At 42.1% G+C, this 125,576-nt stretch overlaps 3 protein-coding genes and 1 long non-coding RNA gene across 10 annotated transcripts in view; 2 read left to right on the top strand and 2 right to left on the bottom strand.

Moving 5' to 3' along the window:
- The first annotated feature begins 5,088 nt into the window (after positions 1-5,088).
- SLC11A2 (solute carrier family 11 member 2) lies at positions 5,089-34,809 on the top strand. 4 transcript variants are annotated; one of them, XR_005030740.2, is made up of 19 exons: positions 5,089-5,168; positions 15,280-15,351; positions 16,853-16,998; positions 17,529-17,654; positions 18,055-18,174; positions 19,636-19,742; positions 20,272-20,342; positions 20,447-20,514; positions 21,593-21,748; positions 22,409-22,567; positions 23,377-23,463; positions 24,169-24,288; positions 24,442-24,591; positions 25,118-25,191; positions 25,829-25,982; positions 27,523-27,576; positions 30,471-30,503; positions 32,655-32,820; positions 33,415-34,809. XR_005030740.2 is itself a non-coding variant. In XM_036915073.2 (18 exons), exons 1-18 carry the CDS (start codon positions 5,123-5,125, stop codon positions 32,730-32,732), a joined length of 1,821 nt encoding a protein of 606 aa, XP_036770968.2. In that variant the 5' UTR covers positions 5,089-5,122; the 3' UTR covers positions 32,733-34,809. The 4 variants fall into 4 exon arrangements, 3 of the variants coding, with proteins under 3 accessions (XP_036770968.2, XP_036770969.2, XP_036770970.1); XM_036915073.2 differs by having other exon boundaries at positions 32,655-34,809; XM_036915075.2 differs by lacking the exon at positions 5,089-5,168 and adding an exon at positions 6,330-6,479 and having other exon boundaries at positions 32,655-34,809.
- Positions 34,810-36,997: 2,188 nt separating this feature from the next.
- On the bottom strand, positions 36,998-63,472 carry TMT1A (thiol methyltransferase 1A). Of its 2 annotated transcripts, XM_057486607.1 has the most exons (4): positions 61,972-63,472; positions 48,608-48,707; positions 44,646-44,780; positions 36,998-37,157 (listed from the first exon to the last, which is right to left on the bottom strand). In XM_057486607.1, exons 1-4 carry the CDS (start codon positions 62,467-62,469, stop codon positions 37,093-37,095), a joined length of 798 nt encoding a protein of 265 aa, XP_057342590.1. In that variant the 5' UTR covers positions 62,470-63,472; the 3' UTR covers positions 36,998-37,092. The 2 variants fall into 2 exon arrangements, with proteins under 2 accessions (XP_057342590.1, XP_036732861.2); XM_036876966.2 differs by lacking the exons at positions 36,998-37,157; positions 44,646-44,780; positions 48,608-48,707 and adding an exon at positions 57,996-59,344 and having other exon boundaries at positions 61,972-62,834.
- A 12,282-nt stretch (positions 63,473-75,754) lies between these two features.
- On the bottom strand, positions 75,755-85,044 carry LOC130685078 (uncharacterized). Of its 3 annotated transcripts, none has more exons than XR_008999515.1 (4): positions 84,662-85,044; positions 79,373-79,556; positions 76,818-76,975; positions 75,755-76,700 (listed from the first exon to the last, which is right to left on the bottom strand). It is a non-coding gene; the product is annotated as an uncharacterized LOC130685078 (long non-coding RNA). The 3 variants fall into 3 exon arrangements; XR_008999514.1 differs by having other exon boundaries at positions 75,755-76,975; positions 84,662-84,707; positions 84,835-85,044; XR_008999513.1 differs by having other exon boundaries at positions 75,755-76,975.
- Positions 85,045-87,609: 2,565 nt separating this feature from the next.
- The window catches only part of LOC130679260 (nuclear envelope pore membrane protein POM 121C-like), a 135,733-nt gene continuing 97,766 nt past the window's right edge, over positions 87,610-125,576 (top strand). Inside the window, 12 exon segments of the mRNA XM_057487883.1 lie at positions 87,610-88,048; positions 89,447-89,656; positions 89,976-90,116; positions 91,756-91,836; positions 93,379-93,550; positions 96,960-97,051; positions 97,670-97,740; positions 98,992-99,753; positions 99,756-99,794; positions 99,797-100,084; positions 100,087-100,155; positions 101,598-101,906. Coding sequence (XP_057343866.1) covers positions 87,840-88,048; positions 89,447-89,656; positions 89,976-90,116; positions 91,756-91,836; positions 93,379-93,550; positions 96,960-97,051; positions 97,670-97,740; positions 98,992-99,753; positions 99,756-99,794; positions 99,797-100,084; positions 100,087-100,155; positions 101,598-101,906 — 2,443 coding nt within the window. The 5' untranslated portion in view covers positions 87,610-87,839.

The raw sequence follows: 125,576 nt of genomic DNA, 5'->3' as shown, positions 1-125,576 counted from the left end.
TAGTTCCTTGAGCAGCTTCCTGGAATGAGTAGGACTCAAGAGTAGGAGGTTGGCTCTCATTGATTAGAAGGTTCAAATTTGCCAGATCTTTGCTTTCTCTCATCAAGGAACCTGTAATCAACTGACTGAAATATGAATTACAGTGGTGTTTTTCAGCTTTTTTGACTGCTACAGTAGGAAACTTGGTTTACATGAATGCAGTATTCAACACATGCTCACACACATTAAAGTTTCACAAAACAGTCCCTACCTTAGTACTTGTGACACTCTGTGATATTTCCTATTTCATTCCTTAAAAATTCTGGTTGTAACCCACTAAACTGATTTCACAATCTAATAATGGGTTGAAACCCAGTTTGAAAAGTACTGTTACAGGTCACATATATGTAAGGTCAAATCCAAGCTAAAGTTCCATATCACAAATGCTTATTGGGTGTTGAAGATGTGCCAAATATATTGCTAGGTACAGTGAATGATAAAAAAATAATACACATCCACCTTTATGAAGCTCACATTCTAATGGCAAATTAGAGAATAAACTCAAATAATAAATATGAGCCTAAAACACACAAGATTCAGGAGCAGAAGAGGTTACATTCTGCGAAAATCAGGAAAGGCTTTAAGGAACAGGTGGCATTTGAGTCAGATGTTGAAAAATGGACAGGATTTCAATACTAGGAGAGGATGAGGTAAGAACAGGAACCAAGGCATAGGGTCAGGCAAGCCCAGGGTATGTTCAGGAAAAACAATGTGAAATTCAACGGGAATAAAGGTTTACATGGTGGAGAGATGAGAGATGAGGTGGAAAGATGGCTGGGACCATGGCATGGGGAAACTTGAATGTCAGGTGAAAAGTCTATTCTGTATTGAAATGTGATAATGTGTGCAGAACATCCTCCACATGGCATGAAGTAGCACTCAACTTACATAAGCTCCGTTCCCCTTCCTTCTTTACTCTGTAGGTAATAGGGAGCCACTGGAAGTTTCTAAGTGGGGAAGAGAAATGATCAGATAGACTAGGAGAATCCTGAGGTGGTTGAGGTTGGAGCAGTAGAAGCCTAAGCAGGAAGGTGGTGGTTGAGATAAAAAGGGGACAACTGACCTTGTATAAGTAGGCTATAGTAACTGACATTATTTGATTGGTGTGGGATGCAGAATCCATAATGACTTTCAGTTTATAAATCCTAGAAAGTGGGAATGTAGGGAATGTGTAAGAACAAGCTGGTCTGAGCAGAGAGGATGGTTTGGGATACAGTAATGTTCACTTTCTAGCTGGGTATCCAGGGAGAAAGTCCAAGTGGTGGCTGTAGCTCAGGTAAAGAGGCTACAGAGAGTGGCCTTCAGGAATCATCATCAAGAAAGTGAAATGATGCCACAGCTGTGAAGGGATGCTGCCAGCCTTAGAATCCTCCCTGAGGGAGGATTGTATCAACAGTGAAAAGGACAAAGTCCTGACCTTCAAAGGATAGATACAAACACATAAACAGCAAAAGCAGTTCAATGGGATAGTGCTACAGGAAGGGTAACAACATGGTATAGTGTGCCATACGACTACACAGAAGACATACCTCACTCAGACAGACGCTGGGATCATGGAAGGCTTTTTGGAGAAATTGAAACCTCAGTGGTGTGAGTAGGAGTTAGTCCAGTGAAGGGCGGGTAGAGCAAGAATGTTCCACTTATGCACAACATGTGAAAAGACAGGCAAGAAGAAGATTGGTGCATTTGTGAAACAATAGGGAGCATCCTTCTGAGGATAGTATCATACCCACTTCAGATAAAGTACAGGCTATGCCTGGTACATAGTAGGTTAGAAGTGCTTGGGTGACAGACTGTAGGGCTAATGCTGCCTGGAGGAGTCAGTGAAAGATTTACTAACATATTCACAGTTTCCCAACTGGCTAGACCTGGAATCCAGGTTTACTCTTCGTTCTTTCTGTTACTTCAAACTGTCCCATGAATGTCTGTAATGCTGGGTGGGTCCCAACAGTATTACACTGAAATTGCAGAGAGATCGTGTGGCATTAGAAGAGGACTAAGGATTGAATCTAAAGAATGCCTTCATTTAAGGAGTAGGAGGAAGAGGAAGAAAAGTGGTAACTGAAGAAGTACAGAAAGAGTAATTCAAGTGGGAAACTACTCAGAGAGCACATTAGGATGGAAGCCAAAGAAAGAATTGGAAGAAGAATGGTATAGTATTCCAAATACGGAGAAAGTTGAAGAGTTTGTGACCCAGGGTACTGGGTTGGCTAATGATCATCTCATTTAGTTAATGAGAAAGTGATTTCCAGGGAGGATCACAACATGTGGGAAAATAAGTGAGTAAGGAAGTAGAGTGCAGATCCCTTTTTCAGAAATACTAATTAGAATTAAGGAAAGCCAACTCTGAGATGGAGGCAGTAGGTTTATTAGGAAGTGATCTTGGGATCAACATTCAGGGGAAGGACCGAAGCAAGTCTGCACAGAAGTTGGGATATGAGGCAGGACAAAGTCTCAGCCAACCTTCAGAGCTGTCCCTGGTTCGGGTGAGACGGATGACTTTATACTCCCACACAGCTCAGTCATTTGATGTGGGGTGCCTGAGAAAGAGGTGTGATGTGACAGCTGAGGGCCATCTGCCAGCAGCATTCCCACTCCAAATAGCTGGGGTATTAATTCCTTCATTCTCAAAGAGGGTCCTGTCTGTGCACTTAAGTGTCTGTCACAGGAATAGTTTGCAAGGCTATTACAAGCACAGTCAAGGGAGGAGGATTTTTAGGATAGATTAAGACTCAACTTTGGAAATAGATACAGAAATATAAACAGACATATCTTAATTATTATTCTTTATTGCCTGAGAGCTATAACATATTTAAAAATGGGATAATCCATTTATGGAACATCTATGTATCTGGGCTTTGTTAGCACCAGGTGTACAGAAATAAGATGATTTCCTATGGGGAAGCTCACAACTTGGAAGAAAGCATAAAAAACACTAACCCTGGAAGGTGCTGTGCTAATCTTATTTGTGGGTTTATCTCTACCACCCAGGCTATGCCTGGTACATAGTAGGTTCTCAATAAATATATACAGCATGACTTAGCACCTGAGCAGGTAAGAAGTGCTTGGGTGACAGACTGTAGGGCTAACGCTGCCTGGAGGAGTCAGTGAATGCATCACAAGGGGATACTTCAAGGGAAACTGAAATAATATTAATAATAACAATGAGGAATTTTCCAGGTAGGGAATGGGAGAGGTGGGAGGAGTTAATTCTAGGCAGATTGTTTCAGGGAAAACAAAACCATGAAAAAAAAGACTTGGAGAGGGTGGAAAGTAAGCACCAAAGAAAAGTCTCCTATTTAAAGGCATATACGATGCAGACACATAGTAACAAATGATATGGCATTGTGGTAATGTAGAATGTTCAGTGAATTTACATTAATAGGATTTTATGAAAGAGATTAATTTTGAACTAGATTTGAGTGGAAGGGAATTGCTTTAGGTGTACAAGATGGAGGTGGTATGGTATGGTAGCTGAGTGCTAGTTCTCGGTTCTAACAGATTTTTGTTCAAAGCCTGGCTCCACCACTAACTAGCTATGTGACCTTAGGCAGATTACTTAGGTTGTTAATTTGCAAAATGAAGATTAAAGTTCCTGTTTCACAAATTTGTTCTGAGGATTAATTCATGTTTGTGACATGTTGAATATGGTGTTTGATACATAATAAGAATTCAATTAGCGTGTCAGTTACTATAAGTGAAAATATGGAACCTAGAAGGCTGTTGGGGGTATATGTTGGGAGAAACTGAGTAAAGGAAACAATGGAGCTATGGTAGAGTCCCATTGTAAAATCCATTCTTATTTTTGAATTCCTAAACTAAAATAGGGCTTTGTCCTCCAATACTTTGCTGATTATTTCATATGTACTTCTATTTTCCCATGAAGGAGGATGAACTGGCACCCAACCCAATTTAAGGCAGCTTTGCCTTAGGAAACTTGTCTGATATAGAAGAGAGACAAGGAGACATATCAGTGTGTAATGATATGACTTCAGGGCTTGATGGCCCCTGGAGTAAAGAGATCTGCATCTGGGGTCCAGGGCAGAAGGATGGTTCTGTGTAGGGACCAGAGCCATTTGCTGGAAGCCTACCTTGCCTAATACGAACTGACTGTGCTTTACATTCGTTCTTTTCCATTCTAAGGTATTTATTTCTATCACACTTAGTTGCAGGTTTTATGGTACTAAGCAGATTTTCTTTAAGACTACCAGAAAACTTCCTGAAGGCATCAACTTCCTTTCAGTATATTACCCACTTCTCACCCTGCCCCCTAAGCTCTCCTTTCCAGTTCGTCCTATTAAACTACTATTTGCCTGAGGCAAAATTTCCCCATTCTTTTAATTCTCCTCCTCTCAGGAAGTTCTGGGCTTGTTCTGGATTTATTTTTTGCAGTCTCAGGATAGTTTCTCTTGTTTTTTAAAAATCTTTTTCACAAGGCAGAGTACTGGGTTTGCGTGGCTTTGTTGTCTGCCTGTGAATCACTGATTGACCCGGTGGACGCCCGCGGTCCTTCAGATCCCAAGGCACAGACCTGGCGGCATATTCATCCACTCTGGGACTCCTCGTAATTGCGTCGGTGCTGCACGTACCTATGGAGAAAATATGTTTGGACTGTCAGGCTTGGGGTTAATTGGTTTCAGCTCACGTCTCGGGGAGCAGAGTCCTAGCACACCTGCAGCTAGTACAAGTGCCCACACAGCTTCCCTCTAAGGGGAGTGGCATCCTTAAGAAAAGCAATTCCTTTTACTCCACCCCTTCCATGCACTGGCACTCACAGGCTCGCTTCCAGCTTCTGCCGAAAGGCACAAAGACAAAATCTTTAAAGTTTTCAAGCTCAATTAATTGTTTATTAATATCCAGTATGGGCACATATATGATGCTTTCCTTTTCATGGCAGGTCAAAGATGAAATTTGATTGAGCTCTGAAGGGTGTGGTTTGCCTTTTGAAATTGCCTGCTACGTCTCTTACGTTGAGCCGCTTTGGAGCAGCCTAAAGTGCCCTTATCTAACCAAGGGAGGCGCACTTGTCCTCATATATAGAGGCAGGAGCCCGCTCTAGGAAAAGTCAAACCCAGTCTGCACGATGAAGAAGGAGCGGCAGACGGAGGCAGCCCCACACTGTGAACTAAGTGAGTAGCCAGCAAATACACAACAGCCCAGAAGTTGCCCAGATGAGCAGACCTGCAAGGGCGGTCGATAAGAATGCCTCCAGCCATTTTATTTTCTAGTTGCAGCCGAGGTTCTCAAAGGAAATTTTTTGATTTAGAGAGACTCCATCAAGCCTTTCTGAAACTCCCCAGATGTGTAGAGAGATTCACAGAACTAATTTGTGCATTTTCTTTTCTCTCCAGGAGAAATTCTGTATGGAAACCAGCCTGTACCAGATAACTGATGATGTTCAGTCCAGTTTTTTTGGATCTCTGATTACTTTGTGCTTTCTTTTTGGACCTTTCTTTTTGCAGTTCACTCTCCTTTCCTCCTGTTTTGGACTCTTACCAACTAATAGTTTTCTCCGAGCAAGTTTTTATATGAAGAAGGAACTTGGAGGGGTTTATGCTTTTCCTCTCTAGACCTACGACTTGGCTAGATAAGTGGTTATCTTTAAGCGGTAGGGGGAGTCTAAGAATGTTTCTGGTAGTTCTAAATGACACTGTAGAACATTAGGATGGTTTGTTAGAATATTTATTTTCTTCCTTCTAAAGCACCACTAGTTTGGCCGTTATCTGAGAAAGACTCTGGGGTGTTAGGTTGAGGCTGGGGATGGCGTGGGATTGCCTTTGGGTAGGTGGAGATACAGCTTGGGGAAAGGAGGCTCCAGCTGGGTGTGATAGAGGGAAACAATTCTTTACCGAGGCTTGAGAACAGGGCATCTGATGTGGTAAAACTGGCTGCACTAGATGAGGTTTTGCGGTTCCTCCTAGGTGTGGGGTGCTCTTGGTGGGGCAGCAGATACTATGATCTGGCTCTGTGGGCGAGAGGAAATGGTCCTGCCGGGAGGCTATACTTTATAAGGTGGAGCTGTACCTGACAAAGCCACGTCTCCAGAAGAAAGGGGCTAGACTGCCAGTACCTAACTTGAGGCCGCGGAGAACTATGATAGGAAACTTACCTATCTCCCAGCTCCCCGCGGGATGGGAGCCTCCAAACCCACTGTTTGTGGGTTGAACCAGCATCAGCACCAGCTCTGCAGGATGCAACTCCCGCGTAGACCGCCGTGGCCCCGCCTCCAGCCTGACGTTATGGTGGGCGGAGCTTCGTGACTGTCCGCTGGCCATGCGCGCCGGCCGCCGTGGAGTACGGGCAGGCCAGCCAATAGGAGTGCGCGGTTGCCGACCTGTCGGCCAATTGCAGAGGGTGTAGGGGGTTGGCCGGCTTAGCGCTGGCCCCAGGGATATGGAGCCCCCCGCGCGGGTACACCCTGGCAAGTGGTGGCAGAACGGGTAAGGCGACGGGCAAGCAAGGTCAGGGGTCACGCGGGCGCGCCACTTACTCCAGGCCGGCGGGGAGGGCGCTGGGCGGCTCGGGGCAGTTTGGGGCACGCGGGGCGCCTTGTGGCACTGTGAGGGACGGTGAGGCTTGGAGGGCCTGAGGCGCGGGGTCCAGATGGGGCCGCATTATTTGAAGGAAGACCGAGAGGAGGGCTCCGGGAACGGGTGCCGGGGAGGGAGCGCTAGAGGTCGTGGGGGTCTCGCTCCTTCTCCGCCGCGGCCTAGGAAAAAAAGGCCGGACCCGGCTGGACCTGCTGTCGCACCGGGACCGGTTGTCGAGGGTGCGCTGACCCACCTCACGCCGCGGGAGAGGCCGCCGGGCCTAGGTCAAGGTCCCCGCTGCCGCCTTCTAGTCTAAGGAGCCTTGGGGCCCCGTTTGACCCCGGGCCTCCCGCTGCCCTGCTTAAACAATAAAATTCACTTGAGTACAGCCGACATTCCTGGGGCACCTTCGGGTGAAGGGCCTGGGCGAGCCGCTCAGTGCATACTTGTGTGTAGATTGGATTTAGGGCTGTTTGTGCAGCTCCCAGGCTCCAGGTGGTTTTGCAGGTGACATTTTATTACACACCGTATGTAAGTGGGGTGGATGCTGTCCACCTGTACCGTTTCATGTGCCCCTACTTTTAAAGCTGTGCCTTTGGATTCCTTTTCACTTTGGGTTTCCCCAAATTACCTACCACATGTCTCAGACTATTCCAAGGAGCATTATTGGAGAAGTTCAGTAACCTGGGCTTGAGTTTTCCTGTGTAAAATGTACATACTCTCATATTGTCCACTGCTTTCAAAGGAGTTTTAGGAAGTTAGAGGAATGTGACATCTCTTTTAAAGTGGAAAGCAAAAGCAAAAATTATATGAAAGGAGAGACAAGGGGAGATAGACCTCCAGGAACTTTTGCTGAGATATTGGTGAAACCAGGGGACACTATCTTGACTCCAATGGAATCTGAAACCCTATGAGTTTGCACTACTTCTTGGCTGTGTGAACCTTTGAGCGAGTGGCTTAGCGTCTTTGTTCATTTGTTTCCACATGCTTAAAATGGCCATTGATGATTATGTTCATCTTACAGGGTTGTTGGTGAATAGTAAATGAGTTAATTCACGAAGTGCTTACAAGAGTTCTGGCATATAGGAGTTTTTGTAATGATTTCCTACATGTGCCTTCTTTCCCCTCAAAGATTCCAAACTAAAGAGTTCTGACCTTATTACCCTCTTTGCTCAGAATCCTGTGAGCCTACTGCCAGTGAACCCGTAGGTCCATGTTTTGCATCCACATCATTGATCTGAGGGCATTGTATCATTAATTACCTGTGATGAGAGGCTTTCTGCTGGGTGTTTATTTTTATCATTAAATAAGGTTTAATACTAGGCGTGTCTGTGAAATGAAATCTGAGAACTTCTTTGGCTGTTTGGTTTTTCATCGATGACACTTCATTTACAGTGTTGGCCTATGCGCAGTTTATTTTGGACCCAGTACCAAAAAGGCCATGATTGCAACATACCTGGTTTCTCATGTTTCTGGAATGGCTGTGGGACTTGGGAGGGGAATTTCTAGGCAGTCTGGCAAGTACTTCCTGTTAATGAATAGGGAAGCTTGGTATGAGTCTCATCTTACTCTAACTGTTAGGAAATCAGCAGTGGTCCCTTGGATTATTCTGTAGAGGTATTGAGCAGCTTTGGCTCAGTTTGACCCAGCAAAATAAAGGAAGTCAAAGACATCTGTGGAGTCAAAGACATCTTTATTCCCTGCCTCTGTGCACATAAATACAAATTGCTGACAGATTTAAGCCCTTTCTGTGAGCTTAAAAGCCTTTCTCACAGTCTCTTGGTGCTATCCAGAAGGCTCTAATGGAAGACATGTCTTCCAATTCTCCCCTTTCAAGGAAGCTGCTATTCATACACATAGCATTATTGGGGACAAGTCACAAAGTGAGAAACTTTGAATTTATGAAAAAGAATATTGTGTACTGCAGTAGTGTGCTGTCCCCATTTGGTTGAAGTACAGATGGTATAAATTTAGTTAGCTTAGGAATAAGACAATTTAGGGTTGAAAGTTGGGTGTTGCCTTGATGAGCATGGAGGACTGTGTCTTTGCAAAACGTGACTATCTGTGCTTGAATAAGGGAGAAAGGAGGTGACATCTTTTAAAGAGTTGAGTATTTGAGGCTGAAAGGGAAGCCTTTTGCCCTAATATTGTTGTCATCTTTATTATCTGAGTCTCTGTGGTTTGAACCAAGTATCTTGGAAAAGAAGGCAAGGAGCATTTGAATGTGCAGAATACAAAGAGTTAGAAGACTTAGACCCTTGTTGTCCTACTCATTGTTGAGACATCTATTCTTTTGAAAATTTAACATATATTGAACAATTAACCTTTATTGGCCCCTGGAGACACAAAGAACAACCTTCCAGATATCATCAGGCTTACCATGGATAAAATAAAACAACATGTTTGTATTATAAACTGTATTTTAACAAAACAGAATGGAATATGAAACAGTTGGCTAGCTTCAAAGAAAAATATAAACAAATAAAAATATATTTGTCTTAATTCCTCTTCTACTTTTAGTTTAAGCTGAGAGTAACTTTGATTTTTTAGTGTAAGGACCAGTTTCCAGTAGACTTAAACTGGGAAATTAGGATTCTCAGTTCTTGTCTTTGTGCATATTGCTAGTAGGTCCTCTTGTATAGTTTCTTTTCGGTTTGTTTTGTTCCCATTTATTGCTAATAATCAACTGTCTGTTAAAACTCCTAGGTAGTGAAAGGAGACAGCTACCAGTTAATTGTTAAAGAATTAACAGGTTCCAAAGAGCAGAAGGAGGCATGTATGAGGCTGGAGAATCTTGTAGTATGCATTGTTTGTCTTTACATACAATTTTTCTTTGCTTTAAGAATGTTTAAAATATGTGCTTAAAATTGTTAAGGCCAGGCTCCACCTGGGAGGCCAATGGCTGTCACTGGAATCAATGGGTTGAATGTAATCTAATGATAATCATTCTTCACATTTGCCAGAGAAAAGCTACTTAAGCAAGTATGAGGGGAAAACTTTTTTCGGAGGAACAAAGTGGGGATAATAGGCTGATTTAATAGACTTTCTTATTTCAGTATTAAGAGGTCTTTGAAATTGTTCACAGAGCTTGAAATTGTATTCCAGGATAGATGTGTCAGGCCAGGGGAACCAGGTTGGTCCCCCAAAAGGAAATGCACTGCTATAAACTTCTGATTCGATGTGGAAATCAGAGGAAGCTTACACTGTGAGAGTTGGGAGGAACAAAGACCAGGCTATAGCTAGAGTTTGTAAGTTAAGACTTTTAATAATCAGAAGTTCTATGAGCAGTCAAGGAAGTTTGGAAGTTGGTTAAGCCTCAGAGGACCGAGCAGAGAAAATGAAGAGCTCTGTTTAGTGGGTATCAGGCCCTTGTGAGTCTGAAGTGTCTGGTTGATTAGTGATAATTTTTGTCTTAAAGATAAGTACTTCTTGACAGCCTGGCAACTGTAATCGGCTCTGACACCCAGGCAGCCAGTTTCATTATCAACTTACTCTTTCTCCCCCTATCTTACTCCCTCTCTCCTTTTCTTGCTGCATAATATTTTCTCTTTTTCTTCTTTCTTTATCATCATGTTCTCAATGTCAGGTTTTTCTTTGAGCTATAAAACAGATTCTCAAACATCCAGCTCAGATGAGAAACAGCAAACTTGATGTTGAGTTGAAACTGTGTTTTTCTGGTACACTAAACAAGACGTCTCTGATTTGGGGAGTATTACTGTGGCATGCAAAGTAAGTAAAACGAAGAACAGTCCTAGGCTGATACCTCAACGGCCCTTGCGCCAGAGGGGGAGAGTGAGAGGTGGGTGGGGGACACACACACATGCAGAGGCCCTGATGCATACTGAGCAATATACAACAGCAGCATTGTTTGTACGTTGTGAACTGGGCGTGTTGTGTAGCTTTCAGTTGAAAACATTCTATTATTACCCACTTAGGTAGAGAGGATTAGAGTTTCGAGGCCTTTTTCTTAAACTTAACACCAGAGGGATTTTTCACTTTTTTCTTTCTGTCAGGAAATAGATATAGTCAGTCTACAACCTCTTTTTCATTTTATCACTTTATATCAAATTCATTTTCGTAAGTGAAAAATAGGATACACTTAAATTGAAAAAATAATTCCAGACTTCACCTCCTCAAGAATAATTTAGAAATTCATACAGCTTGTCTAAACTGGTTAACTTCCCTCACCCCCAGTGGGGGCAAATTGAATTTTGGAACTAATTAAATTAGATGGATATTCTGAATGGAAAGACTCAGAAAATGGTGCTGCTTCATTGACCTGGAATGGAAAAACAGAGGAAGTAATAAACCCTCATTTAAAAAAAAAGTGACTAGTAATCTTCCTTATTAAAATATATGGAATTCAGAAAATGATTAGCTCTTTGAACCACTCGAGAATTTTAGAGTTTTGTTGACTCCCAGACATTTAGGAACAGGAGTTTACCTTCATGAAGAATGTCTTGTACAACATAGGTGTTAGATTAATAGTAATGGTTTAGTAGGAATATCAAGGAAATTAGCCTTAAAGTGGACATTTAGGGAGAAGGGAATTTTAGAAGGAACTGAAATCTTTACATTGTCTTCAGGGCAAGTGGAATTTTTAAAATCACAACTCCTTGTTATTTCCTAATACACGACTCAGTTACCACTTTTTAAAGCCTTGATCTGTACATCTGGCAGTTTCCACTTGGTCACCAGCATGTGGCTGGCATTGAATGAGGGAAGCGTCAAGAAGGAGAAGAGGTGGCTTGGCCCATCAACTTGAAACATTCCTATTGACATGAATCAACTGCTTTTCTGCAAACATGCCAACACTTTTCTGGGTGCCTCTGTGAAAATTCTTTTCCTCCTTAATGCCGTCTTTGATTTTATTTATATAGAGGAGGGGACAGGAAAAGAGAAGAATTAGAGGACTGTTCAAAAACATTCCTCTCTAACCTTTATTAGGGAGACCTTTGCGACAGAGTATAGCTCTAAGTGAAGTGGTTTTGAGTTCCTTTGCTCTCTGCAGGGGAATTTTATAAGAAAAAATTCTTTCAAATTCAAACTTTTTTAAAACCATAGATGGAAAAAGTTTAAGTTAAATTAATATCTATTTTAATAGTGAATATTTCAAACTTTCTTCGGGGCAATTGTTAAAACAGGTTTGGGCTATCAGATTGTTTTTCCAGAGTTCTTGTAAATGCTAAGAGAACACACAGAATTGCTGTCAATTAGATATTCAGTATTTATTATAGCTACTTTGTGTTTGGGGGAATAACTTTATTTTGACATAATTTAAACTTAATGAAATGTTGCAACAGTAGCCCCAGAGAATGCATGATTTCAAGGTAAGATAAGGCTAATGGTAGTGGTAAGCCGTAGTGTCTGGGGGAACCTGGAGGAGGGCCATTTACTTAAATTAGAGTCAGGAATACTTTCCTGAGGAGGTGGCTTCTAATTTCTGCATTCAGGTGAAACTCCTTTGAAATTTTGGTAGAAGTAATAAGTTAAGTTTAAGACAATATATGCCTATCAACTGGACAGTTGGAAATCTCTGATTATTCATTAGAGAAGCTTTATCAGAGAGAGTTCAACTGAACATCCCTAAAGTGTTTGTTGATAGGCTGAGTGACTCCATGTGACATTTACATTAAAAAAAACACATGTACATGGTAAAATTATTTTTTAAGTGCAAAACAGTATGCACTGTATATTCAGTGAGAGGTCTTCTTTCATCTGATCTCGTTTGCGCTCCCTCACTCCTCCCTCTTAAGGACAGCATTACCAGTTTTTGGTGTGTCCTTTGAAAATAGTCTGTACATGTACAGGTACGTATTCTCTCTCTTTTTTTTTTCCTTTTTGCTACATAGATGATACTCCTCTGTACACTGGGTTTTAATTTGACAACGTATCTAGGAAATTGTTTCCTATAAATACATATAGACCTGCTTTATTTATAATAGCTATATGGTATTCCAGCCTATGAATGTAGCTAGTTTATTTTACCAGTGTACTACTAATTAGACATTCGTAGTTGTTTTCAGTCTTTTGATACTACAAACAATGCTATGGGAAATATTGTGTGAGAATTTCTTTAGGATGTATTCTTAGAAGTGGAATTGCTGGATCAAAGGATATGTAGGCTTTGACATTTTAGACATAAAATGTAATTTTATTAGCATTTTTATCTTGTAAAACTGTCTTACAACTTTTGATAAAAGAATGGGGTGAGATAGATATGTTAAATTTAACCAGGAGTGCCATTTTTTCTGTTGTTGATTGCTATTTGATAGGAAATTTACTGGCTCTAAGAGAAGGTGATGCTTTATGGTTGGGGGTGAGCTAGAATTTTAAAGCAGTATTACTCATACTTATCAAAGTATTGCTGGGTTGGTTTTGGCTGCTTGTAACTCAACTTGACCTTTTTGTTAATATAATTAAATGATGGAACAACCTGGTGGTAGAGTGAGTCCTAGAGTGCAAAACTGTCTCACTGTAACTTACTGCTTCCTTCCATATTGGTCTTCAGTTTTCATGGCGGTTTAAATTCTGTGCTCTCACACCAGGCGTAACTGATCCTTTCTATTCCCTGCCCTGGTTATGTTCTGTGGACGCTGCAAACAATGAAGCTTACAATTTGTTGAGTAAAAGTTTTGATGAGAAAGTTGGAGTCTGGAATCCACTTTCTCTCTTGGAATAATACATTCCTGAGTTTTCAGAGAGAAGAGCAGAATTTTATTGGCTCTCTATGTAGTTAGGATAGAAATGATCACTTAGAATACTAATGACAATTACTAAAAATTTACTGTGAAATATTTCTGTATAAAATTATTTAACTGCCACCTTTGGAGACTATAGCTTGGGGAGAAACACACTACTACCACATTGTTTGCTTTTTAAATATAACTTTTAAAAGCTTGTTTTGGATAGGAATCTTCCTCAAATGTATTAAACACTTCTGTGCCTTAAATAGGATATCCATCATCACTACAAAAGTCATCTGATTTGATCAGTTCTTGATGAGCAGCGCCACAATCAGAAACTTGAGTTATTTTTTATAATAATAATTTAATAATAATATTTTTCTTAATAATAGTGTTCTCAGAACTGATCAAAGCATAAGGAATGGCTCTTTGCCTCATACCAAGTGGCCCAAGACCTTTACCTGTAAGAGCCATAAAGCCAGATAGGATTTGTGGATTCTAATTTGTGGGATAGCATAAACTGATAACCTGGCTTCTCAGAATTATATGTGAAATAAAAGTAAAAAGACTCTGAGTGGGGCCAAGGGGGCTGTGCATGGTTGGAATCTGAGTGATGAGGTATGTAAATAACACCTCCCACTCAGGTGAGAAGCTGTTGTAACTGCTTGAAGAAGAGGTTGAATTTAGTCAATGTTATTGGGTCTGTTGTTGCGTGTTTAGTGTTTAGTCATCTGATGGGAAGGACATGTCTAGTTGTCATTATAACAAAATACTTGATATTGGTTGACTATAGAGGTGAAGGATTATGTTTTCTATATTAGCAAAGATGGTATATTTTACACTCTAGAGTTTGAAACCTAAAACCCTCTTTAGGTCTGAATTCTACAATCCTGTAAAAATAAGTATAGAATATGTTGGTTCTGGAATCTGGAAAGGGGAGGATTATCTTAAAAAAGAAAGTAGAGGGCTGTTCTGATAGGACCAAAAAAAGGACCAGTGGAAGAAGACTGAGCAGTGAAAGTAGCTAAGGGGAGGCCTTATACCTTTTCAGTAGGATAGTTATTATTTGGATTTAAGTGAGGGGAGTGCTAACAATAAATATCACCGTGTCTTTTTACATTTGGAATCAGCGAAGAGGTAGATTCTTTAATCAGTAGATCAAAATTTTTAAAAGTCAACCTTATTGGTGGTATCGACTGGAGAATATGCCATAGATCTGTGGCCAAATGAGCTTACTAATTAATACCTGCCTCCTCCCAATTAAACTTAACTCGACAGGATGCTGGCCCCTGGGATGTCCCCTCACCCCCATACCTCAATATTTGCTTATTGCTGGTTGGAGAGAAATGGCCATATCCTGTTGGCCATGCCTAAGACACCTGCTGGCCTAGTGTCTTAGCACTCCGTGAGAGCCCAGGAAGGGAGGGCCATGCTTATTAGTTTTTCCTCCCAGTTGTTGAAGGGTTGGGGAAACATAACATTACAGGTGAAGTCTGTCCTCAGGGAACTATTAGGCTGGGAAATAGTGGCCCTCCACTACTGGTATGCTGGTGAGGTGCTTTCTCCCCACTTTCCAGAAAACTGAAGTATGAACTTAAGTTGTTAGAACAAAGAGAGTTATGGATCTCTGTCCTTAAAAACTCATCAAAGTTGGGGGGGAAATCAGTCTGGTTTTAAATATTTGGGTTAATTTGTAAACAAAGGCAGAAACTGGGTGATAGTCTAGTAGCCTCTCTGTGGATGCTTATTAAAAAGTATTTGCTTACTTCCCTGAAATACCTTTTGCTTCAATTTGGTTTTGAAGTCTTGCCAGCAAAAATAGGATTAAGACTTTTATATTTATTAAATATCTCTTAATCATATTCTGAAAACTAATTATTTTCAAGATTATCCAATTCAGTAGAAGAATTATTTGTTTCATATGGTAAGGGATCAGTCATACTCATACTGAGTAACGAAATGCTGGTTCTGAATTTGTTAGTTTGTTCTTGCTAATTTCTCTCCCTCCCTTCTCTCCTTTCTAGAATCCTATTCTAAGAACTCAGGCACTCAGGTATCCACCATGGTGCTGGGTCCTGAACAGAAGCTTCCGGATGGTAACTTACAGCTTTTTGTCAATTTCTAACTTTCATTTGGTATTAGACTTAAGTCAGTAAGAGAAATTTACCATGTTTTCCTTTTTGTCATCTATTCCAACAAAAATTGTCCCCATCTCCCCTCCCTAGCCAACAGTATCATCATTGAGTCCTGCATTCAGAAGTCACCATCTGGTGACTTAGGCTGTAAATGAAAATGTGTTTATAACCACAGAGACTGGCCTCATATCTTCTTTCCACTTCGGAGATGAGCCATGATTACCTACAAGTTTGGTTTCTATAGCAGTGATGCTCTCAGGGGCGGTATAAGTCACAGACCAGCTTAAAAATCTCTCCTGCTTTGGCCGCATGTGGCACTTCAGAAACGTATGGAGCAGTAAAGTACTGAGTGAGCACTTTATACTGTGTATTTGATTAGAACTTTTTCAGTGCTTTGTCAAGTCCCTCCTAGTTCTAAATTTCTCCTTTAGAATTACCATCCCTTAGAATTTCCATTCTTTTTCTATTTCCTCATCAGTTCAGGGCCACTTAAGGTGAAATGGGTCAACTCCCTATAGAAAGAAAGCTTATGTTTTTCTAGTTAGAAGTTGCAAGGATTTCTTGGGAACACTGGAATTTTGTTGTTCAAAATAGCATTTGATGGCTACAGCAAACTGGGCTTTGTATCTTTCTGAAAGATTAGCCTTTTTTTCCCTCCTTGCGTTTAAGATTAACTGCAAAATGCAGGACTCGGGGAAACCCTGATAATCAGTCTGCAATGAGCTCTCCTGTCACAAGGGTAAGGGTGCCGACACCCTGTGACCTGGAGTTCTTCACTGTAGGCCTTAGTCAGAAGGCAAAGGGTTCCTGTTTGGTGGTTCCCTGTGGTTTCAGATATTAGCCTGAACTGCAGCAGGATTTTGCAACTACCACATTTTTTGAGACGCCTGACAGAGATAAAATGTCCAAGGATGATTCTTTGAGTAAGTCCTACCAAATGGTGGGGGTCGGGGTGTCCTGTTAGACTGAACAGTTTCCTTTCTTCTGAAAGTTAGATTTTTAGGTTCCCAGTGGAGCTAGTCAGGGAATGTTATATTTTGAGCCCTAGACATCAGTGTTTTTAGAAGAAAATGAAATGGTCCTAAAAATTACCAAGAGGGAATAAAAGTGTGAAATTAGGAAAACTGTTGTGAGATTAATGTTAGAATTGATCTAGTGCTGAGTGACCAGGGAAAAGGGATAAGAGGGAACTCTTTTGTACTTAATTGGATTTTCCATTGCGAGAATGTATTGCCTATTCAAAAACTGATCTATTAAAAATATAAGTAAAAGTATTATAAATAAATTGAGATAGGGTCAGGTTGGTCTTGTGCATTCAGATATAAAAAGAATTATTAATAACAATTCAATATTATTAATCAATGTTAATTAATAATCACTAATAATTTCAGTATCATTAAGGGTGAGCTGTTACTGTATTTTGTTCTTTTTTGTTAATTTCTTCTCAAATCTGTTAATTGAGATGACACTTCCGGAGATGGTGGGGACTCTGCCAGTCTCGGTGCTGTCAACCCTGCCTACAGCGACTCCTCCCTCCCACAGTCCTCTGGGCGCGCGGAGGAGCCCTTCACCACCTACTTTGATGAGAAGATCACCATTCCTGAGGAGGTTAGTGACAGGTTCTTGGAGGAAAACATTATTACCCAGGGGAAACCTGAGTGAAAAGTCCACTGGACAACTCTTGATCAACAGCCTCAGATCTACTTTTGGCAAGCAGTCTCTAAAGACTGAATTTTTGTTATCAGAATAAGTAGAAACTGTTAAGGAAAATGAGGGCCTTGAACAGTTGCCAAGTTGTACTAGTGTTTTCTTTGGTTAAGGAAATATGAATTCCATGTTCCTTTTTCTACAGGAGCTTTTGCCCATGTAACCACGTTTAGGTAGTGGTTGGACACAGAGGAGTACTTACTAATGTTACTCAGGCTCTCGAATGAGAGGCTAGTAGAGCAGGGATGGGAAGGGCTCTTATTCAGACAGAGAAGCAGCCAGCATATTGATAAGTGGGTATGGTGGAAGGGGCACATCCAGTAACCAACATCCTAAATCCTTTGTTGCTTTATATGTGATAAAATAACAGTTAATTAGATCAGTAGTTTGGAGGTGATAATCAGTTTGATGTCTGTTCCTTTCTTGTATAGCACTCTTGTTTCAGCTTCCGTAAACTCTGGGCTTTCACGGGACCGGGCTTCCTTATGAGCATTGCCTACCTGGATCCAGGAAACATCGAATCTGATTTGCAGTCTGGAGCCGTGGCTGGATTTAAGGTGAACTTCTTGGTTTTGCCCCTGTTCCTTTTAAACACACGTACCACACCCTCACATCCTTTTTGTCTATTCTGCCTGTTGGATATCAGCCTCAGGGGCTACATGCACATACTTTACTGGTGGCGACACTTAGATGAAAAGTACTTTCCCATCTGGTTTTTTATTTTATTTTAGTCACATAGTTTTCTTGAACAAAGGAGAAACTGCAGCTGAGAGAAACTAAGTCTCAGAAAGTACACAGTGACCTAGCAGGGTATATGAAGAACCCAATTCAGACCGTAGGTCATTTGATTCCTGACCTGGGCTCTTGCCTGAATGTAGTGTTTCTTATTCACATTTCTAAACAAACCAAAGTCCCCAGTTGTCTAATGAGTGTTACATGGGTTGTGTGTTTTTGTAGCTGCTCTGGGTTCTTCTGTTGGCCACCATTGTGGGGCTCCTACTCCAGCGCCTTGCAGCTAGACTGGGAGTGGTCACGGGGCTGCATCTTGCTGAAGTGTGTCATCGTCAGTATCCCAAGGTGAGCAATGTAGTGTCCTTCCTGTCACTCATATATATCTTAGGAATCTGTATGTCTGGCAGCATGTGCTGGCTCCAGTGTATACAGAGCCAGTGGAGGACTTGGTGGTCAGTGGCCCTGAGGACCAGGAGTTTCAAAGGAAATTCTACAGCCCTTTTTGCTGCCAAGTCATGTTACAGAGTTCCTTCAAAATCTAACTTGAGATTCATTTTTTCCCAGAAAGTTTCTTTAGGAAAATTACATTTGAGTAAGCATTTACCATTCACTGTGCCTTCTGGAATCCAGCAGTACCTAGACCATGGAAGGGCTGGGGGTGTGCTCTTCAAGCACTTTCATTCATATATCCATATTACTCCATTACTTTGCATTATACATATTTTTGCTTGACTTGGCCATCAATTTGAAAAAAGTAAGTTTTTTCCTTTTACTATAAACAACATGACAATGTCTTTGGATTTGCTAATAATCACTTTTCAATTTACCCTCACCTTAGAGGTTACACTGTCTTCTACAGCTTCCTTTTGGACATTCTGGGACTTTCTTCCTGCAACCTAAGGCAGGAATGGACCCTGTGTCTGGAAGACAGCTTTAACCTAGAGTCATCTTTAGATAAGACACTGATCTACCTCTGGTTTGTCCTAAATATGTAATCTCCTATTCTACTGTGAGTAGGTATCCTTACCTATTTGGTTTTTTTCCTTATTTGTTTCTCAAAAAGACCTTGGTAATTTATCATTTCTTTTAGCCTCTCTTTCTTTATGTATTTTAAAAGTTGTCTTTTGTGGCAAATTTTTTGGGTAGCAGGTACCTGGAGATGTTTTGTTTCTGGCCTCAGTGAACTAGCATTAATTTAACTAAATTTGTCTTTCAGCTGGATTGTTAGACCAAATCAATTTCCCGCCTTGTTGTATACCACCCATTTCCAGTCACTTTACCCTGGGCCCATTTGCATATCTATCCTTTTTCATTTGCTTGTGTATTATCGTTATGTTAAGGATGACTCCAGCCTTTTCATGTTTATTTTGTCTCTTCAGTTTTCTTGAAGAGTATTTTCTTCTGCAGTCATTTTCTATTCTTTCCTGAACAATGTTGACCATATTTGCATCCTCATTTTTACCTAAAACTTTTAGGCTTGTTTTTAGGCAGGAAATTAAATGGAAATTAATGAATGAAAATTCCATTCCTCTCTTAATGGAAGGGAAAGAGACAAAATTAGGATCAGCTCTTGCCCTGACCTTGGTGCATAGGGCCTGCCACATAGAAGCCCCCCTACCTTCTCTAACTAGGGGCCAAAGTGCAATGATGGGCCAAGTGGTGCCAGGTTCTGGTACTTCCATCTCTAGAGTGAAGGCTTGTAAAGGATTATGTATGGGTCAGTACTAAAATGTAAATTCCAAACTATGGAGGAAGTTCTTAGAAATGACTAATTAGAACCATGTCTTTCTGCTGTTTTGTGTTTAGGTCCCACGAATTATTCTGTGGCTGATGGTGGAGTTGGCTATCATTGGCTCAGATATGCAAGAAGTTATTGGCTCAGCTATTGCCATCAATCTCCTGTCTGTAGGAAGGTGAGGGGGTTTTCCTCTAGAAAGCAGTCAATGTTTTGGCTAGATTTAAAAGCGATTGTAAAAACAAAAAAACCCACCTCATTTTCAACTTTAAAAGATTCAACTCAAGTATTATTTTCTCTGTGAAGTCTTTCTGGAACCACCCTCTTTCCTCCTGGCAGATATAGGGTCTGTATCTTCCATGTTCTCATGTCAGGTTATACATATCTACTATACAGTGTGTGGCATTGTGTATAACATTTATTTGTATGCCCGTTTACCCCACTTGACAGTGAGCTCCTTGAAGGGTGAGACCCATACTTTTCAGCTTCATATCCTAAGTGTGTGACATAGTAGACAGTCATGGTTTGAATGAATGTAATTCAGTTAGTGCTGTGATCCTAAACTACCCAAAACCTGTCCTCCTGCCATTGTCCCCTCCCCCCAAGGCCTTACTTCTCCGCATATTATGTATGTGGAAAGCTGTTCGGAAGAACGGGTTTCTCATGTTTCATTTATTTCCTTTAATCTCTATTTATCTCTGACCTAGGGTTCCTCTGTGGGGTGGAGTTCTCATCACCATTGCAGATACCTTTGTATTTCTCTTTTTGGACAAATATGGTAAGGAGAGTGGGAATGGAGGCATCAAAGGAGCTGCTTTCGGTGCTGTGGCTGATGGGGAGGTCTGCCTCCTGTCATCTCACGGCTGCATTTTTCCCCTTCAGGCTTACGGAAGCTAGAAGCATTTTTTGGCTTTCTCATCACCGTTATGGCCCTCACATTTGGATATGAGGCAAGTGTTACAGGCTATTCATTAGCTTTATGACAAAAATTTTTTTTGCCTTTTATTATAAAAGATGCTAGGATAGTTTAATTGTATTGCATGTGTTAACAAAGAGTCAAGTTAGCCCCGGGCCAATTCTGAAAGCAAGGAGTTGTGTCCATGAAGGCTTTCAGGGACTCTTAGGTCAAAAAAGACTAGACTTCCTAGGACTCTCCGGACTAGACTCCCTGGTTCCAAGTTGGCCATCCTGACAGCTGAACACTCTTGGAGAAGGTTAGGAAGGAGGTGGCAAGGTCATTCTTGGCTGTTAATTTAGAGAGGTTCTCTTTTTGCTTATCCTGGTTTTACTAACTGCACCTTGAACTTTCTCTATATTGTAATATTTAGTGAACTATTGGGGATATAGTGGGTGTTTCCTGGTTTGTGCTCCAATCCAGACTCTCCTAGGAATCAGTATCTCTATATGCAGTAATAGTACCTTTCTTTGTCTACCTGTTATAAAGTGATTTCTGTTTATTGACCTGGCTAAATTTTAAAATATATATCTAATCTATGAGTTGATTATGTAGCTTAGTCTAAGGCTTCTAAAAGAAATGCTGAACCAGGAAAAAATATGTATGAGAAGTGGTTATGAATGAATCTTAGCATACACTAGTGACAAACATGTGATTTTCAGGTAAATGTAGGTGAACAGAAGCCTGATAAGTCTGAGTAATCAAGAATTGACTCTGTGACTCTGTATTCTTAGATCTGTCTCACAGGAGCTACTGTGAAGCTAATATCAATAAGGGCCTTAGCAGCCATTTTATTTCTTTAGAATATTAATTACGTTCTGTTCACATCTATTTTGTGTATCTAAACTATGATGTGAAATATCTGGATCCCCCAGTCCTGAATTCTCTGACCTCTGGTAGCAAGCCCCTTACGCTGCTTGGTTTTTTGATGGTTCTGTGTCCCTTGTTATACTAGTAGGTGTTGAAGAAGAAAGGATTGTAAGAGTAAAGGATGTTGAATGCTTCTTAGTACCATGTTACTCCTGTGACCTCATATTCCAGTAAAAGCTAATAGCTGTTACGTTTGTATGTAGTATGTTACAGTGAAACCCAGCCAGAGCCAGGTGCTCAAAGGCATGTTCGTGCCATCCTGCTCAGGCTGCCGCACCCCACAGATTGAGCAAGCCGTGGGCATCGTGGGAGCTGTCATCATGCCACACAACATGTACCTACATTCTGCTTTAGTCAAGGTGAGCAAGGCCCTTACCTCTGGGTAGTTCACGGCATCTTTTCCTTTCGTTGCAAGAGACACACATTTAGTTTTACAGCTGTTAGACCCTAAAGGAACAAGGTATTTTTCCATTGTCGAATATGTATAAGCTCGACATACTTGGGCTCTGTTTTTATCACCAAGGTGACCAGTGATAACTAACACCACAGAGAAACCAGGACTAAAGGTCTTCATTGAAGGTGTGAAAGTGTACCTTGTGTTTAAACCTCCAAAGCCTTAGGGGCCTTGAGGAAGTCAGGAGTAAAGAACCCAGCTAGACTTTACCAGTTGGGCTTAAAACAATAGTCTGTTGGGAGGTATCAGAGAACTTTATAAATTAAGGTTATACTCCTCTTAGGACTGAAATTGGGTTGTTTTTGCAGGTTATTAGATCTAGCCACAATTACTGACAGCTCAGTGGTCACTTAGTCACTCTTTTCTATTTGGGGAATGTGCAGTGTCGTCAAAGGGTCATGCAGTTCTTACTCACTTAATGAACTTGGATGTAAGCAAGTTATCTCATATTTCATTTGGTCAATCATTTGCCCTCTAAATCTTTCAGCTGACTCCAAACTCATGAAATATTACAAGGAAACTTGTCCAACTAGTTAAAAAATGACTGCTGCTGTTATGTTTTTAGTCCAGACAGGTAAACCGAGCCAGTAAGCAGGAAGTTCAAGAAGCTAATAAGTACTTTTTCATCGAATCCTGCATTGCTCTCTTTGTCTCCTTCATCATCAATGTCTTTGTTGTCTCAGTCTTTGGCGAAGCATTTTTTGAGAAAACCAACAACCAGGTGGTGAGTAGCCAGGGTCATGGGTGGTCATGAATGGCAGGGTGAAGTGAAGGCTGGAACGGGTAGGAAAACGGGACAGTGACTTGGAGCTCAGGGGCAGTGTGGAGCTTTAGCCTCAGTTCTGCCCCCTAAGCCAGTGCACGTGTCAGGGCCTAGCGCCCGGGGGCTGACCAAGCCTAGCCCCACCCTTCCCAGCTGTGGGCTGAGAAGGGGACTTGCCTCAGACTAAATATTGCCTGTGTTGTTGTGTTAATGGCTTCACATCTCTTTGGCTCTTTGGCATCCCCTTTTGTTTCCTTTATCAGCTGCCAGCCTAGTTTCCTGGCATTTGTGATGAGGACAGGTTGGAAGTCAACAGGCAAATCAGAAACTGAGGCTGGGGCAACTCCTTTGCATTTTGAATTCTCTGTAATCTCAATTACTGATTGCCTGTCTAGTTTTGATCACTTTGTTTCCCATCTCTAGGACCTATGACTTCTGCTTTGACTAAAGACTCCCTATTCTGGGTGTCCTCTCATATTTGAAGCCTTCCTAAGCAGGGTCAACTCCTCCTGTCATCATTTAAAATGACCCCACATTCATGTATTACCATGCACCCTCTAACTCCGTAAATAGTTTTGATGACATGGGGGTGTGGAAAGATTATGGTGACATTACTACCAGTCTCTGCTCCTATCACTACCTGTATGTATCCAGTGTCTTACTCCAGCCAGTGTCTTACAGATGACTTGTTTGTGATCTATAGGAGAACTCTTCTTATATAGTCCTCGCCTCAAAAATAACATTTGCTCTTCAACTGCTCTGTGTTCCAGGTTGAAGTCTGTAGAAATAGCAGCAGTTCTCATACTAGTCTTTTCCCTGATGATAATTCAACACTGGCTGTGGATATCTACAAAGGGGTAATGCTATTCAGATTTGTGATCTTTTCTCCTGAATCAATGTTCTTGGCATAGTATCTGGTCTCTTCAGAGCTGAGCATATCTTCTTTGGAGTGTCATTTATTTCAGAGGTCCAGATGTCAGACAAGCAGTTTAGATTCCATGGGAGGGAATAGACACTCAGCTGAAAGATGAGGTGTTCCAGCAGTCTCCAGCTTTGTGCTGATCTTATATTGTTCTACAGATGTTAGTTGGGATGACTGAAGAAGCATTCCTAGTTAAGTGTTCTTTGTTGAGCCTCGGTCCTTTTGTGCTGGGTACATTGTGAACCTCCAAGAGTAGGATATATAGTATGTAGCATTTCCCAAATACATTTGACCTTTCTCTTCACTTCTCTTACCATCTTCCAGAATAATGGGTTAAGGAATATAATTTGGGAGATGTGGTATGACCCTTGTTTTTTTTAAATACTTTGAATACTTAAAGGTTGAAGATGAAGGCTTTAGGAGCTTGGAGAAGAGAAAAGACTAGGCTGAGGAATGAAAGAACACCCAGCAAAATTTAAGTGGAAAGTATCTGAATGAGGTCAGGTCCTGAGTCTTACTTCTAGGACAGTGCCCAGCACAGCACTTGGTATAGGTGGGTGCATAGCAAAGAGGGAGAAACGTTGTTTTAGGTGCCATCTAAGCAGATCGTGGATACAGACCTCTCCCTTGCCTCTCCCAGGGTGTTGTGCTGGGATGTTACTTCGGGCCTGCAGCACTCTACATCTGGGCAGTGGGGATTCTGGCTGCAGGACAGAGCTCCACCATGACAGGAACCTATTCTGGCCAGTTTGTCATGGAGGTATGTGCTGCGGTGACTGGTGTAGACTAGAAGAAGAGGAAATTGCCCTTTTGTGACTTCTGATTAACCCCATATTTCTAAGGTCTTTCTGAACCTCCTGACCTTTTCCTGTCTCGCGTTCCCGACATTCATCCTGCTTCTGTGTGTTCTCAGGGATTCCTGAACCTAAAATGGTCACGCTTTGCCCGAGTGATTCTAACCCGCTCTATTGCCATTATCCCCACTCTGTGTGTTGCCGTCTTCCAAGATGTAGAGCATCTAACAGGGATGAATGACTTCCTGAATGTGCTGCAGAGCTTACAGGTGAGGAGGGAGCTGGGGACACTCACATCGCATGTAGTCAGGCAGCTCTATGTATTGCCCAGAGGTATCAAACCTGGTGCTGGGAAAAATTCAGAAGAAAGAGGCACAATCTTGGTCTGCAGTAAATGTGTATGAAATCTCTGGTATCTAAAAGGCTTTTACAAATAGCTTGGTTTTTTTAAGCCTGTTGAATGGGAATTAAAAGCTGTCATTACATATAGAACACAAAATTATAGTTCATTAATCCAAGCAAACATTAAATAACAAAAGATACTGCTAAGTCTTAATGGAGGTTGAGAAGACAAGGCAGATACAAATATTTGTAGAGACACTTATGATCATAATTGATGACTGACTAATGACAGGTCTACAGATTTCAGCATACAATGCTTGAGCGTGTTAGGATGATGGAGTAATTTCTCCTGGAGTAGACAAGGAGTGTTTCCCTTTTGCTAAGAGTGCTGCTCTCTGGGGTGATGCAGGGGCCCCCAGTCGTCCCACCTGATCTTAGTTCTTTCTTTTCCAGCTTCCCTTTGCTCTCATACCGATCCTTACGTTCACGAGCTTGCGGCCGGTAATGAGTGACTTTGCCAATGGAATGTGAGTGTCCTCCTCTGAGTTCCCCAAAGATGTGGGGGGAAGGGTATCTTCACCAAACTGGCTGGTCAGAAAGTGAGTCATTCGGGGAACTATGTATTTTGACAGGTGACTACTAGGGCTTCCCCCTCAGTCTTTGGCTTAGAAAATGGACACTGTGAATGTAATAAAGGAGGGCAAGCACGTTTTTTACTTCTTTCTGCAGGGGAAAGTGCAATTTATAGGGCTTTAACACTTCAACTTCAGCCATTAAAGTTTAAATCATGTTAATTCCATGTTAAGTGATCTTAATGAGAAGGGCATAAGCTAAACCTCTTAAATGTGTCTTTAAAGGCTATAGGTATTTGAAATAATTTGTTGCATCTCTAGTAACTCTCAAGACTTGTTGGATTTTTAGGACTTGTTGCATTTCTAGGGACTTAAATAGTAGGGATTATTTGATAGTATTTTTTTTCCCTCTTTCTCCCTGTCAGTGTGTGACTTGGCTCATTTACCCTAATCTGGGACATACTAAGAACCACTTTCATTTCATTTTGAAATACCTCTTAACTCCTGTCTACCCAAGAAGACACAGTGTCCTTTTCTGTCTGTGGATAGGTTGGAATATTCCACCAGTGACTTTGGATGATTCTTTTTACAGAGGCTGGAGGATTGCAGGCGGGATTTTGGTCCTCATTGTCTGTTCCATCAACATGTACTTTGTCGTGGTTTATGTCCGGGAACTAGGGCATGTGACATTGTATGTGGTGGCTGCTGTGGTCAGCGTGGCTTACCTGGGCTTTGTGTTTTACTTGGTAAGTGCACTTGGGAGGGGCAAAGGCATAGGTGTCAGGGATGGTAGAGGTTGGGGGGAGCTGGCTAACACTCAGAAATGAAAGGATTTTCAAAAAGCAAAAAGCAGTCTGTCTCCAGGTTATTGAGACAATTTACATGAAACTGTTAAATCAGCTATAGTTTAACAATATTTTTAACCATAAAATTTATTTTGCTTCCTAAGAGCTATCACTTTTCAGTTTCTGTCACTTCTCTCTGGTTTCCATTCTTAATTCCTAATGAAAGTGTAGCATGTTTGAGGAACTAAAAGAAGAGCAGCAGTAAAGGAAGTAGAGGGTGGTAGAAGATGGGGCTAGAGCAGGGGGCCGTGCACTGTGATTTTCTCAGTGATATTCTTGCAGTGAATTATTCTAGAGTTATTTTTAAATGATGGTTATAAAAACAAAGCTACATAGAAAAGCAATGCAGAATTATGTATACCCAGATAGTAAAAAATGTTTTCAGAAGTCTAGAGTAGATTACATTAAAATGCTAGTAGCAGTGTCTTAGGATGTTGGGATTATGGATATAGTCTTTCTCAATTTTCCACGTCTTTTCTTACATTATTTTTATTTTTGTTAATACATTTGTAATACATTTGTAAATACATTATTTTTATTAATGTAAACAGCTGTAGTAACATCAGCAAATCCACCTCCCTATTCTATACAGGTTTCTGTGAAAAATGCAAGGGTTGAGCTTTAGGGACAGCAGTATTTATACTGTATCTGCTGCAGAGAATGATTAAGATGGAGGTGGAAACCTGACACTGATCTTAACGTTTACCTAGTCCCCACTCCAGTGTCTGCCACAGGTTAGGTATTTGATGGAGAAAATCACTTTTGTGAATTTTGAAAAATTATGTCCTTGTTGTTGTATCTTTTTTTTTTGCTGCTCCCTAAACTTTGGACATGCTAGGATTATGCTAAGGACTTACTCCAAGGAAACCAAAGTGACTGAATATGCCCTTGACAAGGAATCGTTATAAAAATTCGCTGTAAAGTTAAGGGAATTCTTCCTTCATGCAAATTGGTTTTGAAGGTGCCAGATTGTCCCCAGTCAGCCTGAGACTGTTGAGTTGTTGAAGACACATTTTAAGGCTGAAGGCAGATTCCAGAGCAGGTTGCGGGTTAGCTCTAAAATGCATACTACATAGAGCATCTCAGGAAACTATTCCAGCTCTATTAGTCTGTCACTCCCCCAACAGGAGGAATGGGGTAGGACTGAAGAAAAGTGATCTTCAGGGAACTCCCAGTTGGATAAAAGAAACAAACCACAAAGACAAAGTGGTAGGAACAGAGGGAACTCAGTACTGAAAATAGTATTTAAAAACTTTGTTGAGGAAAGCAGAGTCCAGATGTCTTGAAGGGGATATAAAATTTAAAGATTGACTTGTACAACCTTGGTGGTAGAAGATAGGCAAAGCTTGGTGTTCCGGAAAGAGAGCAGGTTCTCTGAGCAGTGCAGTGTGAGCAGTCACGGCGGGAGGATGGTGAATGATGACCATATTTTATCTTTCAGAGTTGGCAATGTTTGATTGCACTGGGCATGTCCTTCCTGGACTGTGGGCACACGGTAAGCATCTCTAAAGTCCTGCTGGCGGAAGAAGCCACCGGTGGCTCTTCTAAGTAAACACTGGGTCAGTCTGTCTGTTTTCCGCAGGTAGCCATCAGAGCCAGTGTGTTTCTATGGTTTACTGTGTGAACAAAGCCAAAAGTATGTGCTGTTGCACAGACTGCATTTAGGACTCAACTGTTTGTTGGGAAAAACTTTGTTTCAGTGTGTGTTTGAAAGATAGAATTTTTTTCTTCCTGACTTCCTGGGAACTGAATTAGATAGGATCTTTTAAAAGCTGACACTTGCTGCTATCATTCTAACACTAAACTCTTAGGTAAGCTGCCCAAGGGCCAGTTTGTCTTATCCTTTTGAGAGATAATCCTTTATGCATGATTCTTAACCAGGTTAAATAATGAAAAACACTTGGAAATGCAATAAATATTTCATAATACAAATTACCGAATGAGTACACAAGTTTCATTTATCAAAAGATAATGGATGTTAAAAGGCTGACAAATGCTTTTTTTATGCATATCCTTTCACTTGTTTTAATTATAAAAAGTAAAATCTCAACTAGAGTGGTTTCATCCATATTAAATATAAAATGATGAGACATCTGCCTCTGTCAGGTTCAGGATTCTCTTAACTTACTTCCACCTCAAATTTCTCAGTGGAAGTTAAGAGGGGTGAGAAAGCATAAAGAGGATAATAAATGGACAAATAGAAAAACTTACTGTTGATGGTTATTAATCACCTTGAAAATCACTTAGATTGTCCTCAGAGATTGAAAGTTTATCAGGAATTTCTTGGGAGTCCTGATTTTAGTAACTTTCACATTAGTACAGAGCTTTCCTAATGATGTTTATTCTTGAGCACATGTAGTTGTAAAATCTTCACCTTCCTCCTCCAGGAGGGTAGTGATAGAAAAGATGGTAGCATTTATGAACAGACATTCTCAAAAAGACTAAAAAGGGGAAGAGACATTGTTTTATTCCTAAAAGCCACCTCCTACCAGAATCATCATGTTTTTCTGAAGCATGCTCAAGACGACTTGCCAGGCAATCTCAGGAGCTGTGGACCTAACAGTTGCAAAGCTAACAGTTGCAAAGCTCTCTTTCTCTCACCGAGTTCAGCATGCTTGCCAAGTTCTCTCTCAGCAAGGTTGCCCTGGGTTACCTCTCTTCAGCCATTCCCTCAGAGGGAAAAACTCTCTGAGACCAGATGGTGGAGCTCTGGAGTCAGAGGAAACGGGTCCCTTCCGCTTGAAGCTGCTGCTCTTCAGCTACTTCTGACATTTTTACATTTGGAGTCTGAGAGTATGTGAACATCTCAGATCAAATCACATTTGTCTGGTGGAGGTAAATAAGTCTTTTATAGCCGTTGACTTGGTGAGAACAGTAACGGGAGTGGCATTGAAAGACTTGTTTTTGGATCTTTCCTTCTGGAGTCCTGGCTGATTGACACTGTTCATCTGAGCCACTGAGCATTTTTGCTGATATTTGCACATAATCAAAAGCACAGACTGTGTGGATTGTCTTTTATAAGGCATTATGGGGAACTACTGTGTGTCACTGACCATACTTTTATCTTACCTCTCAAGGAGTATATTGTGGGATCATGAAAGACTTATTTCCCTAACCATCCTCCTCATAGCTGCCCCTGTCCCCTACCGTCCTTCCCCAAAGTAATCATAAGGGCAATCTGAAGATACTGGGGACTGACATCCTAAGCACTTGTCTGGTTCCAGTAGGTGAAAGCCAACTTGACAAAAACATTCTTTGTAAAGATGGTACAGTAACGTTTACCCTTGTCCTGAGTCTGGACAGATTCCCAAGTACTGAGAAGCCCAGGTAAAAGCTGCTAGTTTTTTTTTTTTTTAAGGTTGTATTATGACTTGTAATGATGGAAAATTTCTTCCCAGTTAAATGGTGTTTTATAATGCTATGTGAGCAGTATGTTCAAAACACTACTATACTGTAATCCATTTGATCCTCTTGGAAGCTAAGTGTACTTCAACCCATATTTTGGGTGCAATAAACAATGCTTAGAACTTAAGTCTTCCAGTGCCAGCATTTGTGGTGTGTTTTGACAGCGAGTTTCTGTGGAATGTTAAGGATATTCGATTGTATGTTATATAAGCTGGTCCTTGTTCTCCATAAATGTGACATGAAATAATTGTGCTGCTACGGCATACCGGGACTTAATGGGGATGGGGAAGAGCTGCAGATTGGCTCCTGTGAGGTCCTCCTAGTAGCATTAGGAGTGGTGACAACTGAGCTTTAGTGACCATTTAACAATATGTAAACCTGGTTTGTAATTAAAAATTTTTTTCTTTTTCCAATTTGGTTTCTTGGGTATTTTTTTTAACCTTGGAATACTTTATTAATGGGGTTGCAACAGCTTTGAAATACTGAAACACCAACTACCACCTGGAATGACATAGGAAGCCCGCACTGTTAGTGCTTTTCTCTTTAGAAGGGATAGATACAGTTTTAGTCCCCAGAAGACTTGATGAATTTTAGACACCAAACACTTAACTTCTGTTAATCCACTTAGTCATGTAGTTTTGCTATTGCTAAAGGTCACATCATTATCATATTTAAACTTGAAAAAAAATTGTTATTCTGCTTTTCTCTATTTTAAACTATTTTACTATCTGTAGTCTTGTTTCACCATTGAAATAGGCTTTTATATTCTATACATGATGCCAATAAAAAGTTGGAGTATTTGAAACTAAAATTGTGTAGCTTAAAAGTGAGTGAACCTTTGGTAGGTCTAATATAAATGGAAATATTGGCACCATTTAATGAAACCAAAGACAAAGTTCAGGCATTGTGAACTACTAGCCCTTCACCAAATGCATAGCAAGAAAATCTGAGTCAGCACTTCATTTTCCCTTTCTCTGTTGCAAGCTTTCCCTGTCTGTCTTACAGGAGCTGAATACTGTAAGTAACACCATAGAAGTAATCTGGGAATTCTTCTCCATGCTGTCCTCCCTCATTTAGCTCTCCCTTCTTAATTTGGTTTTAATCAGAACTAAAGTAGGATGCATAACAATTTGGAGATCCTAATTTGAGACATTTCCTTTAGCTCTGCCTTCTTGAATGCTTTCTGCTCCTTCATTGGATAGGACTAGTGAATTTAAATGTATCAGCTTTTCTTGGCACCTATTAGTTTAGGAATGTTAAAAATGACCAACACTTATTACCATGTGCTACTCCTGGTCTGAGCACTCATATGATCTCATTTCATTCTTATAACAAGAGGGTAAGTCTTTAAGTAGATGAGGCAGCTGAAAGGCCGAGAAGTGAAATCACATCACTTAATAAATGGGCAATTGGCATTTGAATATGAATAGCTTAACTCCAGAGCCCACGTTACCATTAGCAAACCATCTTATGTAACGTACAGTACACCCTTCATGCAAAGTTAAGAAACCAAGCTTTGGTGTTTAGGAGCACCAGGAACATCAACACATTGAAGTATTCGCTTGATACTCTGATTATCACTAGAAGAGTTGTAACTCAGAAATTGACAGCTGGTAGGCTCATATTTTAAAAACTGACTTTGATGTTTTATGGCAGGCATAGAAAATGGAATAGGTCCCCTGCGATCCTTCCCCAGCGGTAGCTAAGAACTAATAGTAATATTCATTTGCGGCACCTCTCTGCCACTGAGTGTTTTAGCCCATTCCTGTGCAATCTAGCCCCATCTCTCTGTCTCAGAGCAATATGACCAACCAGTGATGGAGTTCTGTCTACTAACTCATCTAAGTGATACACTCTAAGGATCATGGGACTAATAATGCAATCTTTGCTTACTACATAATGAGGAAGCCTATCCACCTTTGCTCGCTTGAGAAAAGGCTACAATTAATTTACATTGTATCTGACAATTGCTCTTGCTTACTAAAACTAGGTACATAAGGACCTAAAGTGAGTAAGCAATCTGAAGTCTGAAGAGCTGTTTCTCTGCCCTCAGGCCAGTGTGACGCTGATTTCCTAGCCCACTGGTTGAGAATAATTTTATCTTGGGCTCCAGCTGGTTTCATCTTCACACAGTCATCAGAAGCTTGTGAGGTGTACAATTGCAGTGACTTTTCCACTACAGCTGACCCCTGAACAGCAGGAGTTTGAACTGCAGGGGTCCTTAATATAGTATGTAATACATATAACATACAAAAGATATGTGTTAATCAACTGTTTACATTATCAGTAAAGCTTCCATTCAACAGGAGCTATTAGTAAGCTTTTGGGGGAGTCAAAGTTACTTGTAGACTTTTGGCTGCGGGGGTCAGTGCCCCTAACCCTGACACTGTTCAAGGATTAGCTTTATACTATAATAGGATATTTTCCTCTGATAGATTTATAGCCTGCATTCTGTGTTAACTCACAGGCTGTTGGTGCCAAGGGGCAATAACATTGCTAAAATCCTAAGTAATAATCATAGGGCTAAAATGAGACTCAGTGGTTGTCCCACAGCATATGCAGAGGAGAGAAAAAGAGTGAAATACAACTCCACAGATCCCAACATAAACCATTTGGTTTCAGGTCTCCAGGATTGGGGTCTGGCAATGTGTTAAAAGTAACTGAAATCATTTTGACTCAGCCTGACAAACATTTGGAACCGAGAGATCATCTCCCTCTCTCTTAACACATGCCATTTTATTTTATTTTTTAATGAAAGGCTTTTCTCTGCTTAGGTGCCAAAAGATAACGGGGCCCAGAGCATAGGACTTAGGATTTAGACCATTTGAAATTTTATTTCTAACACACACAGTACTAAAGTAAAACACTCAATGCCCTTGCCCATAGAGTCCTGATCAGGAGACTCATCCTGAGGCAGTGTCAACAAGAATAGCCAAAGTGCAAATTTTGCTGAGGGCATTTGGTACTCCTCAGTCTTTAACTATTTCAGCTCTTAGCTATTAATATCATAAACCATTCATGTGTCTAAGCCATGTCTTTTCTGAAATAAAAATCATGTAGCAGTGCGAAAAGTCTACATTGATATGCTGATTATAGGTACTTAAGCGCCAGTTTCGATATTTAAATAGTTGCAAATCAGCCTAATGCTTTCCCATCTTTTGTCCTTAGTACCATCTTGGATTGACAGCTCAGCCTGAACTCTACCTTCTGAACACCGTGGATGCTGACTCACTTGTGTCTAGATGACTGACAGCCTGAGAGACTGTATAAGAACCATTTATTCTTAGTCCTTTTGTGCCAAGTATCCTGTTAACATATCTCTGTTAGTTCAGAGGTGAGTTTTGTTCAAATGTTTTGAACAAAAATCAAAGATTTCCTCATGGGAAGGGTGTTAAAAGCTGACAGCTATAACTGTAGGTCAGAGACCCCCCCATCAACCAAAGACCTTCAACAGGCAGAGTCAAATGACAGGCCTGTGATGGCCACACACCCCTATGGGTTTGTGTTTTCTGGAATTTAAAAAATATTTATGTGTATATATTTATGTAAACCTGAACAGACCAGTTTGGGTAGAGTTTTAAGGTTATATAAAACTGATAGATCTTTTTTGTATTTTTTTTAAAAAGTATCATTCAAATAAATTAGATATTCAGGTAGATTTGTCTGGATCACAATTAAGAAAGGGAGTAATGCTCTTTTTCTGAATGAACTGAGGAAAATTGACTTACTTTTTAAAGTGATGCTTGACTACGGCCAGTTAAATTTCCCTTTGATTTTAACTGACGAGATCCTTAGTAACACTGATACTAGCACATCACTTCTAAAGATAACATTTATTTTATTTGGTAATCATAGTTAATCCAGGTTATCGGCATGCTTTGTAATTACTGATTCTCTTTGTTAACACTCTTCTTGAATTTTTTTTCAGAGATATGATGGTGTTTTCCAAAGAGCTTAACGCCTAGTAGCAAGATCCACAAACCGTACTTTAACCAATAATCGGTTTTCCATGCTGCATTGTCATTGAGCCCATTCTAGCATTCAGGTTTTAGGTAGGAAAGATGAAACTTGTAACACTTAATTTTTAAGTCCCGACAGACGATAAGAGAGATATTTTTTTTCTTTATAATATTGGTATAGTCCCACCATGTCTTTTCTTCCCACTTTTCCCATTAATACTCCAAACACCATTTCTAGGTCCAAAGTCTATTTCCAGGAGTGGCTAATAGTCCTAATGTTGAATCACCCAAGGAACGCTAAGTCTTTTATTTTATTTATACCAAGCAGTATGAGATTAGCACTTAATTAGTAATATACAGATTAGTCTACATCACAGACTGCCTACCTACATGTGGGTTAAAGATTTTTTTTTACCCCTTTTCCTAAACAGGACTTTTTTCTTACTTTTTTTATAATAAAAAGTTAATATTTAATAATTGAAAGTTTTTGCAGAATTATCTAATTGAAAAGTCAGAAAATTTTCAACACTGGGCTCACATTCCTGCATGGAAATACAGCTGGCTGGAACTGAATGGCAGCTACCATTTTTTATTGAATGTACTCCAGGTGGCATACACCCCTTCATTCATTTCCTTCCAGCCTCCAAGGCATTGAGTTTCCAAACAGTGTAGCCTTTACAGGACTTCAAGCATCATTTTCCTCTTTCAGTATAAAAGTTAAATATCTGACTTATTTTATCTGCCTTATTTTAAAACTTGGTACCTTTCAGTAAGATTTTTAAAAAAATCCAGACATTGCCTATCTTCATTTATAGTGACATGGCCCTCTTAAGTGGCAGGGATTTTTCTATGATACTTTCAGATTCCCTCATTTCTACGTAAGGGGCCCTTGAAACTCCTATATGAACAGCAGTCTTGCAATTCAGGTTAGAGTCCTTCTGATCTTAAAAATGAAACTGAATTAACATCACTTACCAGTTTTCTCTTGAAAAAGAGATTTTAAAAAATGAGTTTTAAAGTGTTTTGGTTTCTTTATACACAGAGAGCAACTTTAGATGAACCAATTTGTTGGATTTTTCTTTGCCCCTGGGTAATTTCATCTGTCAGCAGTTTTATTACCAGAAAAGGTTTGCGGAAAGAAAAGGAAAGAAATCATGTTTTGCGACTCTCATAAAAAGATGAGGTGGTTGGTCAAATTGGTCAAACAGATTAAGTACTTGGGGAATTTCTATAGCTTGTCTCCATTCTTTATATGTTACTAGCCACAGACTAGAGTTTACAAAAGTTTATAAGTATACCTATCAAGTCATACAGCTCCTATAATCAGAAAATTTTATAATAAAGCAAACTGAATCATGCTGAAACTAGTAGAAGAGATTGATGTCTAAAGAGTGAGTCTTGGGTACACATTTTTGCTAAATTAAGGACATTTAATCATTTTCTAATTAGTCATTTACAGATCTGGATTCCTATATTATACCCTTATATAGATGTTAATATATACAGTGTTAAGATTAACCTAAATGCTAACACTCACTCAATTCCTGGATTTAACACTATGGAGTCAATTTGTAGAAGGATGCTCTGACAATAGATACCCAGAATGTCAGAAAAACAGAAATAATTGTTACCAAGCAGTTACTGCTATATAACTGTGTGTCTGCCTAATAAAAAAGGCAGGCAGAGCATATCCAGGCACATGACATATTTATTTATTTATTTATTATTTTGGTATCATTAATATACAGTTACATGAGCAACACTGTGGTTACTAGATTCCCCCCATTATCAAGTCTCCACCACATACCCAATTACGGTCGCTGTCCATCAGCATAGTAAGATGCTATAGAGTCACTACTCGTCTTCTCTGTGCCCCCATGACATAGTTTAATTAGCAAGCAAGGCATCAGGGGTTACAGGAGCCAATGAAAACAGCCTTCTCAATTTTAAACATGATATTAAGCCACCAAAGCTTTGCCCTCTAGAAGTATTGTGCAAATTCAGGTACTGTATATTGTCTATAGGTCCTTCTGCAGTGACCCTTCTGCTTTACCCAAGCTGGTGTGGGTGAATGAATGTCCTGCTTACCTAACTTTTCTCTATATATGATTTTACATTTTAATTTAAACACAATTTGTGAGTTCTCATGTATAGCTACCCTTAGTAAATAAAACTTTGTGGGGTTTTTTCAAACAATAAATATATTACTTCAGTTCTCTCAGAGTAAGATTAGAAAAACCTGGAACCTATTGGGTTTGTGAGAACAGCCCATTTCTAATTAAACACTTGAGTTAATTTACTTCTACTGATGAGCATATATTGAGAGACTGGAATCTCCCCAGTGGCCTTATTAGAAGTATCTTTTCATTGTGTACTCATCATGAAGGATGCCATTCCTAGGCCAGCTGTTCTCAGTTTTCCTGACCTATATGGAACATGTTAGATCTGGCTGCTGGAATATTTAGGGGAATAAAGTAGTTGTATTCTCTTCTTGCCCATTTTCCAAAAATGACAGTGTTCATCAAAATATGTGTACTTGTTGGTGGCATTGGAAGAGCCTCATAATAGGTACAAATGATAACTTTCAAATTAATTACATGGGCCAATGGAGAAAAGTGTATACAATACACAGAACAGTGGGTTAATATCTAGAATGCAGACATATTTTCAGATATTTCTACATCTTTCCTTCCCTAAGTATTAGACCTCACCTTCTTGTCAGAGTAACCCTTCATTACGGAAAACATCAAGGGAAAAACCATCACAAATCATCTTGCAGTGTATTCTTCATTTTATCTTAGTGAATACTTTGTTTTTGTTTTCTTTCCCAGGCTTAGAGTTTTAGGCGGTAAATCTGAGTCGCAACAGTTAGGACTACAACAAAACTAATTTTTGAGAACCTTGGGCAGTTACAGAGGAGTTGGAGGCCACAGGCATACTTAACATTTAATGTTATTTTGGTTTCTTTTGTTTTCTACAGTGTCATGCCAGATTAGCAGTAGCATGTCTGGACCAAATCCTTCCACCCAAACAGTGTCAAAGGGATTGATTTTTTTTTTTAGCAATTTACCTTGTACTTCTAGAAATGGTTTCAAGAAGTATAAAAATAAATACAAAGATATTCAAATGTTTAGACATTTATGTTTGTGGTAAAATAGTCAAATTTCTATGTAAGAGTGAGGTACACAATGGTGAACCAAACTTAAGTAGTATGATCATTCTCTGATGTAATTGTTGCCCCTTCTAAAAAGAAGTTTATGAAGGTCTTATTTGGGCAGAATTAGGCAATGACTTAGAATATCATATTTAATATGGATATAGAAAAATTTTCTGTAGCCACTATATAACTCCTAATTTTCATAGTGGCTTGGCATAATATGGATTATTTTCTGCCACTAACTAGAAAATAAACATTTAAAAAGTCAAACAGTCATGTCCTAGGTTATGAAAGATATTGACAAGGATATTTTTTGATTTGACTATTTATGATTGTTGATTTAGAAATCAACTTCTTAAACAACAGACTATACTATACAAGGCTATGAGAATTCTGTCTGATACTTCTGCAGTATAATTTGCTACATATTGAAAATTCATTCTTTATATAAATGTTTTCAGAAGCCTTCTTTTTTTTCTTGTATGCAGCTTCATTTTTTGAACACATTGAAGAATCGAGGCCTAACGTAATCCTTATACATAGAACAGAGAACACCTAGGAATAAAGAGATGTATATCAATAGAGTATCCATAGGAAACAAACACTGAATTTCTTCCACTTATATTTTCCAAAACTACAGCCCACAATGTAAAAACAAGCAAACAAACTCCTTTCATCTTACCAATTTTTGGCTTGGATCATACAAATGGCTCCAGAAAAAAAACAGTGAGAGCCATTTAAGATCAGTCTAAATCTGAATTTATATTACCATGACACCCTAAAGTTTGGATTTTTAAAAAAATTGGTGAAAAAGGTAAGTGGGAAGATTTGGCTAATATTAAGATAAAAATAACAGGCACCTCAATTTAGCAAATATCTATTCAGTGCTTACTTGTGCTCAGTATCCAAGGAAAAGGTGAATGGATTCAATCCCTGCTTTTTGGGATTTACAGTCTAGTGGATGACTTAGCTATGAGTTTAGGCAGCTGAGATGGACGTATATCTCCCTCCAGGGATGAGGTCCTAGGGCTATGCAGAAAGGAGGAAGTAGCCTGGGGAATAGAGGAGCTCTTTCAGTGAATTCCAGGGATGTCAGTAAATGTTCATACCCAAAGCTGTTCAAACCCAAAGTGTTCATACCTGTTCATATTAATTATCAAGGTGTCAACTATCTAGTAGATCATTTAAACTAAATCCTTTACTTCATCTGCTTTCTGACTTTCTGCTTCTGCTTTTCTTAATGTCAGAGTGCACAGAGGATAAAGGATCAGCAAGTTATCTCAGCTAATGACAGCAAAGTTAGATGTCTGCATGATTTTCCAGTTAAATAGTACTAAACTAATAGATGCATTCAAGGCAGAAAATTTTAAATTTGAATCGTGGTATCTATGGAAAAAAATTCTCAGATTTAGAATCATAGGACTCACCTCTTGTGCTTAATTGACACACAAAAAATTCTCACCTCTTGCCTACCTCTTAAATGTTGGTGTTTCCTGGAGTTCTGATCTCAACTGTTTCTCACCTAATTCACACCTGTTGCTTCACTCATAAGCAAGTTAGATCTCTCTTCTGAGTATGAGACCCATATATTCATTATACTATGAATTGTAATGTGACATGTCCATAGCCTATAGGTAGGTCCTATAGGTAGGTGGTCTCCAAACTTTTAAATTGTGCATAAGTAAATATGTTGACTGTGCCCCTCAAAATGTACATTTATTTATAAACAAGGTAAATGTATGATGGTCAGTCTATGTACATATTAGAAATCGTTTTTTGTTTTTAAGATAAAAATATTTTCTTTCCCCATAGATCTCCTTATATATCTCCTAGGGTATGAGTACTTTAATTTAGAGATGACTGCTATAGGCATCTTAGTATAATTTAAAATTAAGAGTTCAGGCTCTGGAGTAGATTGCCCATGTGACTGTGAACAAGTAACTTCTCTATGCCTCCTTTTCCTTATTTGTAAAATGAGATAATAACAGTACCTATCCTCATAGGGTATTGTTGTTTAATAAAGACTGGTTTTTATCTGGAGTTCCTGGCTAAGAGCTTCTAAAATGCTTGAAATTTCCCAACTAAGAGGAGTGTCTTTGTTTCTCATGAGCCCTTTGGCTCATACCTGAATTTAAGCTTAAGAGGTGGACCTTGGTGGGCTCCTATCTAGTTTCAGAATGTGGTTAGTCATGTCAGAAAGACCAGCCATGTGATTAGAGGCTTCCTAGACCTTTAGTGAGGAGAGTAGTACTAGAGATTCAGTTTAGTCACATGGCCAATGATCCAATTCATTCATCATACCTACCTATGAAGCCCCAGTAAAAACTCGGGACACTGAAGCTCAGTGAAGTTTCTTGGTAAACACACTGATGTGCTGGGAGGGTGACATGCCCTGATTCCTGTGAGAGGGCATAGAAGCTTTGAGTTGGGGACCCTCCCAGGCCTACCCTATGTGTCTACTTGGCTGATCCTGATTTGTATACTTTATAACAAAACTTGTAAGTATAGCACTTTCCTGAGTTCTGTTAGTAGTTCTAGTGAAATATCAAATGGGAACCCCTGAATTTGTAGCCAGTTGGTTAGAAGTGGGTGACCTGGGAACCCCAAATAGCTAGTGAATGAAGTAAGGGCAGTCTGTTCAGGAACCATGTCCTTAAAACTTGTGACATCTGGTGTGAGCTCCAGGTGGTCAGCAGCAGTGTTGAATTGTATTGCAGTATACCAGGTGGTGTCAAAACAGGTATTTATTTAAAGAAACAATATATAAAGCAGAGCCCGTTGCACATCATAAGCGCTCATTAAATTGTCAGCTATTGTTCTGTCCTTTGCACTCATTGTTCCACCATACCTGTTCTTTTTTCTTTGTTCTTTATGTTAGTGAAAGGCACACCTCTCACCTGTTTGCCCAAGCCAACCTAGGAATCATCCTTGATTCCTCCTTCTTTACTTTTCCCAATCATAGTTGCTGAGTTTTCAGTATTTCTAGAATATATCTCCTATTTCCACCGTTCCTGCCTTTAGATCCAATTCCTCATCTAATTGGCTTCTCGGTCTTTATTTTCTCCCCTCCTTTGCAAATCATCTCTAATCATTTTCTTTTTCCTCTCAACATTTTTTTTCATGGGGAATATGATATACATGGAAAATAGTACATAAAATGTAAATGACCAGATTAATAAAGAGCAGTAAAGCAAACACATGTAATTATGGGTCAAGAAATAGAATACTGCAGGCATCCTAGAAGGTTCCCAGGTTTCCCTTTCTGGCACTGAGTTTTATGACATTAGTTTTCTTCCTTGTCTTTATAGTGTGACCATCTGTATCCCTAAGCAAACAGTTTCATATTGCCTGTTTTTGATCCTTTTATAAAGCAGGCATAATTCTAAACTGCAATTCTATGTTACTTCCCTGTTTAAAACCCTCACTGGCTCAGTTAATCTAGTTACTCCTCAGTTTACAGCCATATATATCTATTGTGGATTTGTTTATATCATTTTAGCTAAATTGTAACTATGTTTTCCAGAATTCCGTTCTCTGCATTGTTCTTGGCTCCTAAGAGACATTTTGCTTGAGATTTGAAGGTCCAAGTTGAAGCAGCAGCTGCCAGATTCTCCGTGCATGTGGAAGGCTTGGGGCGGGGCAGCAGGTGCTGTTACAGCTTGCGTATGGTGGTGTTCATCTGCTCCCACCTCACTGTTCTTGGGGCAGTAGCCCAGCCCGTAAACCCGTAAATCCTTCAGCTCTTTCTGAATCGTCTCCTTTAGCTCCTGTGGCTCCTGATAAAGGGTGCCAGCTTCTCCTGTAGGTCACGCTGTGATCTAAGCTGGAATCAGTAAGAGACTGACTCAAGCTTCCACCTACTTGTCTTTGTGATTTCCTGCCCATCCTTGCAGGTTCCAGGTTATTTTTCCTCAGCTGCTGCCTTGCAGCATGTTTGAACAATGAGTGCAAAGGACAGAACAATAGCTGACAATTTAATGAGCGCTTATGATGTGCAACGGGCTCTGCTTTATATATTGTTTCTTTAAATAAATACCTGTTTTGACACCACCTGGTATACTGCAATACAATTCAACACTGCTGCTGACCACCTGGAGCTCACACCAGATGTCACAAGTTTTAAGGACATGGTTCCTGAACAGACTGCCCTTACTTCATTCACTAGCTATTTGGGGTTCCCAGGTCACCCACTTCTAACCAACTGGCTACAAATTCAGGGGTTCCCATTTGATATTTCACTAGAACTACTAACAGAACTCAGGAAAGTGCTATACTTACAAGTTTTGTTATAAAGTATACAAATCAGGATCAGCCAAGTAGACACATAGGCCTCAGCATTGGAAACATAAGCAAAAGCCCAACGTGGACTGTTTAAACAGCTCCCCAAATTGCTTACAGTCATATCTCTGTAATCCCTTTTTACGTATCACTACTAGTAGTTTTGCTTCTCTGGTTAAACCCTGATAGAGAATTTGGTATTGGAAGCTTCTGGAGGAACATAACCATGTGGTTCTCTGCATTGGTTCTGGGTTATCTGGAATTGATTCCCTGGTCTGATTAAAGATATTAATGGCCACTTTTTTCAGAAGCAAAGATGATGCTTGCAGTCTATGGCTTAAAACTATCGCCTGTAGATTATTCTTAGGTCAGATGCCTATACTAAAAAGCAAGGCTTTTGGTGATCAGGTGTTTACTGCCATAGAACATTTACTGGAGATAAGGGGTGTAGTAAGGTTGGTTACTTCTAAGTGTGCTGGAGAACTTGGGCGAACAAAATGATGGGCTCAGGGCTTTTAATTCCTAGTTCAAGGTCCTGTGAGGGAACTGAAAGCTTTATGATTTTCTAAAAGACACTCTTAACTCCTTAGCCATGAGGCTGATATTTTTTAAAAACATATATGGGAACTAATCCTGTGAGTAGCTGATCACAACCCAAAATTCCCAACCTCACAAAGTTCCTTATCTTAAAGTTAGGGCATTGCTTTGGAAGTAGTGGATCCTGAAAACTGGGATGGGAACATATGGGCAGATTTCAGTGAAACTGGCTCCTTGGCCCTCAATATTTTACTGAGACTCCTTTGCCAGTAGAAACAGTCCTTCCATCACTGTCTGAGAATGACTAAAACTTGGACCAAAGGTAATCTCCACTAAATGAAGTTGAATTTGCAGAACCTCCTCAGTGTATTCTGTGACAGAGCAGTGATTCTTCTTTACTGGGGCAGTTTTGTTTCCGAGGGAAATCTGACAGTATCTGGAGACGTTTTTGGTTACCGTGGGAGTGGGTGAGTTCTATTGGCATCTCACGGGTAGACGCCAGGGATGCTGTTGAACATCCTCTAATACACAGAACAGCCCACAACAAATAATGCCTTTTGGGGGATTCTTTAGTACACCCATGTCTTGTGATTAAAAACAGTGGAAAACTACACTTAGTACAGGCAGGCTGACTAATGACCCAGACCATCTCGGATTGAAGGTTTGGGTTACCTCACCAGGCAAATAACCAAGGTGCTTGCTAAAGGCAACTGGAATAGGAAATGGCTGATAGAAGAGCATAGTTATAATACCAGTCATGACCATTTGACCAGTTGCAGAAAGACAGACTGATAGTTCTGAGTATTTCTTCCTTATTTTGATATGAATATACTTGTGTAGACATTAACCAATTTCTTTTATATTTGCCACTTTCATTTACCTATGATCTAAAATAAGAAGTGTTAATAGTAGTTAACTGTATTCCTCCAACTTTAAGTCACAGGATGTCAAAGGAGAAAGTGACTCAGCTCAAAGATAAATCAACATCACCCAAAGATGGATAAAGGGGTTTTGTATCCTCTTTTAGGAGAGAATTAACATGTTTCTGGTTATGCAAGGGGTGGTTGATTTTTGCCAATGTCTCTACTTTAAAGTTATTAAAAGAGGTGTATATGGATGCCAAGTTGACAAGGGGTGGACAGTGATGGATTGTGTCAACTTAGCTAAAGTGTAATTACATTTTCCATAATACTTTTCCTTCTATTCCAAATTATTGTACTAGAGACATTTTCCAAATTATTGTACTAGAGACTAGAAGGCAGAAGTGAAGCAGCGGCCAAATTCTCTTTATGCCTGGAGCATTTTTGTACTCATCTGCTGACCCACCTTGTCAGCATGGGGAAGCAGTCAGGAGTACAATTACTGTGGGTCCTGCTGAATTTCCTCCTTCCCCTTCGCTGACTTCTTGGCCAGGTCCATGTTTAGCTCCAGGATGAAGGATATCTGCTTTTTCTATGTCACTGCCATCATTGAATTTGGAGTCTTAGAGACGGTAAGAAATCCACAAGGGTTCCAGCCCATCCTGTGTTCTAGTTCATCCTTGCAGGTTCTAGGTTTTTCTTGCTTCTACCACTTTACATCTGTTTTCTTTCTAATTTCATGCCCTGCCTTCTTTGGGCCCCATCATCTCCTGATATATAAACAAAAGCCTCACAAGTACATAAGCCCAAAAGCCTATAGTAAACCTTTTATTTTCTGTTAGTACTAGTAGTTCTGCTTCTTTCATCAAACACTGATTGATGCACTTCCCATACCAAGCTATGTAGAGTTCCACTAACACTCCATTTATTTCTGCCTGTTTTTTCCTATGTCTAGAGTCCCACTTCTCTGCCTAGTGAAATCCTCTACATTCTTGGCTCACCACATGGTTTCATCCCTAGAGAAGCCTCATCTGGACCCTCAGCCCTGTTGTTCACAGCCTCTATTTGGGCCTGTGCTTCCATACCAACCTGGGCTACCTCTATCATAGTACCTGAGGTTTTATATTGTCTTCTGTTCTTGGTCTCTCTCCCTAAGAACACTAAAGTATTTGAGGGCAGGGGCTGAGTCTTATCTCTGTATCTCTAGATCAGCACAGTGCCTTGCACATAGCAAGTGCTCAATAAATGTTTGCTGAATGATTTAAAAATGAGCACAGTAACTTTGTAGTAAAGTTTCGTGTTGTATTTTGTTCAAGACTCATGTACCACAACCCATAGTAATGTTATAATTACCACATAACTTCCTGTATGCCAGCCCCTCACCCATCATTCCATAATCATAGACCTATTCTTAGGCTAATTCTATTCTACACACCAGGAAGCGGGCTAAGAACATTGTGACTTGTTCTTATTGATATAGGCCCCACAAAAACTGGATGGTTTAGGTCCCAAAGTCAACTTGTGAGAACTATCTGATTAAGCTGTTGATATAACCTGATTTAACTGATAATTTGACACCTCTTCTTTGGATTTGATTATGTAAGTATTGCCTAATTTATAGACTTAAAAAAAGTTTTGCCTATTACTTGAACTTGGAATAAAAGGAAAATAAGGATATTGAGACTTGTGAGCTCTAAAAATGTTTTCTTCCCAGTTAAATTACTTTAATAATTATATCTACTGTTCAAATAGCCTAGGAACTATGACTTGTGCTCCTAGCTGATAAAGGCTGGGATCTATAACCACTGCTTTTAGCTGAGTTATATAGGGTATGAACTATTCCCTACTCCTTTCACTATAGAGGATAACAGAACCTGTAACCTAGTTTGTTCTTTTTTTTTTAATGAGGTATAATTGAGATACAACATTATATTCATTTCAGGTATACAACATAATGATTTAGTATTTGTACATATTGTGGGATAACCACAATAAGTCTCGTTTACATCCACCATCATACATAATTACAGAATTTTTTTTTCTTGTGATGAGAACTTTTAAAATCTACTTTCTTAGCAACTTTAAAATATGCAGTACTATATACTGTATTATTAACTAGTCACCATGCTGTTATTATATCCTCAGACTTATTTATTTTTTAACTGGAAGTTTGTACCTTTTGTTTACTGTTTAAAATACTAAGAAATTAAGCCTATATAGCAGCAGACTCAACCAAGTGAAGATCAGTGTCTTAGCATTCCTCCTCCATTATATCATCTTGATACAATATTCATCTTCTAATATGAATGAATAAAATAAATAAAAGTACTCTCAAAGCTGAACACAAGATACAAATCAAGCAGGTTACCTAGAGTCACAGCTCCTACAACAAATCCTTGGGCAGCAACTCTCATGTGGATAAGATGAATTGACATTTTCTTATCTTTTTTGTACTTTAACTTGTAAAGCCCATAGGACACCACAGTCATAAAGCCTGCTATCCCTGTGAATTAAAAGAGCAGGGGTTATACAAGTAATAGGCGAGAATTCCAAGAGCTGAGAGAACTGAATAAAAGACTGTTCAAAGGATCAGTACTTGGAAGATAAGTAGGAAAGATACTGAAGAATACTTTAAAGAGAACCGTGCTGGCTTTGATCCACCAAATTTAAAAATGGACCCTTCACATTCATGGATTCAATATTTTCAGTTTTGGCTCTTCCCAGGAAAACCTGAACCCTATAGTGTAGTAACTTGTCTAGCAAATGCTAATTTATTTGAGGTGTGATTTCGAATTGGGCATGCTGCCAGGCTTTTATCTAGAGTAAGTCATTAACCAGTGAGCAAACCAACCAAACAACCCAGTAGCCATAGCTTTTGAGTGTTTGTTTGGCTTTACTCCTCTCTACTTGTTGTGAAATAAGGAACAAATCTGGTAAAGTGATAAAACTCCAATCATCTTTAAAAATGAGACATTAAACTTTAATGAGAGGTGAAAAGGTATGAATGAATATTTTGCACAAGAAGTATGTGACTCTGGGGAGAACTGTGATTCTAGAAAACTCCAGAAGGCCACATACATATTTCTGTTTTCCCTGCAAATGTCAAGGGGTGAATGTACTGCTGTGATGATCAAGATCCTATGTAATTGTCTCTAAAACGAAACTGATCAAATTTAATAGGAAGGATTCTGGGAAGAGATTTAAAACACAGAGAACTTAATCCATTATAAATCAAAATAACCAAAATAACAGATAAAGGGGTAATTATTTAATAAATACTATTAGTATAATTTACTGGTATAGAGAACTAACTTGGATTTGTATCTCACACCAGACCCGATAAAAAAAAATTATAGACAAGTGAAAATAAATGTAAAACAGAGCAAAAATAACAAAAATGAGAATATAGAATAGCATATTTGTAACATCTAACAGAGGGTAAGGTAGTCTTTAAGAGAACATGACAAGGACAGAATGCTATGTTTGACATAAGAATATAGAAAACTTTTGCATAATAAAAGTGTGGGTCTGTTTTTGGGTTCTCTCTTCTAGCCTATTGATCTGTGCTTCTAACCCTCCATCAATACTGCAGTGTCTTGATTACTGTAGCTATGTATACATAATAAGATTTACTATCAGGTGGGTGATTCTTCCCACTTTATCCTTTAAAAAAAAAGATTGTTTAGTCATGCTAAGACTTGTGTTTTCCATATGCATTTTAGAATAAGCTTGTCTATGTCTACAAAACACCTTGCTGGGATTTTGGGAGGAATTACACTAAACCTATAGACCAATTTGGGGAGAACTGACATCTTTACTATATATTGAGTCTTGTAATCCATTAACACAATAGTGTCTACATTTATTTAGGTCTTTGAGTTCTTCAATTAGCACTTTGTAATTTTTGGCATACAGATTCTGTACACGTTAAGCATATACCTAAGCATTTCATTTTCTTTGGAGTGATTGTAAATGGTGCCATGTTTTTAATTTCAGTGTCTATATGTTTGTTAGCATATAGAAGTGCAATTGATATTTATATAGGATAGTAAGTTTTGATTAACTGTTGGCACATGTGTGTCTCTGGGTGGGTGATAATATATTCTCACAGGATCCATTTAATAAATGGAAATAAGAATCAGTAAATAATCACATTTATATGTATGTCTTATGGGCTGATTAGCAATAAATGAAATTGAAATAAAAACAACAAACATAAAAACAGCAAAAAACAAGTAACAATAAAGTGATGATAGGCACATTGAGAACTAGGTATAACGCTGAAAGCTCTTAAAGTTTAGCCAAATCGTTCTGGAAAGAGCTCCAGTCATATATTAGTGGTATAAAACTGAACATGCTTCCTGCCCTGGAAATTTATACTCTAGAAACGAGCAAAACAAAAGTCGAGTTCACACAAAAGTGTTTATGGCTACACTATGTATGTGGAAAAACTAAACAATCTAAATAGTCCAAACAGAGGAAAAATTGCCATAATTACTTAAAAACAAAATTTGGGGATCAAAAGTTATATGTGGATTTTCAACTGCATGGGGGATTGACTCCCTAGATCCTGTGTAGTTCAGGGATCATCTGTATGTATAAAATACAGCACAGACCTTAACAGTGATCATAAGGTAATTTTAAACAAGATAAATAGGTTATAATGATGTAAGTCATTTAAAATGACAAAAATATTTTGTAATTTATCTGCATAGGATACTGCATCCTGCAGCAGGAAATATAGTATTGTTAAAATAACAATAGCTACACAAAGTATTCAATAACATATATACAAATTTTATCGTTTATTTTTCTAACAGAAACTTGGCTCTCTTCCCTTATCAAATCAAGGCTCTGTTATGACTTAAATTGGTTTTGTTTCTTTTTGAGATTAAAGTCTGAACCTTTCTGTTTTCCATATAGTGTCTTTGTAGTTTGTATATAATTGAATTTATTCAGTTAGCTGGAAACACTTTTATCTTTCTCCTTTAATCAATCTAAATGTCTCTGGCAAAATAATTTAACTTACAACAGGCACAGGATTAATCTCTGAGAGTGATCTGTTCAGGGGGCATTGAGTTCTTGAATTGTTTTTCTAGTTAAAATATTAAGATGAATAAATCACTATAAAATTCTTTGCTTTCATTTTCTGTGGGTGCCTTTATAAGTTTTAATCACATTAGGTAAAACTTCAACCATAGGAGTAACTAGTTAGTAACTATTAAGTTAAATTTTGATTCTTTTTGATATATCGATAATGATGCTTACGAAGTTGCAGTGACACTTAATGGAAACATATGACTTATACCTGTTTAGAAGGTTTTATGGAATTAATCACAAACATATGTAAGTCTCATTTAAATAAGTTATTTTAATAGTTTCCAGACAAAATAAACACAAGAAAGAGACCTGGCTGCAGTACACAGTAATAATGATTAATAATGATTAGGGCAGCTTGACCACCCAAAAGAGAACAAGAAAGCTTAGATCTTGAAATATAATATTGGATTTTGTTGTTTTTTTCTTTCCTTTTTGGATTTTGTGGGTTTTTTAAAATCCACATACATATGGTATTTATTTGAATGTAAACTTAGTAAATACATGTTAGGTAAGAATAATGAGGCTAAGACTCTAAGTCTAATTATAATACCACTTTCTTAGTTTACTTAACCATCAACCTTAACATCTGGAACACATGAGGAAGCCTGCAAGCAGGGCCACTGGGTATGAGCACCACAAAGCTCATGCTCTCAATGGCAGGTAGGTAGGCCTAGGCCTTCACTCAGAGCTTCTTTACCCTGAGTTGATTCACAGTGCTTTTAAGCTTGTGTGTCTAGCTTTTGTTACCACAGAACTCTAGAAGCAGAAGTTTTTGATGGTACCCAACAGTAATGGAAGAAACAGAAAAATCTAACATCAGACACAAGAAGTTAAAGGTTGGAGTTGCTTAAAGGACAAAGAGACATACACATCTCAATAGTCCCTAACAGACTTTCAGTATAATAAACTGACGGTGCTGAGTCGTCACAGGGAAGTTGAAGTCCAGACAACTGCATTTAGATTGGCTGGGAACTAATAATTTTTGATAGGCCTTTAATGAAAATGGATTAAGTAGAATAAAATTTGATGCTTCATAATAATAATAGCTACCATTTATTGGCAATTTACCATATACTAGAAACTATTCTGAAAGTTTAACTCATGCTTAGAGGGGGTTAACTTTAATTATCTGAAAACATGCAGTTATATAAAACATTTCAGTGCATTCACACTGGATATGGGCATTGTGTTACTACAGTTTTCCAGTATCCAGTCAAGGCTTGTACTTACCTACAGGGACAAAGGGGGAGTCCCTAGATTTCCTGATGAGTCGGGATAATTGGCCTTCATCCTCATTTGCTGACCACTGGTTATCTGAAGACATTTTTCTCTCTACTCTGAGTAGGAGATAAATGTGGTTGCTGTAAATCATTAAAAATAATCTGTTTACCGTCTCCCAGTATACTCCTGATTATGTCTTCTGTCTGCATTTGCTTGACATGCCTGTCTGCTCAGCTGAAATTAACAGTCATCTTTCCTTCACCCTTTTCATTATGGAATCCTTTCATTTTGTTTGGAGGGATGTAAAAGAAAAATATATAAAGAGAGGTAATGATATCCATGAATACAGAGTAAAAACACAGATCATAATTATATTATTCAGTTTCCTTTCACTGCTCAGCATTTGAGATCTTTGTGAACCTCAGAACTCCATCCATAAGCAGTTAAGAACACATTTTCTTCTACACAATTTAATTTTAAAGAATGATGGAAGTGCCAACACAGACAAAAATACTTTCAGATTTACAGGTGATGGGAGAACAATCACTTCAATTCTGCAGAATGTGCAGGGCATTATAAAGGCATTGAGATTTACCAAGCACCTGCCATGGACCAGGTGCTGTATTAGACAATGGGAATAATACTCCTTGTTTACACAGGATGAATGAAGAAACTTGCAAGAGCAACTGTAATCACAATCAATGCATTTTAGCAGCACCTCAGTCTGTTATCTGTGCAACCCACTATTTGCACCCCAAAATTCAAATATGATGGTTTCATCCTATGAATCAACTTTGGTCAGAAAACGTAACCCCGTTAAGTGGCAGAAGCACAGTACCTTTGGTGTATCCCATTAGCTGTTAGTCTGTCTCCTGGTGTCCCTTGAGCCGGAAGCTGAAGATCAGAAACAGGCTCTGTAAGGTCAGGACACATCTACGTGCAATTTCCAACTAATTGATAATGGGAAAGCCCAGAAACACACACCCTAGGGGGAGTGGCCAGCTCGTATTGGCCAAGGTTTCCACAGCCTTGTTGGAAACTCACTGGCAGCGCCTGGACCACATACATTTTGCCTTCAGAGACAACATTAAGGCAACATTAAAGCAGTTGAAGAAGCCTTAACTTAATTCTGCCTTCACAGGGGAGCTCCCAACTCCCCTCTGTGGCTGGGAATCCTGCTATCCGACTCCAGGGCCCCAGATTGAGAGGGAAGTGGGCTCAGAGTTACACACTGGATTTGTGAGTGATGGTTGGCCATCTGAGGCCAAGATTCTTGTCTTGTAGGAATATGTGCTTGCCAAGGGGCACCAACTGCAGTGGGGATCTGGGGCTGAGCTACTGCGAGCCTGGTCAAGTGAGGAGCCTGCCGGGGGTCACGGGGCCATGAGGCCTCGGCACCTGCAGCTCATACAGATCCTTGAACTGCACGTGCGCCCTGCAAGGAAGTCGTGAAGTAACTGCGCCCTGGGCCGATCTGAGGACAGGAAGGGTCGTGCTGAGCGAGCCGCTGCCAGACACCTGTGTGCACCTTGACGCTACTGTGGGTCCTGGGGCGGGTGGGAAGCGGACGCAGCTTTAGCTTCTGTTGTACGAAGCAGCCTTGGGCCCCTTAAGAAGTCCCGGCTCACTGCCTCCTTCCACCTGCAGCCACAAAGGCCGGAGCATGAGGGCAGAGGACCAGGTAGCATTTGCGTTTTTTTCTTAATAGCTTTTAATTTTTAAATAATTTAGGATTTACAGAAAAGTTCCCAAAATAACACAAAGAACTATATGTCTGACACCTGGATTCCCCTTTGTTAACGTTTAGCCTCATTTGTTTTACTGTTTCTCTCTAGATATGATTCTTTTCCTCCATGTGAACCATCTGAGAGAAAGTTACGTACTAATGTGACTTTACTCCTGTATATTTTTGTATGCATTTGGGGCACTCTCTTACATAGCCACAGTACAGTGATTAAAATCAGGAAATTAACATGCCTATATTACCATAATCTAAATATTTTATTCATCTTTCACCAGTCTTCCCTATAATGTCCTTAATAGCAAAGAAAATAACACCTTTTTTTCTGGTCTAGGATCCAATCAGGGTTACATATTACATTTGGTTCACAAATCTCTTTAATTGTCTTTAATTTGGAACATTTCCTTAGGGGTTGCATTAGTTAAGGTTATCAAGAGAAACTGAGCCTAAAGATATATGTACATATAAGCATATCTAATCAGACATATGCATACCCCCATGACATATGTATAAGATTTATTATAGGAATTGGCTCACACTATTATGGGGGCCAAGAAGTCCTGTGATCTGCAAGCTGGCAATGGTGTAAATTTCTGTCCCAAAGTCCTGACAATCAGGGTAGTTGAAGTCTGTGGGCAGGAGAAAATGAATATTCCAGCTCAGGCAGAGAGCAAATTTACCTTTCTTCTACATTTTTGTTCTGTTTAGGCCCTTAATAGATTGTATGATGCTCACCTGTATTGGTGAGGGCGCTCTTTATTTAGTCTGCCAATTCAAATGCTAATCTCTTTCAGAAACACCTGTACAGACACACCCAGAAATAATGTTTCACCAGCTATCTGGGCATCCGTTAGCCCAGCTGACATGTAAAATAAACTATCACAATCATCTTCTGTCTTTCATGACTCTGATGTTTGCTAATGCAAGGCCAGTTACTTGTAGGATGTCTCTCAATTTAGTGTTTTTCTGATGCATTCTCAACATTAGATTGAGGTTATGCATTTTGGGCAGGATACCATAAAAGTGATGTTGTGTTCTTCTTGGTGTGTAATATCAGTAGGCATGTTAAGTTAGCTGGTTTGGTGGTAGTAACTTTGATCCAATATTATGCTGATAAATGTCTAACAATTAGTCCTCCTGGGGCAAAAAAAGTCCTGATTTATAAAATTTGCTGATTTCCATGGTGTGAGTACTTCCACCCTGGTAGGTTTCAAGCTGAACATAAAACTGGGAAGAGATGTGCCTTGTCTGAGTTGGTGTGAGTCGGCTTTTGCACCCTGCTGCTGCTTTGATCACTTGGATTAGGTGGTGTCTGCTAATTTCTCCACTGTAAAGTTACTGTTTTTTCCTTTTATAATTAATAAGCATTTTATGAGGAGATACTGTAATATTATACAAATAAGCTGTTATTTATCAGACTTTAATCCATCCATTGATGATCCTTGCCTGAATCAATATTATGTTTGCCAGATGGTAGTTTTCTAAATCCACCATTCCTTTTATATTTTTCAGTTGGCACTGTAGTAGAAGGAGTTGTTTGCCCTTCTTCCCTATTTAATTATTCACTTATTTATTTATATTATTTTGCACTCATGCATTTCTATTCAGTGGCTTATAATCCATTACTATAATTATTTATTTTGATGGTCAGATAGTCCCAGATTGAGTTGGTGGGAGCCCCCTTCAAGCTGGTCCTCTTGACCCCATCATGCTTCAAACACTCCTTTATGTCCTGGCATAACAAGTTGTTCAGGTTGAACTTGTACTTTTTCTCCTCCAGCCGTGAAATCAGCCATTTCTCCAAGGAGTTCTGATTCATTTCGGTGGAGAGCAGTTTTTAGTAACCAAGTTCTGGGCACTAGAGATGCTCATTGTTACTGGAGTGTTTTTTACTTCTAGGCCCTCTGGGCAGACAGGATTTATATTCTAAGTCTATATCTATTTATATTCTAAGTCTATATCTATTTATATTCTAAGTCTATATCTATTTCTACTAAGACTGTGAGTTCACAGTAGTACCTCCAATTTGAACTCAGTTCTACTCTTACCCTTTTCATAGTTGTGATTCCTTTCTCTGTGAGAGACCTAGCTCCCATTGTCCTCAGGATATTTATTTATTTACTTAATTCTAGAGTACACAAAAGTAGTTTCAGAATTTCTAACCATACCTCTGTGAAAAATAAGCCTATTAAATATTTTTTAATAATTTTTTTTGTCAGAAAGAATACAGACAAAATATTGTCTTCAAAAATAGGAAAAGGAGGCACAGATAGGGGAGTGATGGTGGGTTGATTTGCTCCATCGCGGAGCCTGGTTGGAGAAGGGAGTCAGAGTCTTTGGTAACCAGAGACAGACCAAGGTGGGGTGGAGGCCGTGGAGGTGGAAGAACCAGTTTTGTGGAAGAGGAAAAGGCTAGGAGGCTGTGTTTCAAGAATGAGGCTTAATAGTTTAAATTTCATGTGTGGTGCTTTGGAGGTATGACAGTATGCTTGGACAGGTGTGTGGCATATCTGCTTTCCTCCAGAAATGGTGTTTATATGTAGGAGCATTTTTTCTAGGGAGAAGATCTATTCCTTTCATCAGATTCTGGAGTCACTTAGGACCCCCATAAAACTTAAGTAGGAACGGATTGGGTGGTAGCATTTTCATCTAATTCTCACATTTTCATAAATACCTGTCGTCCAAATGCTGTGTAAGCAGAAGGCAAATGTTCCTTATAAAAACTTTTACTCAGGATGCCAGAAGCGCTCCTACCCAAAGTATGCAAGGAAGAAAATAAAAGCACAATAGTAAAGCTTTGGGCTGGCAGGTTAACTATTGATTAATAGTGTTCACTTTCTCCTTTGTTTCCTTCCACTAAGTTTGGACAGATGGGCAAGGCATTTGGAAAATAATTTGGTATATGGCATCATTTATACTTATAAATAAATATAGATTTATTTTAATGTTGCAGCTTTTGGTTTTTTAAAGAGAATTTTATAATTTACAGAGTGCCCTTTGCATTGATCTCATTTCATCCTCACAAGATTCCTGGGAGATAAGGTGGTACTATCCTTTATATGAAGTGGATAAAATATTATTAAGATGCAATGATGAGATCTGGATTCAAACATTCTGACTCCAAACTTCTTAATTTTTCTACTGGACCACAAAGCTGGGAAAAGTGTTGAGGTGTCAGCTGACAGATGGCCCTAAATGCAGAGCTGAGGATAAATTCAGCCTTATGCTGAGTTGGTTCCTTCATAAGGTCGAGTTGTGGGAATAGCCAGATTAGACTGTTCTGAAAATTATGAGCATGAAAACAGGGGTGGTAAAACATGGAAACCAGTTTGAAGCATTTTCTCCTATGATTGGATCTGTTACTGGTGCTGCCTAGGAAGCCACTTCTTTGTACCAATATCAAAAGTTGATATTGTTGTACCAAAAGTTGAGCTTTTATTTTTCCATGCTTTGTGAGTGGGGTGAATTGGATGAAGGAGGGCAAAGAAGGTTAAATCAGTTGCAAAAAGGGTGTTGACTATATCCAGATGTAATATCCATACCCACCTTAGAGCTACTTTTCTTTCATACCCTTGAATTGTGCAGTAATGCAAGTTCCTACATAAATGGTGTGTCATTCCAGCCATCCTAACTCCATCTATATATGTCATCCAGGCATTCGTTTTCAGACTAAGATGTTGGCCATGGAAGTGCAGTAGAAGGCACAGTTGAAAGGTAGGTAGAAGAGTCAGGACTTGATGAATTAATCAGTAAATACTTTTTGTGCACCTGCTATGCAGTAAGCACTGTGTTTGCCATGTCGAAGAAAGGAAGAAGAGACTGGTGATGTAAAATTACACCAGTGGCTATTAGTGCTACGAGATTTCTCAGAGATGAAGCTTCTTGAGACAGCCAGTGAATACTTTCTAGAAGGGCATCACTTTGGTCCTTGGGAAGTACTCATAGGTATTGAGGAAGTTGGAAAGTATTGTTTATTTAGGGAAGGACACCGTGAATTCTGGTTTTGATATGCTAAATTCTAAATATCAAAGAGATGGCAAAAGTGTGAGTTTTAGGAATCTTTTGCACACAGGCAATGGTTCATGACCTTAGAAAGGACCTCTAAGAAAGGCTCAAGGGATTGAACATGGGCCAAATGAGTCTTAGGGGACCATTCACAGTGAAGTGGTCGAGGAAGGAGGAGAAAAAATTACAGGGACTTGGATCCAGAAGACCTTGAGAAGTGTAACAGTGTTGTGGGGATGCGTGGGCTTCAGAGTCAGATCAACACTGGGAACACTAGTGTGGCCACTCACTGTGTGGCTTTTGGCACGTGACTGAATATCCATTGGTCTGCTTTCTCATTGTCATTTGCAGACACTTCTACCTGCCTTCTAGAGATTTGTATACTATATGAACTGTGTAAAGTAGTGCCTGGTGTAAGGAAGGCATGTAATAAACAAATCTTTATTATTAACTACCGAGTTGATGCCGGGGTTCTTGTTCGTGGAGTCGAAGAATGAACTTTGGAAACACTCAAGTTGGAAAGCAAGGGAGAGGCTTTTATTTAAAGATAAGGTGAGAGGACAGAGCTCCTGGTGCACACCAGGAGGGGACAAGAGAGTCCGTGATTGGGTGTTGTCTAGGGGTTCGTATCTTTAGGTTTAACTGGGTGTTTAGTTATTATTGGTCCCAGCCTGAATGCTGCCTTTTTTGTTTTAACCAATCCCACTGAAAATTGCCTGTACTCCTAATTTGGTATTTCTCTCCTAAATAATTTGTGGGATTCTGACTTTGCTTAATGTTTAACATGGAGAGTTTCGGTAGGAGCTTCTCTGCACATTGTTTCATTGACCATAATTATTCTGTTTTGCTTCTCCCGGAGGCCCTCACCCTACTCTGTCTAAACTGGCAGTCGCTGGCTCAGAGTGATGGAGTATAAGGATCTCTGCAGAAGGGTGTCATCAGTGCCAGACACGTTTTAAAGACTGAGAAGGCTGAACCTTAGTGCATGTGACAGATGTTTACTTTTGGAATGGTAAGTTTTGAAGGGTAATTTTCCCTGTTCCCATGTAGTTCTCTACAGGTTCCAAATAGTCTCTTAAAAACAAAATAATACCTTGCTTGATCAGTATATTACCTTTTTTTTTAAACTAAGGTAGAAAATGGGAACATTGGCTATTCTGTGTTCATTTCATGTGCCTTTAGTATAACATGACCTCTGCCTCAATTCTCTGGCCATTCCCTGGTTTAGAGAATTCTAATTATTCTTAATGTAGCCTGAAGGCTCTTAGTTTTAAATATTGAGATAAGTAAAGTGACATTTACTGAGCAGTTATATTTTTTGCTTTTGTTGACATTAGTCTGCTTGATTCATTATACTCTCAGTTGCCTTAGATTAACAGGAATTGGATTTTTAGTTATGTTGATTCTGTTTCATAAAGCAATACCAAAGGAAAAGACTTATGCGAGGGTCAAGAGTACAAAAGGTACTATTATGCAATGTTTGCTTCACTTTCTATTCAAGTATGAAATATGTAGGCATTCAGGAAAAACAATTCGAATATTAGAATTTAGAAACAGAATCTTTTAAAACATAGATATAAGAAAGTGTTGGGCTCATGGGCTCAGGGTCTTAATAAAATTAGGATAAAGTTGATGGTAATAGCCATCGCCAGATCGGCCCCTCAGGCTCTTGGCCAGCGCTCTGCTTCCTTGCTTGCAGTTACGTTCACATACTGTATTTCTTGCTTTTACTTGTCTGTGGCACAAGCTGTTCCATTAGGCTGAAATAATACATTCATTCTCTGGAATTCAGCTCAGATGTCACTTCCTCAAGGAAGCCTCTGGTCCTCCCCCTAGGTGAGACTCCGTTCTCCTGGCGCCCTGCCCCTCCCCCTCACAGGTAGCATTTTTCACGTGAGAGCAGGGACCAAGGCTGGCTTATTCAGGGCTCTCAGCCAAGCACCAAGAGGAGAGTATGCAGGAGGCACTCAACACATATTTGCTGAATGAAGTCCCACATTTATTAAGTTACCAAGTTCTTCATTTATTGACTCCTCACAGTAACCCTTTAGATAGATATTATCCCCCTTAACAGCTGAGGAAAGTGATTCATTCAGAAGTAACTTGCCCAAGGTCACACGGTGGGTGAATGACACAGCCAGGACTTGACCTAGGTCACGTTGACACCCAAGCCACCGTGGTTCTGCCTCTGCATTTCCCCACTGTGTGCAGCTATCCCCTGGGAAGCCAGTGTTCAAAGCCCGGTGCTGTGTGATCTACGAAAGGCAGGCAGAAAGGGTGTGATCACAGTGCGGCGGTGTACTTATAATTGTCATTTGTTGTGTGCCTTCCCAGCGTCCACCCCAGTCACAGGCCGTTTTTGTTTGGAGGTCATGCAGCTCTCCTTGTCACAGTACATGTGGTCAGGGTGTGCTTGGCCCCAGGGATGAAGCACCGTGACCTGTACTTGAGCCAAGCAGCATAATCGGTTTCATCGGAACATTGTAATTGGTTCAGGGATTGGCCTGTGACCCAGTATTGCCAATAAGAGCCAACTGAGATTCAATCCAGAACTTTAGTTGGAGTTTTTGCAAGAGAAGATTTGATCTTTCCAGCAGGCTTTAGGCCCTGGAAGCATGAAGATGGGCACAATTACCGCAGACTCACCACTGGATGCTGAGAACAGAGAGAAAGGCAGATGTGTCCCTAGACACTGTCTGGCTCCTGATAACATTATCCGAGTCCTGCCCAAGCTGTGTGCCCAAGGATTTCTGCCCCTATGCTTCTCACTAATTTGAGTCAGTAAAGTCCTTTTCCTACTTTAGCCTTTTTGGGTTCGGAGTTCTGTCATTTGCAATCGAAGGATGCTAACCAACACAGGACCTTAAACGCATTGGATGTATTTCGCCCTTTTTCAGTTTCCATTTTGCATAGGCTTAGGTCACTTTCACAGGCTCTTGGAATGAGCATAAACCTGTATTTTCTGGGTGTGGGGGAGAAAGCAGTGAGAAGGTGATGCGGCAGTGATGATTGTCGAGCCAGGTTTGTGGTTTGGGGAATTAGGGCTCCTAAGACTTGCTCAGTAACTTATGCAACGTTAAGAAAGTTCATTTATTTACTTCTCTGAACCTCAGTTTTGTCTATAGGAAGTGAGGATGACATTTCCCACACCACTTAGATGAGACGAATTGATAGGAATGTGCTTTGTGCTTTGGTATTTATTTCCAACATGCCCAGACATTTCACCATGTTAAGGCTTTTCATATTTCTCCCTCACTAGACTGACCTACCCAGTAGCAAGGTGGATAGATGGAGGAGGTTCCTACTTTGGGGAGGCTGTAGAGGGAGGGGATTCATGTTCTATAGCTCAGAAGGCCTTAGATAAAGATCCTAACTCACCATAACAGTTACTATTTTCATGTTCAAGAGAGAATAGTAAGTTTCCTTTTTGCTCTATGGATTTCACAAAAGGGGTCTTTGAACTTGAACTTTCCAAAACCCTTTCTGATCCTTCCAAAATTGTGTTTTCCAAAATCTACTAGCTGTGTTTAGTTACCTGACTGTAGAAAGAAAAATCTTTGTGTTCAAAAAGCTTAATTTTCCACAATGAAGGAAAGCCCTCCCAGGGACAATAAGAAAAATGAAACCAAGAAAGCAAAGATATAAAAACCATTTTTTTTCATTCCTAAAATGCATATGACTTTATTGATTTGATGTTTAAAATAGTATCTTTGCAAATTCATCTTAGAAAATATACTAAACTTATTAAAATACTACAAACTGCTGCTGAAAATATTCTGGAACCCTCTGACTGACCAACCTAAACCTCATTCTCAAAGTACTTGTGGTGATTTTCAGAGTTTCCCATGATTGCAAGGAACAAAGAAATCATCTTGGAACAGGAATGGAAATTTGATCAGAATAAACCAAAAAATACTTGTCTACTTCTTTACAGACTCACAGTCTGCCTGGTGTTTAGGGGCTCTTACCTAGCATACCTAATATGCAAGGCTTTCTTAATTACAGTGAAACCTTTCTTTTCCTGCAATTTACTACAGTCAGCAAAGTATATGCTAGATAATGAGGGGAATGAACCCAAGAACCTTAACTGCCTCAGATATGTTAGGATATGCTAAAGTGCCAAGTACAATCTTCATCTTAAAAACTGAAGACCAGAATGCAGGAAAACAAACTTTGGTGGAATATGTAATGAAAGACACAACAAAGCTGGGCAGGCCGGGGTGTGGCATTCTCCTATGTTATTTTGAAAGCCAGCCCAGTGATACTAAGACAGCAGATAGATTCAGATTTCTTTTTCGGAAAATCTGTGCTATTTAGATTTGGATTTTCAACTAGTTAGTATTCCCTTACTCAGTTCTGAAGTATTAAGGTCTTTTTACGTCTCCATTTTCAAAGTTTTCTTTCAAGTGATTTAACTGCTTGTTAATGCCAAGCTCTCAAAGAGGGGGTGAGATTAAAATCTGTGAATAACAATTTAGATAAGATAGTTGGAAAAATTTTGAAGTCACTGAATAAACTAAGGTTTGGGGATAATGGTAGACTTCAATTATGAAAGCCCACTGTTTCCTTTCAAGGGGGAGTTCAAAGCTGTTTTTTTCATTTTGTTTGAGATTCTTTGGGAGACAATAAAAAAGGCTAAATAGAACAACATAAACTTTTAGGGATGAACTAAGAAAAGTCTCCCTTCTCCCAGCTATTATTTTAAGTGTAAAACTGAAACCTTAAAATATTCAACTCATTCAGCTCTCTGCTCCCCACTCACACTATCTCACAGCATATCCGCAGATGTGAGGGCGTATCAGCTGCCAGGACAGAGGGGCCTGTAGGTGCTGCAGCTGCAGCTTGGAGAAGCCCGCCCGCTCCAGGGCCTTCTGGCTCTCTCTGGTCAGGCTGCACCCATCAAACAGAAGGTTCCAGGCAGGATCCAGGACCTGCTGCCAGAAGTAATTCCAGGTTGAACACTTGGCTGCTACATGCTCCATGAAATAAAAAGCCCCTCCCTGAGAAAGAAAAAAAAAAAACATTTCAAGGATTTTAGCTTTGGAAAAACAAATTTATAAGATGATTAGTGTCAGATATCATTGGCCCCAGAGGCTAACTTTATGAGAAGACATAGATAAACTAAAACTTTACTGAGACACCATTTTAATCCATAGTTTCATCTTCTGTCAAATGTTATACAAAGCTGACATTCTAAAGCAAGTAAACGTATTATCTGATGGTAGAAGTAATACATAGGAATAGCGAATACTTAAAGTAGTTACTGCATGCAAGCTGCTATCCACTAATTCACTGAATACTCACACTAAATTTATTTGGTAAGTATTATTATCATTCCTGTTTTTACAGATGAGGAAACTAAACCACATAGAAAATAAACAACTTGTCCAAGGTCACACAGCCTGAAAAATGTCAGAATCAGGTTTTGAACCTGGGTGGTCTGGCTCCAGAGGCTGGTAGCACTGCCCCACCAATATGTTTACTTTAGAAAATTTAGAAAATACAGAAAATTGTAAAAAGAAAAACAATCCTCAAGACAAATGCTGGGCATAGAAGCCACAGGGCATTAATATGCAAAGAAGTAAAAAGCTAACCTTTTCAAACAATAAGGCTTCTCTCTCACTTACCAACTTTACATTTCCCTGTATGGCCCCGGAAGATGACTGGTTAGCCAGAGACAGGTAAGATTCCTCAAGGGAGGAACAACCTAAGACAGGCACAGTCGCAGGGGGGCCATCAGGTGAGAAATTGGGGATCAACAGAGGTGAGGCTTAGAACCTCACCCCCCCTGTTCCGAGAGAAATCTTCTGCATACGTGGATGTTTTATTGCCCTGGTCTAGCTTGGATTAACACATAGTCTACAGGCACACACCTGATCATCTACATTTGCTCTCTTACAACACTAAACTATGTTTTCTACCTTTATCTTGTATCTACCTACCACTTCAGCATTTTATTAAAAATAATAATAATAAAGAGAGAAATGTGGTATCCACATATAAATCAAGTATAAAAACCAAATGAGTATTCATATTTGAACTGACTGTTTATAGTTCATAATGCATCAGCAAAACTGAAAGTTTCTGTGATGACGGCCCTTGTACTGTTCACTATGTAACTTATTCATTATGTAAGAATTTGTTCTCCATGTAAGAACTTGTTTGTTATGCCTCAGAAGATTGGAGACTGATGAAAATTAGGCTTGGGGTGGATTAATGATTGTGCATTGAGCATTGACTCCCCTATACAGAATTTTATTGTCGTTAACAACCATCTGATCAATAAATATGAGAGATGCCCTCACAAAAAAAAAAAAAAAAAAAAAAAAAGGACAGACTTCCAATGGTAAAATAAATAAGTAACCGGGATGTAATGTATAGCATAAGGAATATAGTCAAGATATTGTAACAGCTTGGTAGGGTGATAGCTGGAACCTAGAATTATGTATATAAATGTTCTACCACTGTGTTGTACACTTGAAACTAATGTAATGTAATACTGTGCGTCAACTACCCTTCAAAAAATAAAAAAAATAAAAAAATAAAAAAAAAAAGAAAGAAAAACAATCACAGAACTATACAAGGTATAAAATGAAAAGTAATTCTTGCCTCACATTCAATCCCATTCCCAGGAGGTAACCACTGTTAATAGTTTCTTGTCTGCCATTTCCATTAACATATATACATACATAGGTATCCTCTTAAGCCCCCCTCATACAAATGGGCTGTTACTCTATGTAATATTCTATTCTTCAATTGCTTTTTTAAATTTAACATTATCTCTTGGAGATATTTTCATATCAAGGTATATAACTTCCTTATTCTTATTAACAGAATTCCTTTATGTAATGTGACAATTTACTTGAACAGCCTCCTTTTGATGGATGTTTACTTATTTCCAATTTGTGCTCTTATAAATATTGTAATGAATATCTTTGTATATGGATGAATTTGTGCACACTTGTTATAGGATATATTCCTAACCTCGATAAGAGAGTATATGCACTCACAATTTTGATATTATCAAATTGCCCTCCCAAGAGGGCACTTCCTCCAGTGGATGTGGAGGTTTTCATTCTCCCAGGCCCACCTAATACCATATTTTCCTTAAAAGTCTCTAATAATGTAATAAGTAAAAATGTTATATTGCTTTACTAGGTTCTTTAATTGCAAGTAAGGTTGAGCATTTTTATAATAGGCTATTTATTTATATTTCTGTTGCGGCTCTGCCCATTTTTCTCATTGATTCAAATAATCCTACTGACTTAAACAATCCTTATTTCTTATTGATTTAAAAACCTTATCGATCTATAATGTCTTTTAATATGAAGGAAGCTAACCCTTTGTCTATCATCCCTGACAAATACTTTTTCCAAGTTTGTTTTGTATTTTAACTTTCTTATAGCACCTCTTTTTTCTGCATAAGTTTTACAGTTTTATGTATTCAGATTTATCGATCTTTCCCTTTATAGCTTCTTTCCCACTCTAAGATTTTTAAAAATTCAGCAGTGTCTTCTCTAGTAGTTTCACTTTTATATTAAAGTGTTTGATCCACCTGAAATTGACAGGACTGCCCTTGGGGATTGTGGTTGGTCCTAAACAGTCCTCCTGACACCCCCTCACTCACCGGCCTCAGCACTCTGCGCACCTCCTGGAGGATCTGCTCCTGGTTCTTCACGGAGCACAGGACCAGGGTGCACACCACCACATCCATGGAGCCGTCAGCCACTTGGTGCATGTTCTCCCCGGCAGCCACCACGAAGCGCTCAAACTGCAGGTGTCGGTTCTCAGCAACGCTCTTGATCAAGAACTTCTCAAAGTTGGGATTCGGGTCAATACAGGTCACCCTGCTTCCAGGCGGATAGAACTTGAAGTTGGTCCCGGTGCCACAGCCTACCTCCAGCAGGGAGAGCTCCCCAGAGGGGCCCACAAAGTCCTTCACGTTACTGAAGAGCTCCCGCTTCTTGCTCGCCATCTGTTCATTGTATATCACAGAGAACTTCATCAAGAAGTAGGGGAACCATTGTTGGCATATCCAGCTCCACAAACCCAGAAGATTCAGCAGGTACATGGGAGATGCCAGGATGCAGACAGCCAGCCGGAGGATAAAGATGGTAAGCGCCATCACTCAGAAGAGAAAAAAAAACAGTGGTTAGAGATCTGACTCTAATTGCAGGCGGTAGGTTTCTGGCCACACTCCAAGGTCAGTCAGCCTCAGGGGAAGAACTGGCTGTACAGGAAAGATGCAGCTGAAGTCAAATCGTGGGTGAAGAGGCTCATTTCACCCATTTAATAGACATTTGGCAAAAGCTAACTCATAGCATAATTTTCATGAAGCAAAATGAGAAGGTCCCAAGCTTTTCCTTAGAAGGAAATTTAATTGCAATCCCTTATTCCAAGGCGATTCCTGCTTTCCCTTCTGTAGGCTCAGAGACCAGTTGCCAGTTGGCTGCTGGAGTTTTATACACAAGGTGCACTCACACCCTGTTGGGATGCTCCAATGACCTTTGAAAGGAAAATCGAATCTATGGGTGGAGCCTGGTTAAGCCATCCCAGGAGACTGCTGCCGCCAAGTTCCTTTTATTGCAAGGTGCTCTCCTCCCACTCTCCCTCCTCTCGCCCCATTTTTTTAAAAAAGGAGGTGAAAGGGCATGCCTGTTTGGCCACAGTTAACAAGAATTCCCGCTTTTGCATTCTGGGCTGAGGCTCTCAGATTTTCCTAACTCAACAATAGGTTATTTTTCAGTCACTCTTTTGGGCTGTCCATCTATTAAAGGACAAGTTTCAACTTCAAATTGTTCCAATTACTACATTACTCAGGTGATTTAGATAAAAATAATCCCTAGAATATTGTTTGGGAACCTAAAATATTCAGGAAATCATTTCAAACATTCACCTGCTTTTAGCAAGAAAGCCTGGACTTTAGGGTGGTCGGGAAACACAGAAATTATTTTAAAAAATATTTTATTAAAAAAAAATGGTAACATTTTTTCAAACTGGGTGGTGGATACAGGGAGTGTTCTCTTCTGTTATTGTTTATAATCTACACATATTTTATAAATACTATATTCCATTTTTAACAGCTTTTTGAAGTGGAATTGACATCAATAAACTACACATTTAAAGTGTACAGTGTAAGTTTTGACATATGTACATACCTGTGAAGCCATCACTTTAATCAAGATAATGAACATATTCATCACCCACAAGTTTCCTCATGCCCCCCTGTGATCCCTCCCTCCTGCCTTCTGCATTCCAAGGCAGCCACTGATCTGTTTTCTGTCGCTGGAGATTAGTTTGCTTTTACTAGAATTCTATATAAATGATGCATTATATACTTTGTCTAGCTTCTTTCACTTTAACATAATTGAGAGTCATCCATATTGTTGCATGTATCTATTGATTTTATTTCTGAGTAGTATTCTATTTTATTGTTAACAAGTCTGTGTAAAACAGGACATTTAATCAAGGAGAACCTTTTTTTCTTTTTTTCTTTTTTGTTATCATTAATGTACAATTACATGAAGAACATTATGTTTACTGGGGTCCCCCCTTCACCAAGCCCCCCCCCACAAACCCCATTAGTCACTGTCCATCAGCGTAGTAAGATGTAGAATCACTATGTGTCTTCTCTGTGTTGTACAGCCCTCCCCATGCACCCCCACATTATACATGCTAATTGTAATGCCCCCTTTCTTTTTCCCCGCCCTTCCCACCCATCCTCCCTAGTCCCTTTCCCTTTGGTAACTGTTAGTCCATTCTTGGGTTCTGTCAGTCTGCTGCTGTTTTGTTCCTTCAGTTTTTCTTTGTTCTTATACTCCACATATGAGTGAAATCATTTGGTACTTGTCTTTCTCCGCCTGGCTTATTTCACTGAGCATAATACCCTCTAGCTCCATCTATGTTGTTGCAAATGGTAGGATTTGTTTTCTTCTTATGGCTGAATAATATTCCATTGTGTATATGTACCACATCTTCTTTATCCATTCATGTACTGATGGACACTTAGGCTGCTTCCATTTCTTGGCTATTGTAAATAGTGCTGCAATAAACATAGGGGTGCATCTGTCTTTTTCAAACTGGGCTACTGCATTTTTAGGGTAAATTCCTAAAAGTGGAATTCCTGGGTCAAATGGTATTTCTATTTTGAGCTTTTTGAGGAACCTCCATACTGTTTTCCATAGTGGTTGAACTAATTTACATTCCCACCAGCAGTGTAGAAGGGTTCTCCTTTCTCCACAACCTCGACAACATTTGTTTTTGTTTGTCTTTTGGATGATAGCCATCCTAACTGGTGTGAGGTGATATCTCATTGTGGTTTTAATTTGTGTTTCTTTGATGACAAGTGATGTGGAGCATCTTTTCATGTGTCTGTTGGCCATCTGAATTTCTTCTTTGGAGAAGTGTCTGTTCAGCTTCTCTGCCCATTTTTTAATTGGATTATTTGCTTTTTGTTTGTTGAGGTGCCTTAGCTCTTTATATATTTTGGATGTCAAGCCCTTATCGGAACTGTCATTTATGAATGTATTTTCCCCATACTGTAGGGTACCTTTTTGTTCTATTGATGGTGTCCTTTGCTGTACAGAAGCTTTTCAGCTTGATGTAGTCCCACTTGTTCATTTTTGCTTTTGTTTCCCTTGCCCGGGGAGATATGTTCATGAAGAAGTTGCTCATGTTTATGTCCAAGAGATTTTTTGCCTATGTTTTTTTCTAAGAGTTTTATGGTTTCATGACTTACATTCAGGTCTTTGATCCATTTTGAATTTACTTTTGTGTATGGGGTTAGACAGTGATCCAGTTTCATTCTCTTACATGTAGCTGTCCAGTTTTGCCAGCACCATCTGTTGAAGAGACTGTCATGTCCCCATTGTATGTCCATGGCTCCTTTATCGTATACTAATTGACCATATATGTTTTGGTTAATGTTTGAAGTCTCTATTCTGTTCCACTGGTCTGTGACTCTGTTCTTGTGCCAGTACCAAATTGTCTTGATTACTGTGGCTTTGTAGTAGAGCTTGAAGTTGGGGAGTGAGATCCCCCCCACTTTATTCTTCTTTCTCAGGATTGCTTTGGCTATTCAGGGTCTTTGGTGTTTCCATATGAATTTTAAAACTATTTGTTCCAGTTCGTTGAAGAATGCTGTTGGTAGTTGGTAGGGATTGCATCAAATCTGTATATTGCTTTGGGCAGGATGGCCATTTTGACAATATTAATTCTTCCTAGCCAGGAGCATGGGATGAGTTTCCATTTGTTAGTGTCCTCTTTAATTTCTCTTAAGAGTGTCTTGTAGTTTTCAGGGCATAGGTCTTTCACTTCTTTGGTTAGGTTTATTCCTAGGCATTTTATTCTTTTTGATGCAATTCTGAATGGGATTGTTTTCCTGATTTCTCTTTCTATTGGTTCATTGTTAGTGTATAGGAAAGCCACAGATTTCTGTGTGTTAATTTTGTATCCTGCAACTTTGCTGTATTCCGATATCAGTTCTAGTAGTTTTGGAGTGGAGTCTTTAGGGTTTTTTATGTACAATATCATGTCATCTGCAAATAGTGACAGTTTAACTTCTTTTTTTTACCAATCTGGATTCCTTATATTTCTTTGTTTTGTCTAATTGCCGTGGCTAGGACCTCCAGTACTATGTTAAATAACAGTGGGGAGAGTGGGCATCCCTGTCTTGTTCCCGATCTCAGAGGAAAGGCTTTCAGCTTCTCGCTGTTAAGTGTGATGTTAGCTGTGGGTTTATCATATATGGCCTTTATTATGTTGAGGTACTTGCCCTCGATACCCATTTTGTTGAGAGTTTTTATCATGAATGGATGTTGAATTTTGTCAAATGCTTTTTCAGCATCTATGGAGATGATCATGTGGTTTTTGTCCTTCTTTTTGTTTATGTGGTGGATGATGTTGATGGATTTTCAAATGTTATACCATCTTTGCATCCCTGGGATGAATTCCACTTGGTCATGGTGTATGATCCTTTTGATATATTTTTGAATTCGGTTTGCTAATATTTTGTTGAGTATTTTTGCATCTATGAAGGAGAACCTTTTTATTGCTAAAAAACAGTTTGCCCAAGCAGGGAGGCATAGCCCTGGGCTATGAACCAGAAGCGCACTCTGAGGAAACGAAGAGAGAGGGTTATTTTTATAGCAAAAAATTTGGCCCATGTTCTCATATGTGTGCACTTATGCAAGCGAGGGATGTAAGCCTGCTTAGTTCTGATTGGCTGATGTAAGTCACACCCGACTGGTTGACTTCCCAGCCATTGCCTGTTTTGGGGTTGCTTCTGCTTCTGGGAGCAAATGTCAGATTGTCGTTCTTCTGAGGACAGAGTATGTGTGTGGCCTCCTGTCAATACGTGGTCTTCTGACCATGTTTAGTTCTGGGCTTCAGTTAGCCTGATGGAATCCATCTGATTTTCTCGCATAGCTGGATTTTGGGGGAGGTAGAATTCATTTGGTTTTGACTTATTTTCACAGTGTGGATATATAACTGTTTATCCATTCACCTGTTGATGGACCTTAGGTTGTTTCCAGTTTGGGGCTATTACAAATTAAGCTACTGGGAACATTAATGTACAAGTCTTTGTATGGACACAGACTTTCCATTTCTTCTGGATAAATTCTAGTAGAATACATAAATCACATAGTAGGTAAATGTTTAACCTTTTGAGAAACTGCCAAACTGTTTTCCAATTTTATATTCCCACCAGAAGTGTATGAGAGATTTAGTTGCTCCACATCTTTACCAGCACTTGGTATGGTTATCTTCTTAATTTTAGCCATTCTAAAAAGTGTGTAGTGGTCTCTCATTGTGGTTTTAATTTGCATTTCCATGATTATTAATGATGCTGAACATCTTTTAATGGGCTTATTTGCTGTCTGTGTATCTTATTTGGTAAAGTGTCTGTTTAAATCTTTTGCATATTTTTAAATTGGATTTTTTTGGTTTCTTAGTATTGAGAATTCTTTGTACATTCTGAATATAGGCCATTTATCAAATATGTGATTTGCAAATATTTTTTCCTAGTTTATGGCTTATCTTTTCATTCTCTTAACAGCCATTTTGCCCACCCTCCACCCCTGCCTCTGGTCACCACCAGTCTTTTCTGTATCTACTTTTTTCCCCCTCTGGTTCCATATTTAAGTCAGATCATTTGTCTTTCTCTGACTTATTTCATGTAGAATAATGCCCTCAAGATCGATCTGTGTTGCTGTAAAATGACAAGATTTCCGTTTTTATGACTGAATCATATTTGTGTGTGTGTGTGTGTATATGAGTGTGTATTTTCTTTACCCATTCATCCACTGATGGACACATAGTTTGCTTCCATATCTTGGCTATTGTACATAATGCAATGAACATGAGAGTGCATATATTTTTTCAAGTTAGTGTTTTTGTTTCCTTTGAATAAATACCTAGAAGTGGGACTGCTACATCATATGATAGTTTTATTTTTAATTTTTTGAGGAAGCTCCATGCTGTTTTCCATAGTAGCTACACCAATTTACTTCCCACCAACAGTGAACAATGCTCCCCTTTTCTCTACACACTTGTTATTGTCTTTTTGATAATAGTTATTCTAACAGGTATGAGGTTATATCTCATTGTGGTTTTGTTTTGTATTTCTCTGATGATTAATGATATTGAGCACCTTTTCATAGACCTTTTGGCCATCTTTATGTCTTATTTGGAGAAATGCCTATTCAGATCCTCTGCCCATTTTTAAATTATATATTTTTTTCACTATTGAGTTTTCAGAGCTCTTTATATAATTTGGATAATAACCCCTTATCAGATATATGATTTGCAAATATTTTCTTCAATGTGGTAGGTTGCCTTTTCATTTTGCCAATTTTCTTTGTTGTGCAGAAGGTTTTTAGTTTGGTGTAGTCCTACTTACTTAATTTTGCTTTTGTTGCTTTTGCTATTGATGTTGAATCCAAAAAATCATCGCTAAGACCATTGTCAAGGAGCTTACCTTTATGTTTTCTTCTAGGCGTCCTATGTTTTCAGGTCTTACTTTCAAGTCTTTAATCCATTTTGAGTCAATTTTTTTGTATGGTATAAGATAGTAGTCCAGTTTCATTCTTTTGCAAGTGGCTGTCCAGTTTCGCCCTCACCAGTTACTAAAGAGACTGTCCTTTCCCCATTGTCTTGCCTCCTTTGTCAGAATTTAATTCACCATATATGTGCAGTTTATTTCTGGGCCCTCTGTTGTGTTCCATTGAGCTACTGTGTCTGTTTTTATGCCAATACAATGCTGTTTTGATTACTGTAGCTTGGTAATATAATTTGAAATTAGGAAGTGTGATGCTTCCAGCTTTGTTCTTTCTCAAAATTGTCTTGGCTATTTGGGTTTTTTTTTTTGTGGTTCCATACAAATTGTAGGGTTGTTTGTTCTATTTCTGTGAAGAACGCCATTGGATAGGGATTGCATGTAGATTCCTTTGGATAGTATGGACATTTAGTTCTTCTAATCCATGAGCATGGAATATCTTTTTATTTATTTGTGCCTTCTTTAATGTCTTCTTTCAATGTTTTACAGTTTTCAGAGTACAGGTCTTTCACATCCTTGGTTAAGTTTATTCCCAGGTGTTTTAATTTTATTTTTTGATGTAATTATAAATGAGATTGCTTTCTTAATTTCTTTTTCTGATACTTCATTATTAGTATACAGAAGTTCAGCAAGTTTGGATATTCATTTTATATTCTTCAACTTTATGGCTTCCTTTATTCTAATCAGTGGAGTTAGGATAATATATAATGTCTTCATCCTTTGCAGCTGTCTGAGCTCTGCTCTTCTGTGAGTCACCTCATCCTAGGATGGTGGAAGGGTCCTGGACCTCACATCTGTATACAAAAAGCAAAACTGCTGTTGCTTCATGCTTTGCTCTTAAGAGTGAGGCAATGTTTCATGAAGAGATGCTAAACAACAGTCATCATTACAGAAATGCAAATAAAACCACAATGAGATACCACTTCATATCCATCAGGATGGCTCTAATCAAAAAGACAGAATAACAAATGGTAAGGATGTAGAGAAATAAGAAACCCTCATAGACTTCTGATAGGAATGTGAAATGGCGCAGCTGCTTTATAAAGCAGATGGGTAGTTTGTTAAAAACGATAACAGAAAAATACCGTATGATGCATCAATTTCCTAGGTGTTTATAACTGAAAGAGATGAAAACATATGTCCACACGAAGATTGTATAGGAATGTTCACAGCAGCATTATTTATAATAGCCAAGAAAGTAGAAACAACACAAGTGTCCACCAACCAAGGAATGAACAAAATGTAATCTATCCATGCAAAGGAATACTAATGAGCCATAAAAAAGACATGAAGTACAGACACATGAACAAGGATGAGCCTTGAAAACCTGCTAAGTAAAAGGAAGCCAGTCACCAACAATCATGCATTTTATGATTCCATCTATATGAAATATTCAGAAAAGGCAACTCCATAGACACAGAAAGTAGGTGAGCAGTTCCTTGGGGGTTTGGGGTGGGAATGGACGGGACTATAAATGGACATGAGTGATCGATCTTATCTGGGTGACAGAAATGTTCTAAACTGTATTATGGGAATGGTAGCACAACTAAGTACATTTACTAAAAACCCTTGAAGTGTATGCTTTAAATGGTTCACAGTATGTTAAAGAAAAAATAAAAGAATGTGAAAATGTTTTCCCAATGCCACTGGCAAACTACCCTTTGTGATTTCATTGACCCAAGCTGTATACTGACTGCTTGGGACCTCAGTTCTGGGAATGGAAAGCTCATCCTTAGAGGTGGGCTGTGGTCAGCTCCCATGTAGCACATGGGCTGTGAATAGGGATTACCACCTAATCAAAAATCAGGGTATGCAAAGGTGGAAATGGAAGCTGAGCAGACCACTAAGGTGTCAGCTGCACCCAAGACTGGCTGCTTGACACTGCAGCTCTTGCGCCCCTGCATTCTCTGATCTTGTCTCTGAGTTTTCTGCCCAGGGAAGGAGAAGTTATGGGAAGAATCACTTCTTGAAAATATGGAACCTCAACTAGGGCTACCAATCATCCTGATTTGCCTGGGTTGGAGTGGTTTCTTGGGACACAGGACTTAATGTGCTAACAGTGGGCAAGTCCCAGGAAAACTGGGAGGAGCTGGTCACCCAATGACCTCACCAAACAGAAATATAGAAGCACTCCTAATGAACTGGTCAATCTTGGCATCAACTGCTGCTGACACCACAGAAAGACAGTTGGTCATTGTGTGCCTCTGATGAAAGTACACTCAGCACCACTTTTGAAATATTTTTGGCTGAAAAATTGGACCTAATGTAAAGAAGCCTGGAGACCTAAGTACAAATGAATATGGAATATGGAGGACCGTGGTGTATGTAAAATGACTTTACACAGGATGCTGTCTAGGTCAAATGACAAATGACCTAGTTCTTGAACAGATAAGCTGGGAAAGAAAAAAAAAACACACCAGGGATGGAGGGAGAATCTGTAGATTAAAAGACACTTAAAAAACATATCAACCAGTTACAGTGTACTGATCTCATTTGGATCCTGATGTGAACAAACCAAGAGAGAGGTGGGGAAATTTGAACCCTAACAGGTATTTGATGATATTAAGAAATTATTGGTATAATATATGACAATTATGTTTTTTCAGTAAGAGTCCAGATTAAAAGACACTTAAAAAACATATCAACCAGTTACAGTATACTGATCTCATTTGGATCCTGATGTGAACAAACCAAGAGAGAGGTGGGGAAATTTGAACCCTAACAGGTATTTGATGATATTAAGAAATTATTGGTATAATATATGACAATTATGTTTTTTCAGTAAGAGTCCTTACCTTCTAGAGATGCATACTGAAGTATTTACAGTTGGAATGACATGATGTCTAGGTTTTGTTTCGGGGGAGGAAGGTAGGGGTAAAGAGGAAGCAAACTTGGCCTTGGTAATGTTTTAACCCAGGTGCTGGTGAGGTGTATGAGGGCTTGTCATACTATCCTCTTTACTTTCTGAAATGCTGACGTGATCCCTAATGAGAACAATTAAACACAGCAGCAGGGGCTTCTCATCCTTCCTATGGAACATCCCTGCCTGCCCAGGGCGCTGGCTCTTCATCACAAGCAAGCCAGTGTCTCAGCAGAATTTAGAATTTCACAGATCTGTGAATTTTCCAAACCTTTGAGTGAAGGACAAAGTCAACTTTTTATTTTGCCAAATTACAATGAAACCAAATGCCTTGCCAATGGGTTTCAGCCCCCAGCAAGTTCACTATGGATTCCGTGTGACCAAAGAAATGATGGGAGAACGTTTCTTTGGGATGAAAGGGTTTATTACCTGGCTTGTTCTCCCGGCAGTAGGTCGGGCACTAGCGTCTCTGCCTCCGCCCAGAGCATGGGGCCGAGCTCTCTATATAGCGCAGTAATAGATCACTGCTTAAAGCTGTGGAAGCAGCAGCCCAGCAACAGGCCAGTGACACCATCCGGTGGTGTAAGTTCAGTGAGCATCCTGGCCATAGGAGGCCCAACGTCCCCACACCAAACAAAAAACTCCGGCTTCCTCTCAGCATCATGTCACAAAAGGAAGAGCATACAGACACCAATAACATCATCTCAGACAAGAGCCGGCCTTTCTTCTGGGCACAGTTTACCTTGTGGACAGACTTGTTCGGGTGTCTGTATTTTCTCAGTTCAGCCTGGAACTGGTGACCCAAAAGCCCTGGGAAGAGGAAGAAAGGTTGACGGCTGGCCGCTCTCACTTTCCTTCCTGATAAGGAGAGAAGGACTCAGATGCCACTGTTGTTCCACCATCCAGGGCCTTCAAACCGTAGCTGCTCAGGGGTGCAGGCGACAGGTCTCCAAACTGGGTCCCCTGGCACTCATGGATGTACCTTCCTCTGATCCTAGCTTCTTGTATGCAAGGGAAGGAGTTGCAAATTCTGGGAGGGCTTTCCTGCTGGAAGCTCTGCAGGTGGGATATTAGAATGAAATACTTTCACCTTGAGGGGAAAATAACAGCTGGGCCCAAGGCCACAGGAGCATTCTGTGTGTCCTCTGCTAATACTGGGGCCCCTCAGAGACCACCAGAGGGCTGAGCCAGTTTTGCTTTGGCATCCACCGGCCGTGTGCCTTGGAGACCTGAAGCTAACATCTCATACAGCATGAATTGTCCCTCTGTCCCTCCCTTCATCCTGCAACCCACCTCCCAAGCGGTTTTTTTTTCCTCAGGGCCACATACTCCAGGATCAGATCTGAACCCCCTTTCCCTTGAAACTCAGGGATATGAAAGACAGATCGCTTGGGGTGACAAAGATGTGTGGGAACTAGGTAGTGGTGATGGTTGCACAATGTTATGAATGTTCCAAATGCCACTAATGGTGAATTAGATACTGTGTTATTTTGCCACAGTTAAACAAAATACACTGTCCCCTGGGTTCTCTGGGGGTGGGGAGGAGTCTTCAAGGAGGTCAAATATTAGCATATCAGGCATGAAAGAGATCTTAGATTATATCTGGTCCACCCATTGTTTCACAGATGAGGGTCCTGAGGTCCATCCTGGGGAACTGATGTGCTCAAGGTCACACAGCAAATTATGCAGAGGTGGGGCTGGATTCCACCTGTCCAATTTCACCCTCTCCCATGAGCTTTTAGACTTAAGGAGAAAGAGGTGTTGGTCTTGTCTCTTTTCACAGAATGGGCTCTTGGGTCTGGCTATCCTCAGATCACATGCAGCCACCAGACATGGCATGTAATGTTAGGTTGCACTGTGGTTATTCTAAAATTAATTGTCAGCATTTATAATTGGGCAACTTCACATAAAAATCCAGATTTCCAACATTGTTTAACAAACAGAGAGCTGCGGCAGCATGAGGGCCACATTCCCATATGGTGGAGATGGGAACTGAGGGGGTGTGTTCTCTCTGTTCTCCACAGTCCCCACCACTCCCCACTACCTCCCATTTATCCTCAGACCTATGTTGTTTTTCTAATGTTCAGGTTGCTTTAGTCTTTTCTATGGCCTCCTTCCCTGAGGAAGCATGAGGAGTAGCACCCCTGCTTTAGCCCTAAGCTGGAGAACTGTGCATCTCTGAATGTCTTTCCTAAGTGGCATTTCAGCTGCTGGGTGAAGGACACATGGTGCATTACACACACCTGGATCTCTGGGTATCTCTGCTTTTTCTGCTGCACCTATGCTATGGCCCCAAGATTCCACAGGCTGGCTTTGGCTGCAGAACTTGCTTCTCTGGGGTGTCTTGCCTTTAAGAAATGTTCCTGTTTTATAGGTATGGAAACCACAGGAGAAACAAGCATAGGGGTATGTCCAAAAAAGAGACTCATCTGAAGGCCAAGCATTGTGTGTCTGAGTAGATGTGGGCTTAGGGCAGCATCTCTATACAATGGAATATTATTCGACCATAAAAAGGAATAAAGTTGTGATACCTGCCACCATGTGAATGAACCTTGAAAGCATTATGCTGAGTTTTTTTTTTTTTTTTAGATAATTATTTTTTATTGAAGGGTAGTTGACACACAGTATTACATTACATTAGTTTCAGGTGTACAACACAGTGATTCAACATTTATATACATGATAATTCTAAGTACCAGCTATCACCATACCAAGTTGTTACAATATTTTGACTATATTCCTTATGCTATACATTACATCCCGGTTGCTTATTTATTTTACAATTGGAAGTGTGTACTTTTTCTTGGTTGTTGTTGTTAGGGCATCTCTCATATTTATTGATCAAATGGTTGTTAACAACAATAAAATTCTGTATAGGGGAGTCAATGCTCAATGCACAATCATTAATCCACCCCAAGCCTAATTTTCGTCAGTCTCCAATCTTCTGAAGCATAACGAACAAGTTCTTACATGGAGAACAAATTCTTACATAGTGAATAAGTTACATGGTGAACAGTACAAGGGCAGTCATCACAGAAACTTTTGGTTTTGCTCATGCATTATGAACTATAAACAGTCAGTTCAAATATGAATACACATTTGATTTTTATACTTGATTTATATGTGGATACCACATTTCTCTCTTTATTATTTTTAATAAGATGCTGAAGTGGTAGGTAGATACAACATAAAGGTAGAAAACATAGTTTAGTGTTGTAAGAGAGCAAATGTAGATGATCAGGTGTGTGCCTGTAGACTATGTGTTAATCCATATGCTGAGTTAAAGAAACCAGTCACAAAAGGACACATTTTGTATGGACTGACTTATGTGAGGCACCTAGAGGAGGCGAGTTCATGGAGACAGAAAGCAGAATAGAGGTAAACCAGGGGCTGGGAGGAGGGGATGGAGAGTTATTATTTAATGAGCATATGGTTTCTGTTGGGGGTGATAAAAACTTTTGGAAATAGTGATGAGGGCTGCACAACATTGTGAATGTAATTTAAGTTGTTGATCTGTACACTTAAAAATGGCTAAAACGGCACATTTTATTTTACACATTTAACCACGATAAAAGAAATAATTGAAAAAAATGTTTCAGCAGCAGGAAGTTCTGGGTGGTATGGCTGCACCTCTGTCCTCTAGTAGGGGTACTAAATACGGAAAAAAGGACCCCAAATTTAAAAAGAAAATTCTGTTGTCATCTAAGACACCACCAGTAGGGGGAGGCAGGCCCTGCCCTTCCAATTCTCAATACTTAGTAACTCTATGTGGATCTCACGTCAGCTCCCTTGCCCCTCCCCTGTCCTTCTCACTGCCTGCATTTTGCATCCAGAGGGTTCAGCAAAATTGCACCGTATCAGCTTTCAGGGTGATGGTATCATTAATGTGCTTCCTCTCTTGGCTGTGAGCATCACACGAGCAGGAATTGTGCCTGGTTTTTGGTTCAACTTTCTATACCCAGCACTTAATCCAGGGCCTGGCACATAGTAGGCTCTCAACAAATATTTCATGAATGAAAGACTGGAAGTTCATAAGACAAGTGTATTGGGAGATCAAAATGTCACAGGAGGAAAATTCTCATGTTGCCTGGATGGTAGTTGTCAATGATTCATTATCTCCCTTACTTGCTTGCCTTAGCCAGAGTCAGTTTCTGCTGTTTACAACCAGAAAAACCCCTTCCATTCTGTCACCTCTCTGAACCTGTTTCTTTGTCTATAAAATGGGGGCAATAACAGTACCTTCCATTGTTTTATGACTTACATCAGTAAACTCAATCACCCCTCACCATGAGGAGGAGGAGGAGGAAGAGGACAGTGGTACCATGTACACTTCCCAATGTAGCTGTGAGGAATTACCACAAAGTGGTTTAAAACAATCACCTTTATTCTCTTACAGCTCTGGGGGTCAGAAGCCCAATCAATATGAGTCAGCAGGGATGCATTCCTTCTGGAGGCTTTAAATGAGAATCTGTTTATTTGCCTTTTCTAGCTTCTAAAGGCTGCCCACATTTCTTGGCTTACGGCCCCACAGCACTCCAACCTCTGCTCAGGTTGTCACCTCTCCTCTTGCCTCCCACTTATACATACCCTTGTGATTGCATCGGACCCATCTGGATAGCCCGTGATAATCTCTTCATCTCCAGATCTTTAATTCAATGCGCAAACTCACTGGCCAAGTCCTATTTGCCATGTAAAGTGATATTCACAGATTTCCAGGGATTAAAATGTGGACATCTTTGGAGGGCCATCATTCAGCCTACCATTCCATGTGCCCAAAATTTTGGTTTGTAACATTGATGCAGAAGAGTCCAAGAAAAATAAACAGTCTCTTCTGCCTTAAGATTGCTCATCATTTTGGTGGGGAGACAATAATATTTACATAGTACACAAGGACCCAGGCAGTGAGGTCAATGCTGCTGTGGGAGGTAGAGAGGATGTACTGAGAAAATGAAGATAAAAGAGGCTCCACAGGGATCCCTTCTTTTTCTGCTATGTGAGGACACAGCAAAGTTTGCAACCCCGAAGAGGGCCTTCACTTGAACATGCTGGCACCCTGATCTTGGACTCTCAGCTTCCAGAATGGTGAGCAATAAATTTCTGTTGTTTATAAGACACACAGTCTGTGGTATTTTCTTACAGCAACCTGAGCAGACAAAGATACTGATGCGTTGGTAAGTTTCATTTGGACTTTGGAGAAGGTACAGAATGTTTAGCTTAGGTTAGGGTCTGGAAGGCAAATGGATGGTTTAGAGGAATGGAGGTGGGGGTGAAGGCAGGTCCCCCTCCTCCAATTTCCCAGAGCCCTGGAGAAACTGTATCTGTTAGAAACACAGCTGGATGGTCCAAAGAACAAGAAATCAGCTACTACATCACACACCGTGTCAGCTCTTCCTTGAAAGCAGGAACCGTGCAGATCATTCATCATGACAGGAAAACACCACTGCCGACAGCAATAAAGTTAGGCTGTGAGCAATTTAACTGAAGTATCTAGAAGGAGACCTACCACTACATGTCCAGATAGGCTCTGCCCATGCCCCCCAGCTCTCAAGTAACTCACTGTGGGGTGGCATGAAGCTGGAATGAGCTGGGTCATTCATTGGTGGGGCCTTAGTGTTTCCACTGGTGTCTGCCCTGGAACCTGGTCCGCGCCATTCTGCTTTCCCAGACTGAAAACTGTGATGTGTGTCTTCATAAGAATTACTTGATGTGTGTAAGCTATGTGACAAATACAAGATAAAAAGATCATAAGATTTATTTGTACACTGTTTAAAAGCAGCTCTTTTGAGATATAAATCACATTCCATACAGTTCACCCATTTAAAGTAAACCATTTTTTAGAGTTGGGTAACCATCACTGCAATCAATTTTAGAACATTTTCTTCATCTCCAAAAGACCTCTTACTCATGAGCAGTCACTCCCCATTTCCTCCCAATGCCTATTCTCTAGCCTTGGCCATGTTGCTTACTGTTTTATTTTATTGTTGTTTGTTTCTTTATTTTTTATGGCCATCCTAATAGATCTGAAGTGGTATCTCTTTGTGGTTTTGATTTGCAGTTCTCTGATGGCAAATGATGTGGGACATCTTTTCACGTGCTCATTGACCATTTACACATCTTCCTTTGAGAGATGTCTATTCAGATCCATTGCCCATTTTGTAATTGGTACATTTAATCTCAAAAGGTGAACTCGTTTAATCTACACGGTAACATCGCAAAATAGGTAATCATCATCTCCACATAAGTGAGCAAACTGAAGCTCAGGGACATGAAGGCACGTGTCTGGGGCCCCCACAACTGTTGGTCTCAGGAAAGTTTTTAATCTGAATCGGCATCCGCTCTTGTGGTTTCTGCTGTTTAAATGCAACGGAAATTAAGCAAATGCTATTGGAAAGGAATCGAGAAGAACCCAGTAATGAAATTGCCAACAGCTTATTCGAGGAAAGATATAGTCACCTCAAGAATGTGCTCAAATCTCTCCTGACTGAGCCAGAGGATCTTCTCATGAAGTCCTGGCAGGCTCTCCCTGTTTAGCACAGCCTTTCTGAGAACATAGCAGAGGAAATGGAAGACAGTGAAAGGCAAGAGTCCTCATTGCTCCCTCTTAAAGAACCACTATTTAGGATTTCTGTGTAGTTCCCCATAGTGACATTGGGTGTCACCTTTGAGTTGTTTGAAGCCAAGCTCTCCTGGAAATTGACAAAGTGCGTTGTTTTGTAAGAGTTGCTGGGCTCTCTAAGATCCAGTTTGGAAGTATTCATTACCAGCACTCCTGTCCCCTGACTCGGCCTGGGTCATCTGGTTCTCATTAACCGGGCCAAGCAGCATCCTGAAAGGAGAGAGCTCCCTAGAGCTCGGTACACCTGAGTTTGAAAATGGGCTGCACAGCTATGGCTTTGTAACTGATTTCTCTTCTCTTCTAAGTGGGCTGGTGACCTAAGGAGGAGAGATGGTTTATGCAAAACCCCTCCAGCTCTGCGGTCTTTTCTCCCAGAGTTCTCTGCACTCTCCCTTCTCAGAAGTCATTTGCTCGCACATCTGTATCCAGGCTAGGCTGAGCATCCCTCCCTCCCTCTTTCCCTTCCTTTCCATACATATTTACTGAGTATGTATTATGTGCCAGACACTTGGCAAAACAGCAAAGTTGTCTTTCTCCATGGAACTGACATTCAAATTTCTTATTTATCTGAAAGTTCTCAGCACCAAGCAAGTGGTAGGCACGACAAACTGCTTTAATGGCTTGGTGTGTATTCTTCTCTTCCAGTTTTTTTTCTATACATGTACTAACACATATACAGGGTATTTAAATTTTAGTTGGAAATGAGATCATGCCTATCCGGGGACTTTTTTTCCCCACTTAATAGTATGTTATGGCCATCTTTCCATGTTAGAACATAAAAATTGACTTCAGGGTTCACATGTTCCAGAATACTACTTGGGGTCTCTCTCTGCCCATTAGAATGTAGAAAAGACTGACTTGAGCCCCAGGTCCATTCCCTGTAGGTTCTCAGGGTCAGGTTAGGGTTGGGAATGAGCTAAGGTGCTCATGTTCTTCTGGTTACCTCTGGTCCTGTTCATATTTCTGCTGAATTTATCTCATCCCTGTTTATTTAACCAGTCCCCTACTGAGGGACATTTAGGTTGTTTCCAGTCTTTTGCTCACACAGACAGTGCTGTGGTGAAAAAGCTAAGTTCACCTTTTGTTTTACGTGTATTGAATAAATTGCTAGGTGGTTGTGGTGTGTCAATTCAGCAATAGATATTGCTATAGGTAAAGATACCTATCTCTATTGCTAGATTCTCCCCATGGAGGTTGCACATCTTTCATTCCCCATAGGATGTGTTGTCAAACTGTGATCTTTGCTTCTCTGTGCAAAAATACACACACATCTCAAACACACAACACGTTTCACATATAGTTGCCAAAGTGGCAACAGGAGGCAAACGGATTCAGGGCAGCGATCCCCTAGGGGAAAACAGGACATAGGAGGAAGATGGGCAAAGTCCCTATCTTTCCTCCTTCATGGTCCTATGGGCTGTTCAGAGGCATTAGTTTCCTTTGGCTGCTGTAACAAATTAGCACAGATGGAGTTGCTTAAAACAACAGGAACTTACCCTCTCATTTTTCTGGAGGTCTTCAGTCTTAAATCAAGGTGCTGCTAGGGCTGTACTCCCTCTGAAGGCTCTAGGGGAGAAATCTTCCTTGCCTCTTCCAGCTTCTGGTGGTCCCAGACATTCTTCAGCTTGTGGCTGCATCCCTCCAATCTCTGCCTCTATCTTGACGTGGCCTCTTCTTTCTCTTAGAAAGACACCAGTCATTAAATTTATGGCCTGCTCTAAATACAGGATGATTTTTAGCTTGAGATCATCCACTAATACATCAGCAAGGGCCCTACTTCCAGGTGGACAAGAATTCTGGGGGACACTGTTCAGTCAGTTATACAACCCACCTGGACAAGTGCTGCATGCATGGGGAACAGGCAGCACCTGCTTTGTCCCTTCCCAGCTCATCCTGCGTCAGTAGCTGTTGAGGTAACTCACTGCATTAGTGTTCTAGGGCTGCCGTAATCAAAGACCATAGACCGGGGTACCTAGACAACAGACATTTGTTTCTCACAGTTCTGTAGGCTGCAAGCCCAAGCCTAAGGGGTCCCAGGTTTGGGTCTCCTGAGGCCTCTCTCCTTGGCTTGCAGATGGCTGCCTTCTCACTGCCTCCTCATAGGGCCTTTCCTCTGGGCATGCCCATCCCTTACATGGCATCTCTTCTTATATGGACACCATTCAGGTTGGATTAGGCTCACCCTAATGCCCTCATTTTAACTGAACCACCTTTTTAATGACCCCACCTCCAAATACCGTCACAATCTGACGTATGGGGTCTGGGGTTAGGACTTGAATATATGAATTTTGGGTGGGATGGTGAACAACTCAGCCCACAATACTAATTATTTGCATTACCTCACATCTTCCTTGGTGACTGCTTCTTGGAAGACCCCAAACTAGCATCAGACTCTCTTCCCCCAAACCCACATTTGTATGTACTTAATTTATTACATTTTTTGTTCTGTTTCCCCTACCTGATGGAAAACTGCATTAGGGTAAGAACCACATATAAAATGAATTCAGTTATGCCTTGATGCCTGGCATAGTGCCTAGTATGGAGTGGGCATGTGACCAATATTTATTGAATGGGAGGATATTTTTCTGTCTCTCAAATCATCTAATGATGCAGATAACCACTGTCAGCATGCTTTGTGTCTTGTTATTGTTGGTGGAAGCCAATGATTTGAAAGCAAGAAATCAAACTTCCCTGAAAAGACATGGTGAGCCTTAAAATCGTAAACAATCAGGACACCCTGGAAATCAGAGTGAAGCTACTTTGAAAAATTCTTAAGACCTGACAGAATGTGACACTTCGGACAGTGCTGATGACACAGAGGCCTTGGGTGTAGTCAGAGTAGGGTGAGAGCCTCTGGAAAAAGTAAGGCAGGATATTTACAGTCAAAGCAGTGTAACAATATAAAGGATAGCAGACTAGGAGTACAGACATCTTCAGTGAGATCAGTTAAAGGTCAAAAGGCCAGGAGCAACTTGGCCTGGAATGTCTGAGTGTTCCGCAAGGGTACCTCAGCATAACCCGTGACTTCACTGTATCTCAACTGTAAACAGCCCTAGCAAACAGACAATAATCCAGCCCACCTTGGGGGCAGGGCACGTGGTACAAGTCTGCACCCCTAGCCCTTTACCCACATTCCTGAAAATCCTCAATGAACTATAAATCCCCTAGACAATGCATCACCCTGGGTTCTCTTGTCCCCTCCTGGTGTGATGCAGGAGCTCTTTCCTCTCACTTTATTTCTCAATAAAACCTCTCCCTGGCTCGCCTACCTTGGGTGTTTGCTAAGTTCATTCTTTGACTTTGCAAACAACAACCCCGGCTTCACTGAGAGAAAGCAGGAGTTCAGAGGAGCTGATCTTCATAGGGAATCTTCATGGGAAACTAGCAGAGGACCCTGAGACCTGGCCCCAATCAAATTAGCCTTTTCATGCCTACAAGCAAACAAGGCTTCTGAGGGACATTCAGAAATTTAAGTTAGAGGGAGAGAAGAGAGGAAGAACATCTTTGCCTTGGAATCTACCAATGCAGGACTCACTCAGCAGGGTTTCCTAGCTCTGTAGCTCTGTACTTCTTTAGATCCTGGCTCTGAGCTGTTTTACCTCCTTCAACACCTTTAGCACAAGGCCAACTTCCCACTCTCTGGTTTAAGTGAAAGAAAAAAATGAAACTTTCTGCAGCTTATGGGTGAGCTAAAGGGCCAATGTACCTGGCTTGGTGTTTGCTCTTCCTTTGTGTTGTTAATTTTGTGTTCTTTTAGGTTTCTTTCATTTTGGACTGAAAAACACTATAAAGGGCTTGTTCAGTAATATTAAGTCTCATAAAGAAGTTTCTGGTGGCAGTGAAGAGGCAGTTTGCACAGTGATTAATCCATGGTTTTGGACGCTATATTGGTCAAGATAGATGAGGTCATGGTGCAGTAACAAACACCACCCAAATTCCATTCATGCAATTTGGTGGTCGTAGGCTGCTCAGGCTGCTAGAACAAAGTATCAGAGGCTGAGTGGTTTAAACAACAGAAACTTATTTCTGACAGTTTTGGAGGCTAGGAAGTCCAAGGTCAAGGGACCAGCAGATTTGGTGGCTGCTGAGAACACTCTTCCTAGCTTTCAGTGGCCAACTTTTTAATGCGTCCTTCCCATGGCATGATAGCATTCAAGAGAAGAAGTTCTTGGGTGTCTTTTCTTATAAGCACATGAATTCTTCATGAACCAGCATAAACTTAATCACATCCCAAAGGCCTCACCTCCAAATATCATCACAATGCATTTTGAGGGGACACAGACATTCAACCTGTAACAGTGCCCCTCCTTGGTCACCTGGGGCTATGCTCCGATCATTCTCCCATTGCAACCCAGGCCCATAGAGCCATAACCATCTGGGACATTGCCATTCAGCAGAGCAGAGGGAAAGAGAATGTTTTAAGCTAATCACTGGCCTCTGCCTTCAAGAGGCACATGTCCCTTCTGTAAACAAACATTTCCTTGATCAAAAGCAAGTCACAACAGTGGAATTCAGTCAGAGCAGAAGAATGAAAAAAGGGGAAGATAGCTTCAGGGACATATAGAATAACATCGAACAGACCAATATTTGCATTATAGGGCTCCTAGAAGGAGAAAGAGGGAGAAAGGGGCAGAAATCTTATTTGATGAAATAATGGTTGAAAGCTTCCCTAACATGGTGAAGGAAATGGACATCAAGATCTAGGAATCCCAAAGAGTTCCAGAAAAGGTGAACCTACAGAGATCCACACTAGGACAGATGAATTAAAATGTCAAAATTTAAAGACAAGAAGAGAATATTAAAAGCATCAGGAGAAGAGCAACTGGTTATATACAAGGGAACCCTCAAAAGACTATCAAGATTTTTCAGTGCAATTTTGTTGGCCAGATGGAAGTGACATGATATATTCAAAGTGCTGAAAGAAAAAAAAATTTGAAGCAAGGATATTCTACTCAAAGTTATCATTCAGAATTGAAGGAGAGAGAAAGATTTTTTCCAGACAAGCAAAAACTAATGGAGTTTATCATGCTAAACTGCCTTACAAGAAATACTAAAGGATTCTCTTTAACTGAAAAGGATGGGCAATAATTACTAACAAAGATGCATATGAAAAATACATTTCACTGTAAAAGCAAATATATAGTAGAGGTAGTGAATTAATTACTTATAAAGCTACTATGAAGGTTAAAAGACAAAAGTAGTAAAAATAATTATCACAATAATTAGTTAAAGGATACACAAGATACAAAGACAGAAACTGTGACATGAAAAATATAAAATGTTGGAGGAAGGAGAGTAAAAATATTTTAGAATGGGACCAAACTCGAGTTGTTATCAACTTAAGATAGGTAGTTATAGAGGTAAGTTGTTACATGTAAGCCTCATGGTAACCACGAAGCAAAAAACTATAGTAAAGACATAAAAGATAAAGATAAAGGAATATAAGCGTACAACTAAAGAAACTCATCAAACCACAAAAGAAGAGAGCAAGATGGTGTTGGCAAAACTGGAGAGCTACACGTAAGGGAATGAAACTGGATCATTGTCTAACCCCACGCACAAAAGTAAACTCGAAATGGATCAAAGACCTGAATGTAAGTCATGAAACCATAAACTCTTAGAAAAAAACACAGGCAAAACCTCTTGGACATGAACATGAGCAACTTCTTCATGAACATATCTCTCCGGGCAGGGGAAAGAAAAGCAAAAATGAACAAATGGAACTGTATCAAGCTGAAAAGACTCTGTACAGCAAAGGACACCATCAATAGAACAAAAAGGCATCCTACAATATGGGAGGACATATTCATAAATGACATATCCAACAAGGGGTTGACATCCAAAATACATAAAGAGCTCATGCACCTCAATAAACAAAAAGCAAATAATCCAATTAAAAAATGGGCAGAGGGTCTGAACAGACACTTCTCCAAAGAAGAAACTCAGATGGCCAACAGGCCCATGAAAAGATGCTCCACATTGCTAGCCATCAGAGAAATGCAAATTAAAACCACAATGAGATATCACTTCACACCAGTAAGGATTGCCACCATCCAAAAGACAAACAACAACACATGCTGGCAAGGATGTGGAGAAAGGGGAACCCTCCTACACTGCTGGTGGGAATGTAAACTAGTTCAACCATTGTGGAAAGCAGTATGGAGGTTCCTCAAAAAACTTACAATAGAACTACCATTTGACCCTGGAATTCATCTCCTAGGAACTTACCGAAAGAAAACAAGATCCCAGGTTCAAAAAGACATACGCACACCTATGTTTACTGCCGCACTATTTACAACAGCCAAGATACGGAAGCAACCTAAGTGTCCATCAGTAGATGAATGGATAAAGAAGAGGTGGCACATATACAAAATGGAACACTATTCAGCCATAAGAAGAAAACAAATCCTACCATTTGCAACAACATGGATGGAGCTAGAGGGTATTATGCTCAGTGAAATAAGCCAGGCGGAGAAAGACAAGTACCAAATGATTTCCCTCATTTGTGGAGTATGAATACAAAGCAAATCTGAAGGAACAAAACAGCAGCAGACTCACAGACTCCAAGAAGCGACTAGCGGTTACCAAAGGGAAGGGGTATGGCAGGGAGAAGAGGATTCAGGGGAATTCTGATTGGTGCACATGGTGTGTGTGCGGTCACGGGGAAAACAGTGTAGCTCAGAGAAGGCAAGTAAGGACTCCGTGGCATCCTGCTGCGCTGATGGACAGCGGCGGGCAATGCGGTATGGGGGGGACTCGATATTATGGGTGAATATAGTACTCACATTGTTTCTCTTGTGAAACCTTCAGAGCAGTGTATATCAATGATATCTTAATAAAAAAAAAAAGAATAAAAAAAAAGTTCACATTATACCAAATGACATTTATGAAAGACTTCAATTATTTTCTTTTCCTTTTCCTTTTTCGCTGTCTCACCAACGAGTCTCGTGCTGAGTACCTGGTGCCCGCGGCGGCCACGCTGGCCGAGCTGGCTGGGAGGGGCCACCGCGGCCAGGGAGGGGCCTGAGCCGCAAGCCCCGAGCTGCCATTCGCTCGCTGTCTCCCAGCAACTTGGAAGCGCGCGCCGCCAGCGCACAATGCTCCCCCGCCTCTAGCCCAGGCGCGCTGGCGAAGAGAGTCAGTCTGGCGGAGAGAGCCGCGGAAGTCGCTCGCCAGCCGGACAGAGCTCGCTGATCTTTCCAAATGGGAGGAGTTTTGAGCAAGCTCCGCCCTCTGCAGCCCGTCCCCGTTCGGGAGGCCAGGAGTCTGTGCCAGGCCTTCCTCGGAAGCCCCGCCCGCCCCGCAAGCCCCGCCCCGCCGGCTCCCTCGGCCCGCCTCGATCGCATTCCCCCTTCAGTCCCCACTCGTTTCCTCGGGTCCCCTCGGAGGCCTCATCGCCGGTAAGACACGCTGACCCTCCCCAGACTGAGGAGGACTTGATTTTGAAAGTTTTTTTTAAGTCCTAAGTGGATTCTGTGCTCTTTTCACCTCTTCAAACACTTTGGTGCGCGTCCACCTGCCTCCCTTTAGCCTTTGCTATGAGATGTGCTACCAGAACTGTTCCCTTCTTTCAGTTCTTTTTTTTTTGGGGTCATTTTTCTATTCCTTTTATTTTTAATTTTTAACTTTTTTGGTATCATTAGTTTACAGTTACATGAGCAACACTGTGGTTACTAGACTCCCCCCCATTATCAAGTCCCCCCCTCATACCCCATTACAGTCACTGTCCATCAGTGTAGTGAGATGCTATAGAGTCACTACTTGTCTTCTCTGTGTACTATAGTGCCCTCCCCATGCCCACCCCCCTACATCATGATGTGTGATGATCCTAATGCCCCTTATTCCCCTTCTCCCTCCCTTCCCACCCACCATCCCCAGTCCCTTTCCCTTTGGTATCTGTTAGTCCACTCTCGGGTTCTGTGAGTCTGCTGCTGCTTTGTGCCTTCAGTTTTTTCTCTGTTCTTATGCTCCACAAATGAATGAAATCATTTGATACTTGTCTTTCTCTGCCTGGCATATTTCACTGAGCATAATACCCTCTAGCCCCAGCCACGTTGTTGCGAATCCTTCTTTCAGTTCTTGAAGCTCTGAACTTTAATACAGAATGGGTTTAGCAGAATACTTGGTAAATCACTTAAAATATCCCTGCTTCAGGTGAGAATACCATCTGTCTGTTTATTGCAGCACTATTTACAACAGCCAAGATATGGAAGCAACCTAAGTGTCCATCAGTAGATGAATGGATAGAGAAGAGGTGGCACATATACAAAATGTTACATTATTCAGCCATAAGAAGAAAACAAATCCTACCATTTGCAACAATATGGATGGAGCTAGAGGGTATTATGCTCAGTGAAATAAGCCAGGCAGAGAAAGACAAGTACCAAATGATTTCCCTCATTTGTGGAGTATTAAATCAAAGCAAATCTGAAGGAACAAAACAGCAGCAGACTCACAGACTCCAAGAAGCGACTAGCGGTTACCAAAGGGGAGGGGTATGGCAGGGAGAAGAGGATTCAGGGGAATTCTGATTGGTGCACATGGTGTGTGTGGGGTCACGGGGAAACAATGTAGGTCAGGGAAGACAAGTAAGGACTCCGTGGCATCATGCTACGCTGATGGACAGCGGCGGCAATGGGGTAGGGGGAACTCAATAATACGGGTGAATGTAGTATCTACATTGCTTCTCTTGTGAAACCTTCAGAGTAGTGTATATCAACGATACCTTAATAAAAAAGAAAAAAAAAAGTTCACGTTTGGTCTCTTGGGGTCGGTGTCGGTTCGGGGCCGGTGTCTGGTGGCTCCTGAAGGACCTGATTGTTTCCTTTTCCCTGATGAACGGTCTTCCTGGTGGGGGGCTCTGGGTCTCTTTCTGGGGAGTGGGATGGAGGTTGGTGGGATGAATTTTCAGCAGCATTACTTTGCAAGTAAAAGCAGTCTTTTCCATCTCAGTCTGAAGAGATTAACCTGCATTGTCTAAGGAAACTGTAAAGACTTCCCTTGAGGCAAATTTCCATAGCATTCACCCAACTACATCTCTTTGCTTCTAGACCTTTAACTAGACTCAAGACCTAGCACGCCCCTGAAGATGAGCGCAGGCTTATTCCCCTTGAGGAAGAAGCCCAAAACACTAGTGGGGGTTCATCCTATTGACCTTTGTCCTGCTCTTCGGGGGGGGGAGGCCTGGAGCCTTTCGCCGGGCGGACTGTTCATTGGGGAAGGGGAGGTGGTCGGGTCTTTCGGGAGCTGCTGGACACTGGCTCTGGGCTGGCACTCGTTTCGGGAGGCCGGACGTGTTGCTGTGGTCCGCTGGGGTAGACTTGGGGAGGGCGGGATGATCATACCTTTCTTTTGAAAACAATAACTCCCTAGGTCTGATTTTTACCTCTTCTCCAAAGGAACAGTTTAGTTTAATCTGAAATTATACAGTCATGGAAAGAATAACCAGATGATTGTGGTTGATAATTCTTGTGTTTCACTGTTTTGCTTCTTAAGTTGTATGGCTTTTTTTGTTGTTGTTTCCTATTTTTCCTATACAGTCTTTTGAGAAATATGTTCAATATCCACATTAAATGAAAAGACGTTACTTAAAAAAAAAAAAAGAAAAAGAAAAAAAAAGTTCACATTATACCAATTGACTTTTATGAAAGACTTAAATGCTTTTCTTTTCCTTTTCCTGTTTCTTTTTCGCCGTCTTGCCAACGGGTCTCGTGCTACCTGGTGCCCGCGGCGGCCGCGCTGGTCGAGCTGGCTGGGGGGCCTCGCAGCCTGAGGGGGGGGCCTGAGCCGCGAGCCCCGAGCTGCCTGCCATTCGCGCGCCGTCTCCCGGCAACGGGAGCGCGCGCCGCCAGCGCACAATGCACGCCCGCCTCTAGCCTCCGCGCGCTAGCGCAGGCAGGCAGTCTGGAGGAGAGAGCCGCGGAAGCCTCTCGCCCGCCGGACAGAGCTCGCTAGTCGCTTCAAATGGGAGGAGTTTTGAGCAAGCTCCGCCCCCCGCAGCCGGCCCCCGATCCGGAAGCCAGGAGCCGGCTCCCACCCGCCCGCCCGGCCTTCCTCGCAAGCCGCGCCCGCCCCACAAGCCCCGCCCCGCCTTCCCCCTGGGCCCGCCGAGATCCCATTCAGCCCTCAGTCCCCACTCGTTTCCTCGGGTCCCCTCGGAGGCCTTCCCGCCGGTAAGACACGCTGACCCTCCCCAGACGAAGGACTTGACTTTAAAAGTTTTTTTTTCTTAAGTCCTCAGTGGGCTCTGTGCCGTTTTCACCTCTTCAAACACCTTGGTGCGCGTCCACCGTGTCCTGTCTCCCTTTAGCCTCTGCTATGGGATGTGCTGCCAGAACTGTTCCCTTCTTTCAGTTCTTTTTTTTTTGGGTCATTTTTCTATTCCTTTTATTTTTACTGTTTAATTTTTGGGGGGATCATTAGTGTACACTTACATGAGCAACATTGTGGTTACTAGACTCCCCCCATTATCAAGTCCCCCCCTCATACCCTATTACAGTCACTGTCCATCAGCGTAGTGAGATGCTAAGAGTCACTACTTGTCTTCTCTGTGTGCTATACAGCCCTCCCCGTGCCCACCCCCCTACATCATGTATGCTGATCCTAATGCCCCTTATTCCCCTTCTCCCTCCCTTCCCACCCATCCTTCCCAGTCCCTTTCCCTTTGGTATCTGTTAGTCCACTCTCGGGTTCTGTGAGTCTGCTGCTGCTTTGTGCCTTCAGTTTTTTTTTTGTTCTTATGCTCTACAGATGAGTGAAATCATTTGATACTTGTCTTTCTCTGCCTGGCTTATTTCACTGAGCATAATACCCTCCTACCCCATCCACGTTGTTGCAAATCCTTCTTTCAGTTCTTAAAGCTCTGAACTTTAATACAGAATGGGTTTAGCAGAATACTTGGTAAATCACTTAAAATATCCCTGCCGCAGGTGAGTCTACCTTCTGTCTGTAAAGTATAGTACTCTAAAAGGTTTTGTTACTTTTTTATCTTTGGACCAATAAATTGTATCAGCCGAACTCAAAGAGGTGTACCCAGGAAACGTCCTGGATGGATATAACTTGGCTGATAAAGATGATTAGATTAAAAAGACTTGTGTTTTTGTTTAATCCCAGTTGAGTGATAACAATAAAATTCAAAACTTCAGTGACAACACTAGATCCTTGATAAGTACATTTATTTGAAAAGGTGAACATTCAGGTTTTCAAAATGTTTGACTTTGGGTGTATATTTCTGATGACTTAGCATAACAGATTGAAGGATTCTTGTAAAATTTGTCCCTGCACGTCCTTACACACACTTTTCTTCCACTGTAGTTTTACTTGTGTGGGCAGTTTTTCAATTTCCCCCTCAAAGTTGTTGAATCCATTGCAGAGACAGCTGTCAAGTACCTGCCACTTTCTGCCCTTAGGTGGAATGGGGAAAGTTGCCATAAAAATGCTGTGTTTTGTGTTGCTTAGAGGCTTAAGCTCTCTGGAAAATAACTGAACCCACATGGTTCTTAAGGAATTTAAACTTTCTGTCATTCTTCTAAGCTGCTTTGATTCCATAATGTGTCTCCCATTCTCCACAGGATCTGTAGGACTTCACCACACCACTTTGGCATAACACGTCCAAGACGATACCCAATTCAGCAGGGCCGGTATTCCTGTGTGCTTCCCACGCTGTGCCGGAATGGCGGTCACAGGAAGCGTGTGCTGTCTCGCGGTCATTCCAGAGTGGTGTGCAGGCCTTCGACAGTGAGGATCGCTCCTCCTGGGAGCAACCTGGCTCGTTTTCCAATGTAAGCATTGCTGGAGGAAAAGACTCCCAGTGTGCCCACTTTATTCTCCTGCAGTTGTTCATCTGAGAGAATAACTAACTCAAAGGAAAGGAAGAAGCTCCTTATGTGCGGGAGAAATCTCAAGTTCCAGTTATTGAGCAGTTTTTTATTTTCTGGGTTTTTCCCAAGACTGTAGCTTAACAGCTAAGGGCCATTTGTATGAGTGTATAAATTACCCTTTTGCTTGTTGGATAGCTTCTGATTTCCAGTGCCTGAAGTTCATGCTATGTAGCATCATGGTCAGAATATCTTAATGCTAGAATCCTGTTTTCTGTTACAGAGCAGTGCAGATCCCTAAGGCCCCAGACCCGTGGTCAAAGGAGGCTGTTCTGCTTGCCCTCGAATGTTGGAAGAGGAAGAAAAGGACAGTGGAGGAGGAGGAAGACCAAACATCTGCTGCTGGTCAGGAGGAGAAAAGAAGGTAGCATGTCCTGCAGAGTACTCAACGTGCCTCCCACACGGGCTCCTGGGATTTGTTGAGAGAGAGATCACTCCCCAAAAGAATCAGAGGTCACCTCCTGTGTGTGAATGGCAGGTCCCCTTCTTTGGCTTTCATGGAAGAGCTTGGCAACAGGAGCTTTAATGCTATGCCTTTCATTAGGCACAGGTTATATACATTTTGTAATATACCTTTTCCATAAGTACTAGAGAAAAACCAACAGTTACTGGCCACATCAGCTTCATACTTTTGATATAAATGTGTTAAATTTTATTTTGAGAGAATGCTGAAAGTCTTCCCCTTGTGGTGGTCAGTTATTTGGGTGACCATCAGCTTAGGCATCATGTTTGTGCTGAAGGAAATACTTAGCAAAGAATGGTGAAGACTGGAGTATGGTAGTTTTATGAGAAATGAGAGTAAAACCAGTTTCATTATTTGGTTTTTGAAAATGTAATGAAAATAGAGGAAGCAGTCTGTTTCCTCGATGGAAAGAGAGGAAGTTGAAGGTGCTGAGTAAGCTGCAGAACTGCTTGTGGCTTTCCAAGGAGTCAGTTAAGGATTTTCTTGTAATTCAACCAATTCCAAGACCCACCATGTGCCAGAGCCTACTCCAGGTACTGTGGATAGAGCAGTGAGCTAGACAAAGGTCTCCTGGGACTTGGGTAATCAATGAAACAGGGTAATTATAGATTGTAAGTATATAAAGATTTTTAAGAAGCAGTGCTATAAAAGGGCCATGAGAAAGGGGGAGCTCTGTATATAAGGTGGTCAAGGAAACATGCTCTGAGGAGACAGTGGGCCCTACATTTGAGAAATAGAACCATTGTCCTCATCAGTTACACCAGGTTAGCCATAACCTGCAGGTTCACAGCTGGCTATCTTTGATACTGTAGATGGCAACATTAGGTAAGGAAATACTAAGAAATGCAAGTGTGTTCATTGGAAGATTGATTGGAAGTAACGTTGGAAGATCAGGTAATGAATACTAGGGATATGCTTTACAAGGGAGCAGTCTGAGCTCATGGCAGCCAACTAAGCAGGAGTGGCAGAGGGAGATGGTGTGTTGGAGGTCAGAGAGAAAATAACTATTCTTATGGTCAAAACAGGTTTCTCATGTTCTCCAGGTTGGTAATTTGTCTAGACCCCAGTGAGCCTATAACTGAGGGCTCTGTGTTGTCTTTCCCATAATTGGAATAAGCAGTGATTATGTGCACCATGCGCAGGCCCTTATCTGTGACCTGTGAAGTTCTTCTCTTCCAGACTGAACTAAGTGAGAACACTGGGGGATGTGTGTAGGTGGGTGGCTAAAGTGTTTTTTTTGTCTTTAGTTTACAGATGGTAGGATATTAAATTTGTGATTGCAGTGCTTTGGTGAGAAGTTAGCAAATAATCAGTACACCTGAATAGTTCAAAAGGTCTTGATGCATTTTTATACTTTTCTTATTAGATTAGGACAGTCCTAGAATAAATTGACCTTCCTGAATCTTTGAGATCTGAGGCAACCTTTTCTTGTCTAGCATGAACCTATGTTCTGTAGAAAGAGTTACGATCCCAGGAATATGAGAGTATGCTTTAAAGGAGAGGTCGTATCATCTAACTGAGGGTTTGTGATTTGTCACAGGTGCCATGACAGCAGTGGGAGTGGCCATTCAGCTTTGAAGCCCGAGGTGGCCAACGGAGTCCCTGCTGCTTTTGTGCCTGAGTAAGTGAGAATCCATCTGGGTGAGGTTTCCTGTTTGGGAAAGGGTCATTATCAGACTTATTGACCTGTAAGTTTTCCTCTTTGAAGTCAGAGAGGAACATTTTGAGTAACTTGCCACAATAACTATTTTGTCTAATTCCTTTTACTATTTTTCTTTAATATGCATTAAATATGCTAAGGCTAAGAGGGTTTGTAGATACACTGAATAACCAAGTATGTAACAAAAAGATCACAAGGTTTGTGCAATGGATAGAATGCAGCAGTACGAAATTTAAGAAAAATGTGAGATTTCTGCCTTTTAGCTTAATTATATTTGAGGAAGAATTGGCTGGGAGGGAAAAAGGCTGGAAATGTGTGTGAAAAAGCTTGGGGTAAGTTACATTTTTAAATTGAGTCAGCACTATGATATGGCTGCCAAAAAAGCTTAACATGCTCCTCCTCTGGGCTGATAGCAGAACAAAGACCAGGAGGAGGCAGGTCAGTGGTGGTCCTGAATGCCTTAGTCCTGCTGTCCGCGGAGTGCTGCTGGTTGGCTGTGCTGCCCTGCAAGAGGAGGCAGACACAAACCGAAATTCACTGCGAGAGAGTGAAGCAACTCAAGATGTCAAGGGGGGGTGGTGGGTGAGGGGGTTCTAAAGGTACACAAGCACTAGCCCAGAGGAGAAAAACCTCAGGGGTGTAAAGAAATGAGGGAGGGAAGGATAATGGCCTGCAAAAATCTGAAGGACTATCACATGAAAGGAGGACAATTGGCTTGACTTGGCTCCAGATGGGATCCATAGGTGAAGTAAGTGAAAGAGAAAGTATGTTTGCATCTAGTGCAGGGATAAACTGCTCTGTGGTTGACATTCATCAGCCAGGAGACAGTGAGCTGTCTGTGCTGTCACAAAGGTTGGATGACTATTTCACAGGAAAGATGTTTAGGGAATTTCTGTTTCAGTTTGAATCTTAGAAAAAGTGGTTGGTTCCTCCTAATCGTTTTTGAACACCTTTATTGAGGTATAATTGACATAAATAAACTGTGCCTCTTTGAAGTGTACCATTAGTTCAACTTTGACATGTATCCTTATCAGAATTATTGTCCTATAAATTTTCCTCTTTGAAATCAGAGAGGAACATTTTGAGTAACTTGCCACAATAACTATTTTGTCTAAATTTCACACCCACAAAACCAGCACCACAGTCAAGATAATGAACATCACCATCACTGCCAGAAGTTTCCCATGCTCCGTGGTGAAGCCTTAAAATCTCCCTCTCATTCTGTCCCTGTTGCCAGGCATCCATTGGTCCCCATTCTGTCACTATAGATTTGTGTGCGTTTCCTAGAGTATATATAAGTAGAATCATACATTTAATTTTTTAAGTACTGAGCTTTCCCTTTCTGACTTTGTGAGACATGTTTAGATGAATTAACAGTAAAATTAACAACATTATCCTTTTCCATTGCGTTACAACGATTTTGTGACGGTGGATGAAGCCTTAAAACAATGTTGGTGCCTTTCAGTAGCACATCTGTGTTTTCCCCTCTTATTTCCCTGTTAGGCCTGGGCCTCTGAAGAGAGACCTCAGTTCCCAGAGCTCAGATGGTGAACTGCATAAGAGACCCTGCTCCTCTGCTGTGAGCTGCTCGAAGGGCACGTGCGCATGTGGCATCCGTATGTCCAGCCGCAATGCCATTACCAGTTCCTACACTTCTACTGGAGGCATCTCTCAGGTACACGCACCTGGTGGTGTGGCAGAATTGAGTTCTTTGCATTTATTAGTTGATTGTGCAGTGTTTTCTAGCCACCTTCTGTCAGATGCTGAGATCACCTCTAAGCTAACAGCAGTTACCAACCCTTGAATGATCGCTATGGACCAGTGGAACAAACTAGAAAGCCCAGAATGCCTATGTGGAAACCTGATACAAGACAGAGCCATTATTATTATTATTATTATTATTATTTTTTTTTTTTTTTAGATAATTATTTTTTATTGAAGGGTAGTTGACACACAGTATTACATTACATTAGTTTCAGGTGTACAACACAGTGATTCAACATTTATATACATGATAATTCTAAGTACCAGCTATCACCATACCAAGTTGTTACAATATTTTGACTATATTCCTTATGCTATACATTACATCCCGGTTGCTTATTTATTTTACAATTGGAAGTGTGTACTTTTTCTTGGTTGTTGTTGTTAGGGCATCTCTCATTTTTATTGATCAAATGGTTGTTAACAACAATAAAATTCTGTATAGGGGAGTCAATGCTCAATGCACAATCATTAATCCACCCAAAGCCTAATTTTCCAAGACAGAGCCATTATTATAGATAAATAGACAGAGGATGAGTAATTCAAAAAATGGTACTAATTTGATTAAAAAGGTAGATTGAGTCTGAATTGCATTGGGTCATAAATTCATCCTCTAGGCACTGGGAATTTAATGAAAGTTTAAAAAATAAGTGGTTATAATTATTTTTAGAAAGGATGTGTAGACTGGAGAACAGAACAAGTTTTGCTACCAGAATGACTTGAGTTCAAATCTTGGCTTTGGCACTTAGTAGCTATAGACTCTTAGGCAGGTAAATGACTTAAACTCTCTTTTTCTCATCTCTAATGGATTGTTATAAAGATTGAAGGTAATGTTTGAAAAGCACCCATTACAGTGCTTGTCAGTAAGCAGGCACCCAATATATAGGAGCTGGAAAAAAAGTAACACATGCGTGAAGGAGGTTTTTGAGAGGAGAAAGAATTTGACATAAGTTTTCATCCGTACAGGAGGCTCTTAGAGTAATATAAATGGCACATTAATGATAAATGACAAATACAGGAGATGAAGGCCCCGGGCAAGCAGTTATGGCAATGCAGAGCATAATAGTATGAAGCTTTACCTGGATCTATTCTGCACTAGGCCCTCTGCTGAGCATTGTACACACATTTCCTCAATCAGTGATCACAACAGACCTGACATACATAGTCATTGCCCCTTCTTACAATTTTATGTCAAATGTCATACATACACAAAAGGAAAGAAAAATATCATAATGATCCTCCATGTGGCTCCAGCAGTTAACAGTGTTTTGTCAGTCTTGATCCATCAACAACTACCCAAATTGGTTTTCCTCTTGTGTTTTAAAGTACAAACACGTTGCTTCACCTGTAGGTACTTCAGTGTATTTTACAAACTTTTTGAACATTAATAACCACAATGCCTCTATTCCTCTGAGTAATAATAACTTAATGTTAGTTATTATCGCTCCAATTTGCCCTTCTTACCCTCCCTGTCTTATTACAGTTACTTTGAATCAGGGACCAAAAATCAACTCATTGTGTTTGGTTCACATGTTTCTTAGACTCTTTTTTTTTTTTTGAGCATTAAAGGTATTCAATTAATATGTGTAACAAAAAATCTGAAGGTAAGGTTGTACACTTATGGAAATAATGATTTTGACCTACTTCATAAGATAGTTGTGAGGCAGTACATGTAAAGTGTTGATGCGTCTACACTGTCCATAGTAAGCATTCAAGAAGTGCCACCAAAGTAAGTACCGAAATTTACATTTCAGGGGACTTAATTCACACTCAGAGCTTCAGACTTAGCATTATACAAGGTTGTATCTGATGGCCTAAGAAGCAGACATGCTAAAAATAATCAACTTTTTAACAGGCCTGGGCGGAGCGATGATGCTCAGAGCTGGGCGCCAGGGGCGGGGCGCCGGGACGGTGGGGGTGGGTGGGGCGAGGGACGCGCCCTCCGCCGCCCGTCGGTCCCCCGGGGGCTGGGCTCGCGTTCCCACGGCCCGCCACGCAGGCGCGCGGGAAGCCACCCCCGCGTCACGGGCAGCTGCGGGGTCGACCGCGGGAGGCTCGCGTGCACCGGGGCTTCCGCCTCCCCGGGCGCGCTGCTCAGACCGGCCGGCCCGGCGAGCTCCCCGCGGTGGCAGAACCCCTCCGCGGACCTGGGGCGCGCCAGACACACCCCCGGGGTGCGCGGGCCCCGCCAGGATGCCGCCTATCCCGGGTGCCGGGCCCTGGCTCCCAACGCCTCGGCCCGCCCGAGGAGCAGCAGGTGGCAGGTCGCCGGCCTCACAGCGCGGCCTCCCCGGGCGCTCCGGGCCCGCGCGGCGGGCGCCCCCTGGCGGCCTCCAGCTGTCAGGCTTCCCCGCGGGCTGTCCTCACGGTTGTTTCCGCCGCCGCCGCAGGCGCGCAGCACATGGGCTGGGGCGGCGGCCGCGCGCGCCCTCCCCCGCAGCGGGGACGTCAGGCCTCTCTTAGACTCAATCAACGGTACTACTACTACGCGTTTTCTTACTTTTGAAAAGTCTGAGTCATTATGTTCTATAGAATTTACTACATTCTGGATTTTGTTTTCGTCATGGTGCCATTTTGACAAGTACTCTATCCCTATTTTCCCTGTAAATAGGCAGTTGGCTCCTGAGGCTCTATGAGTTTCAAGTTCAGTGATTTGGGCAGAGGTGCTGCTGTGCACTTCTGATCGCATCACATCGGGAGCACATGCTGTGTGGTTGCCTCCCACTGGGCTCAGGTGTCAGTCTGATCCTTCACTTTATTGTTCCTATGAGCTTTTCACCTGCTGATTTTAGCGGCCATTTTTCGCCTTTGTCTATGTCCATTGTGGCAAAATGGTGATGTTCCAATTCTGTCCTTCCCTCTGCATTGCATTTGTTAACTGAAGGTCTGTGTAATTCTAGATAGAAGAACAAACCCTATCTACTGGAGTGGCAGGATAATAAGCCGGCACTGATGCCTAGTTAACTCCAAAGGTGACCAGTATGATTCTTGCTGTGTTATCTTTATGAACTGATGATATTTTATAAACATTTCATGATCCTCAGTATCTTGATGATATTTTATAAACATTTAATGATCCTCAGAAAGAGTGTAGCTGCTCTTTCTGATGCAACTTTTCCAGCTTTGGCCAATGACAACCCTTTCAAACACTGGCAATTGACTCACTTTTCAGAAGCCCCACTTCACAAAGAAATGATTTTTTAGTCACTTGAAAAGGAGGCTTTATATACAGTGATGGATTAGAGCCACAGAATTATGTTGAAGGTCAGATCCTATGTTATTCCCAAGGGTCAGTCACGTGACTTGTGTTTGGCTTTTAGCTCTGGAAGAGGCGTCCCAGTGCCTCCTCACCCTTCTCCAGCCCAGCCTCCTCCTGCTCACAGACACCAGAGTGTCCAGAAAAGAAGATGAGGTAATCGGTGATTTGCTGTGTGGATTAATGAGAGGGTGGGAAAGGAGGGAAATTTACTTGGCTCTTAGGCTTTCTGAGACTCTGATTTGGAGAATCAAAATGGTTCACATCTAAAGGGCAGAGACGGTGCCGCCCTGAATCGCTCTTGTCTCTTGCAGTCGTCACACAGTGTGACCACACCGGCCTCTGCTTCCCCTCATGCTGCAGCGTGAGGGGCTGGGGCATAAGGGGAAGGGCTTGCATGGGACAGAGTGAACAGAGTGACTGATGGGGGTGCGCAGCAGGCTTCACATTCTAGACCCCAGCTGACCCCCTAGGTGCCTGACTAGAATGCTGCTTTCTTAGAGACAGAGGTGTGACTAGGACTCTCAGAAACTTGGCAGGTTGTATGTAAGGTTCTGAAGATTGTTTTCTGCTTGTTTTAAGACAAAGGTGTCTATGGCTTCTGTGAACTGCCTCCCTTCATTTCTTTAGGAATTTTCTTTGCTTCTTTTTGTTCTCTTGACACACTGAGATCTTAGTCATGGTTGTTCTAGACTTTGGTCAGTTAGTAGTAAGGAGGGTGTAAGAAGTTATCCAGTGCTTTTCTAAACTTAATTGTGCCTCTTCCTCCTACAGAGAAGAGGACGGTCCTCAGGGATTTGGCTCTTCCACTCCGCCGGTAAACAAGGAGTCCCAGGGAGAACAGAGTAAGTTGATGAACGCGTGGCATGTGTTGGTGGTATTGTATGGAGGGTGCATGGACCACAACCCACTGGAAACACGTACTGAGCCTTGATTTGTGTGGGGCTTGGTAGTTACAGAGAGAGATGTTCCTGTCCTTCGGGGTTTATGGTCTGGTAAGGGAGAAAGGTTGCCCAGACTCATATAGCATAACCCAGGCCACCTGGGGGGTTTGGGGTAAGGTAAGCCTAGGTGGGGGAATCTGAGCAGACCAGGCAATTTCTGTCCAGTAAGCAACCATGTGCACACATTTAGAGCAATGATCATTTCACGTCGTCTTGACTGTTAGAAATAATCTTGCCAACACCATCCAAGCACCCAAACCATAGAAGATAGAATCTCAGAGACACCTAGTGAAAGTTCAGTATTAAAAACTAGGCTGGATAGACAAACCTCTCCATTTCTGGAAGAGAGCAGGAAGAAAGTAAGTCTGATACTTTATTTGCAGATACAACCACATGTAGGGAGAAAGTGTGGGTGACTTCAGAGAGAGGAGTGCCCTGAAAGGTTGGGAAGAGTTGAAGTTATGCACTTAGGAAGTGCAGGTGACCTCAGAGAGAGGAGTGCATCACCATGAAAGGCTGAAAAGAGGGAGTTTAAAGTTAAAAGGTTCCACACTTAGAAAGTGCTGGTGACCTCACATAGGAGCACAGTGAAAGTTTGGGGGCTCCCTCTTTTAAGGATTTTTCAGGAATGTGACAGAGGGCTAGGGTGTGGGCTTGTTAAGTGGTCTCAAGTATCTTTGATGAGACATTAAGTTACTCATCAGTCCTCTAAGTAATTCTGCAAAATTAGCTTATCAAGACTGCCTTTCCTCCAAAGTGGGCAGAGTTATTTGTTTGCTAAAGAGTATGTTAAGAATCTTTCTTGTGAAACCTGCTAGTTTTTTTTAAAATACAATTTTGGCTTTAAGGTGGGATCTCCCTGTCTTTACTTTGCTGTTTATAGGTGGGCCTTTTAGCAGGCTAGAGTAAATCATACAGTGGTCTAATGGACACAATGAAGACATGGGCTGTGCTCAGACACTTTTATCTGGGGAATATTCAAACCTTCAAGGCCAAGTTTCTCTTGACCTTTTGAGCTTTAACTGATTAACTCACTAACTCTGAATCTTTTCTGGATTTCTGGATTTAACTGGTTAACCGAGTCCTTTCTAGGGGGCTTTGCTGACCCTGTACTCTTTCCACCCGACTCATATGTATTTCCCTGCCTAACAGCCACGCCCATGGCCCGTTGGCCCCTGCAGACACCTGGCCTTCTGGGCCCTCTTGGCTCTTCACAGTCAGGGCCGCTCCCCGGCCCCTCCCCAGACTCCAGATCCACAGCCTCTTTCTTGGGGCTGACCCCTGCCTCTCCCGCAATACCAGGCAGTGACGCCACCAAGTCCCCTCCAGCCTCTCAGGCTGAGACATCTGCCAAACCCCAGGCCCCGCCTGCCCCGGGCCCCACCCTGAAGCCCAGTGTTCTCTTTGGAACGCTGGGCAGACCACCTGCTAACCCTTCTGCCGCAGCAGCTCCTGCTGTGTCTTCAGCACATCCCATGTTCAAGCCCATCTTTGTGGCTCCATCTAAAAGTGGGAAGGAGGGTCCTGTGCCATCCAGCCGTTCCCAAGTCACAACGGAGGCATCTTCCAGCTCTGTGAACACCCCGACTACCACCAGACTGCCCCTCCCTTTCAGTCCTGTTTTTAGCAGCACAGGGCTACCTACATCTTTGCCCTTGTCAACTCCTTCCTCCTTCAGTCAGACAACTACTTCAGGCACTAGCATGAATGCCCCTCTGTTCCCTGGCCGGGCCAGTGTCAGCGTCCCCTCAGCAGCGGCTTGGGGGACCACCACCGGCACAGCCGCAGACTCCGCCCGGAAGCCTGTCTTTGGCTCTGGTGTGAGCGATGTGACCAACACTGTGAGCAGCATGACCAGCCCCACTGCTTCCACTGCCCAGCCTGTCCTCTTTGGGTCCCCCCTTGCCTCTGCTGCCAGTTCTGCCCAGCCATGGGCTCCATACTCCAGTTTGGCAGGCTCTGGCCACGCCTGCTCCAACAACAGCCATCACCTTCAGCCAGTCCCTGCCCGGCGCCATCCAGACAGCTGCTAGCAGCAGCACAGCCAGTTTCGGTGACTTCAGTGGCACCCTCACGACCTCCACCCCCATTGCCCCGAGCCAGCCTGCACTGACATTTAGCAGCAGTACCACCCCAGTCTTCAACATTCCCTTTAGTTCCGGCACCAGGCCCCCCGTCCCATCCTATCCCGGAGTCACCCCACAGCACACGTTCGGAGCCACTGACAGACAGCAGATGTGGACTGCCAGCCAGCACTGGCCCCCAGCTTCGGCAGCTCCTTTCCTTTCGGAAGCCCAGCCAGCCTTTGGCAGCACTGTGTGGTCAGGTTTTCGTGGGTTGAAACCCGCAGCCCCTCTTTTTGGCACCATCTCCAGCACCCAGACAGCCTTTGGCAGCACCACAGCTATTTCCTCAAATTTTTTTATTTTGTGGTATCATTAATCTACAATTACTTGAGGAACATTATGTTTACTAGACTCCCCCCTTCACCAAGTCCCCCCCCACATACCCCATTAGTCACTGTTCATCAGCGTAGTAAGATGCTGCAAAATCACTACTTGTCTACTATGTGTTGCACAGCACTCCCCATGCCCCCCCGACATTATACATGTTAATCATAAGGCCCCCTTTCTTCTTCCACCCCCTTCTCCCTCCCTTTCCACCTATCTTCCCCAGTCCCTTTCTATTTGGTAACTGTTGTTCTTTCTTGGGTTCTGTGATTCTGCTGCTGTTTTGTTCCTTCTGTTTTTCCTTTGTTCTTATACTCCCGAGATGAGTGAAATCATTTGGTACTTGTCTTTCTCCACCTGGCTTATTTCACTGACCATAATACCCTGTAGCTCTATCCATGTTGTTGCAAATGGTAGGATTTGTTTTCTTCTTCTGGCTGAATAATATTCCATTGTGTATATGCACCACATCTTCTTTATCCATTCATCTACTGATGGACACTTAGGTTGCTTCCATTTCTTGGCTATTGTAAATAGTGCTGCGATAAACATAGGGGTGCATCTGTCTTTTTAAAATTGGGCTGCTGCATTCTTAGGGTAAATTCCTAGAGGTGGTATTCCTGGGTCAAATGGTATTTCTATTTTGAATTTTTTGAGGAACCTCCATACTGCTTTCCACAGTGATTGAAATAAATTACATTCCCACCAGCAGGGGAGGAGGGTTCCCCTTTCTCCGAATCCTCGCCAGCATGTGTTGTTTGTCTTTTGGATGGTGGCAATCCTTACTGGTGTGAGGTGATATCTCATTGTGGTTTTAATTTGCATTTCTCTGATGACTAGCGATGTGGAGCATCTTTTCACGTGTCTGTTAGCCATCTGAATTTCTTATTTGGAGAACTGTCTGTTCAGCTCCTCTGCCCATTTTTTAATTGGATTATTTGCTTTTTGTTTGTTGAGGTGTGTGAGCTCTTTATACATTGTTGATGTCAACCCTTTATTAGATCTGTCATTTATGAATATATTCTCCCATTCTATAGGATGCCTTTTTGTTCTATTGATGGTGTCTTTCCCTGTACAGAAGCTTTTCAGCTTGATATAGTCCTATTTGTTCATTTTTGCTTTCGTTTCCCTTGCTGGGGGAGATACGTTCATGAAGAAGTCACTCATGTTCATGTCCAAGAGATTTTTGCTTATGTTTATTCTAAGAGTTTTATGGCTTCATGGCTTACATGCAGGTCTTTGATCCATTTCAAATATACTTTTGTGTATAGGGTTAGACAATGATCCTCATTTCCTCCTCTTTTGCAGCCACCATCTCGGACTTTGGAGCTACGACCCAGATCAACAGCAGCGGTGGCAGCACAACCTCATCACACGTCACATCTGGGGTGTCAGCAGGCCCCGCTGCCAGTGGGGACTTTGGGATGAGCATGTCAGCCCCCCACAGCAGCTCCACCACTAGTGCATTCAACTTTGTGGCAGGACGGAGTGGGAGAACTGGTGGCACGGCCCATTTCTGGGGATGCCTGAGTGAGAACTCCCTTGGTGCAGCTGGCCAGAGCACACTGTTTGCCATCTACGTGGCCAGCACACCTCAGAACACGTCTGTGCTTGCAGGTGAGATGTGGAATGGGCTCAGTCTGCAAAGCCAAGTGCTGTTTTAAGTGCCAACATAGTCTACACTCCTGGAGCTCTACGCTGTGGTGAAGAGACTGATGTTATCTGTAAACAGCGTCAGGTAGCAGTGTAACTCATGACAGGAGGAGCTATTAGGTAGGCAGTGGGAGCCTTTCTGAGACAATAGGAAACTGAGGCCATGGCTGTAGTTCCAGAGTTGGGAGCAGGGACAACGGCTGGGGGTGAGGGCGTTCCAGGCACAGGAGCAAAGGCCCGAAGTCAGAGATGAGCTTATGTTTTCATGAACAGAGAAGAACCAGGTGTGGCTAGAGGTTTAAAAAGGAAAGTGGGATAAAATGATGTTAAGAGACAGGCAGTAAAGAAGATCATTCAAGGCCTTTTAAAATGTTTTTTATTTTTTGGTATTAATCTGCAATTAGATGAATAACATTATGTTTATTAGGCTTCCCCCTTCAACAAGTCCCCCCCACGAACCCTATTATAGTCACTGTCCATAAGTGTAGTAAGATGCTGTAGAATCACCCCTTGTCTTCTCTGTGTTGCCCAGCCCTCACTTTGCCCACCGACCACATTGTATATGCAATTTGTAATGCCCCCTTTCTTTTTTTTGCCCTTATCCCTCCCTTCTCACCCATCCTGCTCAGTCCCTTTCCCTTTAGTCCATTTCAATAGGTAGTCCATTCTTGGGTTCTATGATGCTGCTGCTCTTTTGTTCCTTCAGTTTTTCATTGTTCCTATACTCCAGAGATGAGTGAAATCATTTGGTGATTGTCTTTCTCTGTCTGGCTTCACTGAGCATAATATCCTCCAGCTCCATACCTATTGTTGAAAATGGTAGGATCTGTTTTCTTCTCTTGGCTGAAAAATACTCCATTGTGTACATGTACCACACCTTCTTTATCCATTCATCTACTGATGAATATTCAGGTTGCGCCCATTTCTTGGCGATTGTAAATAGTGCTCAGAAAAACATAGGGTTGATTCTGTTCTTTTCAAAATGGACTGCTGTATTATGAGGGTAAATTCCTACGAGCGGTATTCCAGGGTCAAACGGTATTTCTGTTCTGAGCTTTTTGAGGAACCTCCATATTGCTTTCCACAATGCTTGAACGAATTTACATTCCCACCAACAGTGTAGGAGGGTTCCCCTCTCTCCACAACCTTGCCAACATTTGTTGCGGTTTATATTTTCGATGGTGGCGATCCTTACTGGTGTGAGGTGATATCTCACTGTGGTTTTGATTTTCATTTCTCTGATGACAAGTGATGTGGTGCATCTCGTCATGTATCTGTTGGCCACCTGAATTTCTTCTTTGGAGAACTCCCTGTTCCGCTCCCCTGCCCACATTTTTATTGGAATATTTGCACTTTGTTTGTTGAGGTGTGTTAGCTCTTGATATATTTTGGATGTCAACCCTTTATTGGACCTGTCATTTATGAATATATTCTCCCATGCTGTAGGATGCCCTTTTCTTCTGTTGATGGTGCCCTTACCTGTACAGAAGCTCTTAAGCTTGACAAAGTCCCATTTGTTCATTTTTCAGTTCTTTCCCTGGAGAGGTATGTTCACGAAGAAGTCGCTCTTGTTTATGTCCAAGATATTTTCGCCTGTCTTTCTCTAAGAGGTTTATGGTTTCCTGGCTTACATTCGGGGGTTCGATCAGTTTTGAATATACTTTTGTGTATGGGGTTAGACAATGATCCATGTTTGCTCCTTTTTTGCAGCCATCACCTCCGGCTTTGGAGCTGTGACCCAGCCCACCAGCTGTGGGACCAGTACATCCGGGTTTGGCAGCACCATCTCAGCGCCCTTCACATCTATGGTGTCAGCAGGCCCCACTGGCAGTGGGGGCTTTGGGACAAGCGTGCCTGCCCCCCACAGCAGCCCTACCACCGGGGCACTTGGCTTTGGGTCAGGGCGGAGTGGGAGAACTGGTCCCAAGAACCCCTTTTGGGGAGCCTTAAAACCGAGCTCCCTGGGTGCAGCTGGCCAGAGCACACCAACTGCTTTCCATGTGGCCAGCACGCCTCAGAACACTCCTGGGTTTGCAGGTGAGTTTTGCAATGGGTTCGGTCTGCAGTGCCAGGCGCTGTCTTAAGTGCTGACACAGTCTCCGCTTTCGGAGCCGTATGCTGTGGTGAAGATTTAGACGTTATCACAAAAGTTATCTGTGAACAGCGTCAGGTAGCAGTGTAACTCATAACCGGAGGAGCTATTTAGGTATTCAGCGGCAGCCTTTCTGGGACAATAGCAAACTGAGGCCATGGCCGCAGTTCCAGGTTTGGGAGCAGGGGCAGCGGCGGGCGGTGAGGACTTTACAGGCACAGGAGCAAAGGCCCAAAGGCAGAGATGAGCTTATGTTTTCGTGAGCAGAGAAGAGCCAGGTGTGGCTAGAGGTTATAAAGGAAAGTGGGATAAACTGACATGAAGAGACAGGCAGAAAGGAAGATCATTCACAGCCTTTTAAAATGTTTTTTTTTCTTGGTATCTATCTACAATTACCTTAAGAACATTGTATTTATTTGGCTTCCCTCTTCACCAAGTACCCCGCACAAACCCCATTAGGGTCACTGTCCATCAGCTTAGTCACATGCTGTAGAATCACTGCTTGTCTTCTGTGTGTAGCCTAGCCATCCCCGTGCCGCCCCACATTATACATGCTAATCATAATGCCCCCTTTCTTTTTCCCTGCCCTTACCCTCCCTTCCCACCCGTCTTCCTCAGTCCCTTTCTCTTTGGTAACTGTTAGTCCATTCTTGGGTTCTGTGATTCTGCTGCTGTTTTGTTCCTTCAGTTTTTCCTTTGTTCTTATACTCCCGAGATGAGTGAAAACATTTGGTACTTGTCTTTCTCCGCCTCGTTCATTTCACTGAGCATAATCCCCCCTAGCTCCAACCATGTTGTTGCAAATGGTAGGATTCATTTTCTTCTTATGGCTGAATTATATTCCATTTGCATACATTCATCTACTGTTGGACACGTAGGTTGTTTCCATTTCTTGGCTGTTGTAAATAGTGCTGCGATAAACATAGGGGTACATGTGTCTTTTTCAAAATTAGGCTGCTGTATTCTCAGGGTAAATTCCTAGGAGCGCTATTCCTGGGTCAAATGGTATTTCTGTTTTGAGCTTTTTGAGGAACCTCCATATTGCTTTCCACAATGCTTGAACGAACTTACATTCCCACCAACAGTGTAGGAGGGTTCCCCTCTCTCCACAACCTTGCCAACATTCGTTGCGGTTTATATTTTCGATGGTGGCGATCCTTACTGGTGTGAGGTGATATCTCACTGTGGTTTTAATTTTCATTTCTCTGATGACAAGTGATGTGGCGCATCTTGTCATGTATCTGTTGGCCACCTGAATTTCTTTTTTGGAGAACTCCCTGTTCAGCTCCCCTGCCCACATTTTTATTGGAATATTTGCACTTTCTTTGTTGAGGTGTGTTAGCTCTTGATATATTTTGGATGTCAACCCTTTATTGGATCTGTCATTTATGAATATATTCTCCCATGCTGTAGGATGCCCTTTTCTTCTGTTGATGGTGCCCTTACCTGTATAGAAGCTCTTAAGCTTGACAAAGTCCCATTTGTTCATTTTTCAGTTCTTTCCCTGGAGAGGTATGTTCACGAAGAAGTCGCTCTTGTTTATGTCCAAGATATTTTCGCCTGTCTTTCTCTAAGAGGTTTATGGTTTCCTGGCTTACATTCGGGGGTTCGATCAGTTTTGAATATACTTTTGTGTATGGGGTTAGACAATGATCCATGTTTGCTCCTTTTTTGCAGCCATCACCTCCGGCTTTGGAGCTGTGACCCAGCCCACCAGCTGTGGGACCAGTACATCCGGGTTTGGCAGCACCATCTCAGCGCCCTTCACATCTATGGTGTCAGCAGGCCCCACTGGCAGTGGGGGCTTTGGGACAAGCGTGCCTGCCCCCCACAGCAGCCCTACCACTGGGGCACTTGGCTTTGGGTCAGGGCGGAGTGGGAGAACTGGTCCCAAGAGCCCCTTTTGGGGAGCCTTAAAACCGAGCTCCCTGGGTGCAGCTGGCCAGAGCACACCAACTGCTTTCCATGTGGCCAGCACGCCTCAGAACACTCCTGGGTTTGCAGGTGTGTTTTGCAGTGGGTTCGGTCTGCAGTGCCAGGCGCTGTCTTAAGTGCTGACACAGTCTCCGCTTTCGGAGCCGTATGCTGTGGTGAAGATTTAGACGTTATCACAAAAGTTATCTGTGAACAGCGTCAGGTAGCAGTGTAACTCATTACCGGAGGAGCTATTTAGGTATTCAGCGGCAGCCTTTCTGGGACAATAGCAAACTGAGGCCATGGCCGCAGTTCCAGGTTTGGGAGCAGGGGCAGCGGCGGGCGGTGAGGACTTTACAGGCACAGGAGCAAAGGCCCAAAGGCAGAGATGAGCTTATGTTTTCGTGAGCAGAGAAGAGCCAGGTGTGGCTATAAAGGTTATAAAGGAAAGTGGGATAAACTGACATGAAGAGACAGGCAGAAAGGAAGATCATTCACAGCCTTTTAAAATGTTTTTTTTTCTTGGTATCTATCTACAATTACCTTAAGAACATTGTATTTATTTGGCTTCCCTCTTCACCAAGTACCCCGCACAAACCCCATTAGGGTCACTGTCCATCAGCTTAGTCACATGCTGTAGAATCACTGCTTGTCTTCTGTGTGTAGCCTAGCCATCCCCGTGCCGCCCCACATTATACATGCTAATCATAATGCCCCCTTTCTTTTTCCCTGCCCTTACCCTCCCTTCCCACCCGTCTTCCTCAGTCCCTTTCTCTTTGGTAACTGTTAGTCCATTCTTGGGTTCTGTGATTCTGCTGCTGTTTTGTTCCTTCAGTTTTTCCTTTGCTCTTATACTCCCGAGATGAGTGAAATCATTTGGTACTTGTCTTTCTCCGCCTCGTTCATTTCACTGAGCTTAATCCTCCCTAGCTCCAACCATGTTGTTGCAAATGGTAGGATTCATTTTCTTCTTATGGCTGAATTATATTCCATTTGCATACATTCATCTACTGTTGGACACGTAGGTTGTTTCCATTTCTTGGCTGTTGTAAATAGTGCTGCGATAAACATAGGGGTACATGTGTCTTTTTCAAAATTAGGCTGCTGTATTCTCAGGGTAAATTCCTAGGAGCGCTATTCCTGGGTCAAATGGTATTTCTGTTTTGAGCTTTTTGAGGAACCTCCATATTGCTTTCCACAGTGCTTGAACGAATTTACATTCCCACCAACAGTGTAGGAGGGTTCCCCTCTCTCCACAACCTTGGCAACATTTGTTGTGGTTTGTCTTTTCGATGGTGGCGATCCTTACTGTTGTGAGGTGATATCTCACTGTGGTTTTAATTTTCATTTCTCTGATGACAAGTGATGTGGTGCATCTTGTCATGTATCTGTTGGCCACCTGAATTTCTTCTTTGGAGAACTCCCTGTTCAGCTCCCCTGCCCACATTTTTATTGGAATATTTGCACTTTGTTTGTTGAGGTGTGTTAGCTCTTGATATATTTTGGATGTCAACCCTTTATTGGATCTGTCATTTATGAATATATTCTCCCATGCTGTAGGATGCCCTTTTCTTCTGTTGATGGTGCCCTTACCTGTACAGAAGCTCTTAAGCTTGACAAAGTCCCATTTGTTCATTTTTCAGTTCTTTCCCTGGAGAGGTATGTTCACGAAGAAGTCGCTCTTGTTTATGTCCAAGATATTTTCGCCTGTCTTTCTCTAAGAGGTTTATGGTTTCCTGGCTTACATTCGGGGGTTCGATCAGTTTTGAATATACTTTTGTGTATGGGGTTAGACAATGATCCATGTTTGCTCCTTTTTTGCAGCCATCACCTCCGGCTTTGGAGCTGTGACCCAGCCCACCAGCTGTGGGACCAGTACATCCGGGTTTGGCAGCACCATCTCAGCGCCCTTCACATCTATGGTGTCAGCAGGCCCCACTGGCAGTGGGGGCTTTGGGACAAGCGTGCCTGCCCCCCACAGCAGCCCTACCACCGGGGCACTTGGCTTTGGGTCAGGGCGGAGTGGGAGAACTGGTCCCAAGAACCCCTTTTGGGGAGCCTTAAAACCGAGCTCCCTGGGTGCAGCTGGCCAGAGCACACCAACTGCTTTCCATGTGGCCAGCACGCCTCAGAACACTCCTGGGTTTGCAGGTGAGTTTTGCAATGGGTTCGGTCTGCAGTGCCAGGCGCTGTCTTAAGTGCTGACACAGTCTCCGCTTTCGGAGCCGTATGCTGTGGTGAAGATTTAGACGTTATCACAAAAGTTATCTGTGAACAGCGTCAGGTAGCAGTGTAACTCATAACCGGAGGAGCTATTTAGGTATTCAGCGGCAGCCTTTCTGGGACAATAGCAAACTGAGGCCATGGCCGCAGTTCCAGGTTTGGGAGCAGGGGCAGCGGCGGGCGGTGAGGACTTTACAGGCACAGGAGCAAAGGCCCAAAGGCAGAGATGAGCTTATGTTTTCGTGAGCAGAGAAGAGCCAGGTGTGGCTATAAAGGTTATAAAGGAAAGTGGGATAAACTGACATGAAGAGACAGGCAGAAAGGAAGATCATTCACAGCCTTTTAAAATGTTTTTTTTTCTTGGTATCTATCTACAATTACCTTAAGAACATTGTATTTATTTGGCTTCCCTCTTCACCAAGTACCCCGCACAAACCCCATTAGGGTCACTGTCCATCAGCTTAGTCACATGCTGTAGAATCACTGCTTGTCTTCTGTGTGTAGCCTAGCCATCCCCGTGCCGCCCCACATTATACATGCTAATCATAATGCCCCCTTTCTTTTTCCCTGCCCTTACCCTCCCTTCCCACCCGTCTTCCTCAGTCCCTTTCTCTTTGGTAACTGTTAGTCCATTCTTGGGTTCTGTGATTCTGCTGCTGTTTTGTTCCTTCAGTTTTTCCTTTGCTCTTATACTCCCGAGATGAGTGAAATCATTTGGTACTTGTCTTTCTCCGCCTCGTTCATTTCACTGAGCATAATCCCCCCTAGCTCCAACCATGTTGTTGCAAATGGTAGGATTCATTTTCTTCTTATGGCTGAATTATATTCCATTTGCATACATTCATCTACTGTTGGACACGTAGGTTGTTTCCATTTCTTGGCTGTTGTAAATAGTGCTGCGATAAACATAGGGGTACATGTGTCTTTTTCAAAATTAGGCTGCTGTATTCTCAGGGTAAATTCCTAGGAGTGCTATTCCTGGGTCAAATGGTATTTCTGTTTTGAGCTTTTTGAGGAACCTCCATATTGCTTTCCACAGTGCTTGAACGAATTTACATTCCCACCAACAGTGTAGGAGGGTTCCCCTCTCTCCACAACCTTGCCAACATTTGTTGTGGTTTGTCTTTTCGATGGTGGCGATCCTTACTGTTGTGAGGTGATATCTCACTCTGGTTTTAATTTTCATTTCTCTGATGACAAGTGATGTGGTGCATCTTGTCATGTATCTGTTGGCCACCTGAATTTCTTCTTTGGAGAACTCCCTGTTCAGCTCCCCTGCCCACATTTTTATTGGAATATTTGCACTTTGTTTGTTGAGGTGTGTTAGCTCTTGATATATTTTGGATGTCAACCCTTTATTGGATCTGTCATTTATGAATATATTCTCCCATGCTGTAGGATGCCCTTTTCTTCTGTTGATGGTGCCCTTACCTGTACAGAAGCTCTTAAGCTTGACAAAGTCCCATTTGTTCATTTTTCCTTTCTTTCCCTGGAGAGATATGTTCACGAAGAAGTCGCTCTTGTTTATGTCCAAGATATTTTCGCCTGTCTTTCTCTAAGAGGTTTATGGTTTCCTGGCTTACATTCGGGGGTTCGATCAGTTTTGAATATACTTTTGTGTATGGGGTTAGACAATGATCCATGTTTGCTCCTTTTTTGCAGCCATCACCTCCGGCTTTGGAGCTGTGACCCAGCCCACCAGCTGTGGGACCAGTACATCCGGGTTTGGCAGCACCATCTCAGCGCCCTTCACATCTATGGTGTCAGCAGGCCCCACTGGCAGTGGGGGCTTTGGGACAAGCGTGCCTGCCCCCCACAGCAGCCCTACCACCGGGGCACTTGGCTTTGGGTCAGGGCGGAGTGGGAGAACTGGTCCCAAGAACCCCTTTTGGGGAGCCTTAAAACCGAGCTCCCTGGGTGCAGCTGGCCAGAGCACACCAACTGCTTTCCATGTGGCCAGCACGCCTCAGAACACTCCTGGGTTTGCAGGTGAGTTTTGCAATGGGTTCGGTCTGCAGTGCCAGGCGCTGTCTTAAGTGCTGACACAGTCTCCGCTTTCGGAGCCGTATGCTGTGGTGAAGATTTAGACGTTATCACAAAAGTTATCTGTGAACAGCGTCAGGTAGCAGTGTAACTCATAACCGGAGGAGCTATTTAGGTATTCAGCGGCAGCCTTTCTGGGACAATAGCAAACTGAGGCCATGGCCGCAGTTCCAGGTTTGGGAGCAGGGGCAGCGGCGGGCGGTGAGGACTTTACAGGCACAGGAGCAAAGGCCCAAAGGCAGAGATGAGCTTATGTTTTCGTGAGCAGAGAAGAGCCAGGTGTGGCTAGAGGTTATAAAGGAAAGTGGGATAAACTGACATGAAGAGACAGGCAGAAAGGAAGATCATTCACAGCCTTTTAAAATGTTTTTTTTTCTTGGTATCTATCTACAATTACCTTAAGAACATTGTATTTATTTGGCTTCCCTCTTCACCAAGTACCCCGCACAAACCCCATTAGGGTCACTGTCCATCAGCTTAGTCACATGCTGTAGAATCACTGCTTGTCTTCTGTGTGTAGCCTAGCCATCCCCGTGCCGCCCCACATTATACATGCTAATCATAATGCCCCCTTTCTTTTTCCCTGCCCTTACCCTCCCTTCCCACCCGTCTTCCTCAGTCCCTTTCTCTTTGGTAACTGTTAGTCCATTCTTGGGTTCTGTGATTCTGCTGCTGTTTTGTTCCTTCAGTTTTTCCTTTGTTCTTATACTCCCGAGATGAGTGAAAACATTTGGTACTTGTCTTTCTCCGCCTCGTTCATTTCACTGAGCATAATCCCCCCTAGCTCCAACCATGTTGTTGCAAATGGTAGGATTCATTTTCTTCTTATGGCTGAATTATATTCCATTTGCATACATTCATCTACTGTTGGACACGTAGGTTGTTTCCATTTCTTGGCTGTTGTAAATAGTGCTGCGATAAACATAGGGGTACATGTGTCTTTTTCAAAATTAGGCTGCTGTATTCTCAGGGTAAATTCCTAGGAGCGCTATTCCTGGGTCAAATGGTATTTCTGTTTTGAGCTTTTTGAGGAACCTCCATATTGCTTTCCACAATGCTTGAACGAACTTACATTCCCACCAACAGTGTAGGAGGGTTCCCCTCTCTCCACAACCTTGCCAACATTCGTTGCGGTTTATATTTTCGATGGTGGCGATCCTTACTGGTGTGAGGTGATATCTCACTGTGGTTTTAATTTTCATTTCTCTGATGACAAGTGATGTGGCGCATCTTGTCATGTATCTGTTGGCCACCTGAATTTCTTTTTTGGAGAACTCCCTGTTCAGCTCCCCTGCCCACATTTTTATTGGAATATTTGCACTTTCTTTGTTGAGGTGTGTTAGCTCTTGATATATTTTGGATGTCAACCCTTTATTGGATCTGTCATTTATGAATATATTCTCCCATGCTGTAGGATGCCCTTTTCTTCTGTTGATGGTGCCCTTACCTGTACAGAAGCTCTTAAGCTTGACAAAGTCCCATTTGTTCATTTTTCAGTTCTTTCCCTGGAGAGGTATGTTCACGAAGAAGTCGCTCTTGTTTATGTCCAAGATATTTTCGCCTGTCTTTCTCTAAGAGGTTTATGGTTTCCTGGCTTACATTCGGGGGTTCGATCAGTTTTGAATATACTTTTGTGTATGGGGTTAGACAATGATCCATGTTTGCTCCTTTTTTGCAGCCATCACCTCCGGCTTTGGAGCTGTGACCCAGCCCACCAGCTGTGGGACCAGTACATCCGGGTTTGGCAGCACCATCTCAGCGCCCTTCACATCTATGGTGTCAGCAGGCCCCACTGGCAGTGGGGGCTTTGGGACAAGCGTGCCTGCCCCCCACAGCAGCCCTACCACTGGGGCACTTGGCTTTGGGTCAGGGCGGAGTGGGAGAACTGGTCCCAAGAGCCCCTTTTGGGGAGCCTTAAAACCGAGCTCCCTGGGTGCAGCTGGCCAGAGCACACCAACTGCTTTCCATGTGGCCAGCACGCCTCAGAACACTCCTGGGTTTGCAGGTGTGTTTTGCAGTGGGTTCGGTCTGCAGTGCCAGGCGCTGTCTTAAGTGCTGACACAGTCTCCGCTTTCGGAGCCGTATGCTGTGGTGAAGATTTAGACGTTATCACAAAAGTTATCTGTGAACAGCGTCAGGTAGCAGTGTAACTCATAACCGGAGGAGCTATTTAGGTATTCAGCGGCAGCCTTTCTGGGACAATAGCAAACTGAGGCCATGGCCGCAGTTCCAGGTTTGGGAGCAGGGGCAGCGGCGGGCGGTGAGGACTTTACAGGCACAGGAGCAAAGGCCCAAAGGCAGAGATGAGCTTATGTTTTCGTGAGCAGAGAAGAGCCAGGTGTGGCTATAAAGGTTATAAAGGAAAGTGGGATAAACTGACATGAAGAGACAGGCAGAAAGGAAGATCATTCACAGCCTTTTAAAATGTTTTTTTTTCTTGGTATCTATCTACAATTACCTTAAGAACATTGTATTTATTTGGCTTCCCTCTTCACCAAGTACCCCGCACAAACCCCATTAGGGTCACTGTCCATCAGCTTAGTCACATGCTGTAGAATCACTGCTTGTCTTCTGTGTGTAGCCTAGCCATCCCCGTGCCGCCCCACATTATACATGCTAATCATAATGCCCCCTTTCTTTTTCCCTGCCCTTACCCTCCCTTCCCACCCGTCTTCCTCAGTCCCTTTCTCTTTGGTAACTGTTAGTCCATTCTTGGGTTCTGTGATTCTGCTGCTGTTTTGTTCCTTCAGTTTTTCCTTTGCTCTTATACTCCCGAGATGAGTGAAATCATTTGGTACTTGTCTTTCTCCGCCTCGTTCATTTCACTGAGCTTAATCCTCCCTAGCTCCAACCATGTTGTTGCAAATGGTAGGATTCATTTTCTTCTTATGGCTGAATTATATTCCATTTGCATACATTCATCTACTGTTGGACACGTAGGTTGTTTCCATTTCTTGGCTGTTGTAAATAGTGCTGCGATAAACATAGGGGTACATGTGTCTTTTTCAAAATTAGGCTGCTGTATTCTCAGGGTAAATTCCTAGGAGCGCTATTCCTGGGTCAAATGGTATTTCTGTTTTGAGCTTTTTGAGGAACCTCCATATTGCTTTCCACAGTGCTTGAACGAATTTACATTCCCACCAACAGTGTAGGAGGGTTCCCCTCTCTCCACAACCTTGGCAACATTTGTTGTGGTTTGTCTTTTCGATGGTGGCGATCCTTACTGTTGTGAGGTGATATCTCACTGTGGTTTTAATTTTCATTTCTCTGATGACAAGTGATGTGGTGCATCTTGTCATGTATCTGTTGGCCACCTGAATTTCTTCTTTGGAGAACTCCCTGTTCAGCTCCCCTGCCCACATTTTTATTGGAATATTTGCACTTTGTTTGTTGAGGTGTGTTAGCTCTTGATATATTTTGGATGTCAACCCTTTATTGGATCTGTCATTTATGAATATATTCTCCCATGCTGTAGGATGCCCTTTTCTTCTGTTGATGGTGCCCTTACCTGTACAGAAGCTCTTAAGCTTGACAAAGTCCCATTTGTTCATTTTTCAGTTCTTTCCCTGGAGAGGTATGTTCACGAAGAAGTCGCTCTTGTTTATGTCCAAGATATTTTCGCCTGTCTTTCTCTAAGAGGTTTATGGTTTCCTGGCTTACATTCGGGGGTTCGATCAGTTTTGAATATACTTTTGTGTATGGGGTTAGACAATGATCCATGTTTGCTCCTTTTTTGCAGCCATCACCTCCGGCTTTGGAGCTGTGATCCAGCCCACCAGCTGTGGGACCAGTACATCCGTCTTTGGCAGCACCACCTCAGCGCCCTTCACATCTATGGTGTCAGCAGGCCCCACTGGCAGTGGGGGCTTTGGGACAAGCGTGCCTGCCCCCCACAGCAGCCCTACCACCGGGGCACTTGGCTTTGGGTCAGGGCGGAGTGGGAGAACTGGTCCCAAGAACCCCTTTTGGGGAGCCTTAAAACCGAGCTCCCTGGGTGCAGCTGGCCAGAGCACACCAACTGCTTTCCATGTGGCCAGCACGCCTCAGAACACTCCTGGGTTTGCAGGTGTGTTTTGCAGTGGGTTCGGTCTGCAGTGCCAGGCGCTGTCTTAAGTGCTGACACAGTCTCCGCTTTCGGAGCCGTATGCTGTGGTGAAGATTTAGACGTTATCACAAAAGTTATCTGTGAACAGCGTCAGGTAGCAGTGTAACTCATAACCAGAGGAGCTATTTAGGTATTCAGCGGCAGCCTTTCTGGGACAATAGCAAACTGAGGCCATGGCCGCAGTTCCAGGTTTGGGAGCAGGGGCAGCGGCGGGCGGTGAGGACTTTACAGGCACAGGAGCAAAGGCCCAAAGGCAGAGATGAGCTTATGTTTTCGTGAGCAGAGAAGAGCCAGGTGTGGCTAGAGGTTATAAAGGAAAGTGGGATAAACTGACATGAAGAGACAGGCAGAAAGGAAGATCATTCACAGCCTTTTAAAATGTTTTTTTTTCTTGGTATCTATCTACAATTACCTTAAGAACATTGTATTTATTTGGCTTCCCTCTTCACCAAGTACCCCGCACAAACCCCATTAGGGTCACTGTCCATCAGCTTAGTCACATGCTGTAGAATCACTGCTTGTCTTCTGTGTGTAGCCTAGCCATCCCCGTGCCGCCCCACATTATACATGCTAATCATAATGCCCCCTTTCTTTTTCCCTGCCCTTACCCTCCCTTCCCACCCGTCTTCCTCAGTCCCTTTCTCTTTGGTAACTGTTAGTCCATTCTTGGGTTCTGTGATTCTGCTGCTGTTTTGTTCCTTCAGTTTTTCCTTTGCTCTTATACTCCCGAGATGAGTGAAATCATTTGGTACTTGTCTTTCTCCGCCTCGTTCATTTCACTGAGCTTAATCCTCCCTAGCTCCAACCATGTTGTTGCAAATGGTAGGATTCATTTTCTTCTTATGGCTGAATTATATTCCATTTGCATACATTCATCTACTGTTGGACACGTAGGTTGTTTCCATTTCTTGGCTGTTGTAAATAGTGCTGCGATAAACATAGGGGTACATGTGTCTTTTTCAAAATTAGGCTGCTGTATTCTCAGGGTAAATTCCTAGGAGCGCTATTCCTGGGTCAAATGGTATTTCTGTTTTGAGCTTTTTGAGGAACCTCCATATTGCTTTCCACAGTGCTTGAACGAATTTACATTCCCACCAACAGTGTAGGAGGGTTCCCCTCTCTCCACAACCTTGGCAACATTTGTTGTAGTTTGTCTTTTCGATGGTGGCGATCCTTACTGTTGTGAGGTGATATCTCACTGTGGTTTTAATTTTCATTTCTCTGATGACAAGTGATGTGGTGCATCTTGTCATGTATCTGTTGGCCACCTGAATTTCTTCTTTGGAGAACTCCCTGTTCAGCTCCCCTGCCCACATTTTTATTGGAATATTTGCACTTTGTTTGTTGAGGTGTGTTAGCTCTTGATATATTTTGGATGTCAACCCTTTATTGGATCTGTCATTTATGAATATATTCTCCCATGCTGTAGGATGCCCTTTTCTTCTGTTGATGGTGCCCTTACCTGTACAGAAGCTCTTAAGCTTGACAAAGTCCCATTTGTTCATTTTTCAGTTCTTTCCCTGGAGAGGTATGTTCACGAAGAAGTCGCTCTTGTTTATGTCCAAGATATTTTCGCCTGTCTTTCTCTAAGAGGTTTATGGTTTCCTGGCTTACATTCGGGGGTTCGATCAGTTTTGAATATACTTTTGTGTATGGGGTTAGACAATGATCCATGTTTGCTCCTTTTTTGCAGCCATCACCTCCGGCTTTGGAGCTGTGACCCAGCCCACCAGCTGTGGGACCAGTACATCCGGGTTTGGCAGCACCATCTCAGCGCCCTTCACATCTATGGTGTCAGCAGGCCCCACTGGCAGTGGGGGCTTTGGGACAAGCGTGCCTGCCCCCCACAGCAGCCCTACCACCGGGGCACTTGGCTTTGGGTCAGGGCGGAGTGGGAGAACTGGTCCCAAGAACCCCTTTTGGGGAGCCTTAAAACCGAGCTCCCTGGGTGCAGCTGGCCAGAGCACACCAACTGCTTTCCATGTGGCCAGCACGCCTCAGAACACTCCTGGGTTTGCAGGTGAGTTTTGCAATGGGTTCGGTCTGCAGTGCCAGGCGCTGTCTTAAGTGCTGACACAGTCTCCGCTTTCGGAGCCGTATGCTGTGGTGAAGATTTAGACGTTATCACAAAAGTTATCTGTGAACAGCGTCAGGTAGCAGTGTAACTCATAACCGGAGGAGCTATTTAGGTATTCAGCGGCAGCCTTTCTGGGACAATAGCAAACTGAGGCCATGGCCGCAGTTCCAGGTTTGGGAGCAGGGGCAGCGGCGGGCGGTGAGGACTTTACAGGCACAGGAGCAAAGGCCCAAAGGCAGAGATGAGCTTATGTTTTCGTGAGCAGAGAAGAGCCAGGTGTGGCTAGAGGTTATAAAGGAAAGTGGGATAAACTGACATGAAGAGACAGGCAGAAAGGAAGATCATTCACAGCCTTTTAAAATGTTTTTTTTTCTTGGTATCTATCTACAATTACCTTAAGAACATTGTATTTATTTGGCTTCCCTCTTCACCAAGTACCCCGCACAAACCCCATTAGGGTCACTGTCCATCAGCTTAGTCACATGCTGTAGAATCACTGCTTGTCTTCTGTGTGTAGCCTAGCCATCCCCGTGCCGCCCCACATTATACATGCTAATCATAATGCCCCCTTTCTTTTTCCCTGCCCTTACCCTCCCTTCCCACCCGTCTTCCTCAGTCCCTTTCTCTTTGGTAACTGTTAGTCCATTCTTGGGTTCTGTGATTCTGCTGCTGTTTTGTTCCTTCAGTTTTTCCTTTGCTCTTATACTCCCGAGATGAGTGAAATTATTTGGTACTTGTCTTTCTCCGCCTCGTTTATTTCACTGAGCATAATCCTCCCTAGCTCCAACCATGTTGTTGCAAATGGTAGGATTCATTTTCTTCTTATGGCTGAATTATATTCCATTTGCATACATTCATCTACTGTTGGACACGTAGGTTGTTTCCATTTCTTGGCTGTTGTAAATAGTGCTGCGATAAACATAGGGGTACATGTGTCTTTTTCAAAATTAGGCTGCTGTATTCTCAGGGTAAATTCCTAGGAGCGCTATTCCTGGGTCAAATGGTATTTCTGTTTTGAGCTTTTTGAGGAACCTCCATATTGCTTTCCACAGTGCTTGAACGAATTTACATTCCCACCAACAGTGTAGGAGGGTTCCCCTCTCTCCACAACCTTGGCAACATTTGTTGTGGTTTGTCTTTTCGATGGTGGCGATCCTTACTGTTGTGAGGTGATATCTCACTGTGGTTTTAATTTTCATTTCTCTGATGACAAGTGATGTGGTGCATCTTGTCATGTATCTGTTGGCCACCTGAATTTCTTCTTTGGAGAACTCCCTGTTCAGCTCCCCTGCCCACATTTTTATTGGAATATTTGCACTTTGTTTGTTGAGGTGTGTTAGCTCTTGATATATTTTGGATGTCAACCCTTTATTGGATCTGTCATTTATGAATATATTCTCCCATGCTGTAGGATGCCCTTTTCTTCTGTTGATGGTGCCCTTACCTGTACAGAAGCTCTTAAGCTTGACAAAGTCCCATTTGTTCATTTTTCCTTTCTTTCCCTGGAGAGATATGTTCATGAAGAAGTCGCTCTTGTTTATGTCCAAGATATTTTCGCCTGTCTTTCTCTAAGAGGTTTATGGTTTCCTGGCTTACATTCGGGGGTTCGATCAGTTTTGAATATACTTTTGTGTATGGGGTTAGACAATGATCCATGTTTGCTCCTTTTTTGCAGCCATCACCTCCGGCTTTGGAGCTGTGACCCAGCCCACCAGCTGTGGGACCAGTACATCCGGGTTTGGCAGCACCATCTCAGCGCCCTTCACATCTATGGTGGCAGCAGGCCCCACTGGCAGTGGGGGCTTTGGGACAAGCGTGCCTGCCCCCCACAGCAGCCCTACCACCGGGGCACTTGGCTTTGGGTCATGGCGGAGTGGGAGAACTGGTCCCAAGAACCCCTTTTGGGGAGCCTTAAAACCGAGCTCCCTGGGTGCAGCTGGCCAGAGCACACCAACTGCTTTCCATGTGGCCAGCACGCCTCAGAACACTCCTGGGTTTGCAGGTGAGTTTTGCAATGGGTTCGGTCTGCAGTGCCAGGCGCTGTCTTAAGTGCTGACACAGTCTCCGCTTTCGGAGCCGTATGCTGTGGTGAAGATTTAGACGTTATCACAAAAGTTATCTGTGAACAGCGTCAGGTAGCAGTGTAACTCATAACCGGAGGAGCTATTTAGGTATTCAGCGGCAGCCTTTCTGGGACAATAGCAAACTGAGGCCATGGCCGCAGTTCCAGGTTTGGGAGCAGGGGCAGCGGCGGGCGGTGAGGACTTTACAGGCACAGGAGCAAAGGCCCAAAGGCAGAGATGAGCTTATGTTTTCGTGAGCAGAGAAGAGCCAGGTGTGGCTAGAGGTTATAAAGGAAAGTGGGATAAACTGACATGAAGAGACAGGCAGAAAGGAAGATCATTCACAGCCTTTTAAAATGTTTTTTTTTTCTTGGTATCTATCTACAATTACCTTAAGAACATTGTATTTATTTGGCTTCCCTCTTCACCAAGTACCCCGCACAAACCCCATTAGGGTCACTGTCCATCAGCTTAGTCACATGCTGTAGAATCACTGCTTGTCTTCTGTGTGTAGCCTAGCCATCCCCGTGCCGCCCCACATTATACATGCTAATCATAATGCCCCCTTTCTTTTTCCCTGCCCTTACCCTCCCTTCCCACCCGTCTTCCTCAGTCCCTTTCTCTTTGGTAACTGTTAGTCCATTCTTGGGTTCTGTGATTCTGCTGCTGTTTTGTTCCTTCAGTTTTTCCTTTGCTCTTATACTCCCGAGATGAGTGAAATCATTTGGTACTTGTCTTTCTCCGCCTCGTTTATTTCACTGAGCATAATCCTCCCTAGCTCCAACCATGTTGTTGCAAATGGTAGGATTCATTTTCTTCTTATGGCTGAATTATATTCCATTTGCATACATTCATCTACTGTTGGACACGTAGGTTGTTTCCATTTCTTGGCTGTTGTAAATAGTGCTGCGATAAACATAGGGGTACATGTGTCTTTTTCAAAATTAGGCTGCTGTATTCTCAGGGTAAATTCCTAGGAGCGCTATTCCTGGGTCAAATGGTATTTCTGTTTTGAGCTTTTTGAGGAACCTCCATATTGCTTTCCACAGTGCTTGAACGAATTTACATTCCCACCAACAGTGTAGGAGGGTTCCCCTCTCTCCACAACCTTGGCAACATTTGTTGTGGTTTGTCTTTTCTTTGGTGGCAATCCTTACTGGTGTGAGGTGATATCTCACTGTGGTTTTAATTTTCATTTCTCTGATGACAAGTGATGTGGTGCATCTTGTCATGTATCTGTTGGCCACCTGAATTTCTTCTTTGGAGAACTCCCTGTTCAGCTCCCCTGCCCACATTTTTATTGGAATATTTGCACTTTGTTTGTTGAGGTGTGTTAGCTCTTGATATATTTTGGATGTCAACCCTTTATTGGATCTGTCATTTATGAATATATTCTCCCATGCTGTAGGATCCCCTTTTCTTCTGTTGATGGTGCCCTTACCTGTACAGAAGCTCTTAAGCTTGACAAAGTCCCATTTGTTCATTTTTCAGTTCTTTCCCTGGGAGGTATGTTCACGAAGAAGTCGCTCTTGTTTATGTCCAAGATGTTTTCGCCTGTCTTTCTCTAAGAGGTTTATGGTTTCCTGGCTTACATTCGGGGGTTCGATCAGTTTTGAATATACTTTTGTGTATGGGGTTAGACAATGATCCATGTTTGCTCCTTTTTTGCAGCCATCACCTCCGGCTTTGGAGCTGTGACCCAGCCCACCAGCTGTGGGACCAGTACATCCGGGTTTGGCAGCACCATCTCAGCGCCCTTCACATCTATGGTGTCAGCAGGCCCCACTGGCAGTGGGGGCTTTGGGACAAGCGTGCCTGCCCCCCACAGCAGCCCTACCACCGGGGCACTTGGCTTTGGGTCAGGGCGGAGTGGGAGAACTGGTCCCAAGAACCCCTTTTGGGGAGCCTTAAAACCGAGCTCCCTGGGTGCAGCTGGCCAGAGCACACCAACTGCTTTCCATGTGGCCAGCACGCCTCAGAACACTCCTGGGTTTGCAGGTGAGTTTTGCAATGGGTTCGGTCTGCAGTGCCAGGCGCTGTCTTAAGTGCTGACACAGTCTCCGCTTTCGGAGCCGTATGCTGTGGTGAAGATTTAGACGTTATCACAAAAGTTATCTGTGAACAGCGTCAGGTAGCAGTGTAACTCATAACCGGAGGAGCTATTTAGGTATTCAGCGGCAGCCTTTCTGGGACAATAGCAAACTGAGGCCATGGCCGCAGTTCCAGGTTTGGGAGCAGGGGCAGCGGCGGGCGGTGAGGACTTTACAGGCACAGGAGCAAAGGCCCAAAGGCAGAGATGAGCTTATGTTTTCGTGAGCAGAGAAGAGCCAGGTGTGGCTAGAGGTTATAAAGGAAAGTGGGATAAACTGACATGAAGAGACAGGCAGAAAGGAAGATCATTCACAGCCTTTTAAAATGTTTTTTTTTCTTGGTATCTATCTACAATTACCTTAAGAACATTGTATTTATTTGGCTTCCCTCTTCACCAAGTACCCCGCACAAACCCCATTAGGGTCACTGTCCATCAGCTTAGTCACATGCTGTAGAATCACTGCTTGTCTTCTGTGTGTAGCCTAGCCATCCCCGTGCCGCCCCACATTATACATGCTAATCATAATGCCCCCTTTCTTTTTCCCTGCCCTTACCCTCCCTTCCCACCCGTCTTCCTCAGTCCCTTTCTCTTTGGTAACTGTTAGTCCATTCTTGGGTTCTGTGATTCTGCTGCTGTTTTGTTCCTTCAGTTTTTCCTTTGCTCTTATACTCCCGAGATGAGTGAAATCATTTGGTACTTGTCTTTCTCCGCCTCGTTTATTTCACTGAACATAATCCTCCCTAGCTCCAACCATGTTGTTGCAAATGGTAGGATTCATTTTCTTCTTATGGCTGAATTATATTCCATTTGCATACATTCATCTACTGTTGGACACGTAGGTTGTTTCCATTTCTTGGCTGTTGTAAATAGTGCTGCGATAAACATAGGGGTACATGTGTCTTTTTCAAAATTAGGCTGCTGTATTCTCAGGGTAAATTCCTAGGAGCGCTATTCCTGGGTCAAATGGTATTTCTGTTTTGAGCTTTTTGAGGAACCTCCATATTGCTTTCCACAGTGCTTGAACGAATTTACATTCCCACCAACAGTGTAGGAGGATTCCCCTCTCTCCACAACCTTGCCAACATTTGTTGTGGTTTGTCTTTTTGATGGTGGCGATCCTTACTTTTGTGAGGTGATATCTCACTGTGGTTTTAATTTTCATTTCTCTGATGACAAGTGATGTGGTGCATCTTGTCATGTATCTGTTGGCCACCTGAATTTCTTCTTTGGAGAACTCCCTGTTCAGCTCCCCTGCCCACATTTTTATTGGAATATTTGCACTTTCTTTGTTGAGGTGTGTTAGCTCTTGATATATTTTGGATGTCAACCCTTTATTGGATCTGTCATTTATGAATATATTCTCCCATGCTGTAGGATGCCCTTTTCTTCTGTTGATGGTGCCCTTATCTGTACAGAAGCTCTTAAGCTTGACAAAGTCCCATTTGTTCATTTTTCCTTTCTTTCCCTGGAGAGATATGTTCACGAAGAAGTCGCTCTTGTTTATGTCCAATACATTTTCGCGTGTCTTTCTCTAAGAGGTTTATGGTTTCCTGGCTTACATTCGGGGGTTCGATCAGTTTTGAATATACTTTTGTGTATGGGGTTAGACAATGATCCATGTTTGCTCCTTTTTTGCAGCCATCACCTCCGGCTTTCGAGCTGTGACCCAGCCCACCAGCTGTGGGTCCAGTACATCCGGGTTTGGCAGCACCATCTCAGCGCCCTTCACATCTATGGTGTCAGCAGGCCCCACTGGCAGTGGGGGCTTTGGGACAAGCGTGCCTGCCCCCCACAGCAGCCCTACCACCGGGGCACTTGGCTTTGGGTCAGGGCGGAGTGGGAGAACTGGTCCCAAGAACCCCTTTTGGGGAGCCTTAAAACCGAGCTCCCTGGGTGCAGCTGGCCAGAGCACACCAACTGCTTTCCATGTGGCCAGCACGCCTCAGAACACTCCTGGGTTTGCAGGTGAGTTTTGCAATGGGTTCGGTCTGCAGTGCCAGGCGCTGTCTTAAGTGCTGACACAGTCTCCGCTTTCGGAGCCGTATGCTGTGGTGAAGATTTAGACGTTATCACAAAAGTTATCTGTGAACAGCGTCAGGTAGCAGTGTAACTCATAACCGGAGGAGCTATTTAGGTATTCAGCGGCAGCCTTTCTGGGACAATAGCAAACTGAGGCCTTGGCCGCAGTTCCAGGTTTGGGAGCAGGGGCAGCGGCGGGCGGTGAGGACTTTACAGGCACAGGAGCAAAGGCCCAAAGGCAGAGATGAGCTTATGTTTTCGTGAGCAGAGAAGAGCCAGGTGTGGCTATAAAGGTTATAAAGGAAAGTGGGATAAACTGACATGAAGAGACAGGCAGAAAGGAAGATCATTCACAGCCTTTTAAAATGTTTTTTTTTCTTGGTATCTATCTACAATTACCTTAAGAACATTGTATTTATTTGGCTTCCCTCTTCACCAAGTACCCCGCACAAACCCCATTAGGGTCACTGTCCATCAGCTTAGTCACATGCTGTAGAATCACTGCTTGTCTTCTGTGTGTAGCCTAGCCATCCCCGTGCCGCCCCACATTATACATGCTAATCATAATGCCCCCTTTCTTTTTCCCTGCCCTTACCCTCCCTTCCCACCCGTCTTCCTCAGTCCCTTTCTCTTTGGTAACTGTTAGTCCATTCTTGGGTTCTGTGATTCTGCTGCTGTTTTGTTCCTTCAGTTTTTCCTTTGCTCTTATACTCCCGAGATGAGTGAAATCATTTGGTACTTGTCTTTCTCCGCCTCGTTCATTTCACTGAGCATAATCCCCCCTAGCTCCAACCATGTTGTTGCAAATGGTAGGATTCATTTTCTTCTTATGGCTGAATTATATTCCATTTGCATACATTCATCTACTGTTGGACACGTAGGTTGTTTCCATTTCTTGGCTGTTGTAAATAGTGCTGCGATAAACATAGGGGTACATGTGTCTTTTTCAAAATTAGGCTGCTGTATTCTCAGGGTAAATTCCTAGGAGCGCTATTCCTGGGTCAAATGGTATTTCTGTTTTGAGCTTTTTGAGGAACCTCCATATTGCTTTCCACAGTGCTTGAACGAATATACATTCCCACCAACAGTGTAGGAGGGTTCCCCTCTCTCCACAACCTTGCCAACATTTGTTGTGGTTTGTCTTTTCGATGGTGGCGATCCTTACTGTTGTGAGGTGATATCTCACTGTGGTTTTGATTTTCATTTCTCTGATGACAAGTGATGTGGTGCATCTTGTCATGTATCTGTTGGCCACCTGAATTTCTTCTTTGGAGAACTCCCTGTTCCGCTCCCCTGCCCACATTTTTATTGGAATATTTGCACTTTGTTTGTTGAGGTGTGTTAGCTCTTGATATATTTTGGACGTCAACCCTTTATTGCATCTGTCATTTATGAATATATTCTCCCATGCTGTAGGATGCCCTTTTCTTCTGTTGATGATGCCCTTACCTGTACAGAAGCTCTTAAGCTTGACATAGTCCCATTTGTTCATTTTTCCTTTCTTTCCCTGGAGAGGTATGTTCACGAAGAAGTCGCTCTTGTTTATGTCCAAGATATTTTCGCCTGTCTTTCTCTAAGAGGTTTATGGTTTCTTGGCTTACATTCGGGGGTTCGATCAGTTTTGAATATACTTTTGTGTATGGGGTTAGACAATGATCCATGTTTGCTCCTTTTTTGCAGCCATCACCTCCGGCTTTGGAGCTGTGACCCAGCCCACCAGCTGTGGGACCAGTACATCCGGGTTTGGCAGCACCATCTCAGCGCCCTTCACATCTATGGTGTCAGCAGGCCCCACTGGCAGTGGGGGCTTTGGGACAAGCGTGCCTGCCCCCCACAGCAGCCCTACCACCGGGGCACTTGGCTTTGGGTCAGGGCGGAGTGGGAGAACTGGTCCCAAGAACCCCTTTTGGGGAGCCTTAAAACCGAGCTCCCTGGGTGCAGCTGGCCAGAGCACACCAACTGCTTTCCATGTGGCCAGCACGCCTCAGAACACTCCTGGGTTTGCAGGTGAGTTTTGCAATGGGTTCGGTCTGCAGTGCCAGGCGCTGTCTTAAGTGCTGACACAGTCTCCGCTTTCGGAGCCGTATGCTGTGGTGAAGATTTAGACGTTATCACAAAAGTTATCTGTGAACAGCGTCAGGTAGCAGTGTAACTCATAACCGGAGGAGCTATTTAGGTATTCAGCGGCAGCCTTTCTGGGACAATAGCAAACTGAGGCCATGGCCGCAGTTCCAGGTTTGGGAGCAGGGGCAGCGGCGGGCGGTGAGGACTTTACAGGCACAGGAGCAAAGGCCCAAAGGCAGAGATGAGCTTATGTTTTCGTGAGCAGAGAAGAGCCAGGTGTGGCTATAAAGGTTATAAAGGAAAGTGGGATAAACTGACATGAAGAGACAGGCAGAAAGGAAGATCATTCACAGCCTTTTAAAATGTTTTTTTTTCTTGGTATCTATCTACAATTACCTTAAGAACATTGTATTTATTTGGCTTCCCTCTTCACCAAGTACCCCGCACAAACCCCATTAGGGTCACTGTCCATCAGCTTAGTCACATGCTGTAGAATCACTGCTTGTCTTCTGTGTGTAGCCTAGCCATCCCCGTGCCGCCCCACATTATACATGCTAATCATAATGCCCCCTTTCTTTTTCCCTGCCCTTACCCTCCCTTCCCACCCGTCTTCCTCAGTCCCTTTCTCTTTGGTAACTGTTAGTCCATTCTTGGGTTCTGTGATTCTGCTGCTGTTTTGTTCCTTCAGTTTTTCCTTTGCTCTTATACTCCCGAGATGAGTGAAATCATTTGGTACTTGTCTTTCTCCGCCTCGTTCATTTCACTGAGCATAATCCCCCCTAGCTCCAACCATGTTGTTGCAAATGGTAGGATTCATTTTCTTCTTATGGCTGAATTATATTCCATTTGCATACATTCATCTACTGTTGGACACGTAGGTTGTTTCCATTTCTTGGCTGTTGTAAATAGTGCTGCGATAAACATAGGGGTACATGTGTCTTT

This window comes from Manis pentadactyla, chromosome 10 (genome assembly GCF_030020395.1).
Source record: "Manis pentadactyla isolate mManPen7 chromosome 10, mManPen7.hap1, whole genome shotgun sequence".
In the NCBI taxonomy this organism is placed as follows: domain Eukaryota; kingdom Metazoa; phylum Chordata; class Mammalia; order Pholidota; family Manidae; genus Manis; species Manis pentadactyla.
This window is presented reverse-complemented; position numbering and strand designations above follow the sequence as displayed.

Excerpts from the sequence above, each read along its gene's own strand:
- SLC11A2 (XM_036915073.2), top strand. The coding sequence starts at position 5,123 with ATGAAGAAGGAGCGGCAGACGGAGGCAGCCCCACACTGTGAACTAA. Across the intron at positions 18,175-19,635 it reads GTCATCGTCAGTATCCCAAG|GTCCCACGAATTATTCTGTG; the intron begins GTGAGCAATGTA and ends TTTTGTGTTTAG. Across the intron at positions 19,743-20,271 it reads AATCTCCTGTCTGTAGGAAG|GGTTCCTCTGTGGGGTGGAG; the intron begins GTGAGGGGGTTT and ends TCTCTGACCTAG.
- TMT1A (XM_057486607.1), bottom strand. The coding sequence starts at position 62,469 with ATGGCGCTTACCATCTTTATCCTCCGGCTGGCTGTCTGCATCCTGGCA. Across the intron at positions 48,708-61,971 it reads TGCGCAGAGTGCTGAGGCCG|AGAAAAATGTCTTCAGATAA; the intron begins GTGAGTGAGGGG and ends CTCAGAGTAGAG. Across the intron at positions 37,158-44,645 it reads TGTAGGAGCTGTGACTCTAG|GTGTTCTCTGTTCTATGTAT; the intron begins GTAACCTGCTTG and ends CTTTATTCCTAG.